This window comes from Lontra canadensis, unplaced genomic scaffold (assembly GCF_010015895.1).
Source record: "Lontra canadensis isolate GAN:19392208 unplaced genomic scaffold, GSC_riverotter_1.0 scaffold147, whole genome shotgun sequence".
Classification (NCBI taxonomy): domain Eukaryota; kingdom Metazoa; phylum Chordata; class Mammalia; order Carnivora; family Mustelidae; genus Lontra; species Lontra canadensis.
The window spans coordinates 448297-592475 of record NW_022631141.1 but is presented as its reverse complement, the minus strand read 5'-3'; the positions used below and the strand labels follow the sequence as shown (position 1 = coordinate 592475).

Sequence of the window (144179 nt, the reverse complement as noted above, 5' to 3'; positions counted from 1 at the left end):
CTGCTGCTGCCGTACACGTAGTGTGGCCGGACTGCCACCTCACAGAGGCCGTGTGTCGGACTCACTGGAAGCCCGGTGTGAGGAACACGGGGACTCCCCATCTCCGGGGCCTGGGGCCCAGCCCACACTCCATAAATACTTGTCAGGTCAAAGCATGAAAATTTCAGTTTAGTACACAGAAGTTGGCAACCACACAAGTGTTCAAACATGGAAAGGACTTCCCCCAAAGGCTCTGAGCTTCCTGCCAGCGGGGCCACGGGCAGACCGGACGCTGGACAGCACACTCAGCTGCTAACTGGAAACAGGGGGACACCGGAGAGCTACATTTCCATGAAATGTGACTGCGACAGCTTCCCGTAAGTCGCTGGAGGCGAGTTCCGAAAATGTGTGTTCACTTGACCCAGAAAACCCCACAAAATCATGCAAATCAAGAGGTTCAAATCTTCATGTTCACTTTAAGGACACACGTGAGCCCTTCCAGGCCATTAAGCATATGCAGATCCGGAAAGCCACCAAGTCTCTGAAGACTGTCACTTTGCAGACACAGTATCTGCCATCCTGTCAGGGCTCAGGTGGGGTGGGCCATGCGCCCGGGGTCCAGACATGGGGTCGTGGCCCCAAAAAGAGTGCTGGATTTTTACTGCATGTGCTTAAACATGCAGAGAGTCATGCTGGACCTCAGGGTTTCGATGTAGGGTCTCTGGTCCCAGAGCACATCCAGGAGAACAAAGCCCCAGGATGCAGAACTTGCCGGGTTCAGGTTCCGACAAACCCACGCGCGAGCTCTCCCTGCCACGTGAAGACAACCCGGGCCGAACATGAGCGACTGTTCCTAAACCAGAGAAGGGGCTGACACCGAAGGAAAAGAAATCCCAGAAGAAACCCAAGAAAAGAAAACTTAGGTCCCAGGAGTAAATTCTGCATAAAATAAGTGCAAATAAAAGTTGGGTTTTTTTAAAGGTGACTGTTATAACATTTAAAGATAAAAGATGATAGAAATGCCATTGGAGTTTTCATCAGTGCCACTGACTGCTCTCCCCATCCCCCAACTCTCTTCCCACATGTGTACTCGGCCCTCCACCCCCCACCTTTATGCGGCCACCGGCGCACCCAGCCCCACCTCACCCCCGTCCTGTGAGATCTGTCTCCAGCCTGAATTTCACCTCTGGGGGTGTCCAAATGTCTGATTTTCTGGAAAGGTATGTGGTCTTGTGACCCCCATGCCTCTGTCTGACCAGCACCCACAAGATGAGAAATCTAGGCTTGTCATCATTTTCCACCAACCCGAGGACACAGACTCTCCAGAATCATGGTGTCACGTACCGCCCACGATGAAGGGAACGTTTCCACGCAGACCTGGGCAGAGTCCCCTCATCGATCTCCTCTCACCGCTCAGCACCAAATTCCTTCCTTCTGTAAAGCTGTGACCCCCACTACACTCAGGCTTTCGGGTCCAATACACCCCCAAACGCTCACTCACCAAGTGTCTGGGTTCCAAACAACAGTGCTGGCTTACCTAGGAGCGGCTGTGGTGCACTGTCCCCAGGATTTTAATGGCTTCTTTCTACTGCAACAATGTACTTTGACTCTTGCTCTATCCCACACATCAAATATGTTTAATTTTTAAGTTTCAGCCTGAAGTCACACTAATGAACCACATGCTGGAAAGAATCCACAGTTGGTAAGTAAATTCTTGTTCAGAATAGCTAGAAAATTAGACATGAAAAAGACACGACCACTTAGCTCTCCGGGAAATGAGAACTGACTTACTAATTTTATTGATGGTAATAAATCCAATTCCCTCCCCCCAACCTGAGCTTTCCAAAAACCAACCAACAGAAGTTCATTATCTTTTCAGATGATAACAGGAACCCGTGCACACTCATAGAGTCCGAAGGTACAGATAGCCAGGATGATGATTCCCACAGCCCGTGTCTTGTGAGTCCTAGTTACGCGCTGGACACTCTTCCACGTGCCCCGCCCGCTGGTCTGTGGGGTCACCACTCAGACTTGCTCCTGTGGAGACAGAGAGGCAGGCAGAGCTCACGTTTGTTTCTCGAGACCCGGCAACCAGAAAACAGTGCCAGTGAACAAAGGCGTTATCTGGAGCCCATCATCTTGGGTGAGCATTTACTGTCACACAGTCGTCCTCGGTATTGTGAACACAGCGTCCGTTCACGTCTGTTCACCTGTCCGATATTTTCCTCAGGGGAAATGTCAGGAAGCATGTCGCTGGGGTCAAGAACACGCCCCAGGTGACTTTACTACGTTTGAGAGACGGGGTGATTTTCTGGTGTGCATTCCTTCTTCACGTTACTTTTCTGGACGGAACATTAGTAACAAACTGGATGTTTAGGTGTTTTCCCATTAGAGCAAAAACAGACCTTTACATGTCGTCTTCCTAAATCAAACCAGTGTCAGATGATTTTTCAAAAATAAACACATACATGGGTTTCTCCGTGGGCTGCCTGGGCCTCCCGGCAAGGTCTGACATTCGACAGAGAACCTCCTTCGCTGGAGCTGTTGGCACCGCCTAGTGGCAAGGGAGCGAAACGGGGCACGAAGGCTCAGGTTTGCTGGGGGGGTTTTTTGTGGGATTTTTGTTTTTGTTTTTGTTTTTGTTTTAGTAAAAAAAACAAGCGTAATTTATAGCTACCTGGTATTTCCACTTTTCTTTCCTTTTGTTCAATAAAGCCACAAAGACCATGAAATTCCAAAAAAGGGACTAAAATATTTCAGTCAATTCAGAGCACAATTCCCTCGTAAATGTGAAAGTATGTGATGTAGTTGTTACAAAAGGTCAAAAGAGTTCAGGGAATTTTAGGTGTTTTCTTGTTTTGAATGATAACTTTTCACAATGTCTCAGATTTTCAAACAGCTCCTGACAGTGTAGCCATGTCTGTGGTGTCTCCTGGCGTCCAGTTTAGCCTTGTCCTGATGGCTGTGACGACAGGTGGGCTGCAGGGTAGTCCTGTGCTGGGCACTTAATGGAGAATGACCCTAACCCTCTGGTAGCATCCCCCGTACCTGCATTACACTGCAATTTAATTCTTTAATGTCTTTTTTTAAGTTTTTAAGCACATCCAGGTGCACAAAGCTCCCTTTAATTTCTTTAATTCCTTTTTGAAAGCTTTTGCTTTGGTGTTTTCTTTTGGTTTGGTTACCATAAGTCATCTCTACACCCACCGTGGGGCTTGAACTCACAACCCTGAAATCAAGTGTCGCACACTCTGCCCACGGAGTCGGCCAGGACTCCCTGCAGGAGACACCAAAGAAACACCATCTTGAAGACTTTGTTTTGGACACGGCTCAGAACCTGGGACGTAACTACTCTCGTTACGGGTAGTCTGGTAGGAGCTCTTCTTGATGGCTTAGGGCATTATACGTCGTGTGTGAGGGCTTTCTTGTTCTGAGAACCGGATCCAAGATGGCAGTATGCGCCCAGCCAGAGCCGTGTACGTTCTGGTCCCAGGGGAACCCCTCTCACTGCTCTCAACACCAGCCTTGCTCGAGAAGAAGGCTGTACAGCATGGGGAGGCGGTGAGAGGCAGGACACCCAAGGCGGGGGCGAGCATCCATCCCCGCCTGGCTTGAACCACGCTCCCCACCAGACACGGCAGCTCTGCTGACCAGAGGACGCCGTAGCCCCGGACCTTGGCTTCCAGAAGGCAGCTGCTGCTAGAGAGGACTGCTGTGCTGTGAACGAGACAACGTCCTGGCCCCAGTGAGTGGATGTTGCGAGTGGGGGGCAGACAGGTGGGAGAGGCCACGCTGAGGGCACAGGAGCAAGTGGGGGTCCAGATGGTGGCCCCGCCGAGGGCATCGGGTGTCTGGGCTGGATCTGCAGCAGGATGGCCAGCTGCCGGCCAGTGTGGGAGCTGGGCCAGGGTGATAGGACATGGAGGGGGTGAAGGCGGGGCCTCGTGCAGCCCGGGCTACGGGAGCGAGGCTGGGCGCGAGAGAAGCAGGGTGAGCAGGAGTGAAAGGTCACGAAAAGGCGCTAACATTTTATAGGTGACACTCGAACAGTGGGGGGGGGTGACAGATACCAGCCCCAGTCAAAAATCTAGAGCTGACGCCCCCAAAACTTAACTCTGCAAGCCCACTGGGGACCAGAAGCCGCAGGGATGGCCGATGGAACCTTGGCCCGCTGTCCCCTCACAACAAAGTCAGCCAAGGACACGCAGTACAACAATCACAAGAAAGAGAAAATGCACTGACAGCTCCGTCTGGGGTCTGCCGGACAAAGCCGCCACGAAGCAGGCCCACACAGTAGCAACCTGTTTGTTCAAGAGCTGACCATGCTTTCCGTCACCTGTGTCCCCTCAGGAAATGAGGTATGCCACGGGGTAGGACAAATGTTGTCAGACAGCGCACAGAAAACACTGACGGAACGTGGGACAATCACATCAAATACGACACTATAACTCAACTAGGGTTTCGTTCACCCCCTAAACGCATCTGGAACTGAGCGTCTCCAAACCCATGCCGCCCTGGGTGAGGGTGTGAGTCCCTCCACGAGACAAAGCCCTTTGCCAGTCGATGTGATGACCGTGTTTGGAGCTGACAGTACGGGGCGAAGAACAACGGGAAACAAGTCCACACTGACGTCACTGTGCACTCCCCACCGCCGGCAAGGTGAGCATCCTGAGTCCGACGGATGACAAGGCCCTGGGAGCGGGAACGTGAGCTGGGCCCTCATGGTCTGAGGTGGGGCGGCTGGAGCCAGGCTTCTGGACGCCCATGTGGTGGGGCTGCCTCCAGACCTCCACCCAGGGAGAGCCGCCACTCCATGCTCGCCCAGCCCAGACACACCCGACGTGGCTGCACACATTGCCCAATGTCCCCAGAGGCCAGGGCAGGGCCTCAGAGGCCATCCCAGTGTGCCTGCCCTGAGCACAAGGCCCAGTGGGAAGCCACAGTGACCGGCTGTCACTATCACATGGACCAGAGTCAGCCAGCGCCAAGTGCACGGTTGCCCTGGGCTGCTCAGCATCCAAATCTTGGCCACGGCTGCTCCCCAGGGTCACCAGTGCCGGCTCAGACCACAGCCTCCAGCTCGGCTGGGAGCGGGCGGCCGGGGGGGGGGGGGGCTGGGACACAGTGCCTGGGCCCAGGGCACTCCACAAGTCTCCAAAGGAAACGGATGCGGCAGTGTACGTCCCTTCACATCTGCCTGAATCCTGCCGCACAGCGACCAGGAGCTTGAGGCCGAAAGCCTGGATCTTTCCACCCAGTGCAGGACGGCTGCACCTGGCCACCTCGAGCCAGCACACCGTGCCCCGTCCTCAGGGCAGTCTGAGACTCCGCAGCCCAGGACTGCTCCCTGGTCCCTTCTACATCCCACCGACATTCCTTCCCGACAAGCCCCTTGGATTGCCAGCTCTGCCTGCTCCCCAGGGGACCCAGCAGATGCACCTCCCTGTCCACGTGCCCCCAGCCAACGCTCAGGGTCAGCTGCTCCTGCTGTGTCCTCACCGCCCTCCGCCTCTCCCTCTGTTCCAGAGAGCGGGGCAGGAGGTGGCGTCTACTGAACGCTTGCGGCGGGCTGGGAACCGTACCTGACCACACCCATACACGCACGTGAACGTTCCCGCCGGCCCGGGACGTGGGCGTCAGCACCCTGAGTTTGTAGATAAAGGCCCAGGCCGGCACTAATCTATATTGCAGAAAAATCTTTCAACTGTGTCTCACCAGAAACCCTGGCACTTATATTTGCTACAGGGACCACCACGGTGCAACCTACGCATCTTGTTGATTTCATGTACTTTGCCTGATTGCATTTCAAATTCCAATAATTTGACAAATTAGAGACAAAATAGAGACAAATAAGGAGCCTGGGTCTCTGTAACACACATGGAGTGAACATGGAAGGAGTGAGTGAGAGAAGGACGACTAGAGGGGACTTACTTACCTGGACACAGAAAGGTGCGTTTTCAGTCACTACTAACATGCATGGGACTCGAGGGCCCGTGCGGGACCCAGCAGGGTGGGGGAGGCCCTTGGTGCTCAGAAATGTGAGGATTAACAAAATGAAACGTTCTGGCTTCCACAGGGGCCTGAATGCAATTTGCAGCTAGAAAGTTCAGATTTTTTAAAATGCTGTCATTTACAATAAGAAAAAAACCAGGTAAGTGGGGCTGAGGCCAAAAGGAGAAAGAGATCAGGCTACGGGTCAGCACGGCAGAACAGCGGGTCTGCGGAAAACTCCTCCGGGAGTGAAGGGTGGACGTGACCCGGCTGGGGCTTCTGGGTCAGCGGGCGCAGTCCCGGAAGCCGGCCACAGCCATGGTGCAGGTGTAAGGTCTCTGCTACGGGACGTTAGAGTGCTCTTTTTTTAAAATGAAGAAGTAGCTCAGTGTATTTTCTCCACTTTGGGCTCCCGAGTTTCAGACATCTGAGCCAAATCAATTGCTGAGGCCTGAAGGCTTTGCTGTCCCCTATTTGGACTGAAAACTTGGGGAACTGGAAGAGAACAGGTCATATCTAAGAGTCCTTACAAAGAGAACATTTCATGATTCATTAACCCCTGGCATTTTAGAAGGTCGGTGGGCATCAAGGGGCAGCCTTGAGGGGCTGGTCACCAGGGTTCAGGCACACGGGGTTGGTAAGATCCTGCCTTAACCGCCACCCGGCTCCAGAGCTTTTGCAGCTGTACAGACTTGCAGCACAGACCTGCAACACTGCTGTCCGGTGGCAACTCACGTGGACCTACCGTCCACCCACCCACCCACCATCTCCATCCATCCACCCATCCATCCACCCACCCACCCATGCATGCTTCCATCCACCCATCCTCCCATCCACCCACCCATCCACCCATCCTCCCATCCTCCCATCTACCGATCCTCTCATCCATCCATCCACCCCATCCATTCACCGACCTACCCATCCACCCTATCCATCCATCCGTCCATCCATCTGTCCATCCGTCCATCTGTCCATCCATCCATCCACCCTCTGATATTTTCAATGTGTCTACCATGTGCCAGGACTATTCAACAGCAAACAGTGAAGGGTTGATAACAGTCTCAGCCCTAGTGAGCCTTACCTTCTAACGGGGGCAGACAAGCCCCAAACCGCACAGCGATGGTACAGCCCTCTGCAATTGATTTAGCTCAGATGTCTCAAATTTGGAAGCCCAAAATAAAGATAATACACTGAGCAACTTGTTCATTTTTTTTAAGAAGTGAAAATTATGTTTTAATGGAGAGAAGATTATATTGTATGTTGGGTAAAGCACCCTCTGAATGAGCCAGCTTGAAAGTTCCTTTTGCGGCTCCCTGCTCAGCGGGGAGCCTGCTTCTCCCTCTCCCTCTGCCTGCTGCTCCCCCTACTTGTGTGCTCTCTCTTTGTCAAATAAATAAATAAAATCTTTTAAAAAAAGTTCCTTTTGCACCATACATATTAGCTACTTTATGCTACCTCAAGAACTCTGCCTTTCTTCCATTCTTAAACTTTCTAAGACCTTATGGTAATTTTTGACACACTTAAATGTTTTTCCTTATCTTACTGAACATCATGGGGAAAAAGTAATAAGCGACAAATCAAACACTTTATTATTAATAAATATAGAAGTGTTTAAGTCTTTTATTCTCGTAATAAAGAGTTTGACACCATTACTGATGTGAGACAGGTGACAAGTCTCAAGGCCACCACTTCCCTGTGCTGCCCCATGTCTGGGCAAGCTGATGAGAAATGCTGGGTTTTTCTTCCTTTGGCACCAAAGGGAAGCTCGCGTCACACAAGCCTGGCTGACATGGACTCCTCAGCCCTGACCACAAGGAAGGCAGTCAGTCTCCTCTCCCTCAATCTGCTCGGGAGTCACTCCCTCACCCCCAGAAAGCTTCACTGTGTGAATAATAAGCCTTCTCGTACCCTCCTCATGTGGGCATGACATCATCTGTCTTACCCCCAAACCAAGCCTGGGGGGAGGGGGAAGGTCTGTCCCACTTCTACGTAGTGGCCACAACAATCTAGTTTTTGCATCGAATATGAAAACGTCTTATACGGGATTATAATTACTTATCTGAGTATAATCTATCGATCATGTTTTATGATCTATATATATGCACTCATTAAAGTTCAAGTAGTAAAGACACAACAGTTAAAAAGGTTGGAAGACACTCCTGACATGATGATGTACACTTTTATCCTCAGTATGTAGAGAATGTTTAAATGATGGAGACATTCGACTAGAAGGGACATGTCGTCAAATGGAGCAGGTAGCCACAATGGCATGTAAACTGACAGACGCCCCACGCAGCAAAGCATCCTTGGGGGGACCCGGCCAGTGGAGAAAAAATCCACGGATGCTTCTTGTCCTCCCTTTCCCCAGTGTCACAGGTCTAGAAGGAAAGAGGCTACTTCTGTTTGACTAAGAACACACCCCCCCCCAGGCGGCATCACGGTAAGTGGCTTGGCGAGGCCGAAACGTAGCGAGAAGCAGTTTTAAATGCACGTGCTACTGAGGCCAAGCCCTGTCAGGGGCGGTGACGAGGGCCTGCACCTCCGGGAAGGGCTCGGTCACTAACCCCCCTCCTGAAACCAACAGCAGAGTGTGTGCGAACTAACTGGAATTTAAATAAAAACTAGAAAGGAGAGAGAGAAATACCTGCATGACTTTTCTTCTTAATTTCACGGCTCCAGGGGCGCCTGGGTGGCTCAGTGGGTTGAGCCTCTGCCTTCAGCTCAAGTCGTGACCTCAGGGTCCTACAATCGAGCCCCACTTGGGCTCTCTGCTTAGTGGGGAAACCTGCTTCTCCCTCTCCCACTCCCCCTGCTTGTGATCTCTCTGTCAAATAAATAAATAACGTTTTTTTTTTTAGTAAAATCTTTAAAAAAAAATATTTCACCGCTCCAGATACAGAAAACGTCGAGCCTTCAGTATGGATTTTCACTACAAAATCTGGTCACGTTGGCTTCCATTCTGCTTTGTGTTCCCCCGGTCTGGGGCCACAGATTTTTCAAGGCAAAGAACAGATGGTGAGGGGAACGTGCAGGTCAGAGTCAATGCCAGCTTTCCGTGGGAGCCTGGGCTGCCCGTGAGCCCCCCAGGACTCAGAGCCCCACATCGTTGTACCTGGAGGGCACCCGGCACACTGAGAGCACTCACGGCCCCACACCGCCCTCTGTACGTGGGTGTCATCTCCTCGGTCCCCAGCACTGAGTGAGGTTCCTGGGGCTGCAGAAAGTGAGCCGCATTTGCGCAGACAAACCACGGTAAGGCGCGCATGACAGTGGACAGGACCAAAGGGGCGAACAAGGCTCAGCTTCAGTGACCCCTTGCCGCGTCAGTGGTTCCAAATTCCATGTTCTCTAAGGGAGGATAGGACAGCCGGGGGCGCTGCTCCTCCGACCGGCCAGCCTGGCTTTGGGGCCATCCCACAGCCGGACCGGTTTGGGGCGGCACCCAGCCCGGCGTCTGACCCCAAGGCCCCTGCCCGTCACGGACAACTGCGCTGATTTTCCAACACTCCCTCCCAAGGCACAGATAGGTGCGCGAGTTCTCAAGTCCAAGACTAGTGCTCCCTGGTTTAACCCTGAGGCTCCACCTGTTCTGGAACTAAATGCCACTGACCGTGTGACATTACGTAAAAACAAGCACAAAGAAGGCAGAAAAAGCACTCCCTTTCCATACCTGAACTTCCAGAAAGAGCCCTACAGTGTGTACAGAGCCTTACACTTGCCTCTGGGCACAACGATCCGTGTTCCGGCAGCACAGGCTGTGCCGCCCCACAAGCCCGAGATCCTTCGTGTCACAGGGACCCGACACAGCGCGCCGAACCTTGGAATGTGAGCCACTGTGGACACGGGGCTCCCGCAGGGGTAAGGAAGGCAAGGACTGCAGCGGGCCCTCAATGCAGGGACGCAGAGACAAGGCAAACAGCTGCGATGAGCTTGCCAGCCTGGGATGGCGAGCCCCGCAGCCCCCGGGCAGAGCGCGCCTCAGAAGGAGAAGGGGCTGGAACAGCAGGGGCAGGAAGGTCACAGAGCCCACGTGTCCAGTGCACCCGCCTCCTGCACAGCAGCTCACAGGGCTGTGCTGGGAGAGGAGCCCTCGCCAGACTGGGGGGAAGGAGGCGCCTCATCTCCCAGGACACAGGGCTACCAGGCCTCGCTGAGTGCCCCGGAGCTCACCCCCGGCCTCTGCTATCTCTCTGCCTCATCAGACACGTCTAACGGCATCCTTGGGCCTTCATTTCCCCACAGACTCCCGTGTCCCGCACGACTTACACTCCGCACCTTTAGCAGCTTCCCGTCTGTCACACATCCAGCCGGGGCCCCTGAGGCTGGAGGGAATGTTCCCCTCCCCTGAGCAGCACCCCTCAGATGCTGGAAGACAGTGTGGGGTGTCTCGCTCACGGCCCCCAGCACAGGGACCCATGCCATGCTCACGCTGCCCTCCTAGGCCACAGACAGAGTGGTCCCCTGGCGGTGAGCCATTCTGCCCCGGGCACTTTGTCACCACGTCCCTCAGGGACCGGTGGACTTGTCCAGATCACCTCCGTTATCAGCCCAGAGTCACACAGCCCCTGTGTCAGACACCACTAGTGACCTGCCTGAAACGCGTGCTCCTGGAAAGTATTCACTGGGTGGGCCCATCGCAGACACGACGATTCCGAGCTGGGGAGAGAGAAGCCAGGGAAAGAGAAGACTTCAGGGAAGACTGCCCTGTCCTCCCGCTGGCAACAGAGAGGTCTGGCCCGGGACCCCCGCAGCCAGCAGAGGCTGGGGCAGGAACCATGCTCTCGGGACGCCAGTGCAGCGGGGTCAGAGGGGCTCAGGTCCCTGGCGGCTGGGGCCTTGCCCTGTCACCCTGGGCCTCCGGATCGTACAACGATGATAAAATACACCCAAGCTTCGTGTCTGTCGCTGGGCTCCAGCTGACACCAGCGCGAACTACAGCCCCTGCTCAGTGCCAGCCTTGGGGTCTGCCCCCGAACACCCAGAATGCCCATTCTCACCTGCTTTCCCGCCAAAGCACAGAGGCGACCAGCACAACATCCCTACTAGATGCAGTGCGGACAGGCCTCGCGCTCGTCTGGGCCGTCACACGACAGCCCACAAGCCCCCAGAAGGCTGGCGTCCCGATGAGGCCGACAGCGTGGGGAGTGTTAGCCTACGGCAGTGCGGACAGAAGCAGCTCAGACGTGGCTGGACAGTGCCGGGAAGAGAGAAGACAGGCTCGAGTTCCTGTCCGGGTAGCCGGGAAGGCCCCAGAGGGAAGGCGACATCTGGGCCAATGTCCGGAGGAAGCAAAACCACTGGACGGGAGCCTTCCCAGCAGGAGAGACGGCAAGTGAGGGACCATGACCCACCCCCAGCTCCCGATCCGGAAAGTGAGGTGACTGGACAAGACCATCTCCACACGCCTTCGAAGGGGTATGGGGACTGCCGGAGCACATCCAGCCCGAGGACGGGCTGCAACCCTGCTGGAAAACACCTCCCACCTGACAAAGGTCTAGCTCCTGCGGGAGTTTCTCTTAGTCCAGTGGTGGGTCACAGGCGAAAAGGGAGTGGAGACTGTGCTGAAGTCAAATACACTTTGGAAACTGGCTACTCACTGCAGGACTCCTCAGGTCCTTTAAAACGCCAGTGCAGACCATGACGACAGAATGTGAATTGTGGCATGCAGACTCTGCCAGACTCACCTCATCCGAAAAGGATGCAGAGTAGCTGAGGAGATGGTTCCACGGAACACACTTTGGGAACAAATACTGTACACTAGAGGCTGGTACACATTTTCTGTAAAGGACCAAATAGTACCTATTTTAGGCTCCATGGACCAAATGTTCTGCTGCAACTCTTTGATTGGCCATTCTAGCTTGCCAGCAGCCAGAAACTCGTACTTATAAACAAACGAGCAAAGCTAAGTTACTAAATTTCAATTTAATACACTTCTTACATATCATAAAATGTTAGCTATTTTTATTTTTTTCAACCATTTGAAGTGTGAACCATTTTTAACTCACTGGCCATACAGAGACAGAGGGAGGACTGGATCTGACCTGCAAGCTGTACTCCACCAACCCTGGCTTTAAACAAATGTACATCTATCCTTTTTGCCCTTTTTTTGTAATCGGTACTTATCTTTTTAACGCACTGCTTAAAGTCACATGGCTGGCATCCTGATCACCAGAAAAGGTGGTTGTAAATCACATTTCCAAAATGTATTTGAGGCCAAAAATGGTTCAGAAGAAAAATCACATTTTTAGACACAGCTCCTTTATAATTACCTCTTGCTAGAAAAATGAAGTCTAATTCTGCCTTGACAACAGAATTATTAGGAAAAGTGGCCTATATTTTTCTAATATTGGTTTTTATTTTCCTCTCTAAAATTTTTGAAAATCGAATTATCATTCTTTCTCCAGAAGATACTCTAAACGCATTGTCTTACGTGGAAAGGAAGCATTTGCAGGCGGCCTGGCCTCAGCCAAAATTGCACTTACCGTCGTCTGGAACACGGTCACCTGCCTTCTTCCTCCCCACCGGGCATCTACTTACTATTATCACTGCTTCCAAACCGGCCAGTCCCCTCTCCCTCTCCTGCCAAAATCTAAACACCGTCATGCCCCTTCATCTCCCACTTTTCCTTTAAATCTGTGCTCACAGTAAATCAGAGCCTCACTCTCATGATGGTGTAAATTACTTACAAAAGCAAACAATGTTAGGATCCTGTTGGGTGTGTGTGCATTTAAGCAGAAGGAATGAAGATTTACCTCTGGGGCTCCCACCCCCAGGCAGCCAGCAGGTGGGGGAACCAGGTATTCCAGGAACCTCAGGTAGGTTCCCAGTCCTGAAATCGCATTCCATAGGAAGCCATGTCCCTCAGCCAGGAGAAGAGGCGCACACGGCCCCAGGCAGAGGCTCTGGTCAAGGCTCACTTCCGCCCCATGAGATGAGCGCAGATGGGGGAGCAGGTGCCTCCTCCCCTCCTTGTGGAAAAGGACAAATAGCTTTCCCTCCACTCTTCTGAGTTCTCGGCTGACACCTCCTGTAATAAAAAACAGATTAATGAGAAAAGCACAAAGTTTACTGACATGAACACTTGGTGCATCCAGGAAGACAGATACCCAGGGGAAGTAAGTAAGTCCCTTAGGCGGCCTGAGCCACTGGCCAAAACACCATCTTCAGAACAGATGGAGAAGGTGTGTGTGGGGCTGCGGGGGACATCGGTCCTCCTCCTTAGATACCTTAGACACTCCTGTGACGGAGTCCCCCTTTGGCTTCCTGGAGTGGATGGAGATTTCCTTTATAAATGTCAATGTCCCTCGTCAGAGACTAACTTCTGCATCTGCTATTTCTCAAAATGATCAGCTCGCGAAAATGCTGATGCCAGAGAAGCAGGTTTTGGGGCAGTTGATCCTGCTTCCTTCCCCACAACATTCTGAGCCTGAACCGGGACTTCAACTGCCTCCATTATGACCTCAGTGTATACCTCCTAATTAAGTTCTCGCTTCACTCGGGCACAAGACGGGAGGGGTGGGGTGGGGCATGCCAGGCGCCCCGTGGCAAGCACACAGACCACCCTGCAAGCAGCGGAGACTGTCCTGACGCCAGCACGACCACCAGCGACCTGACCTTCGCTACCCGCCCTCAGGGACCCGCCGACCACTACCCACACTGTCATCATCTAACCCGGATGTCTTTGCATGATTTGGAGATGCCAGCCCACCATCTTTCCGTCTCGGCCTCACTGAGATAGACCCCTTTCAGGTCTCTCTGTCTTCAGACTCTGTCAGCAGCGAGGGCCCTAGTCCGGTCTGTTTGGGGACAAGGTGCTCTTGCACTCCTGATCTCCAGCTACGAACCCTATCTCAGGAAACACAGCGTCTGATCGGAATGCTGCCAGCAAAGACTTGGAACCTAAGGCCCTCTCCCTGCTGAGATTTTCAAGCCCCAACACATAAAGGGAAAGGATCGAGGGGCTTGGCTGATAGCTGACCACTAAAGCGGGGTATTGAGTTTTCTATCATTGACTCTTACTTAGTCGGACTTTTGTTAAGGTACATAAAATACACCAATGAGCATTCAACCCAGTGAGAAATGCTCGCCCTGTCCACCCTCACAGGCTTGGGACCGCCACTCTCGCTGAGCAACACAGTCGTGTAGAGCATAGACAGACTCCCCCGCACCCGCGATCAGAACGCTTGTGTCGAGGACAGAGCACCCCGACTGCAGATACAGTGGCCTTCACGCAGCACACACACTGCACTTCCCCCGGCTTCCGCTCACTAGCTTCTCCACCAGGGGATGCCATTTCTCAAAATCCCTGCTCTGATGGTGACGTTTTGCAGGAACCAGAGAGCAGGCTGAGAAAGAAACAGGACCTTCCTGTTCTCATGTTACATTACACTTTCCAGCCATTTGAAGTCAGTGTAACCCTCCACTAAGTACTTGGCAAACTTTAAATCATACATCTGTGAAGCTGGATTTTTTTTTTTCCTTCACGTCACCTTTCACCTACTTTAAAATAAACCACTCATTGTTCAAAGGGGAAAACTCAAATTTCTGTTTTCGTTTGTTTTTTTTTTTTTAAGTAATCTATAATAGAGTAAAACATTGCTGGAAGGTTTGCAATGAACTAATTTACTGTTCAATAAATCTCTAGGAAAATGAAGTGAGTGGGGAAATCAGCTTTCAACCTTGAACATGTAGGCCTCTGTTTTTTTTTTAATTAACAAAATGTAAACTCTTTTTTTAAATTAGAAAGGTACATGAACCTGATTCTCTAATTGTTTACGTTACACAGAAACCTAGAGAATCAAGGGAGAAAAGTCATAGCCCACTTTCTTGTGTTGCTTGATTTAATATTAAAATACTAAAAGCAAGTGTATGGAAATAAGTGTGTTTGCAAATTTTTTTAGATTTGAGTTTTAGTTTTGCTTACATTTTCCCAGATTTTATCACTAGGAGATCATAAAAGCTATTTTTAAAATCATGAACTACAAGGCCTTCAGGGAGGGACACAAATCAGCAGCAGGGTGTGGCTAACAGAAAGCAGCCTCCTCTCCTGCTTCCCTGCCCTCTGGGGCTGGTTTCCCCCTTTCCATCCACCTGCAACCCTCAGGCCTGAAACCTGAGGACACTGTTTGCAACCTTCCAACATCCTCACCCTCCCAGGCTCCGATGCCTTTGCACACACCGGCCTCTCCGCTTGCAGAGCCCTCTCCCCTAGGACCCCTTCCCACCAGGCTAGGCAGGTGATTTTCAAGCATCACCTCAGATCACACCTTCAGTGGCGTCCAGGCCCCGCTCAGGAACCGTGAGTACGACCTGGTCCTTGCATGGACGGCATCCTAGACGCACTTAGGCGAAGTGAGCTTTCTCTGATCAGGCAGCTTTTTCGGTCCAGAGGGGCTCTGGGGAGCACGGGCCGGGCATCTGCCGTCTTCATGGCTCACGGACTCTCGGCCTTGCAGGGTGGGCCGTGGGGACGGCACGGAGGAGCCAGGGCTCGGTGCTTCGGCTGCTGGGGCTGGACCCTCGGCTGACCGGGGGTTCTCAGGGGCTCCAAGCACCAGCAGGGCCGGTGGTGCCCGGGGCCTGGAGCAGAGCGCCGGCCAGAGCGGGTCCCGGCGCGGGCCGCAGTGGACACGCAGGAAAGCAGAGCGGGAGACCGTGCCTGCAGGACAGGATGCAGACTTGCTGTGACACGGGGCTGGGGGTCAAGGCGGGCGTGCGGCACCGCGTCCTAGGCTGACAAGGGTCGCCGCAGGGAGGTCACGGCCGCGGCTGCGTGCGGAGCAGGTGGCACTGGGCGCCGGTGGGGACCGCGGGCCCGGCTTCGGCGCCACGTGCGCTCAGCAGACTGTGGGGGGCAGCCCGTTGACTTGACTTCCACTTACTACACTGTTTCCACGGGGAAAGGGATCTGGGTGCTAAACCGAGTTTCAAACACTTCCTTGGAACACAGTCCACGCGTCGTGTGGGACTGACTGTCCTCAGGACCCAGCCCTAATGGCCATGGGTCGCCGCAGTCTGAGCGCAGGCGCAGTGAACTCCACAGGCAGGATTCGTCTGAGCAGCCTGAGCGCAGGCGCGGCGAACGCCGCAGGTAGGACTCCCGCAGGCAGCTCTGCGCAGGCGCAGCGAACTCGGAGGCCAGCCCCGCAGGTCGCTCTGCGCAGGCGTAGTGAATTCCGCAGGCAGGACGCCCCCTACGCCCCTGCGGGCCGTGCTGCGCAGGCGCAGTGAGCACGTATTTGGCCAAGTCACCACTTTCCGGCGTCAAAGAACGTTTGTACTTTTCCACTGCTGTGAAGTGATTTCTGCCAGTTCGCTGGTTGGCGGAGGCCGAGACCCGCTTTCACAAGCTTGCTTCGCCTGCCAAGAAGGCGGAGGCTGCGCGCTCGCAGGGGCCCGCGGCGGCGCGGGAAGAGCGGGCTGGGACGGGGACACGGGGGACACGGGGGCCGGCTCGAGGGGACGCTCGCACTCCCTGAGGTTAAGAACGGCTCCCGGAGCACCGAGGGAGTGGGGGCCCCGCGTCACGACAGAACGGGCACGGCCGGCGGGAGGACTGGAGCGGGGAGGGCCGGGCTCGGGGAAGGCCGGCGGCTGGACCCACTGTCCTGAGTGGCGAGACCAGCGGGCAGCGAGGGACGCCGGACCCCCTGAGAGTGGGGGCACGGCAGCTGGGGAGCCGACCGGGGGCCGCTGGCTCTAGCTCCTCGCAAGAGGTCCGGGTGGAAAACGGCGTAAAGGCTGCGCGCACTGAACAGCCCCGTCCTCTGTCCCCGTCTGCACCTGAGCCAGGTTTCCAGCTTGGACCCCAGTGACGAAAGGACAGGGCCAGTCCCCAGGAGGAAGGGCCCAGGAACACCACAGCACATCTAGGTGGCCGCGGCCCCCCGGCCCAAGACACCGGTGGCCACGGGCTCACGGAGCTGCACACTGGGGCCCGGGAAGGGCCAGAGGCACCCGAGTCCCTGGACACAGGGTCCATCAGCGGCCAGAAGCCACAGCATGGACCCCTACAGCCCTAACGTCAGCGTGGGGTCCAGCTCGCAGTGGGCCCGCCGGCTCCGCAGGACACCCCAGTGTCCACGGCCCTCGGCCCCAGGGGTATCACCAACACACTTGCAGAACCTCCCGTCAGGCGCTTGGCCTTTGGGGTGCGGACTGTTGGTGCAGAAGTTGGAGCTCGAGCCTAGAGCTGCCCAGTCTTCGCTCCCAGGCGAGATCCCAAGCAGAGCCCAGGAAAGCAGTGGCTGTCCGTGAGCGCTCCCGGTCAGGTGGAGATGGGCTGCAGGAGAGGAAATCAGGGAAGGGGGCTGAGACTAAACATGGGGTCTGGAAGGAGGCCCACGGGAAGATGACACGGGAGCTAAGGCCTGCAGAATGCCAGGGCTGGAGCCGAAAGAAAGAAACTGGCCCCAAGGTTTTTGGTTCGGGCGTCTGGAGGGACAGTGTGGTCATTTACATACATGCAGGAGAGAGAGCGCCTGACGCCGGTGGCTGTGGGCACTGGTGAAGGAGGCAGGCTGCAGCTGCTTGGGGACTGGACAAGTGTGATGCTGGCCCAGCGTCTGGCCTGCAGGGGTGCAGTCACCGATGAGCAGGGCTGAGGCTCAGACTGGCTTGAGGATCCCTCGTGCAATAACCAAAGCTAGAGGGTCCTCCTCAAAGGCTCGCATTCTCTGGGCCTAGCATGCTGTCTTCAGTTGGTCCTTGTTCTGTGAACAAATTAATAACATGATTTTTTTCCTCCCACTCCAAAAAACAATACACCTTAAAAGTCCATAAAAACGGTATCTGAAAAAGACAAAAACAAAACATCCAAAGCCATCTAAATGTCTAGTAATAAAATTAAAAAACTAATTCATTCGGACACTAGATCACTCTGATCATAGTGCAGCATGGAAACGTGGTTTTGTAGAACAGTAAAGGAAAGGAAATGATAAAAATGTATAGGAAAGCAAAAAGTATACAAAATTAAAAAACAAAATCATAACAATGACTGTGGTTTAAGGAGATGAAGTTATTAGGCAATTTTTGTTTTATTCTTTCTATTCTCTAAGTGTCAAATGTGTCACTATTACTGATCATTATTAAACATTTTAAGATTTTATTTTTAAGCAATCTCTACACACAACGTGGGGCTCAAACCCACAATCCTGAGATCAAGAGTCACCTGCTCCACTGCCTGAGCCCAACAGGCACCCCTCCAATTAAATATTTGAAAGTGAGCACCTGGGTGGCTCAGTGGGTTAAGCCTCTGCCTTTGGCTCAGGTCACGATCTCAGGGTCCTGGGATCGAGTCCAGCATCAGGTTCTCTGCTCAGCGGGGAGCCTGCTTCCCCTCTCTGCCTGCCTCTCTGCCTACTTGTGATCTCTCTCTGTCAAATAAATAAAAAAAATTTTAAGTAAATAAATATTTGGAAACTGTACTCACTGTCTTCTCCTTCCCTGTTCTCACTGGGACACAGGCCCCAACTGGTTCCCACACCAGGACTGATGCAGGCTAGGCCTGAATTCAGGATGTCCCCACTCCCTTCTACTGCCCAGACCTGGAAAGACCTTCTCAGAACTCCTACTGGATAGGTCAGTCACACCTGCTGGATCCTATCTTACCATCTCCCTCCCTACTCCTCCTCCACGTCCTGACCAAGCCTCTGATACCCCCCTGTCCTGGGGCTTCCAGAGCCATGGTGTCCGTCAGTGAGAAGGGTGGGGGTGGTCAAACAGACACCTTAACTTTTATTTTTATTTATTTATTTTTAATTTTGTTTTAAATGTGGGCTCCACGCCCAGCCTGCGGCCCAAACTCACAACCCTGGGGTTAAGAGTCACCTGCTCTACCAGCTAAGCCAGGCAGGTACCTGGACACCTTTGACTTTTAGCTATGATTATGGCAACTACTCAAGGTACTATTCAGAACTGAGTATATAAAACTTTTAAATATACATATATATTTATATATAAATAAATACATAAAATTGTCATGTCTATAACCAATAGTCACACATATATGTACAAAATTTATACGTATAATTCAAATATATAATTTATAAAATAAATAATATACTATTTTACTTAATATGGGAAAGCTACTACTTAAAAAATGTCAATTAGTAGGCAAAATAGATCTTAGAGATGAGGAACATGAGAAAGGTATTAGGACATGGATCCCTTTGGGGGAGAATTCAGAATATACTGCTGTTCAACAAAGGACGTTAGGTATCTTAAATCCTTTTTGAAATAAGATGGAAAATTAGCAACTACAGGAGATACCAGAATCCAAAAGGAGCCATCCAAAAATGAACTCTAATAGGGAACCAAAATTTCATAGAAAATAAGTTTTTGCATTTTATTTTGAAAAAACATAATGAAATGAAGTATCTTTTCTCTTAGTTTGTGATTCCCCAAAGTCAAGAATTTACTGTATTATTGGTGTCACTTTCTGAGAACCTTCATCACCAGGTTTGACCTCTGCAGCTGCATCGCAGAAACGACTGTCTGTATGAAAATATGAAAGGGCTTCACTGTTTTCCCCTGAAGGTCTCCACGGAATCTAGCTTTGTTGTTTTGGCCTCCAGTTTTCATGTATTCTTACCCAGCTCACCCCGATTGTCAAACACTCTGCCGTCTCCAACATTACCTTCCTTCCTGAAAGTACGGAATCCTGTGAATTTGACCAGATTAACAATGTCATTTAGAAATCAATTTCCAGGGGCGCCTGGGTGGCTCAGTGGGTTAAAGCCTCTGCCTTCGGCTCAGGTCATGATCCCGGGGTCCTGGGATCGAGCCCCACATCAGGCTCTCTGCTCAGCCAGAGGCCTGCTTCCTCCTCTCTCTCTCTCTGCCTGCCTCACTGCCTGCTGGTGATCTCTGCCTGTCGAATAAATAAACAAAATCTTTAGAAATCAATTTCCAGTGACAATGGGGCCTCTGGGTGGCTCAGTTGGTTAAGGGCCCAGCGTCCCATTCTTGGTTTCAGCTTAGGTTATGATCTCAGGGTACTGAGATCAAGCCCCATGTCGAGCTCAGTGGGGAGTCTGCTCCAGAGTCTCTCCCTCTCCCTTCCCCCCACACTCCCACGCTCTTGTGCACTCTCTCTCTCTCAAATAAATAAATAAATAAAATCTTTTTTTAAAAAAGGTATCAGTTTCCAATGGCAAGAAGACCCATGGGCCGGCAAGGACATAGATGCGAAGGAGTATTTGAGGAGAAGTCATCGGTTCACAGTTTCAGGCTCTGCCGTTAAATGCCAGGATGTGATACTCACTGCTCAGATGACCCACACCCTCCCAGAGCATGAAGGAAACTTCCAGCATTTAGTCAAACCCTCATTTTATAATTCAGCCTCAGGGCACAGATCGCACCACAAATGGGGAGCAGCTCAGGGCTACATTCCAGATCTGCATCGTGTCCTCTGTAATCATGGGGGAGGGGTGGACGGGAGGTGATGCGGACAAGTCCCCCACCTGGAAGAACCGAACAGCTCATCCCCAAACCTGCTCGGTCAACCTCCCCAGGCCAGGCCAGGGCCGTGCTGACAGACCAGCAGGCTGAGATCACACCACTGTTCACTGGGTCTAAATGAGCATGACAGCATGGCTATTAGCTAATCCTGCTGTTTCAAAAGCAATATTCAAGGGCCAGTCACTGAAATGAAAACAAAACCAACCAACCCACAACTCACATACCATCTAATAGGAAACAAAGGGAGAGGAAGCACCCCACCAAATTGTTCAGGGCTCGTCATCTCCCAGGCCAGGCTGCAAGCCCAGGCCTAAACAGTCCACCCCGCCCAGCCCCACCTTATTCCTCTTTTTCTCCAGGACATCTTTAGGGAGGGGCCGGTCTTATGCAAGGCAGACAACACTTCGTTGCCTCCTGGCTTCTGGTTCCCAGCAGCAAGGCACGTGAAGGCGAGGGACAAAACCCACGTACACAGAGGCGATTGAGTAACATAGGTATAAAAATTCTAACTTTTTTCCATCTGAGTAATAATATTCACCCTGGAACCAAGCTCGGTTCAGAGAGGGGATTATTTTAAAGCCCAGCTCACCCTTGGAGTCTGCAGTCACTACTGAGAACTCAGGAGTACATGGCCGGACCTGAAAAATTCCAAATAGTCTTTTTACCACTCCAGAAGAATTCTTGATTTGGCCAGTGGAGCTGCTGACGGTGAACGAGGAGGGTAAGCTGCACCAATGTGGTCTCTCCCCAGAGGACTCTTCTAAAGATAAAAACGTACGGCCAGTGAAAGTGCACAACTTGGGGGTTCTTTCAGCTTCACCTTCCCGGAGGGTCCCAACTCCTCCCCCTCATCCTGCCTCTGATCTAAACGCCACGGCCTTTGCAGCTTCTCTTCCTCCGGGAAGCGCTCTTGGCATCTTGAAACTGGGCAGGGGCCTCTCTCCCCGCTGCCACTCACCTGGCCTGCTCTGCACCAGACATACTTCCTGAGGGCTACTTTACATCACAGCCCCAGTGCCGGGAACCTAGTGGACCCTGGGCAGCGAGGAGTTGAGTCTGGGAAGGAACCAATGGTAATGGTCACCCACCAGAGCTAGGTACGTAGGTGGTTCAGATACATCTTTCTTTTAACCCCCAAACACGCTAAAATGTAAGGATCATGAACCCCGTTCTGTGGATAACGAAACTGAGTCTCCAGAGTTCACTCCGGCAAGGTCCACGAGGTAGGAATGGAGGGGTCAGCAGCCGCCGAGAGGTCAGCAGCCACAGCAGTCGCTCCTGCAGGCGGGCGGCGTGAGCGCAGGCCCCGCCCAGCCGGCCCCGGCCCCGCCCTTAACCCATGTGGCCCCGCCCGTCCCGCTCCAGAGTCCCGCCTGCACACACTCCGCCCCACTCCCACCCCGCACTCACCCACCCCAGCCCGAGGTCCTGCACCGCCCAGATGCCCCACGGACCCAGCCCAGGGTCCCGCCCTCCCCAGGGGGCCCCGCCCACCCAGCCCAGGGCCCGCCCTCACCCTGATGCCCCGCCCGCCATGCCCCACGGTCCCGCCCTCACCCAGGGGGCCCCGCCCACCAAGCGCGCGGACCCGGGAGCCGAGCGCCGCCTCGGCTTGCCCGGGAACCACGCGGACACGCAGCTCGCTCGCTCGGCCGCGCGCTGTCCCCGGGACCCTCGGGGTCCTTCGCGCGCGCTCCGGGGCGCTGCTCCGAGCTCACGGCCCCCTGGCACGCGGGGCTCGCGGGGTGCACGCAGCCGTCCCGCGCTCACCCCCTGTGCCTGCCCGGCCCCGGCGCGCGGGGTCACGGCGGACGGCCTCCCCGGCGGCCCGGCCGGGCCGCGGAGGTCGGAAACCAGGGCTCGCACCCCGCAGGCCGACGTCTTCCGGGGATCCTTCACGCCGAAGCCCCTCGGCTGCGGTTGCGGCAGGTGACGGCCGACGGCCGCGTCTCCTCCGGCTCCCGCCGCGGCCCAGCGCGCGCTCGCGGAACACAGGCGCGGGCCCTGGCGCGGACCCCGGCGCGGCCGCCAGCCGCGCTCCTCCCCGCTGCCGAGCGCCGAGCCGGGGTCGGGTGCGTCCCTTCGCAGAGCGAGGGTTCCCGCGCGCCTCCTCTGTGACGTTCCTTCCGCCGCTGCCGGTGTTTCGCGTGTGACTGGAGTGTTTCCGCGCGCGGCTTTCCCCGGGCGGAGGCTACACGTTTACGTAACGACGCGGCCGTTCCTCAAAACGTTTGGGGCCTGTTTTAGGTCCCGACAAAAGCACCCCGCAAACACGCAGAATTCTGAAGGCCGGGTGAGCAGGACGCCCCCTTCGAGTTTCTTAAATCCGCAATTAGCGTTCTTTCGAGATGACGGACTAAACTCTCTCTTCTGAACCGAAAAGGACGCGGGGACCTCATCTCACCATCGCGAGCACGTGGTGTCTCTGACTCGAACTCCAGATCCGGGTGAGATGTGTGGAGCGGACACCCCGCGGGAACGGAGTCCTCCGAAGCCGGCTTTGCTCCGAGGAGATGGCGCAGGCCAGGGCTTAAAATTCTATTCCTGGGCCTCCACGGCTTGTGAAAATACTTGGCTAAAGGGTTGACCACCTTCCTGAAAGCCACATTTCCAGACACCACATCTGGAACTAAAGCTCTAGGCTTCCCCAGCGGAGACCGCGCGTCTGAGAGAGCCCCTCGGGGCTGGGTAGTGGCCTTGGCAAAAGCTCCCAGCCGTGAGGCACCCTCGCCCGGGCTCACAGCGGCTTGCGGGGCCCCGCGTCGTCTGCAGCACCTGTGGGGACGCCCCTGCCTCTCTCCGCGAACGTCCGCTGCCTCTGCCTGCCCCTAGAGACAGCAGGTGACAGCCGCAGCTATTCTCTGCTAAAATCGGATCCGGCCTCGCAGCATTTCCCACGCTGGCTGAAGGCAAACGTAGCTCCTGCTGCCATTTCACGTCACTTTCGAGCCCTGAGTCTTGCGTGATCCTTTTCAATGACTTCGCTCTCCTCCAGTTTTTGCACAAAGCTTGATAAAATCTCTAAGAGAAACTTTCTATCATCTACAAATAGGACCATGCCCTAACAACACTTGGACTAGGAATAGAGGTGATAGTCTGAAGGATGACCCTTGAGCAACGTGGGGACCCGGGGGCGGGCACCAACTCCTGCACAGTCGGAAATCCATGTCTGCCTTTGGACTCCCCCCACATTTAACTATGAATAGCCTACTGCCAGCCAGAGCCTTACCAATAATATAGTGTGTCAATTAACACGCATTTTGTGTGTTCCATGTACTGGATATGGCATCCTTATGATAAAGTCACTGGAGAAAAGAAAATGTGATTAAGAATCATGAGAGAGGGGCGCCTGGGTGGCTCAGTGGGTTGGGGCCTCTGCCTTCGGCTCAGGTGGTGGTCCCAGGGTCCTGGGATCGAGCCCCGCGTCGGGCTCTCCGCTCTGTGGAGAGCCTGCTTCCTCCTCTCTCTGCCTGCCTCCCTGCCTACTTGTGATCTCTCTCTGTCAAATAAATAAATAAAATCTTAAAAAAAAAAAAAAAGAATCATGAGAGAAAAATCCGTGTTCAGTCCTGTATTTATCAAAACAACGTGCACATGGGGACTCACAGTTCAAACCGTTCAAGGGTCAACCGTGCTGTTAAAAACCTAACCACCACAGGAGCGGAAGGAAGGCCACTGAGAGAGGAAAGACTGCGCAGCGTGCCCTAGGGAATCGAAAGGCTGTGTCCAGAAAGAGAGCAGAGCAGGTGAACAGACCTGCCTTCGGACGGACTTCTGGTCCCCCCGCCCACTGCAGGTGTGATCGACAAGGGGCGTGCAGTCAGGTCTGCGGGAAGTGCAGAGAACACAGGACTCCGGACTGGACTCCGAGCCTCATTGTTAGGACACAGGTGTTCCCTGTCCGAGTGCACGGTGACTTACTGTGGGTCCCAGGAGCTGTGCCACTACGCCTTGCCAACACTGGGCAGAAAGTTCTAGATTAAACAGAGGGGATCTCTACAAATAGCCTAACGGATCAAAGGAACCGTTGGAGATTATTTCCTTTCTTTCTCCAGATGGGCTTTGCTCTGGCTCCTTCTCTCGTACCATCAGGCTCTGTGTGGTGTCCAGAGGCTCCACGGTAGAAACGCACTGTCACTTAGGGACTCCCCATGTGGTTGGGGCTGCCACATACAGATCCAGCTTCCTGCACAGAGACTGAACAGAGCAAAACAAACTCAGGGAGGCTTCGTGTATTGTACCAACAAATACCAAGAGTAAAAGTTTCTTTAAGGAGTCTGTTTTTATTATTTTATTTTGTAACTCTGCTATTTTTCAAACATTTTAACATGTAAGAAATAATCAAAGTTTTGAATTAATCTGTATAAAATCGAATACTCGAAAATGGGATAGGTCCAGGATACCAGGAAAGCACAAAGATGGAATGGAATATAATTATTAGGTTTTAGGATCTTTGTATTCCCTACTGATCTACTCAGGGGAAATAGAGAAAGATGAGCACAAGTACACTCTAGACCATAAATAAAATGGAGACTTTAAAATGCCCTTTTAAAAAAATTTTTAAAAGATTTTATTTATTTATTTGAGAGTGAGAATGAGTGGGAGGAAGGGCAGAGGGAGAGGGAGAAGCAGACACTTACTGAGCAGGGGACAGATCTGGGGACCCCGCGATCATGACCTGAGCCGAAGGCAGACATTTAACGACTGAGCCACCCAGGCGCCCCTGAAATGCCCCCCTTGTTCTTAGTGTTGAGGGCTTTGGTAGAGAAGTCTCTTTGTAAATGCCAGCTGATCTCGGGAGCTGAGCTGGACAATCACTATTCCTCTGGCTTCCTGATTCTGCAGACGGTGGCGCCCACCGCAGCAGTGGACCGACGACTGGACACGAGCTTTCCCCAGTTCCTCTGGTCTGGAGGGGAGGTGCAAAACCCACGTCTTCCCCAGATGTCCTCTCTAGGACTCTGGGTTGGAACCTAAGACAGAGATGTAGGGACCATATGACTGTGCTCTGACACAGGGTGGGGGCTTCCGGGACTACCTCCCAGGGGCAGCCGTGACCGACCTTCTGTGTCCTTGTCCTCGGTGATGTTGGGGGTGCAAGGCGCAGCTGACTCCTTTGGCCGCATGGGTTTGGGCATAATTCCCAGAGCATCTGCAGCCTCTGTCTGAGTCTCTAGTTCCTGCAGAGTCTGTGATCCCCTCCATAAATACATATTTTTCATCTACATTCTGTGTAAAAGAGCTTCATTTGCTTCTGTTGCTTATAACAAGACCCTGGACTCCTCTAGAAAGCAAGGACAGGCACAACCACAGGCAGCCGCTTCTTAGGAAAGAAGGAGACTCTGGGATTCATCGTTCGGACGCTGGTCACCGCCGTGAGCTTCCGTCCAGCGTGAATGGACGACGCTGTGAGCGCTGGAGCCGCACGGAGGGCAGCTGTTCTGCAGAAAACATCTCGAGTGCTCATTAGCAGCCTCACCATGGGGAAGCACATGGGGACGGACACTGAACACGGGAGCTAAGAGGAAGAGGGCTGGTGACGGCTGGAGTGCCCAGCTGCTGGCCGCGGACCAGCAGAGAACAGAGACCCTCTATGCCTGGGACCGACTGGACGTGTGGGCTAAGGTGCCGGAAGCCACACTCAAAGTCGGATTGCACTCGTTGCCAAATTCGTGATGAATTAGCGCAGATTCCCTGGTTCTAAAAAGTCAAAGTCAGAATTCTGGGAATGCAGGTTGTTAAAGGGCAGGAGGCGTAGTAAGTGCCCATGGGCCCCTACAGCTCCTGACCCGGTCACCCACCCGCCCGGTGAACTTGCACAAATCAAGCTGTATGTATGTACACAGGTGAAGACTTGGAGTGTTGGAGTGTCATTCTGGCTCTCTATGATTCTTGCTGTGTGGCTCAGGGATACAGTCATAAGCGTCGACAGTCAGGCTGGGCCGTGTGCCAGCTGGACGTCTTGCAGCAAGTGTCCTGGAGGCCCTGGGTCCTGTTCTCTCCAGAGTTCCTTTGGAAACCTGGCCACACCCGGTCTTACCCCAGCTTGTCGCCCCCTGCGACCTCTTGTCGCTGACCCCCCTGTCATGACACAGTGGGCCTCATCCCCGGCCACCCTGCCCTGCCAAGCAGCTGGTGTCCCACGGAGTCCCCCCAACCCCTGCAGTCGAGGGCCCAAGGGAGCGGTCTTGGAAACCAGGGGTCATGGGCCTCTGAGCCCCAAGGATCAGCACTCTGCTCCGCCAGAAACCATCTCCTGGTTTCTCAGTGCCCAGCCTTGCCACCAAGCCCTCGGGGAGTCTGCCTCTGGCTGTGGGTGGGTTTGATTGGTTTGGTTTTAAGAAAAAAGGACTATGTTTGACGCAGCCGGGTCCTGGTCCTGCTCAGGGTATGTGGGCCGGGCAGCTCCTGGGGTCGGCCGCGTGGGTGTCCCTGGCATGCTGCAGCAAACCCTCGGGGCCTTCTGGTCCATCGGCAGAGCCAACAGCAGAAACCAGGTTGGTTCCTGCAGGGGTGGGATCAGGGCCTGCCGGCCTCCCCATGGCTCAGGTTACTGGTAACGCAGGTGTGGGGAGGACCCGGGGTTTTCCTTGGAACCATGCACAGGAATGTGAGCGTGGGATCTGACCTGCACTTACAAACCACGGAGGGACAGCCCGTCGGGGCAATCCAAGGTGCCGCGGGGACCTGTCGCTTTTTCGGGTGGTTTTGCTCCAGACTGGTCCTGACATCCGTGGTCTCCGGGGTGTCGCGGGAGAGTCCGTGGTCTCCGGGGTGTCGCAGCAGAGCTGGCTCTCTGGTCCGTGGAGCCTGCGGGCCTGTCCTGCTGCCGCCGCGTCCAGTTACGCCACAGGAACCCGATGTTTCGGGGAGGGTTCCCCCAGACCTGCGGCTGGTCCTGCCGCAGCCCAACCCCTCCCCGTCCCGGACGCCGGGTGTTTCCCACCTGGCCCCTGGGGCCACCTGCCACACGCCCCCACCCACGTCTGCATGGCCTTCGATGGCTTTCGGGACGGAGCTGTGCCATCGGTGGCCTGTGTGGCCCCTGCCCCCCCGTCCTGGTCCTGGCCTGTATGTCCTGGGAAAGGCCCCCTCGTGCCCCCAGACTCCCAGGGCACCAGCGGCGACCACACTCTGGGGACCGCACCCTCTTCCAGGCCGGTCTCCCTGGTATGCCGGCAGGCCCCGCAAGGCGGGGAGGGCAGTGGGCTTGTACCTGCTGTGACCCCGTGCCCGTCACCACGTGCCCCGCGGGAGCCGTCCACATCAACAGAGGGTAGATGTCACTTCTATGCAGCGGGCTTGTTCTCAGTCTATGCCCTCCTTCAGCCTCCCCGTGATACAACTCGGCCTCCCCATGCAGGGTCCCTCTGACCCTGCCCAACTCTGCAGGGGTGAAGCTAGCTGGGCAACCGCCAGCACTGTCCCCTGGGGTCCTGCTCCCCCTGTAGCCTCTTGACCACCTGCCTGCACCTCCCACCACCGCTGGCCTGCACAGTAACAGGGGCCATGGGGGCCGTTGGAGGATGCAGGCGAGGGTGGCCTGCATGCCTGTGAAGTCCACCCCCAGCCGTGCAGACCCGCCTGCTCTCGGTGCCCTGGGAGGTGCCACGCACTGCGCCCAGTCCAGGCCCTCAGCTCTTGGGGGACCTGCAAAGGCCCCTATCGCTCACTGGGCATGTCACTCCCAACCGGGATGGGAGCCCCGAGCAGCCCAAGGGGGTACGAGGCCTGTGTGGGGCCAAAGGGGAGCCACCTCTAGGCCACTGGGACCTGCAAAACCCAGGCCGCGCTGCTGCTGGCCAGACGGCCTGCGCGACTGTGGCCAGTGCCTGGCACAGAGCGGGCGCCCAGCAACAAGGGCCGAGTGTGTGCGCGCCCGCGGCGCTGGAGCCCGGCACGGAGGACCCGGGTGCTCACGGAGCGGGTCTGTCCAGCGCGCAGCCCAGCCACCCCCATTCTCTTCCCAGTGGAGGCCGTGGCTTCGTTGCCGTTGTCTCCAGGCCGTGTCAGCGCTGCTACCGCCCGTCACCATAGTCTCCCCGGAGAGTGTGTGGGTGAACCAACCACACCAGCTTCTGAAGAGAGGGCAGGAGACCCAACGCCTGGGGCGTGGAGAGCTCAGTGCCACAGGCAGCAGGGAGCCCAGGGCGGAGGAGAGATGGCCGGGGCCTCAGTGCGTCTCACTGGCCTCAGACAAACATTCCCCAGGGCTGGGCTATGCCTCAACTTCTAGTCACCTCATTGCCACCCTGCCGGCTCTGGACCTGGGTTTGACGCTCAACAGTATGAATGGTGAGGACACCTCCAATTTAAAGGACGTGGTACCATCAAGTGAGGTCGTATGTGGACACGTTTTGATAAATTGTGGAGTCATAACATATCGCTGTTGAAAATAGCTTACGTGTTGGGGCACCTGGGAGGCTCCATAGGTAAAGCATCTGCCTTCGGCTGAGGTCCCTATCCAGGGGTCAGGGTCCATGCCCAGCTCTCTGCTCAGCGGGGAGCCTGCTACTCCCTCTGCCCCTCCCCCACCAATCACTTGTGTGCTAATAACTAACAAAAAACATCTTCACAAAAGCACAGCACACTTGTAGAAGAATGCGGGGGGTGGCTCGGTGTGTAGACTGAGGTCAGTAGGGAGGGCTTCACGGATCTACACTGCCAGGCGGACCTACTCAGATCGCTGCAGCTCTGAATGAACCAGTCCCATGTCTCCGAATAAGGGCATACCAAGAAGGATTGTGGTTGCGTCAAAAACAACACTGCTTCCGAGGAATGTCGGTTTACCTTATTCTGAGAGCATCTGGTTTTGGTGTCCATAGTCAGTGTTGGGCGACTGTGTGGACTGTAGTATTTTCACTTCACTCTTGATGGAAAAACTCTGTTTTCGGGTCCTACATAAGTGATGGCAGTAAAAACTGTGGACTCATTTGCTTTTGAAAGTTGCCACATTTAGCAGAACACAACAATGAAACTACTGGAAATGTTCAGGCCTTGAGATTTCTGCTTTAATGACTTTGGAAGACTCATACGGAGATTGGCCAATAGTTAGTTTTCAGTCCGAATGCATGTTCAATTTCCTAAGCAATATTCCTGATCTGGCCCGGGCCTGCCAGTCTCTTCCCAACCAGGGAGATGTCTTTCCAGGGGAGTTCTGGGCGGGCTCCCACACACATGCCCTACGGGGCATCAGCAGAATTCCGACGGCACCGCACACGGGCTCAGGCTGTTCTGCAAATCCCACTGCAGAATTCCACAGAAATTCCTTCAGCTCAGAATGCAGAAAGAGCGACACTGCCGTTCACGGTTTGGATTATCACAGACAACCGGATCTAAAGGGCCCATTCTCCTCCGCACAATGCCACTGCGATCATTTTACAAGGACTGTGACTCCCCAGAGCTCAGAGAACAGTGGACAAACGGCCTCTTCGGAATCTGCACGTGTATGTTTGCAGGGCGTGGGCTCAAGCTCCTCAGGGAGCAGGACGTTGTATCTTTCATAAAATCAAAGGTTTCGGTTCATGGCCACCTAGTGATCCGAGTCCTGTGCGGACGGGATACTCTGACTTGACCCCAGCCCAGCCAAGACGCCCGCATCGAGCCCTGGCTGCCCACCCGGCACCGGTCCTCAGGACAGAGGGCTGCTTGCTGGACTGGCACAGACGGCAGCCTTCAGAGGGACGGTGGCCCACGGGAAACCTCACACGCAGCAAGACAGTTCTGTGAGGTCCCAGGAACTCATTTCACCCTAGAAGACATTTGGACATCTGTGAGGGGAGAGCACAAGGGAGGGGTATCCTGTCCCTGAGAAGTCGGTCCACAGCCTGGTCGGCTGAGGGTGTCCTCTGGTTCGAGTCCTGTTCTGTTTCTTGAAGGGGCCCCTTTACTAAGAACCAAGCCCTGTCCACTCACTCAGAGTATGAACTATCATCAAGTTCACAAAGTCACAGTAACTGGTTTTTAATCGTTTCCCCCTTTTTGGCAAACCATTCCAAGCACCAGATTCGCTGTTAAGGAATTTTGCAAAGTTGGCTCTTTGCTCAGGTAGCTCCAAATACTGCTTCGAGTAGCACAGATACCGATTTCTTTCCTTTTCTTTTTTCTTTTGGTTTTCTCGTTGCTGTTCTTTACACTTCTGACAGGATCCTAGTAACTTGGAAGTCAGGTCTCCTGGGTCAGAAGTTCATTTTCTGTTAAAGTATGTATCTTCCCAATCCCATCTTGCTTTTGCTCACGCCTCAATCTGGCACCTGTTTCTCTAGTGACAGGATGAAACCTGCCCCGCTCAAGGCTATGCTTACACTTAGAACTTAGCAATTTTAGACAGAGGTTTTTTTTACATCCAGCTAATACAGCAAAAACATTCCATGTGTGATCTGGAAAAACTACAGTACCAGATTTCATGGGATTGGTTTCTAAGTCAGCAATCAGACTTTTCATCAAAGAAGACAGTTCATCAAGTTTCTTGTGATTAGTGACAGAGAGCAACTCCATGCCGACAGCCTGGACTGGGACAGGGACCACGCAGCAGGTGTCCTGCCAGAGCTGAGGCTGGAGCCCCGTGGCGCACATGCTTACCCAGAAATCAAGCCAGATCCTCACCAGAAGCGCACATAGCGCTAACACAGTCTGTAGCTGCCAGGACCAGGGCAGCTGGTTGCGTGCACACAACCCAAGCCGACATGATGGGGTAGGGTGGGGTGAGGGGGCTGGGAGGCTCTTGTTTTGCATGTGCCGGCGAGGGGAGGGCAGGGGGCGGGAGGCAGAACTCACGGTCTACTGCCCACTCCCCTAGTCACCCCGAGGCCTCACTAGTTACTGTGCTTTCTCTGTCTCTGGAAAACCATTTTTCTGTTTACCCCAGCTGAGCAATTCCTTTATTCACTTACGGAGCTACTTTACTATAGTTCGGTTCTTTAAATTAAAAAAAAAATTTTTTTTAAGATTTTTTTTTTTTTATTCATTTATTTGACAGACAGAGATCACAAGTAGGCAGAGAGGCAGGCAGAGAGAGGGGGAAGCAGGCTGGATCCGGGGCAGAGAGCCCGATGCGGGGCTCGATCCCAGGACCCTGAGATCATGACCTGAGCCGAAGGCAGAGGCTTAACCCACTGAGCCACCCAGGCACCCCTAGTTTGGGTCTTTAAAACAAACAAACAGTAAGACGACTAACACTTGCCCAACATTCAGAACGTGCAACCTCGCTCTCTCAAGGGGGGACGTGCCCCACGTCCAAACTGATTGCCTTCCGTGTGGACTCTGCAGACCCACACTGGCCAGACCAGTTATTTGCAGGGTGTAGAGGTCTGACCCCAGGGTCAGGAAGAGGGTTCCGCCACCCCGTGGGAAGCTGACTGCCTGTGGATACAGGCTGTGGTCCTGAGCCAAGGGGCTCCACTGCAGTTGAGACAAGGCTGCAAGACGGATGCTCCTCTACTGTGAGGATGGTACACATAACGAGACAGGACGTTCGGATCTCCCTCGATGAAGCCGATGTGCGTCAGGGATTGGAGATACTGTACAAGCAAAGACAATCAAATCTACTGCTTACTCAGAGTTCAGGACCCACCACCTAAATCTGTAACTATTTTCACCAATCTAAGTGCTCTATTTTGGGGACCACGAGAAAGCGCTCTGGAGAGATGGAACCGCAGGCTGTTCTGAAAGACAGGGAAGCCCCTGTTTCTCCATGGGTGACCTGTCTTCTGCAGACACACCATCACACACCACCGTCAGCATGGACGGTCTGCCCGGGGGGCGGGCACAGAACATCAGGTTCGAAGAAGGACCTCTGTACTTCCAAAGTCCCCAGTGCCAGACTGACCTTCCCCTCAAACCTGCAGACCAGTTATGACCATACCCACGCTTTGCTTCCTTCTCATTACATACTTGTTCCACTGGAAGACCATGAAGAAGCCAAAAAGTTTTAAACATATTAGTCGTTAAAAACAACAAAGAAGAGTTTAAAGAAAGAATATATTTGAGCCACATAAACAAACAAAAAGGTATTACATAAGAAAAAATAATGTAACAATTTATGTAAGTACCTAACATACGAGCATGCTCTTACATCTAAAACAAAAAATAAAAAGGTGATATGGGTACTATATATATATATTTGACAAGTGTGCATTAAAGATTTCTCTAATATAAAACATTTAAACTGTGGAGAATACTTTTCATGATACAGAAAACAACTGTTAAAATAGGCACACCCAACAATTCTTATAAAAATATGCTTGCCGACAATAAAATTCATCTGAGCACTCCTGCTCCTGTCTTAGATATCCAAAACCTACGGAGCTGTCAACCACTGGGTACCACCTCCCACTTTTGCACCATGGGCTTCAGCACTGACTGGTATGAATTATGAGCTAGCATTAATTAGGGTTATTTTTTAATGTTTCTGCCAGTTTCCCTCAGAATGCATCTATTTACTGTGAATACTTAAAACAACAATAATGTCTGTATATAAAGTCACTCCCTTAATGTTCTTTCTTCCTTTTCTAAAAAAGACACTGTATTTAGAAACAGCTACAACGCAGGCAGTGCTTCGGAGAATCTCAAACTCCCGGTCAGTACGCTCCACCAATGTCAGTACATCTAAGAAGCCCTAATTGAAAAGAACACAAGATGTAAAAAGCTGATAAAATGAAAGGTTATAAAACTGGTTTATTGTAAAAGCAATTCAAGAATACCCAGTTAAAATCTTACCCCGATGCTACCCAGTGCAACCAAGAAGCAGTTACAACACGTTAACATTAGGAACGAGGACACAGAACAAGACAGACCACATCCAGGCTGTGATTCAAATCAGAAAGAGGAAGGACTGCTACGTGTCCTTCAGGTGAGTGGAGGGTGCGGTCGGGTTCCCCAGCACCTCAAGGACACTGCGGGATGACTGGACAAGCCAGAGTCTGGAGGACAGGAAGAACCCTGGGTCCCCGCTCCGTGGGCGCACTAAAGTGTTGGAACTCAGAGGAACAATGGCCTTCAGTGACAGCGAGACGCAAGCCAAGTCTTTACAGGGAAAAAGTGGAGCTTATCAAGTTCTCTATCGAGGCCCTACAAGTCCTCGCCACCCCTCCCACGTCCCCAGCCGCCCGAGCCTACAGCTATTCTGCTGAGGCTGAAGACACGATCTCAGCCGGAGGCTTCCTGGCCCACGGCAGGCACCCCCTCCACGCAGCTCCCACCTCTGCACGGGGAAACCAACACCTGCTGGACGGTCCCTACACTCACTTATGCATTCTGGGTACAATTTCATTATTGCTCTTAAAAAAAAAAAAAAAAGTCAAGGAATCTCCACAGTGGCCATTTCCCCTCAGAGTTAATTCAAGATTTACTCTTTCTGCTGCTTTCCTAACAAAAAGTCTTAGAGTCAATAGTAATGAATGATCGACCTATGAGTCATTATATACAACACAGTCAATTCAGTTTTGAGCACTGAAAGTACTTAAGATAAAACTTCTCACTCCCAACTTTTGTAGTCCTCTCCACCAAAGGGCCAAAATACTTAGATTTTTGTAATTAAAAAAAAAAAAAAAAAACAAAAATAAAAACAAAAAAACTGCCCAAGCTGAGGCTTTTCATAGCAGTTTTAGCCAAGAAAAAAGATTTTCTTATGTCAGTTATAAACCCTTGAAAATAAGGGCTTATTCCAGAAATACTGAAAGACCCTCAATCCCAGAGGCGCTCGCTGGTACCACTATGACTCACGGCCGACTAGTCCCTTCATAGCTTATACTGAAGAATTGATTCCTGCTCATTTTGTTCCTTTAAAAAATACTCTTTGGAAACCATTATTATTCCTCCTGTAGACATACTCTAGTTATAGCTCTTCCTGTAAAAATAAAAGTATAATCATGATTATCTCTATTTCTTTGCTAAATTCAACTACTGATATACATTTGTTAATGTGATCACCTCACCAGCTAACTCACCACCTCGACAGGGTCCTATATGCTGTCCAGGGTCAGTTCTCACCATGTGCAAGTAGGAGCACGTCTTTTTTAAGTAAGAACAATCTTGTAGGCAATATTTCAACGCACTCCTCAATATGTTTGTTACAATCAAGAACTGAGAGACTAGAACTGACTTCCAAAACTAGGGCCAAGGTCAATTTCCAGAGCTCAAGAAAAGTAAACCACATGTAAAGCTTACTTCTGTCATGTACATTATGAACTTACGTAGGGATTTCCCATCGAGGCTCAAAATTAGTCCAAGGGAGTGTCAAGGGGAAAATACAGCCTTATCTTGTTTGCTTCTTTCAAATTCATTAGACAACACCGTGTGCCCAGTGAGCACAAGGTCCTCTAGACGCTCTCCGTGACCACAGCCCTTTCTAGAACACTAAACTACCTCTAATGTCCGCACACTGCCCCGGCAGATTTAACCACCAGTGCGGTACGACCACTACTCACGTATTCTAAACGCACACATTGAAAACTACTGTGTTAAAATAACCTGGAAAGTAGGGAAATCTTAAAAAAAAAAAAAAAGATACATTCTGCTATCACACTATCATAAACATTATAAGTGTGTGTGTGGGTATATATAGAGCGGATAATCAAGATTTAAATAAGATGGTAAAAAATCAGGAAGTGTAGATTTTAATAGTCGCCCCCCAGCTACAACTACAGAGTTGCTACTATGATAATTTGTCTAGATTCTGGAAAAAAAAAACAAAAACTAAAACAAAAAACAAAAAAGACACAGCCCAACCAATCAAAACAAAAACAAACCCAGAATAAAACCCAGCAAAACCTATACTAGAGTATGTGGCAATAATTAATACATTTCTACGGAAACTGTCTTATGCCTTATAAGCTCCTAAAATAAAATCAAGGTCACTACGTGACTAATGATAGCACGAGGAGGGAAAAACACTGAAAGTGAAGCGGTCTCCAGCCTTGGTTTCAGCGAGCTCATCGAATCAGCACCAACCACTGAGCGGTGGTGCAATCGCTCTGGCTTGACTGACCGGTAAGTCATGTTTTCCCACCGGCCAAAGACCACTGGACAGACAACCGCCCGCACAAATGAAATGCTGTGACGTGACGCATCTGACTCCCAAGTCCACGTGTTTGCTCGACACGACAGGCGAACACCTAACTGGGCGAGAGGCATGGCATCCGTCATCCAAACAGGCTCACTGCCCCCAGCCCCCCAAACGAACAGTAGTTATAATAGCAAAAGAAACCAAAAACGTGTTTTTTGATTCTTTAGAGCCAACTATGAAAGAGGTCAGCAATATATCAACAGCAGCAACGGACAAGAAGAGCGAAACGACGGATCGAAGAATCCTGCTGGACGTCTATTCCTCTTCTCCGGCGTGAACCCGGAGACTGCGACTGGCTTCCTGGAGAACCTCTCCTTGGATCCTTCACAGATGTGGCATTCGGTCTACCTGCGGGCTCTACAACCACGTGAGAAAGCTTTCCTTATCGAGCTTGGTGGCGGCGAGCACAGACTCCATGTCGCTGAGGATGTCAGAGCTCAGGGCCTCCTGCAGGCTGGGCATCAACTCCTCCCCTTCCATGCTCATCCCGTCGCCCTCCAGCGTGCCAAGGTCCACGTTTGTCCCCGGAAGGGCTTCTAGGTAGTCTGGGAAACGGCTCTGCTGGGGGGGCACGGTGCTTTGGTTGATAGTGTCGCCTGGTGGGGACAGAGAAAAGAGAATAAGGTCCCTTTCAAAAGCTACCATCAGAGCTGTACTGTGAGAGCACTCGGAAATGCAGAGAGAGGGAGAAGCTCTCCCCACTGACCTCCTGAGCCAACGCCCAGAGTTTACTTCAGGCTGAACAACTTGCAGAACACACAGTAATGCCAACGTAACTTTTGCTTTAACATTTATTCAGATCCTGAAGCAACGGCATAAGACTCTCATTACTCGATACTCGGCACTAAAGGGGCTCGTGAAAGAAATGAACGTCCCACGACACTTTCCTTCCAGCGAGGACACTGCCCAAGAGCACCACTGCGGACCCCGCCCCCGCAATGAGATCGAATATCAGCGGGCTACACACCCTCTCCCCTTGATGCCACCCTGGGGACCACTAACGTCAAGACTCCGGATGAGAGCTGCATCCCAGCCGCAGAACAAGCCTCCCTGAGGTCTGGGACTAGCCACGCTCGCTAGCCCTCCTCCCAGAGTCCCCCGCGAGCCTGACGGGACACGCTCCTGAACACGACAGCACCACACTCCTTCAAGCTTCAACCGACAAACCTGTGAGAGCCACAGTGGTTCAGAGAACAGAGCCATGGGGGGACAGGAGCAAAGACAGCGTGTGGGGAAGAGCCAGGTGTGCAGGGGCACCTGCAGGGGAGGGAAGATCTAGGGAAGTGAAGAGGAGGGGCTGCTGAGCACTCGAGCAAGCAGCAAAGCCATGAGCAGGAGGAGCATGAGCAGAGACGACGCGGCCGGCGCTCCGAGAAGCTGTGGGCCAGAGAGCTGGCCCGTCAGGGCTCAGTGGGTGAGCCCCAAGGAGCTCCAAGTCCCCTGCCCTCCTGAGCCCCCAACACCCACACTGGGCCAGAAAGCTCAGGGGAGAGGCCGCGGACACCGAACCCACACAGGTCCGTGACCACAAGCGTGGAGAGGGCCCTCCACCACCCTGTAGGCCAGCTCAGGGTCCTAAGTGCTGCAGAAAGTCGTGTCGTCAGTGCTGTTCGAAGGGAGCGATGCTGCCCACGTTTAAAATCTGGGAAAACACTTTCACTGTAAACTACATATATAGAAACAGAGCAGGCTCGATGGGAATGAACTTTATAGGGTTGTGACGGGTTTTCTTCCCAACAAGCTTGGCTCCCGGACATGGTGACCATGGCTGTGTCACTGAAGGTGGCCCACCAGGACCAGCGGAGGACCCCCACTGCCCACCTGTGTCCATCTCGTCAACGCTGTTCAAGAAGTCGTCTGGAGTCCGAGGCACGCTGTAGCTGCTCATGCTCAGCCCACTGTCTGTGCTCTCCTCCCTCGAGTGGTAGGTGCCACTGCAAAACAGGAGCGTCAAAGACCAGCATTTTCTAGGGTTCCAAGGTCATGGTGGACAGCTCAGTGCACACCACAAGCACCCACCCCCTTCGCCAGGACTCAGACCTGGCCCTTGGCAGGGAGAGGAGGGCAGCCTGAAGGGGCCCCGATCTCCCCTCCAGTGCTGGCTCTGGGGGCAAGAGAAGAAAAATGATAGGCTGGCAGCCTTCCCAGTGGACAGAAAGTTCTCCGTGTGGGCATTCTCTCTGTGATGCCGTTTGAAGCTGGGGGAGCCACACGGCCCACGCATTTCAAGATCTTGATTTCCCAGTGGTGCTCCACAGGCCGGGGGCGGGTGGGGTGGGGGAGCACGGGCAGAGTTCAAGCCAAGGAACAATCAACCCCAATCAAAGAACCAGAAGTCCCAGGGTTGCCTGGGTGGCTCGGTGGGTTAAGCCTCTGCCTTCAGCTCCGGTCATGATCTCAGGGTTCTGGGATCGAGCCCCGAGTCGGGCTCTCTGCTCAGCAGGGAGCCTGCTTCCCTTCATTTCTTTCTCTGCCTGCCCCTCTGCCTACTCCCTAAATAAGGGAGGAGTTGCTGCCCATGAATAAGAAGTCCCCTGGGGTGCTTGGGTGGCTCAGTCAGGTAAGCGGCAAGTCGTGATCTCGGGGTCTTGAGATTGAGCCCCGTGATGAAAGTTGAAACCTCAATGGCCTAGACTTCTTCCCTAATGACCTGAAGGAGTGGCTCTGTCCTCTCTCCCCTCATGGTTACACTGAAACCCCTACATTACTCTCAGGCTTCTGCCAGATTTTGGCAGGAGGTGGAAGCCTCACAATGACCCAGGAAAACACGAATGTGCCCCTAAGGCCACTTGGACACAACAGTGCTGCTTTGGAGGCCTCAGGATGTGGTCTGTCTTCCTCCTGCTAGAGTCCTGAGATGGGACAGGGCCTGGTTGCCACTCCCGCCACGCAGCACAGGGCTTGCCCCGGCCACGGAAGACCCTGGTGTGGAGCTCTGTCCACACTACAGGATGAGCACAGGGGCCACTTCCCTGCCTACTCATCCCACAGACACGCGGGACAGAAACCAGCCCAGACTCTGGGGACAGAGGCAACAACTACACAAACCTGTATTTGATGGTTTCTGAGATACGCGTACCGTCCAGGAGCGGCTAATGTGTACATTCACGAATTGCACCCAAGCAGTGTGTGAGCAAATGGCTCTGAGAACCGAGAGGGGAGCTCGGAAGAGGCTGGTGCAAGGGGACACTGGACCTGATGATGAGGGCTCTCGGGGTAAAGGGGGGGTGTTGCAGCAGGGCTGAAAGCCAGCTTGGTGACAAGTGGGGTAACAAGTATGTGGGGCCCACGGGTCATGTATGAACTTAGTAGCAGGCAACGGCAACGGGGAAACCGTCAAGAGTTTCTTTTTCTTCTTCTTCTTTTTAAAGATTTTATTTATTTATTTGACAGACAGACATCACACGTAGGCAGAGAGGCAGGCAGAGAGAGAGAGAAGGGGAAGCAGGCTCCCCGCTGCGCAGAGAGCCCGATGCGGGACTTGATCCCAGGACCCTGGGATCATGACCTGAGCTGAAGGCAGAGGCTTTAACCCACTGAGCCACCGAGGTGCCCCTCACCAAGAGTTTCTAACAAACATTCCAAGCAGATGAAGGTGTCAGACTTGGGGGACGACACAGTGGCCGGAAGTCCCCGCTTAGAGTAGCAGTGCCGACGACCTGACAGCCTGTGATCTTTACCAGAAAACAGAAGCTCCAGTGACAGCCCAGTGTGCCTCAAACCTTCTCAGGAAGAATCTTCACACGTGACTACCAGAGGGTCCACCCACTTATCTACGCAGTCCGATTTTACCCCTGGACCCACACAGGCCCTCGGATGGACACTGGAATTAGATTATCTGAAATGCTCCTTGTTGGGGAAAAAAAGTTGTGTGGCTCTGACCTTTCTTAACTAACCTCAGTTTAACTTCAGAACTACAACCTTGTGCGCATGCACTCAAACTGGCACAACTTTAAACTCTATGTGTCAAAAGAGTAAATATGAACTTAAAATACATTTTAGATGGCCTTCAAAATCAATCCTAAGAAACGAGGCCACCAGCCCCAATCCTGACGGAGCAAATGATTGGGGGCATCTGGGTGGCTCGGACGTTAAATGCCTGCCTTTGGCTTGGGTCATGATTCCAGGGTCCTGGGACTGAGCCCTGCATGGGGCTCCCTGCTCAGTGAGAAGTCTGCTTCTCCCTCTGCCCCTGCCCCAGCTGTGCTTACTCTATCTCTGTCAAATGAAAAAATAAGATCTTAAAAAAAAAAGAAAACACTGATCAAACGATGGAAATTAAATATTGTACTAAATGTTTTGGCAGGATAAGAGAAATTTTGTTTTGTTTTCTTTTTTTTTTTTTTTTTTAAGATTTATCTGACAGACAGAGATCACATGCAGGCAAAGAGAGAGGAGGAAGCAGGCTCCCTGCTGAGCAGGGAGCCCGATGCGGGGCTCGATCCCAGGACCCTGAGATCATGACCTGAGCTGAATGCAGAGGCTTAACCCACTGAGCCACCCAGGCGCCCCAGAAATTTCATTTTCTAAATCATGCAGTTTTCAATTCACTTGGTGAGAAATTTAAGTGTAGTATTAAAGTGCCTTTAAACATTTTTTAAAAGTGCACTGCTTAAAACTGGTTTTAAAAAACCTAAAAGGACAAAGACAAGAAATTATTTGCTCCATATTTTAAAAACTGAAACTCCGCCAATATTTTATAACCTAAAAGGATGAACCATCATCAAACCTTAGTTTTAAGTGTTTTCCAGGAAAGGGCCTTCAGCCCGCAGCCTCCAGCCCAGCTCCGCACGGGACAGCATGACCTCGCTCTGCTCAAACGCGAGGTCTGTGTGAACTCGATGAAAGGCATCTGCAAGCAAATCCTGCCCGTGGCGGGGGTGTTTCGGAAGGAGGCACGGCCTTCCATCTCATGGCCTTGAGCAATAGCCCTTGAGATGGGGAGGCTGTTGGCCGCTGCCCGGTGGGGAGGGGAGGGGGTGCCCGGACGCTGGCCTCAGGGAGCTCCAGGATGAGACTTCCACGGAAGGCACGCACGTGCCCCTTCAGGACTGCGTGATGTGAACTCACCAGAAGAAGACACGTGACCGGGAACGTGTCACATGTCCTACCCCAGGAGCCGGCTCTGAAGCCCAGAGCTTGGTGGGACTCACCGTTTGCCGAGAAAGTCATTTTCAACATGGGGCGTGGCCCCCACGGCCACCCCACGGGTGTGCCCAGCACTGAGAGGCGCGCGGGCAACTATGGCCTTTCTCAGACACTGGCCAGGGCAGCTCCCACCCACCTGTTTAGAAAGGGGTCCGAGCCGCTGGTGGTCATTGTTCTCAGTTCCTGAGACATCCCAGGGGAGGGCACCGGGTTTGGAGTCCCGCCATCCTGCTCCAGTGTCGGTAACTGGCTACGGAGAGCTAATTCCTAGGAAAAACCAACACACACACAATCAGCCTACCGGTGACGAATTCACTGTTTGATGTACAGAAACAAAATGCCGCTGGCAGGGCAAGGGCGCGGGCTCAGGCGTCCAGCCCGGCAAAGCTAACATGCTACCTGCCCGGAAAGACCACTGCTTCTACTGTTCAGTCACACACACTCGAGGTTTATCGTGAACGATCCCAGATCCTTACGTCCTTACGAACCCGACACTGCATGACCTGACTTCACGGTGTTACTCCTCTTACCTCGCAGACCCTCCCAAACCCATCCCATGGGGCGGGATGGCAAGTGTGGTCTTTCAGAAGAGAACGCTTCTTAACACTTCATTTCTACTCACCAACCCTCACCTGATCCTGGGTTCAGCACATGCACTCAAAGCCAAGTGGGAGGACCAACACCAGACACTGACTGTGGCCACCAGCACACCCACCACTGTACATGGGCTGTCGCGGGTCCCCAGCGACCTCCACTGTCTGCAGCTGCACTCAGAGCCTCCAACGGTCCCTCAGCAGGACTCCACTCGGACTGCCTGGCGAAGCCGGGGGCCCACTACCACCCCAATGCTTCCAGAAGGCCTGCCTGACCGGGCGTGCCAATGGCCCCGGCCTCAGCCGCCAGGATGGCAGGACCTGGAAGCTGGGTCCCCTCCCTCCAACCATCCTGACCCCCTTCCTTGCTACTCCGTCCTCGCTCACCTCCTCCTCTGCCCGCACTCCCGGACTACTCCTGCCCGGCCTCTCACCATCCCACGAACCTCCCGTCTGCAGGAGCACAGGCTCCCTCTCCCCTGGCTTTTCTGGTTTGACTTAAATGTGGCTTTTTATTGCTCAGGAAACTGGCGGCTACTCACAGAGGCATGCCCAAGGCACACCCACTAGGGAGACAGCCCAGCTCTGCGCCCTCACCCCTTCCCCAGGAGCTCTGCCTCTGCAGAAACCTCCGCTTTTTACTCAGGTTTATGCCCGTTGAATACACCATCCTTTACGCAGGATTTCTTAATCAGAGGATCGAGACAAAATGCAGAGGGTCCATGAACTTGGGTGATTAAGATTCCCCTTCATTCTCAGTAACTTCTTTCTGACATTCAGCATTCCCTTCAAACACAAATACAGACGACCAACAGTTGAATTTCTCTCCCTCTGACTTCCCATCCGTGGTCAGCATTTTCGTATCCTGTCGCAGCTGCCGTATCTGGAAATACCAGTTATGTTCACGACCACTTTAGTATCACGGTAGCTGTCAGACATGCCGGTAGATATTGTCACCTACATGTTAATTACTAGGTGAAGGGTTCACTCAACGTGACAGCTCTTTGACCTTCTGGGTCCTAGTGACCTTCACCTCCACCCACCTGAACCCCTGACTTGGCCGGCTGAGACCATGGGGCTTCAGTCTGGATGGAGACCCCCGTGCGCACAGCCTACCACTCTGGCCACAGTGGCGCCAAGCCCACACGACCAGCTGCCACCGACGGTGCTGCGTCTGCACACGGTGATCCGGGCGGCTTCAGCAACACTCTGGCACGGGCTCCACGCGGTCCCCCTCAGGAACCTTGCACACGCCCATCCCACTTTCTGGGACGCTGTTCTCTCCTGCCCGGTTCCTGCATGAGCACAGTCCCACTCTGCCGGCCCTCTAACCTCAGGGACTCAGTACTGTCTTCTTTCTCCTCCTGGTCGACTGGCTTTTTTTTTTTCCATTAAAAAAACATTGAGGGGACACCTGGGCAGCTCAGTCGGTGAAGGTCTGCCTTCGGCTCAGGTCAGGATCCTAGGGTTCTGGGATCAAGTCCCACATCGGGCTCCCTGCTCAGCGAGGAGCCTGCTTCTCCCTCTCTCTGTGGCCCTCCCCCTGCTCGTGCTCTCTCTCAAGTAAATAAAATCTTTTTAAAAAAATTAAATAAAATACATTGAGGCATGAGCAACACACACGACTGCGTTAGTTCCCCACAGGACAACACAAGGACTCGTGTCTGCGCACACCGGGCAGTGACCGCCACGACTATCCGTCCATCACCACAGTTAAACAGAATTGTTTTTCTTAGAATGAGGACTTACAAGATTTATTCTCTCAGCAACTTTTAAATTTGCATTTATTATGCATTATTAACCACAGCTAATAATTACAGTTCATTATTAATTACAGTCACCATGCTGTGTGTTACATCACCAGGACTTACTTATTTTATAATTTGTGGTCGTCTGAACCTTTTGATCCCGCTCCCGCACGCCCTAGCCACCACTCATCTGTCCTCTTTGTTGATGGGCTTGGTTGTTTTCTTAGGTGCCACTTATAAGGGATGTAACATGGTACTTGTCTTTCTGTGACTTATCTGCCTTAGCATGAGGCCCTGAGGGTTCACCCACGTTGTCACGAACGGAGAGACACACACGGCCAGGCACAGCTTCATCCATTCACGCACCGGTGGACACGTGCTGGTAAGTGACCAACAGCTAAGCGGGCACTGAGGTCGCCGCCACATCTCGGTCACTGTAAATGCTGCAGCCAACAGAGCGGGTGTGTATCTTTTTGAATTAGTAGTTTTTGTTTTCTTCAAATAACTCCCGAGAGGTGGAACTGCAGGGTCACAGGGTAGCTCTGTATTCAACACGGAGGACTCTCCATGCTGTTCTCCAGACGGGGCTGCGTCTCTGCTCCCTCCCTCCGCATCCTGCCAACACCTGCTTCCTGTGTCATGTTGTTAGCCATTCTGACAGGTGTGAGGGAATATCTCGTGGGGTTTTTTTCCTTAAGATTTTATTTACAGGGGCTCCTGGGTGGCTCAGTGGGTTAAAGCCTCTGCCTTCAGCTCAGGTCACGATCTCAGGGTCTTGGGATCGAGCCCCACATGGGGCTCTCTGCTCAGCAGGGAGTTTGCTTCTCCCCACCCCCTGCCTGCCTCTGCCTACCTCTCTGCCTACTTGTGATCTCTGTCAAATAAATAAATAAATAAAATCTTTAATTAAAAAAAAAAAAAAACCTTAAAAAAAAGATTTTATTTACACATTAGAGAGAGAGAGAGAGAGCGAGAGAGCGAGCACAAACAGGGGGAGCAACAGTGGCAGGAAGAGAAGCAGGCTCCCTGCTGAGCAGGGAGCCCGACGCAAGACTCGATCCCAGGACCCCGAGATCACGACCTGAGCCGCCTCATCCCGGTTCTGGTTATTATTTCCCTGATGATGAGGAACGCTGAACGTCTCTGGATGGGCCAGTTCCTGGTCTCTTTCTCCATCCCTAGGAGCCTGACCTCTGAGCGGATCATGTGAAATACACACGAGCACCTTTCAGGTCCTGAAATACGCACATAACTTTATCTCAACAGAGCAAACTGCCACCTTGAACCAATGTTAGGAAAGTGCTCCCTTCATTTGTATCCCGAGACTGCTAAGAAATGCTGGAGAAAAATCAAACAGCCACCCACACTGTTACTACAAATCAATGGTCTTTGGCCTTGAATGGGTGCTCAGTACCACTCTGGGTTTTCTTCTTTCTGTCTTCTGGGCAGTGTTTCCCCTCATCTTCAGGGCTACTGCCCCTTATCAGGCACATGCTCAAGCCCATTCTCACCTCGCTCCCATTTCAGTGAGAACACGGAGGCGAGCGAGGAGTCTGGTTTTCTGGCTCCTGCCATCCCCTTTCTCCCCACAAAGCTCCCTTCAGTCACACCCGTCTCTGTAACTTCTCAGAAAACAGGGGTTTCTCCCCTCTTCCTGCTAAAGCCAACCGGCTCTGCGGCGGCTTCTGAGGACTCCCGGTGTCTTCTCTCCATCCGCTCTTCTCTCCATCCGCTTCTCTCCATCCGCTCCTGGACCAACCCCACTTCCATGTTCTCCAGCACAGGGCGCGTGCCCTCCCCACAGGCCTGTGGGAGGACCTTCAACATGCACTGACGAGAACACATCTTTCTTCCTTCCTTCCTATTTCAGACTCCGTTCCCTCCCCCAGGTAACTCTCCATGAGGATTTTACCAGGCTTGAGCATGTATGGAACACACGCTTAGCACTCATCACATGATACTGTAATGAATTCTTTCTTCTCTGTCCCTGAAGGACACACCAAATGAATGACTGGACAGTTTGGGAGCAAAGCAGAGTGATGCTCGAAGAATTTACGTTGCTATTATAACATGAGGGGTAAACACAATAGATAGGACAACGATCGAAGCCCGGGCTCTAATGAACCAGAGGTTGCAGGTCTTCTTAACTCTGGGAGCGTCTGCAAGCACCGTCCAAGAGCCCCGTTCATGCCCCACTCCCATCAAAGGCTCCCACCTGTTTCTGCAGAACGAGCACAGGACAGGACACTGGCTAGTAAGTCGTTACTAAAATAACCGATAAGCCAGTTATTATTTTTACAATGTTTTTTATAAATTTTTATTTTTCTCTTCTTGACAAAGTTCCCACGTTTTTGAGATTATCTTTTAAAGTTAAAGCTAACTGTCAGGTGCTACTTTGGATTTTGACACTTTGCTTGTTCCAAGCTGCCCAATTTTTCCTTGTTGCTATCTTTGGCAAATGAATTTCTGTCAGCACGCAGTGCAGAACCCACTATCCAGATTCACAAAGGACATTAATTTGGAGATGCCCGAGGACCACAAAGGCCTGGAGACAAACTTCTTATCAAAGCTGTGTCTGAGCCATGACTAAGAGTCATCTAGGGACTCAACTAACGTGAGCCTGAAAGGGTCAAGGAGAAAATGTCATTTTATTCCACTGGTGCTAGTGGGAGGCCGTCAGGGTGATCAACCAAACAGGGACCAACCTGGCATGCAAACAAATAGGACGTGGGAAGGCCACTGACACGTCTACACAGGCTGTAGAAACCGTATCAAGGTATGAATACTCAGCTCAGTGCTGAAACTTCTAGTTACACCAAGAAGAACACGACTGATACAACCCCCTAAGTAATTTCTGAACAGCTAGGTGTAATAACTTATCCACATATTATCCCGAAATGGATACTTTCTTAACACAGCTCAGTATTTGAAGACAAATTGCTGTAATTAAAGTTGACTTGTAGCCCTCCTCAAGTCATTAATCCTTAATGTTAATATTTTCATCTGTTGTTAATTTATTTCACTGGGTTCGACAAGGAAGATGGAAAAATTCTGTCGATATTTGGAACCAACCGTCGAAAACAGGGGAAGGAAACTATATGCATTGATGCCTTACTTTCCCCTTCTGACTCAGGACTGGGCTTCAACTGAACAGGAAAACAAACCCCTGCACTTCCTGCACAAACACACATGTGCGTGCACTGCACAGCGTGGAGACAGAGCTCTGGGCAGGCAGGTGTCAGAGGTGGGGACCGGGGCAGTGTCTTCCTCCTCGGTCCACCTCATCAGGTCCCACAGGAAAAGGAGCACGGAGTCAGAGGGAGCCCCTCCAGACACCGTCCAGCTCCCGGGGAGGAGCCGTGCGATGACATTTCACTGTCAGGAGTCATCAGAACTCCTTGTATCCTTTGCCAAGAACTGAAATGTGAGGGTGGACAGGATTACATAAACCTAAGAATTTTAGAAGAATACTCAAGATTTGCTTCAGAGCTGTATAGACCTTTTACTGGTGACGTTAGAGAGAAATAATTATAGTATGCATAAGTATAAAACGAAGTTACATAACCTGAATTTTTTAACCTAAAAGTACATTCCATAGAAATGTTTTCTCTTTTATGCTGCACTTAAAAATAAAGCCTATAAATATGTATCTAACCTATATAGAGTAAGTCTGCTCTAGTGCGGTACAGTAGTGTTAGCAGAACACACTTTGGATGAATATGGACATTACTCTGTAACTGGGTAAATCTGGCACAGCTGCTTCAAAAATAAGCTTGGGGACGTAACTGGATCGTCTCTAAAAACGGATTTCAGTGGAAACAGCTCATGTTGAAAGTTATGTCTATCTCTAAGGAGTTTTTTTACTCTGAACCAATGCCTAAAATTAGAATACTAAGCTAAAAATACAAGTTTGTTAAGCTTCTCTTTTTCCCAAAGGTAGTGAGAATAAATAGTTTGACAGACTTTCAAAAACTGAGAGGCAAGTTATAGGAAATTTGGCCAAAATTTAATCATGCTTCTGTATTTCAAAGGTCAAAAAGTTCTTTTGGAGTATTTGATTTTTTCTAAATGAAGCAAGCATTTTTGGCTCATACTCTTCCGTAATAATACAAACATGTGGCAGCCTTTCCCACTGAGCTTGTAAATCTTAGCTAATCTGGGACACATTTGGAGTCACAGCTCTCTGCACTGTAAGTAAAACGGATGGTCCCAGCTTGGTCTGAAGGAACTTTCCAGGATGGTTTGTAAGGGACAACACAAGTTTGCCTGCTTTATACAGTGGACTTTCATGGACTCGGGATCTAGCCATGAGCCACTGTTCCTTTCCATATTTCCCTCCTTAAAGAGCAGTTATCATTTCCCACAGGGTAAAAAGATACCTTAATATGGATCTGATAGTTAAAGTATTTTGGACCCTAGGAAATCAGCACTTCGATTCACATCATTTAGAAAAGTAAGGAGAAAGGCAGAAGTAGTCCATAGTCTGGCAACATTTAGAATATTCCTGGGTTACTGAATTCTTAGAGTATCCAAGGGAAATCAAAGCATGTACCCCCCCCCCCGCCCCCGCCAAAGTCAAAACTTGGAACAAGTCCAAAATCGATTAATGAGTGAAAAGGTAAGTATCGCAAGCTAGCCCCGCCGCGGAACAGCAGTTAACAGTGAAGAGAACGAGCGCACATGAATGAATCACATGAATGAATCGCAACGTAACTGTGGCAGGTGAACAGTGAGGACTCCACTTATAGAAGGTTCTATGAACACACGACGTCAACCTTAATCCCTTTCTTGAGGCAACTCTTGTCTTTAGCACACAGGAAGCTACGGAATGGGGCGTCCGTTCTAGGGAACACGCGACACACGACTGAAGGTTCATGTGTTTTCCCCTGGGTCATCGATTTGCTTAAGGAAGGTTAGTTTAGTGAACTACAAACCCAAATTTAGAAATGGAGAGTAACTAAAAATACACGTTGTAACAGTTTGTCTCAGTGACAGCAGTGAATGTCCATAATTTTAAAAACAGAGGAGGAAGAAAGGCATTTCTTCTAGCAGTTCCAGATGGGCCTTGCCGTGCCCTACTTCCCAGCACAGAGCATTTCATTAGGTTGGCAGGGATTTTAAAACATTTGGCCAGTGTTTAGAATGCTTCTTCTTCTTTTTTTTAATGTGTGTGCCATTTAACCAAATTATCTTCAACTTCAGAACATTTTTTACTTAAAAAACGTGCACACGTGGATCTAGGGACTGTTAGGATACTGAACTCTGAAAGGTGATCTCTGAAAGCAGACTTTAAGTTTCGTGTTTCCAGCACTATCCTGGGATTCAACATTCTTTCTGAAAGATCTCTAAAATTAGGTCTTCTATAATTTTTGTTAATTATAATGTCAAACGAATACATTTTTTTTTTAACATTCTTCAAATTATAGACCCCTCGATAAATAAAACAAATGAGATAACCTATGCGGGTATGAGGCTTAGAGAGTTTCCAACTTTCCTATTAAAAAGAAAACATGAAATTCTTTATTCATGAGAAAACACCTAAATGAATTTACAGTTTATTTAGTATTAGGACTTTAAAAAGAGGAGAGAGAATCTTGGGAAAAGTTACCTGGACTCTGAAATAGCTTTTCTGGTGTCTGCTAACAGGAAAGACAATTTGGATGAACAAAAAGCCAAATTATTTACTGCTATTAAATTCAGGGAAAACAAGATTGACGGCCACTGTCCTCACACTGCCCTGAACAGTGCTATTATTTTGCTCCATTTGGCCGATACTGCGGACATCCAACCGTCCTCACCTCCGCAGGCTAGCGGTGTGCTACAGTCCTGGCACGCTCACACAATGGGCTGTGCCCCTCACTGAACCAGAGGCTGATCACGTGTGCGAGGTTGGGAATGGCAACTCATACTCACTCCAGCTCGACACAGCAGTCTTGTTTCTACGCTCTGAGTCGTTTCAAGAATCCTAAGAAGGCCAATGAGGACAGGTTTTGACCTAGGCCTTACAAAGAAACTGGAGAACCCTGGTGAGCAAGAGGGAGGGGACGTGCTCGTGACCAGAATCAGGGCAAGAGGACAGAAGAGTGCTCGCAGCCAGAGGGAGAGGGGGGGGGGGAGGGGGGGCCACTGAAGCCCCCGGGGGGGGGGGGGGGGGCGGGGGGCTCTGGAATCCCACTTCATCATCTCACCCGTACTGGGGAACCAGATTCTCAGGCACAAGAGAAGGTAAAAACATTCATACTTGGGGGTTGCTATCTTTCTCAACGCGTTTCGTTTCACAAGACTTTGAAACAGAAACTGTGATGCGTTCCTAACCAACTCTCTCTAAAGGTCTCCCAATTTACAAAGGAGTAAATGATGTATTAGAAAGAGATATAGCTAGAAAATTGAACAGTAAAGACTTGACCTCTGGGAGTGAAGATGACATTTATAGTTCCAAAAGGTTTATTCTGAAGACAAAAATAGCTTTTGAAGCATGAAAGTAATGAATAATCACAATGAAATTTAAAATTTTAAGTTCTCTGAAGACAAGTTATTCCAAAATCTGCAAACAAACCCTAACAAAGTAAGCTGTTAATTTCTACCTTTAACTAAGATATACAAAATGCCTTTAAAATGGTCTTAATTCTTCAGAATTCCACATTAACCTGTCCCATACTGACATCAGTCTATGTGACCAGAACACAGATCTGTGTAGTTAATCCTATTTGGTAAAAATTAAAAGATAGCTTTTGAGAGGACTACCTTTGTAAACATTTTGAAGTATGGTACCTTCCCACATGCCACAGCATCTAAAGTGTATGATTACAATCTAATTACAGAGCAATGACACGGGTTTCGTGTTGCTTAGCTCATGTGCACTAATTCCTATCAGAAAAGTAAAATGGCACTTTGAACAGCATTTAGGACTCAAATATTGGATCTGTCCCCCTTTCTCCATTATTCCTTCATACATTCTGTTCCTTGAGACAAGAAAGCTCTTCCCAGCTTTCCTGGCAACCCTCTACAAAGCCACATCTTCACTTCAGAGAAGACCCCTCTTTGTGAAACTGTTTCCCGGAAACTACCTGAAGGTTACCCAGAAAACACATCAGCACACACAGGCTTGATCGACACAAACCCCATCACATTCTCTGTTTCGGAGCCACTCCAAATGTAACCCCGCACCAAACCTCGTAACGTTCACTGACACTCCCACACCTGCCAGGTGAACACACTGACAAAAACTTATATAACAAACCAGTATTTCATTCTCCAACACATCCAAAGTTGATTTTTAAAAAACCTCTTTCAGGCTTCTTGTTCTGGCTTAAATAAATCTAAGGAATCAACTCCGCAATTTTAACACCATATAAACTTAACGGACTTTCCATAAGTCTCACCTTTTCTGAAGCTATTAAAAAGAAAATCTAAGAACGCCTGATCATTTTAATAAGGGTTACTATTTACATTTGCACTCAGGTGTGAAAGAAAGACCTTAAGCTACTCATTTATCAGATTTATGGTTTAAGATCTCAGTAGGAAAACAAAGAAACAACCTCGAAACACTTTTGGTATGGAGGACTTTTTGCTTAAACCCAAATCTCATTTAATTTCTGCTCCCATCTTAGTTTCCACCTCACTTATCACAAAGAGAAGCCTTCTTTCAGAAACACTTCAGAGCTAAAGCACTGGACGTATCCTCACTTCTTAAAGACCCTGGCTCTGGCCAGGCCTCCATGATGACGGCGGCCCTCACAGCGAGGATGCGCTCTCTCCACAGAAGACAACTTCCGGGAGTTAGCCCCTCACCTGATATCTTGCTTCGAGAAGGCATTTATGGGCTAAGGAAGCGAGTTTTCCCTCCCAAAGTTAACTGTCTCTACAGGGACTAACTCTGACTTGATCAGCACGGACTCTGACGGGCACAATGACAGCATCCAAAATGAGCGGAGCTCTGCCAACTCCTGCTTCCACACACAGCTCATTGGGACGCACGCCCTTCAGCCCCACAGCACACGAGGGGCACGTGGTAGCATCTGCCCACCCATGAAAAGTGCAATGACCCCCCAGGTCTTCAGTCCTTTACATCCTGTGAACCCTGAGCACAGAGAGTCTGTTTGTTTTCATGACTGAGAGTCTTCCCTTCAATCACGGAAGCGCCTGAGTTAGGACAAATGGCCACAATCTCTCCATCTACATAAGATTCCTTTTCAACCAGTGTTCTCTGGGGTTCATCAGGGAGACAGGCTGATAAAGTCAACAAACCCCAAACGCGACCCAAGCAGGCCCTTCCCTCTTCTGATAATCGTGATATTCTTCCTTTGGGATGCCCTGGAAAGAGTTTTTTCCCCTAAGAATACTACTGTGACTCTCTTAGGAGGTCTTACAGTAGTCCGCCCAAGGAGATAAGCTGTGCCGGTCTGTCCCGGCAGGTGCGTAGCTCCTATCCATCATTACAAACACTACTGTAAGCTACTCAAATGAGAATCACACACAGCTCAGCCTGACAGGATGTACAACGGGGACATAATACACTTCAAATACGGAATAAAACGAGACTTCCATGATCAAACTGAGTGCTAGATGCTCCCTGGAAGGAGCAGGAGGGAAGCAGGCCGTGCAGACCTTCTGGGAACGGCAGTGGTAACATACATATTTGGGAAGAGATGGCTCACAGTCACACCCCCTGGGCTGACGCTCAGTAAGGACAGGACCCTGGAGCGCCAGTTTCTTGCTTTCCTAATTTAGTATCTTTTTTTTTTTAATGCTAAAACATCAGATAAGAGCCTACCTGACATTTTGGAGAATTTGCTGTGCTGGGATTGATATTCCGCATTGCCTAAGAGTAAAAAATAAGATGGATAAAAATTACTTTAAGCCACATGGTTTGGCTATGTAGGCTGACTTACAAATTTCATCCAGACATAGCACCACAGAGAGAACTCCCAAGCCAGCCCGAGAAGCAGACCGAGGAAGACAGGAGCCGATGGGGTCACCACATAACAAACTGAAACCTCAGGGGCACTGAACAGCACAGCACGGAGGACAGGACAGCAGGCTTCAGGCGTCAGGACTCAAACAAAATTGGATATTGGTCAGGAAGGCTCTTTGCTTCTGAGTATTAGAAGGAGCAGGAAAAGTGTCATTCAATGTTCAGTGGTAAGAGCAACTAACAAGGGAAGAAATTCACAGGAAGCCAAAGACTTGAGACTTGCTGAATTTATACTGATTGCCAAAAAACAAAACCAAAAAAATCCTAATAAACAGACTATTAGTATGAAATAGAGCAGGTCTATCACTTGGAAGTGAGAAAGACAACACAGCTGGTGATAAGGAAGAAACAAAGCTGCCTTTAAAGGGGGTTAAGCTGCTTGTCTCGGACCCGTCACCCACAGTAGGAGGGAGGACAAGACTCCAGAAGGAAGAGCTTCACAAACAGCAGCGCTGCCCACCCCAACAGAATGTTACAAACAACGAAACGAACAAAATCCCAGGCTGATCAATGGCATACAGCAAAATGATGAACGTGACATGAACAGGTCTTCACTCTTAGTAAGATTTCCTGGTTTTGACAGTCTTCAACTCATATGTGGAATGGGGACCGGCGTGTGTGTGGGCTGTCCAGTGCTCAGGGGCAGCGTCGGAAACAGGCCCGGAGGCCGCTTTGTTTCCTCTGGCAGCTCCATCGTCATGTTCTCGATGGCGCCACTTCGCTCCGATGATCGAGTTTTTATTTAAATGAGAAATATCTTTCCTTTACAGACATTTGTTAGCCAGAGGCACAGAACACTGAGTTAATGTGCTTCCTTTCTACACCTTCCTGGCAGATAAAGAAATCCGTCTGTGACAACCACTCCTTGGCCTCGAACCCGGAACAAGCACTCCCTGGCGTCCGGGCTCAGAGCCGGGGGGGCCGGAGCCCAGCGCGCTGGCCTTACACGGATGGACAATGGACAGCACAGACAGCTGAGAGGTGGGTCTGTCTGGGACCTCCAGGGCCAAGTCTCCATCCCCAGGGCTCAGTTTCTCCAATCCCACGTTAGAGTCCGGGGACGGCACCACGTCTGTGCACGTCCAGCGACCCTCCTGGGACGTGGCCCACGTCACTAATGGGCCTGAGCCAAGGTCCTGCCTCCGGGGAACAGAAACGTGGAGTGTCATGATGTTTTAATTTCTACCCTTGGGAGGCTACAATTTGGTGGAAAAACAGTAGACACACGTGTTCTGCGTCTGTGGACAGAAACAATGCCGGAGAACAACGAAAGTGAGAAGCTGACCATTCCGGCCGCTCCGAGGGGCGGACTTGGGGCACAGAGCAGCAGGTGTGGTCTTCACACACCTTCACCTTCTGTCCCTTTCAAAATCGCACTGTTTTCTTATCAGAACAACTTCTAGGAAAATGACAACATACACTGCTCTGGAAAGGCTGCATCCCCGCTCCCTGGACTCAGCCTCCCCTCCGGGAGCCCCCGGCTGGCTCTGACACGGGCGGTGGCTGTCCCGGAGCGCAACAGCCCTTCCCAGGAGCAGACCCCGGCCCTGTCCGCCCTCCGAGCACCGCTCAGAGCGGGCGCCAGGAAGGCACTACGGGATCTCCTAACCTTGGGGTCTCTGGGATTCAACAACGCTCGCCTGGGAAGCACCTTGTGCACGGGCCCCTCGGGGCCCCGCCGGGTCCAGAACAGCACTCCCGGGGAGCGGAGGCGGCCTCTCCCCCGGGCCTCACCTGCCGGAGCAGCTCCTGCTGCTTCAGGCGCAGCCGCTCCTTCTCCATCTGCAGCTGCTGCAGCCGCATCTGCTGCGGGCCGGGGCCGCTGCCGCCCAGGACGCCCCCCGGAGGGCTCTGCGGGGCCAGGGGCGGGGGCTGCTTCACCGGGGCGCTCTGGCTGATCCTCTGGTTCATGGCTGCAAGGAAACAAAACATCCGGCCTAAAACACTGGTAGCCAAGGGAAAGGAGTTTTTCAAAAGCAACTGGGAATAGTCAACACAGCTTTTCACCTTTATGGCAGGGACTGGAAATAAGCTGGAAACCCATCCCTAGGACAAGGGATGTGCTAACTGGTCGTTACTGTCGCTGCCCCTGTTGTCTTTAAACAAGACCCAAGACAAGAGCCAGGAGACCCGAGGGAGCGCACGTCACCGACGACACGCAGCGGCTGCAGACGTCGCAGGTTAAGGGCCGAGTGTGGGACGAGAGTACGAAAAAGTGATGGACGGCTCAGAACCAACTAACCTCTGTCGGCTCCGCAGCGGGGAACCTGTGACGAGAGGACGGACTTGCAGAGACATTCTGGGTGACTTTTGAAATGTGAATGATGTGAACATGTTGCTTATTATAAATTATAATATATAGAGATTTAATTAAAAATACAACTCCCAAAGCGAATGGCACAAAGCACTGTGAGCAGTAAAGCCTGCTGTAATGACCCGTCCTTGGGACGCCGCTGGCTCGGTTGGAGAGCGTGCAACTGGAGCCCAGGGTTGTGAGTTCAGCCCCACATCATGTGGAGAGAGGACTTAAAAATAAAATCTTAAAAAATAAATAAAATGATCAAACATTTTTAAATGACTGAAACACACACAGAACCTCTCCTGAAGCAAGCAGGTGACAGTGATGAATGACAGAGCCCAGGCGCACCCGGACAGTGGGCGGAGGTCTGTGGCACAGGACACTGGCCCCCAGTGGTGGGGACGGGCCCTGTGCTGGGCCCCCCATGACCATGTGACAATCAGGAACCGTGGATTTCTCCCACCAGGGAGTTTCTGTCACTGACACCACCCGGACCAAACCATGGCCCATGGTAGCCTCCTAAGCAGACAGAGCGTTATTCCAGGAAAACGGGACATACCACCTTTCAGACACATACCAACTGTTCCAGGTGACATTTTGGGTCCCTGCTTCTACTTAATGTTTAATACACACCGACCAAGAAAACCTCAGGCCCTAACAACTTCACAGACGCTGAAGGAAGAACAGCAGTGTCCCACAACCTCCCAACACAATCCTGAGCCCAGGACGTGAGGAGAGTGCAAAATGACACACCTGTCTGTCCCACCACACTCAGCACCACGCTCCTGTGACTTCCTGGGGTCCCCGGTACAGGCCTGGGACGCAGGAGCACAAGGCTCAGCCTCTCCCAGAGCCCTGCCTTCTTGATACTGCCACGGGCACGGGCCGAGGACCCGAGTTATGTGCATGTCCTCGGAGCCCCGCGCAGTGTCTGGCCTGAAGCTGGAGCTAAAACACTTGAGCTGAGTTCTCACTAAGGCAGAAATGGAATGATCTGGGATATGACAATTCACAAATGCTGCCACCCACGTCACCAAAGACTGGCCAACTCCGCCATGACGCCAGCCCCACGCTGAGACAGAACCGTGGACAATACGACCATGCCTGCGCCTTTGTTCAGTCCAGCCTCCCAGGCCCCTCGCTGATGTGCGCGGAGGGCGCCCACCACTGCGTCCTACCTCCTGCTCCTGCCTTTTCCCTCCAGGCTTTCTGTGTTTCCAACTTCTTGACTTCCAGTTATTTGGTTTAAATCTTTTCTTGAAGCACTGAAAATCAGTACATTTACCTTTAAGTGATGCTCTTCTGTGTCCTCCCTTTTGAAAGTGTAATTCACAACTGTTCTCTTCCAAATACCTGTAGTTTCTGCTTCAATTTCCGCTTAACTCATGAGCTACTTAGTAGACTGTTAAGCTTCCAAACATGTTTCAAAGTTCCAAAATGATTTCAAACATACAGAGAAGAAGGAAAAACAGATAAACCCTCCCATGCTTGTTGTGCAGCTTTCCGATCAATACACAATTAATTCTGCTTCTCCCCTATCCCCACCCACCGCCTCATGGACAACGGTCAGGTCAACAGTGCAGCCTTTCACTCATACGGTTTCCACATGTATCACTCAGGGGTTTTCCTTGGGGTCCCCCATCTTCTAAGTGTTCTCTCTCTTCTGCTGAGAAGTGTGGTTCTACTACGTGAGGATGTGTTATCCCTCCGCACGAATGCCGTTCCTTCAAACAGCACGAGCTGAACGTCCGCTCAACATGACGACGACCAGAAAGTTCCGAGTCGTCAGGGCTGGGTTTGTACTGTCAGTGGCTGCGGTCAAGGCAGCTGAGTAACTGCTCTCCAGGCCACCTCGGCCACCAACTCACCATCGAGGGTGACCGGGGACACTGTGCTCGCCAACGCTGGAGACTCACTCTACCTGCCAACTGCCAGCACCAACCCCCCCAGCAGTCACCAGTGCTCCGGGCGTTCTAAAAGTCCAAGCGAAGACATGCAGACTTCTGGGACCTGTGGTGACTTCTGGGACCTGTGGTGGCACCCACGCTAGACTGCTTTACTCCAGTCCCCTTTTCTCACCCACGGACATTCCCTCGGGACCACTCCAAAGCACAATATCCAGGTTTTCTCTCATTTCCTTTAAAAAGTAGCTAATTAGGGCTCCATTCAACCAATTTCCCGTCAGGTGTTCACTACGTCATTGTCAGCTCATACACACCTCACTTTGTCCTTCCACTACCCGGGGCAGAGTCCTAGCGGGGACAGCTGTTAAGTTAGCTGCTGAAGCAAGCGCTCTCAGCAAGCCCCTCCCTTCCTGCCTCTCACACCACGGGGCACTTCATTGCACCGTCCTAGTAATGTGTAAGGGAATCTTGCTTTCCTCTCAAATCCTTGCTGAACTTTTGGACTTTTGCCAATCTGAAAGATGAGAAATGGCTTGTGTGATTTCACTTTGCTATTTTTTATCACCAAAGTTTGATCAATTACCCGATTTTAAGGGCCATGTGTTTTTTCAACGTCAATTGTTTTCCTATCTTGTCCAATGGGGTTATTAGTCTTTCCGTACTCTACTACAGACTGTCTTCACAGGCTAGGGGTAGACAACTGTGGCAGTACGTAAGCCACAAATAATTGCCCTGTTTTCCATCTGTTTCTTTAGTTTGCCTTTTTTTCCCCCCACAAGTTTCTTTTTTAAGCAAATTTATCAATCTTTTTGAAACTTGAGCTATGTTTTCCCCATGCCCAGATGGCAAAGGAATTCATCAACTTTTTAATTCAAAAACTATATGCTTCCTTTTTATATACTTATTTGGCAATTCAATCCAGACCATTTGGAATTTATCCTGGAATGTGGTGTGAATGAATCAAATTTTATTTTTTTGTGCCCATTAGTCTCAACACCATGCATGTGAAGTACATCCTTCCCCCAGAAACAGCTTTCTCACAGACTAAATGGCTAGATTCTGTGGTCCTGGATTTTCCCTTCTGTTCATTAATGCTATACCACGCACCAGTTTTAATCACAACTTTAATGATAGGTGCTAGTAGTACCCAAGAAGGCAAACCATGGTTTTTTGAAGCTAACTATTTTATTGGGATCTAATTTAACTGCGCTGTGGTTAAAGAACAGATTCTGTGCATCGGTTCCTGAATTTGCGACTCGACACAGGGTCGAATCCTTGCTTTGGCCTTGTTCCTACCACTTGGGAGCTCCTGACATCCTCAGGAGCGGAGGTCCCTAAACCTGGCAGGCCCCTGGTCCTGCCTGCCCTTGCTCACTGTATAGTATGTTGATTTTATTTGCTGACCCACAGAGATTTTTCTTTTTAGGTTATAACCCCAGTTATGTCTTTTTGGTTATCTGCTTTTAGTATTTTGTCTAGAGGAGCAGAAAAGGGACGTCAAAACAGGATTTGCTGTCCCATATTGTTGGAAAGCCTTATTAGTTTCTTAGAAGGCCCCATGAAAATATTTATGATTGGTCTTTATGAAGAATAAATGGCTTTAAATTCCATAATCATGGTTTGTAGTTTATTTTGTAGGGAAATGCATAGGAAAAAAGCCAAAAATTTTAAGAACTAAGATTTGCCAGGCACCAATCAACCTCATTCAATACAACTGCTTACATTTACTTGCCACCGACACGAGATGCATAACTGACACGTATCGTTGTGGTCTTCACCATCAAAGTGACCACAACCAGAGTCAGACACAACCCAGTAACTCGTCCAGTACTCGGCTCCTCCAGCTACTCTGGGCGTGTTCCCACGTCCCTTCGGCAGACGCTGTGGAGATAACAGCCTGGAGAAAAGGGGATGAGCCACAGAGGGCACCTTGCTCCTTCTCCAGACCAATTCTTTCTAAGCTTTAAGATTCCTCCTCCTACAGATAACCATTCTGCCCTCTGCCTTCTCCCACTTTTCCAGGCCACTTGCGTTTCTAGGCGTGCTATGATTCACAGAGATATGCATATTTTTCCAATAAAACCTAAATGGACAAAACGGGTAGTGGAGATTAAGCCTCAAGTAAGCCTCCAAGGCATCCTCCTCCTCTGCAGAAGCCCGTTCCAGGCAGTCCAGCACAAGGCCTGGTGTCTTCCCCACCGACATGTCTCATCCACCGTGAATGTCTCCTTCAACGACATGAGCTGGGGAGCTCATCTGAGACTCCATCACACGCGGTGCACACCCCATAAGCTGCACCCTAGAACAAACAGCCACTGGGGAGAATGTTTCCAGTTCCAAGCAATTACGTAAATCAATTTAAAAAAAAAAACTGCTAGGAAACAGCCCATTAGTGAGTTGAGGAGTGCTGGAATATGCAACTTGATTAACTGCAAAGCAGACTCTAGAGCTGTACAGTGGTCCATTATTTCATCTCTAAGAAACATCCGGAAAGCTTTTGAGCTTTCCACACTGGATCTTTACTCAGTTACAGAACATTTAAAGGTTAATATAAATACGTAGTCTTTGTGAAAACTAACCAGACAACAACGTAACTGCATGGAAATAAAGAGGTAAATATCCTCTGCTTCCCACCCATTTCCCAGAATTAAACACCGTAAGGAGTAATGATTACTGACAGTGACCACTGCTAAAGGCATCATGAATTGGTTGGTACAGTCTTTTTTAGAACTAAGCTTGTTTAACTACTCAAAACCACAGAAAGGGAGAAACAGGAGAGCAAGAGATGAGAGAAGAACTAGTTCTGCAGAATTAAACAGAAGTCTGTACCACATCTGCAGCAGCAACAGTCCGACAACTCGAGCACTTAGGGTTGTCTGCCGGCCGCGGTTCTATGGATAGCAGGGTGCAGGTGCGCGCTCCTCTCAAGAGCGCGTGGGAATCACCCACTCACACAAGCTTGTTCATCCCGCGGAGCTGGGGGAGCTGGGGGAGCCCCTCTCCGGAAGCATCCCGCGCTTCACCTTCAGCATCTCAAGCCTTTCAACAAAGCACAGAGCAGTGCGCCCACATGGGGCACAGCAGAGACCTCACAAGCAGGCGAGAAACAAAACAGGCTTTGTTTTCCCAGGAAAAGGGGGCAGGGCAACTAGAAAAGGAGAGACCAGCAGTACCCAGTTCTTCCCTCCATGATCAACTTTTCCAGTTTTAATAACATTTCCAGAAGATAAAGAGAAAACAATCATCCTTAAAACATGACAGAATATTTTTAAGAGCTATTATTTTTAAATTCAGAGTCTGTGCTGCTTGGACTATGAAACAGTAACTTTCAAGTGTTACTGAACAAATCAGTCCTGTCAGCATCACAGTAGCAAACTTCAGATTCAACAATTACTGAAAAGAGCCCACCGTCTCCACACAAGAGGAGGTCATCCCCACGGATGCGTCTGGTCCCAGACCTCCTTCTCAACATCTGCATTTTCAAGCTTCAGGAGGTTTTCAGTTTTGTAATAGACCCTCGACCTTGGAATATTACAAAGTATTCCAGATCCAGTAATCACCATAAACCTGGTGATGATAAATTAAAAAACCAGTAACCTCATCAAGCCGGAATTTGAAACGAGAATCCTGCTAACTTGCACCGAGTCCCCCCACAGCCCGAGAAGGCGCGTCTCCACTCAACCCTGCATGCCGCCCTGTTAGCCTGCCCCTAACATTCCGAAACAAATCTTGGGTTTTGCACATACCTTCAGGGATGCTCAAGACTATAAAATAGTAAATCTATTTTAAAAAATGAATACTTTTTTAAGAACACAAACTAACAGGCCATCTGTCAATCTGAAAACTAAAAGCAAAACACAAAACACCCACTGCCAGCTCAGTGTTCACTACACAACGTGGGAGGCTGAATCTACATCTACAAAAAATGGCTAATTGGCACAATAATCTATGCATTTAAATACAAAATGGTTTTTTTCAGTGACAATTACTGTTCAATTCGCACTGAGAATCTGTCTCTTATAAAAGGTGCAAAAAACCAGAGTCCTAATCTAATGACTGAATCTATCCTGTTTTTTTTTTTTTTAAGATTTTATTTATTTATTTGACAGAGAGAGATCACAAGCAGGCAGAGAGGCAGGAGGGGGTGGGTGGGAAGCAGGGTCCCTGCTGAGCAGAGAGCCTGAGGCAGGGCTCGATCCTAGGACCCTGAGATCATAACCTGAGCCAAAGGCAGAGCCTTAACCCACTGAGACACCCAGGCGCCCCCTTTTCTTTCTATTTTAAAAGATTTTATTTTCAGGTGGGGCTTGGACTCATCGCCTGAGACCAAGGTACACGGTCCACCTTCTGGGCCAGCCCAGTGTCCCCTCCTCGGAATCCTTTTACCATCAATACGCAAAAGAGTTTCCCATCACTCCACTGAGCTCTGGACCTAAACAACAGTGGCAGGCTAGGAAGGACTTTCTTTATTTTTTTTTTTTTTTAAGATTTTATTTATTTATTTGAGAGCGAGACAGTGAGAGAGAGCATGAGCGAGGAGAAGGTCAGAGGGAGAAGCAGACTCCCCATGGAGCTGGGAGCCCGATGTGGGACTCGATCCCGGGGTTCCGGGATCATGACCTGAGCTGAAGGCAGTCGTCCAACCAACTGAGCCACCCAGGCGTCCCAGAGGAAGGACTTTCTTAAAAGTCAGTTTTCCTGGGGTGCCTGGCTGGCTCAGCTGGGGGGGGCATGCCATTCTCGGGTCTCCTGGGTGAGGATTTGGATCCCACACCGGATGCAAACATTACTTAAAAATACAACCTTTCAGAAAACAGCAAGCTCTACTGAGATATTTCACCCTTTTAACACTTCTCACGGATTCACAGAATTGCGCAGCCATTACTGACTTCAGGACCTGTTCACCCCCCAAAGAAACCCTGTACCCTCTGCAGTGCGCCCCTCCCTCACCCCTGGAGGCCAGGCATCTATCTTCAGGCCTACGGACGAGCCCAGCCCGGACAGAACACATACGCAGAATAAAACAACATGCGGCCTTTTGCGACGGGCCTGTCACTTAGTGTATGTTCAAGATTAAACCACGTTTAGCACGTTTTGACATTTCCTTCCTTTTTCGTTGCTGATTATCATGTCATGACACAGGTACAGCATGCCTTGCCGGTCCAGTCACACATCGATGGACAAGGACTATCATGAGCAGGACTGCTGTGAAAACTCACGTGCAGGTTTCTGTGTGGACGCACGGTCTTGGCGTCCCGTACACGCATGCCCAGGAAGGAGCTGCTGGGTCCTGAGCAGACTGTGTATTTAACCTTCTTGAGCATCTGGCAAAAACTGCCTTCCAAAGTGGCTGCCCATTTTTGGATCCCATTAGCACCCTATGAGGGTTCCAGTTTCGGCACACTCTGGTCAACACTTACACTCTGCCCTTGATTTTAGCCATCTGACAGGGTGTCACGTGGGACTGCGCCATGGTCTGACTCTGTGTCAGGTCGCAGCAGTGGGTCTCCTTGAAGCCACTGCTCTAGGTCTTGTCCCAGGCACAGAAACACCCCCTTCCCACATTTTGCACTTCTCTCCTTTCCCAAGTACCAACCCAACCCATACACACCTAAAATTGGGCTCTAGTTTTTAAATCCTTAAACTGTTAAAAAAAAAAATACTGACAACAAACATCATTACTTAGGTCCATTCAACTTCTTTCAAACATCTATCAAAAGACTGGCATGAACATTTATTAAAATAGTATTTTTCAAACTAGAATTGTGGATAGAACTTACAAAAACCCAATAGCACATGCTCCCCTTATCACGTCTTTGCACAGTTTGGGGCACGACACAGGCACTGCTAACTGAGCTGAGAAGAAAAGGGAGCAAGTGTTCTAACGAGCTTTCAGTTCTCTCTGTCCCCAGAGTACAGCCACGTCTTCCCTTTACTACGGAAATGAAGTCTGAAGCCTAGTTTGGAGAGAAAGTTCGGATAATGAGACTACTGGTTAGAAGGGAAGGGGAATTACATTTTAAAATACACCTGGCATCATGAAGTCATTAAATTAATGAATAAATACTGCCATTAATAACTTTATTTCCAATCACATGTCCCTTAATACTATTCAGGCTCTTTTTCTAGGGCAATGTATAGTTTAGAAGAGATCCATTTTTTAGTCTTGGCTGACAAGCACAAACTTGGACCTTCAAGTCTAGAGCTTGATGGGGCTCTTCTCGTGCCTCAGTGTCCCTCTTTGGAACAGCCCTTCCCCCCAGCCAGTCACGCTCCTTTCTCCCCCACTGCCCCCAACCGGGCACGCTCTATCCCATGTCACTCCTTTCCGGAGCACCTTGCGAGTCCTCCATCCCTCACCGGACCTAACACGTCTGGTGGGGACTTATTTATGGAGCAGCCCACAGCCCCTCCCCGATGGCTCCCGTTATGCTCGGCCCGGAAGCGGCGCTCAGGCGCAGGTCGGGAGATCCATTACGGAACCAGCTGCTATCCCTGCGCAGCACGGTGCTGTGCGCAACTCACAGGACGCTCTCCAAGTTGAAGCAAGTCCCGCATGAGCTATAAAATGACCTCAGCAGCTAGGGCGGCAGAACAGAGCGAGGGTAAAACCAAACCAAGAAGAGGCGCCGCTCTCCTCCGAAGTCGCTCTGACTTACTCCCACAGAAGCCCATCTGACTTTTCCCCTGGCAAGTCTACAAGCCGTTTCTCGCCGCGGAGTCTCTGCGGGGGCACTGACATGGTACCCACGCCGGCTTTCTCCACCCGCACGTCTCACAGGGGCCTTGCTATGGACGCAGAGCTGGTAAAACGGCTCCAAGCAGTGGTTCTAAGCCTCTGCCTTCGGCTCAGGTCATGATCTCAGGGTCCTGGAATCGAGTCCCTCATCGGGCTCTCTGCTCGGCAGGGAGTCTGCTTCCTCCTCTCTCTCTCTGCCTGCCTCTCTGCCTACTTGTGATCTCTGTCTGTCAAATAAATAAATAAATAAAATCTTTAAAAAAAAAAAGCTAATGAAGGTTTTTGTTGTTGCTTTTTGTTTTGTTTTGCTGTTTGATGTTAGGGCCTTTATAGTACCACAAATAAACCATTAATTTAAATTACTGTTCAGTGACTTTGGTGATCTTAAGTTTTAAATATGAATAACTTCCGTTAAAAAAAAAAATCCTTCACTTTGTAATTCCTGGCACTGTTGAGCCAGCAGCAGCCACGAAGGGACTACGAAGGGACTACCAGGCCTGCCCTGCTCAGGCGCAGGGCAAACTGCTGACCGTGACCGACAGACTCTCTTGGCTCCGTCCTCCTGAAGGAACACTGAAAACAAGACAGAAACCACACAGGGACAAACAGAAGCGCAGACCGCCAGGACTGAAGCGAGTTTGGTATTCCATAATCTGATGCATTAAGTGCTCACCTAACACTGCAACGCCCGCCGGGAGCCAGGAGCCATGGCTCACCTCAGCTCCCAGCAGGCCTTTGCTCTCTGTCAGGGCAGCTTAACTGGAAAGCTACATTTGAGAAACAAAGCATGCCAAAATGCACCATCTTTAAGACAATAAAGCCAAATCCTGCTCATGGAAGGTTTTTTTAAACTCCTACCTGCTTCTAAGAGACTGAGTAGGACAAAGTCTAATCTTTAAAGGTTGAAAGATTTCTGTCTCCTCCCAAGTCATTCCCAGCTGTGCCCAGAGGACCAAAAGCTGACCCCAAATGACTCAACGAAAAGTTCCCCAGTCCCAGTGTGCTCAAACCTGGAAGCCAGGGGCAGAGCAGGCACTGGTCCGTAATCCAGGACACTGCATCAAATTAATTAAGACTAGAAATCATCTTCCAAAAAGCCCTCCAGTGTCATTTAATTAAGTCAAGAGAAGTCAGGTGTTCTTCTGAATGAGCTGGTTAGACTGGGATTCAGGAAAAAACTCAGGTCTCTGGATTCTGAGTTGAGCAGGTAAAATCCTTTCTGCCACACTGTACTTGAACCCAGCGCATCACGTGGTACATAAGACACAGGAAAGAGGACACCAAGTCACTTCGCAGACTTGAAAACCGGAGTTTTGGAAGGCATGTAAAATGCCGGGTGCGCGCAGAGCCGCGCCAGGCTTCCTCTGCGGGGATTGCACACAGAACACACTGCACAGGGCATTACAGAGGCGCTAGTGAAACGCAGGGCATCCCTGGAGCAGGGGAGCGGACTGGTTCAGATCCCAGAACGCCGAGTGCTCGGAGCCCTGTGGTTTCTCCAGAAGAACGCTTCTGGGACTGAACCGCGGCCACAAATCTGAAGGGAAATGTAGGCAATAAAGGGACACGTACTTTCTGGCCATTGGAAATCTCCTTCAATAGAACGAACCGCTACGCTGTAGTCTAGGGCAAGGTCAAAACTGAGGCTGGAGGACAATCTCTCAAGAACACGAGAGATGAGGCACGAGAACTCACGTAGACCGCTTCACAGTCTGCGCCACTCAGAGACGTCCTAATTTCTCCTCTGCCACGGAAACCATTCCCTTCGGCAACTGTCCTCCAGGGGAGGCCCCACATAATCCAAGTCACTGCGCCACCCTCGGTCATCTTCCCTCGGAAACCTCCAGGTATCAGTGCTGAATGAATTAGGGGTGTTCCGGTAAGATCCAACTGCACGCAATCTAAACTTCCAAAAAATCCTAGGTGTGAAAAGAAAAGAGTTCAGGTTCTAGTTCGGTCACTCAACTCTGTGACCTTGGACGGATCATACTTTCCCAGGATCTGAGATGAAGCCCGATGTGGGGCACTCCTCCCACTGCCCCAGCATTTCTGCTTTCAACACCACCTCCGTTGCTGGTGCGGGGAGTCCACAGTGGCTGAGTGGCTCTGTGGCACTGCAGGGGTAAGAGCCATGGGTGTCAATGTCCCCCAGTGTCGTAATACTTCTCACCACCCAGCTCCATTTGAAAAATGTTGGTTAGAGGAATTACAAGTTCTTTCCAGAGTCTAATTTTGTGAGATTTATCTGTTAAAAATTTGTCATTAGCCACCGCTCTTCGTACCTAAAACACAATGAACTACCGTTTGCTGTCTATCCTAAGTAGTTAGTAATACAGTCCACAACCAAATACTTACAATTTAGGATCAGGAGGAAGGATTTAAAACAGGATAAGGAAAAAATACCTATTTTTTGAATGCATGATTATCAAGAGACCCATGTCAATAAAATTCCAACGATTAGATGCTGACGCTCCGTCCAAGACTCCGCCAGGAGAGCTCACGGCCTTCGGCGTGCTTTCCCAGCTCTACCAGAACAGACTTAGGCACTAAGTCGGTCACTGGGTACATTTTCATCAAGAGTAAAACATCACTTCACTTAGAACAGCTATCAAGAATATTTGGTGTTAGAAGGAAAAGGTTAACAAATACCTGAAAAGTAAAATTTATAAAGACCTTTAGGTTTTGACTCAAAACATTTAACTCTGAGTAAGAAAGAAGGGAACAACTTCTAGTTTGGGGACTTAATAAATTATGTATTTTTTGTTCTTTTAATCTTACGTATTATTATTTTAGGAATCTTCTCTGTCACACACACACACGTCAGGTCTGGGGCAATGCTGGGCTTTAATTCCATCTCCACACACAGAGCTTCAATGCACACAGCCCTAGCGATTAAAGGACACTGTTTTTGCCACACTAGATGGTCCACTACATTCTTTAAGACTCAAAAGATGTATTTTTTAGCCCAAATCTCTGGTCCCAATATTTCACGTACACCAAACATGATTTTCCGTTTATTTTCTCAGCGGCACCAGCACTGATCTCCAGAAACAACCGCTAAGCACTGTTTGTATGTCCTTCCCCAGGGACAGTGAGGACAGTAAGAGAACATAAACGAGGAATTCAATCATGATTAGCGTTTTGGAGATTCTTTGTTCTGAAGAACAGAAATTATTTTTTGGGGTGTTTTCATTAGGGCTTTTACCAGAAATTATTCCTAGGACTATTACATAAAACGGTATTTCTACAACATACAAGGAAACATTTAAAACTTCAGATTCTTTATATTTACGATATAAAGTCTGCAGGAAAAAATGGTTGTTCATATGAATTCAATGGCCTACATAACACTCAAGCACCAATTTTCATTAATCCAGGATCAAAACATCCCTAAAAGGATTCTTTAAAAACAAACAAAAGCCCTCCTTTCTCAAAGCCAATGAATACCAGGGAGCCCTTACTGCCAATGGATGTCACACTTCATGATTTCATACAAATTACTAAAGGACTCTCTAAAATTATTTAAGTGTCAAAATATATATTTTTTAAAATGCTAAAGAAGAAAATCAGATAAAAGAAAACCAATCCGCAACAAATTACTATTTCCTGAAATTATATGGCTAATTTACCAGCTTTCTGCAGGATATGAAGGATGGATAAATTATTCTAAATATATATAATTAACCTAAAGCCTCTGATAAGGAAATGGGAGAGGCTGCCTGGAGGAGGAAAATGAAAACGTCAAGCTTACACAGAGCTCTATCTTCCATTTCAAAATGCCAAAAGACGTCCATCAATGTGACCTAAGCTAAACACGGGCAAACGCTTTTATACAAATTTGGGAAATACAGGGGAGCAAAGCTCACCACCATGAAAATAATCTACCGTTCGTTTGTGTCTGCACGGCTCAGAGGGTCCTACAAAGGACAGTTTAGAGTTTTTTGGCAGAGATCAAACACAATCCACTACAGGATTCGGGACTCCAAGGAAAGCTCCCTCAAACGCAGCAGCGAGCAGCTCGTCTCTATTTGCTGTCACTCCAGACAGAAGCCCACGTGCTCCCCATCCTGCTCCCGCCCAAGCACACACGAGCTCTCGGACTGAAAAGGTCTGGAACAGATTAAATGTCGGGCCACAAACTAGAAAGCTCTGGTCTGTTCAGGCCTGTCCGGAACACACATACAGCGGGCCCAAAACGGGAGGCGAAAGGCAGTAAGAGACTGTATGGAACTTTGTTTTGGCGTACCTAATTCTGCGCAGTGTAGGAGAATTCTTCTAGTACTTTCTCTCATTCGAAACAAAAGACCACACTGGGTGATATGAAGAACGGGTCTACTGAGGACCACAGCCGAGCTGTTTCACTTCACTTTCTAACCTGAACGTACTTACACAAAAAAAACAAAACAACTCTGTTCTAATTCCTGACTTCTGCAGTAAGCTAAGAGTTATTCATCATCTTTCATAACCTCATGTAGGGGTAAAAAAAAAAACCACAGACCATTTTAAAAAATTTCCAAAATGTGGACAAGCCGATCCATCTCATTAACGATGATTCAAGGAAACACGGTGTTTGTCATTCCAGTCTGTACAATGGCAGCACGGATTAAATCCTGTACCTTCCTTCGTTTCCTATTCCAACCACAAGGCCTTATTCAAGTATTAAATAAAACCCAAAGCTGCAAATTATTAACACACCACGTTACTTTTTAACACCCAAACAGATCTGGAAGCTCCCAAGGCTAGCGCTGAAGCCACACGGGACATCTGTCCAGATGATGGTCTCCGGCCTGACCCCCCCCCCCCACTCCTCTTGCACAGAGGGTTCCGTCCATCCAGGGCAGCTCGGGCAGCTCGGGCCAAGCCACAGGCCGCGGCCAACAGAGCCGACGTAAACGCGGCACAACTGTCCACGGCGCTTATGACAGGGACGCTATTTCACGCAGCTGCGGCCAGGCAGGGTTCTCCTTCCTCTTCTGTGTTTGGAAGGCATTCGCAGAGTTAAATCCTCGTTCCCGTCAGGGCCCCGCAGCGGCTGTGACAGCCTCCCCCGCCGAGGCTGTGACAGCCTCCCCCGCCCATCTGACCCACTCAGTGCCGAGCACACTGTTTTCATTTAGCTGCCTCCAGGCCAAAGACGAAAACTTCAAAACCACAACGCTTTGCTCCTTTTTACACTCATTTTTCCACGGCTCTGGAAGAATATCTCAGAAACCCAACTGAAGAAACTGAGAAGAGTGAAAAAATGTGGATAAAAAGGCACACGGAGCTTGTGTACGATGATCAAAACGTGTACTTTTGTGGAGAGTATTCGCTTGTGCAAATGCTGAGTTAGTCCTGTAATTTGGAGGGGAAAGTGCTTTGCTTTTGCTTTTTGTTTCCTAAAAAAAAAAAAACAAACTAAGGACCTTTCCTTTAAAAAAACAAACAAACAAAAAAGGCAAGCCAAAGTGAGGAGAGAAGGGAGAGATGTGACACCCCCTTCCCAGCGGAGGCAGCAAACACAGCAGCGCCCAGCACTGGACGGGCTCAGGGCTGACCGTCCTCTTAAGTCGAGCAGAAGCACACACAGGGGCATGGACCAAAGCTGGTGCCCCAGGTTCCCCAGCAGCTGACAGCCCGATGATCAGTGCAGCGAGAAAGACCACTTTAAGCAAGATCACAATGTCTTCCAAAAATGTGAAAGGAACAGCAACTCTGGTCAGTACGCCACCACAACTTTCCCCCAACCCGACCCCGAGGGGTCCAAGCTACAAAGCTCATTTACATCTGCATTTCTCCCTCCAGGGCAGAGGGAAAGGTATAAAGTCCTGGAGAAGCTGGGTGGGCAGTCATGTGTTTAATACTGTAAAGCAATGCAATTTTATTTCCGTGTACCTTCCCAGGGTGGGTGTCTCTCTCTCTCTCACACACACACACACACACGTTATCAAAAAATGTCTAAAAACGTTTTGAAATGAACCTTTACCAAAACGAGGATCAAGCCTTGGGTCTAGCCAAGAGGTGGTCTTGTTCTTATGGTTTATATAGTATATCTCTCCGTCCTGAGTCATGGCTTGTTCCCATCCATCCGGAAGAGGACCTATAAGTACAGAAAAGACAATCATGGTTGGTTTTTACGTGGTGCGACTAAAACAAGTGGGAAGGGCGCTACTTTATAAAGAAAACAGGTATTGGCAAAACTTATCAAGACAGAATGAAGCATGTGTTCAGAGAAGAAAAGAAAACCTACATACCTGATTCTTCTCCACCTCGCCAAAGAAACCACTAATTCATAAAATCTGTATCTCCAGAGACACAGACAGGAAACCAGAGTCATGAAACATCCTTTCGGAAGTCATGACCCAAACAATCATCATCACTGTTAATACACCACATTCGGTGCCACGGCTCAGGGAGCCCCCCCCCCCCCGCCAAGTAATTTTGGGGATGATGCCTTCCTACAGACGTCAAGGCTCTTCAATGAGAAGGACATGCAGCGTGCTTGGCACATCTGAAGCGTCACACACATTCGGTTTCATGTAAAGCACACTTCAGCTGAGTTTGCCAAGATCCATTTACTTCCACGACTTACAAGACTGGCTCTCAGCGAGAAAACTACCACAGAGGAAACTCTACTCCAGGAAACGCTTATTTTCAGGCAGACTGAAAGCGGCGAGGAGGGCAGGTGGTGGCTGAGCGCTAAGTCCATCCCGGGCTCCAGGAGGGCAGGGTGGGCACTGGAGCGGTCAACGGAAGGAGGACACAGCCTCAAAGCCGCAGGTGAGGAAACACCACCGCGAGGCAGGACGGAAGAACACAGACGATTCGAGGGAGTGCCCAGACTTTTCCCATCTGTGGATCCACACGACCTGAGCGCCTCCGGGGGCCTGGACCCTGGCTGGAGGTGACGTGCAGCAACTCATGTAACCCGCTGGCGACCTCTGTGGTGGCCATCGCTCCACTCTAACGAGATACTGGCACACAGGGGCTCCGTGTGGTCCAATGCCGCGCGGTCTGGGTCAGAGGCCCTGAGACCTGGCAGCCAGGTCCCTGAGCCACGAGGCTTCTTCTCAGCCATCGCCCACCCCAAGACCAGGCACGAAGGGCGCTGCCTACGTAAAACTGGCCCGGGGTCCTGACTCCTCAACTGGCAGTCCAAGCCAGCCTTCCGGGGGGCGTTGAGGAACCCTGCTGGAACAAAACAGTCACAAAGGCCCACGGGACCCAAAGCCCTCATTCCAGGCCACTTCCCTTTGTTGCAGAAATGGACCAATCTGCTGCTATGCCACTGGCAAAGGCCTGCCGCGACAGGGGCACAATCTTGTCAGGACACAGACACATGCAACTGGAGGGCCCCGCACGGCTCGTGGGGCCCAGGGAAGCCCCTCCTGCTGTCCTCCTTGGGCAGCTCGGTCCACAGTACAAACGAATTGGCCAGAAGGACCCCACATTTATTAACAGTGAGTGGGACGCAAACCCGTTTAACGCACAGAGATGGAACGGCTTTCGGTAGTGTTCGCTGTCACTAGAGATGCTTCACTTCAGGAAGACAGGACCTCCAGGACACAGTACGAGTGCCTGGGACGACCTTACACCGGGAAGCTGCCATTCCAAGCGCCCAGCACACCATGACGACGAACCAGTCGGAAGAGTCGTGGGACGGCTCTGTACACCTCCCTCTCCGAGGCCGCCACGGCCCGGCACCGCCTCCACACCTGCCTCTTCTCCTGGTCCAGCCGCCCCCTTGGCCGCCTGAGGCAGAGCCCGAAGTCGTGTTCTGAACGCAAAGCACAAGCCCGTGCTCCAGATGACACTCACGCGCTCTCTGACCTCCCCGTCCCAGGGCGCCTCTAGGGACTCCACCAGCATGGGTCATAGCTCCCCTTTCTTAGCCACGACCAAGTGTCCTTCCCTGGCACCGGACTGCTCATCACCTCCCCTCATCCCACCATCCCCTCCCAGACAGCCACCAGGACTTTCTTCTTAAAACACCATGTCATCAACTCCTCTATGCAAACTGTTCCTTGCAAAAGCAGTTCCTTTCCTCTCGACCATCAAAAGGGAAATGCCTGCTGGGCTCATTTCTTAACCCTAACCCTAACCTGATCCCATGTTCCCCCAACTCAGCACAAAGGCAAGCCACCCCTTCGCATCTCCTGCTCCTCTTACACAGACATCCCCTGACCCTAACCCTTACCAACTCACATTCGTCCTGCAAGCAGCTCACAGGTCAGCTCTTCGAGCCAGCCTTCCCCGAGTTCTCTCTCCTGCTCTGTGACGACAGCTACCGCGTAGGCCGCCATCGCCCGTGCACATGCGTGTCCTCCTGGCGGCGCGGTCCCTCATGCTCGCATGCACGGGCCGGCAGGGCTGAGGACATGCTCAGTATGAAGGCCCTGCCAGGCAGGAGTCGGAGCTTTCTATAAATAAGCTTAAAATCATGTAGTACGTACGCGATTTTCCATTAACATGTTTATGAATAGTAACAAATGACATGTTATTAAACCCAGTGCCTTCTGTTTATTAAACTTTTTGTTCATAAACATATTCACTTTCATAGTTTTTTTGAAATGTTAAAAACTACGGAAACGCAGAATGGAAAAAGCGTCCATTTTTTTGACCTGCTCCCCAGGGGAAAGCGAAAGAGCTTCAGTTTTGTGCTATGTCCCGGACTCCTCTTCTGCGCCTCTGCTGCTGTAAGACACTCACACCCACTGAGGCCAGACTCCACCTGCCCCACACCTGCTTTCATCACCTAACAGATAACGGCATCTCTTCTTGACATGACACATAGATCTTTTTCCTTTTAATGGCTTCATACACCTTACTGTAAAGGCAGAGCTCTGAGATGTTGTGGCTTTGGCTCCAGACGACTAGAATAAAGTGACTCAAATGAATTTTTTGGTTTCCCAGTGCACTTAAAAATCATGTTGACACTACACTGTTAAGTGTGAATTAGCATTATATCTTAAAAAAAAATAATAACGTACATACCTTAATTTGAAAATACTTCATTGCTAAACTTGCTGACACCATCTGCGCTGGCTGTGGGTCCTGAGCTCCGGGCGGGCGGGGGTCTCCCCGCAGTGCTGAGGGCGCCTCTGGGCCGGGCTGCCGGCTGCAGAAGGCCGGGCGGCCGCAGCGAGCTCCCAAGACAACCAGGCAGTGGCTGCGCGGATCCGCTCTCCCGTCAGGATCGAGTTCCTTCCTGCAGCCCCGGAGGCCGGCCGAGCGCCTTCTGCCGCAGGAGAACTTCTTTCCAGACGGGGGTCCCCCCCGCTCAGACCCGGCGCGGCTCCATCAGCAGAGCCGACGTGACACTGAGCCCTCTGCTGCCGTTTCAACCATCTTCGCGGCGCCTTCCCCGGGAGGTTCCAGCCCGAGAATCCACCGTCTCTGCCCAGCCCCGAGCAGCACCTCCTCTCCTCCGAGTTTGCTCACGAGACGGCTGCCGCCCGGTCCGTGTCCAGGCCCTGCGTCTGACTCGAGCGCCCTCGCTGTGTCCACCCCGTCTGCAGCCGCGTCCCGCCCCGAGCTCCTGACCCCTCCGAGTCTCCCCGAGGGTGGGAACCGACATCGCCACTAAGTCCCGCCCGGGCCGCTGCTCTGCTGTACATCTGATGGCTCGTGAGCCACGACGCTCTTTACTGCATCAAGAACGGGGAATCCCTTCCCCTTCCTCCGCCCAGACCCGCGAGAGGAGCCACCACCCACGGCAGCTGCCGCTCTACAAAACCCGTTTCTTCTGTGGTAAGACCCGAAAGTCAGAGCGACGCCTGGATCCACGGCTGCAGGCCCGAGAGCGAGAGTCCCCTCACGGTTCGTGTACCTCGGAACTCTGGGGTGACCCAGTGCCCTGTGCACGAGCGGTAGCATTTGCCACGGAACCTTCTCATGCAGCAGGAGGTTTTCCCGGTGGCCTTAAGAGACTCCGTGCACCCCGGTGTCAACAGCTGTGGCCTCGCGCGGGCTTTGCTGTCCCACTTCGAGGGCGCAGGCGGAGCTGACCGAGTGTCCTCTGTGCGGAGGCCCGCAGAATTTTGGGACCGGGCAGCTGCATGAGCCTTGATCCAGAGTCAGCCTGTGCTCTGAAGTCAGGCACCGACTTCTCCTCTGCAGCTGCGGAAGTCCTAGAAGGCACCTTCCTCCCGAAGAAGGCTGTGCTGTCGATGTTGAAATGTGCTGTGATCTCGGCAGCGACTTCGGGCTCACTTGCTGCTTCACCCACAAGTTCACGTTCCTGAAGCCTCACAAACTGACTTCCTCCAGCTCCCAACCTGTCTTCTGTAGCTTCCCACACCTCCCTCGGCCTCCACAGAACTGAACGGAGTCAGGGCCTTGCTCTGGACCAGCTTCTGGTGTACAGGAATGTGGCGACTGGTCTGACCTTCTATCCAGACGACTAAAACTTTCTCCCCATCAGCAATAAGGCTGCTTGGTTTCCTTTATTTGTGTGCTCACTGGAGTAGCACTTTTCATTTCCTTCAAGAACGTTCCTTTGCATTCACAACAGCACTCTAGTGGCTTCATCATTTTCTAGCCTTTGACTTCAAGGGACAGACATGTGACTCTTCCCTTCACTTGAACACTTAGAGGCCACAGCAGGGCCACTCACTGGCCTACCGTCAAGACCGCATGTGTCATGATGAAGGTTGGGAGGGGTTGGCACAGGGACCAGCCGGGGCCCTGGGGCGGTCACCACACACACAGCACGTATTAAGCTCCTCACCTTACATGTGGATGGCTCATGGCATCCCGAAACATCACAGATCACAAATTAAAGTAACTAGTGATGAAAAAGTAAGGAATATTACGAGAACTGACAAGATGTAACAGTGACACAGAGACACAACGTGAGCAAATGCTGTTGGAAAAATGGCCCCCTGCGCCCCAAACCTTCAGTCTGTACAAAATCCAATCTCTGGGAAGCCCCATGAAGTAGAACGCATGAGAATTCAGAAATCCCTTTCCCTGTGTTAGATCTCCAAGGGGTCCCTAACTCATGTGACTGCTCTAAGGAACAGAACAGCACACAGCCCCCACCGCCACGGCTCTGTCCATGGCCACTGCACTCCGAGGATGCGGCCACTTTCAGCCTGGCGCACCAGGCACCGTTCTCATCTGTGTCACATGGAGGATGTCATCCACCTGGGGGACAGGAAACCTGGTCAAGGTAAAGGTGTGAACCCAGGTCTCTGACATAAACCCTACAATACGCTGCCTCCCAAACACAGCAACGTACTCCCCAAAACTTAGGAAAGTATTTCCTACATTAAATTTGTAAAGTGGAAATAGTGAATTTATCCCTTTTTACGCAAGTTTAAATCAGTAAGTATTTATCATACGTAACCATATAACATAAAATACGTTATGTATAAATAATTGACTATTTAGTATTCCACTAAAAACAGTAGCCTTCAAAAATGAAGTTCAGAACACTTTTCACTAATACCCTTCTCATACGCCGTAAATACCAGAACCAGAGCTGGGAACTCACTGACTTCAGACATGACACAACGGGAACTGTCCTATTGCCATCCGCACGGTGACAGCTGCCTGTTTTCACACTCTATTTCTAGTTAAAGAGTTAAATGAGGCGCATATGAGATAGAATTTCCATACATTTAAGAAGCACTCAAATTAGGATGTCAGAAAAAAAAAACCAACGCTTTCTGTATTCATGTGTATTTTTCGTGTAACGCTTGGGTAAATACAATGTTAGACAGAAAGAGGCCCGGGACGCCTGGGTGGCTCAGTTGGCTGGATGACTGCCTTCAGCTCAGGTCATGATCCCGGAGTCCCAGGATCGAGTCCCGCATCGGGCTCCCAGCTCCATGGGGAGTCTGCTTCTCCCTCTGACCTTCTCCTCACTCATGTTCTCTCTCACCGTCTCTCTCTCAAATAAAATCTTTAAAAAAAAAAAAAAAGAAAGAGACTCAAGATAGGATGTTTCTTTTATAGAGAAAGAAAGCTGCTCATCAAAGGCAAAGGAGATGAGGAAAGATGACCTTTAAATAGCATCGTGTCACGATCCAATCCTTAGCAGTAGAGAATGGAAACGGAAAAGAACTCTTCCACTTAAATGTGAGTATCCAAAATGATACAGATCCAGGGGCGCCTAGTGGCTCAGTCAGGTGAGTGCCTGACTCTTGGGCCCAGCTCAGCTGCTGATCTGGGGCTTGTGGGTCCAAGCTCTGTGCAAGGCTCCACACTTGGTGTGGAACCAACCAACCAACTAGATCTGGGCTTCACACGTACAAAACAGAATTTTAGTTAAATGGACCTTTGGAGAAATTCAGTGCCTTGATACTTAACGCGGGGTTCTAAGTCGTCATGCTAAACTAAGAAGCCAGCTGTTGAAAAATCATGAGAAGCACAGAAAACAAGAGTGACGGATTTTATGAGTCATTAGGTCACACAGGCTACTTTGGGCGAGCGTTAACGGAATAAGGTCCGGAGTCCAAGGGAAATCTGGGCTTCCGACGTTCTTAGGAGAAGCCCGCAGGAAGAGATCGAAATACAATCAGAGCGCCTGGGTCCAGTTTATGTTCTGACTGAACGTGTTACAGATGCGGCGCCTTTAATATGAATAGAAAATGAAGTAAAATGTAAGTAGCCAAACGTTATTTACATAAGATGATTTAGAATTTGTGATCAAAATCACTGGGAAGGTTTGTTAAAACGCCTAAAACAGTCGAGTCCCACCCTTAGAACTTCTGAGGAGAACCGGCCGCCGCCGCTGAGGGCGAGCTCTGAGGAGCGCCGGCTCGCAGGGGTCCTGAGCGTGTGCGGGCCGCGGAGCTCGCCGACCGGCGTCCGGCGGCCCCACAACCGCTGCGACTCACCCTGCGGACCAGGGCCCGCCCCCAGACCACGCTCCGGAGCGCTGCGTGTCTGCCAACGACAAGCACGAGGTCCCTAGAGCGGGGGTGGGGGTTGGGGAGGCGCGAGTGGGCTCCCAGCCGCGGGACCACGCGCGTCCTCACCTTCCGGTAACAACACAAAACCACGCCGGACGGCTCGAGCGACTGTGACGGAGAAGCCGGCCACAACGCACCGTTCCGGCCGCTAACGACCGCGTGGGAATGCGTCAGACCCTGCAGGCCGGTTTCAACTCCGGACTTTCTCGGTTCAGAGGAGGAGCCCGCGTCCCACAGCGCCACTCGGCGACGCGCATTCCCCCCCAGGCCGGCCTGTGAGACGCCGGGCCCAGAGCTTTCCTCTCCCGCGCCCGGCGCGCGCCTCCGTGTCACTGCCCGTGGAGCGCGCGCGACTCGGGAGCGCGGATGAGCGCTGGCTGAAGCGAACGGACAGGAAATTCAATTAAAACCCTTCGGCTTGTGAGATAAAACGTCTGCGTTTTCCTCCTCACGTGGGTGCAGCGTCTCCGTCACTGGCGCGACCGGAGCGGAAGGCGGAAGGCGATGCGAACGCGAACGCAACGGGCGGCTCTTCTACCAGTGCAGCCCGGGAAGGGCTGCGCGGAGGACGGGCCGGTCAGGCCGAGGCTCCGATGGCACACGCCGGGCCCCGGGACGATCTGGGCGTGAGCGGCCCCGGCAGGGACACAGTGCGGAGGGCAGCGTGGAGGGGCTGGAGGGGCGACCCGGTCCGCGCACTCCCAGCACTGCGAAGCCGCGGAGCGCCGGCCGGGGCGCACCCCAGCAGGGCAGGGCCGCGTCGCGCGCACCGAGCACAGCGCGCAGGGAGGCCGCGGCGGGGTTGCCGTCGAGGCTCGGCGCCACCGCACCCACGTGTTCCGGAAGGAGCGGGACGTCTGAAGAACGAGCCTCGTGCGGGGCAGGCGCAGGGACAGCGGTCGGCCTTCTCGCGGCCGACGAGGAGGGTGAGGCATTCTCTTGGAAGAACTTCTACCCCCACCGCCGGGGCCCGCTGGGTGTCGTCCAGGGGAGACGCTCGACCTGGGCTGAGAGGACGAGGAGAGGCGGCCCCACTGGAGTGCTTCGTCCATGGAGGTCCCTCACCTCGGGAGGGTTTCCTACCGCGGGGGGGTGGGGGTGACCTCGCGGCTCCCACGGCGCCGGCTCCGGCTGGACTTCCGCCATCCGCATCAGCGGCGCCTCCGCCAGCAGGGAAACCCCGAGAAGCTACCCCCGCGTTACCCGAGCGACCTCTCCCCGCCCCCAGCCGCACGACTCCGGAGTGACGTCGTCGCAGCCCGAGAGCCCGCAGAGCGCACGTGACGAGCGGCGCGGGGCCACCGAGCCTTCCGACCACGCGAGGCGGCCCGGGCTCTCGGCGGGCGTCTCTGGACTCCTGTCGCAGGCCCGCGCGGCGGGCGCCACCGCTGCCGGCACAGAGAGGCCGAGCCCGGCCGCAGCAGCGGGGGACGCCGGCCCTCCGGTCCCCGCGCGGGCTTCAGGTCACCCTGACCGCCTGCCACGACACCGCGCAGCCGCCGTGGCGTCCCCGCGGGGCGCTCTCCTCTGCCAGCTGCGCGCGGACACCTCGCAGGACACGTCCCCACACTCTGACTGGGGCTCACTGTAAACCGACGACGCATCTGCTCAAGTAACGCTGCGGCGCAAACCGCCCAGTCTCCCTGACGCCGCCCGAGCGCGGCCTCCTGCCGGCCTCCGCCGCGACCGCGCCCGGCCCGGAGGCGTCCCCTGCGGCGCTTGCCGCAGACCCGGGGCTCCGGACTCAGGCCTCCCTGAAGCCCGCACGCAGTCCTCCGCCCGCCCCGGCGCTGCCCACGGCCCTCGACAGGCAGGCGGCACAGGGCGCCGCCTCGACCCGGAGAGCCCCCCTCACGCCCGGCCCGCGACACGCGGCCTGTCCCCCCGCTTTCCCTCCGCAGGCGCCCCGCGGCCCTCCGCAGGGGACACCACTTCCCCGGGATCCTCTGCCTGCCGAGCGCCGCCTCTCCCGCTGCCTCAGGGCCCTGCGTCCTCTACGGCGACTCCATCACGCTGGTTCCGCAGCGAGCCGCTCCTTGTCAGCCCCCCCCCCACAGCGATTTTTTACTCATTTTTAAAAAATATTTAACAGAGAGAGAGCACAAGCGGGGGGAGCTGCCGAGGGAGAGGGAGACGAGGCACACTTCCCACTGAGCAGGGAGCCCGATGCGGGGCTCGACCCCAGGACCCTAAGATCATGACCTGAGCGGAAAGCAGAGGCTTTAACCACTGAGCCACCCAGGCGCCCTCCCCTCTTTATAAAGATTTGTATTCGCTTGCTGGAGCGCACGTGCGTGAGCGGGGGGAGGGGCAGACGGAAAGGGAGAGGCAGAGTCCGCGCTGAGCAGGGAGCCGGATGACGTGGGGGTTCTGGGAACAGGGCCTGAGCTGAAGGCAGACGTTTAAGCGACGGAGCGGCCCAGAAGCCCCTAGCCTCCACTGCTCTTGTCCACTGAAATTCTACCCCTTTCTCACACTATAGCTTTGGGAAAATTTCCTCAATTCTACTCCATGAGTAAGACTTTCCCCACCTATGTACTGAAATTACTCTGCTTTCATTTTTTACTGCAGACTGTCTTGAATTTGCTCTTTTACATGGAGCTTAACTACAGACCAGGTAGTACCATGGGAAGAATTTATAATTCCGTCCCAGAATACAGAAAAAGAGGTCTCGGTTTTTTCATAAATGGGTATGCTCAATTTTCAAGGTCGATCAAAACAAACACGGCAACGCCGACCAGAAACTGCCCCGGGGTTAGTGACACTACGACCTGCAGACATGTGGCTCTCGAACACGGGAGCTCACGCATATTCACCCCCAACTCCTCCGCAGTTCTGTATCCACGGATGTGAGCATCCCAAGTCTACATTACATGTTTGAGCTCATGAGCTCTTAAGAGTCCCACTGAAATGCTGCCCTGAATGAAGTTTGCAAGTAGACACACTTGAAGCAGTCGCTGTGTGCCATCACTAATAACTATTAACGTCATTAAGTTTTCTGTGGCTTCAATAATCTCAATGTGGGGCAAGTATTCGTGAATGCATTAGTGGACGAAAATGCCATTTATGAAATCTAGTTGTGGGAGAAGAAACGATGTCTCTTCTGGTTTCCATTGCAACAGTTTTACTCTCAGGGTAAAAAGTGACTTAAAGCATGCAGCCCCAGGTCACAAGGTCAAGGCTGTGTCATTCTTGTGTACAGGCCTAGGAGCTAAAAAGATTATGAGCATACTGATTAAAATCTGCTTCCCAAAAGCAAAGGCAAGATGGTGACCAGTCCATTTCTTTTATTACTTTAAGTCGGGGTGCACTCCTGGGTCACGCAGGGAGCTAGAAGAGTCTTCTGCCAAACCAGCGACCAGGCTGGGGAGCCCACACCCCGGGTACCACCTACATGCAGGCTGGGGCCCAGCCACGACGCACACGTCTCTTCAGCTGCACTGTGCACGAGCTCAGCTCCCACTCACTCTACTCATCTGATGTTAACACGAAGGACCTACGGTCAGTTCTTGGAGCCTATACTCATGTCCTTCTAACCTGGTACAAGTTCCCTAACCTACCCAGTGCTCACTTTCCTCATCCGCACAGTGGACAGGAGCACTCCTGCCAGTTAACTTCAGAGAGGCTACACAAAAAAAGTGCTTGACAGAGAGCAGGGCTTATAGTCAGTACTTTTTCTTTTCTTTTTTTTTTTTTTTAAGATTTTATTTATTTAACAAAGAGAGCAAGAGAGAGAACACAATCAGGGGAATGGCAAAGGGAGAAGCAGGCTTCCTACAGAGCAGGGAGCCCGATGCAGGGCTGGACCCCAGGACCCTGGGACCACAACCCGAGCTGAAGGCCGACACCTAATGACTGAGCCACCCAGGCGGCCCTGTAGTCAGCCTCTTAAAAAGTCAGTTCCCTACTCTTTCCTGGAACAGCATGCAATTTTGTTTCAGTCATGTGTTTAACTTACTAAAACTCATGCACAATGCAAAGAGACAGGTTGGTCAGAAAATAAACGTAGGTCTCAGAGACAAACTGATCAGATGACAGAAACAGCACCAGGTCTGTCCTGCCACGGCCAAAGGGCCCCAGAGAAGAGTCATGGTTTGCTGGTTTCCCAAATCCGTCAGGATAAAGCTCGGACTTCTTGGCGGACCACACAAAGGCCTTCTGAGTTCCCAGCACGCGTTCAGCGGCTCAGGGGATTTCAAGCTCCCTTGCCTTCCCTTTCCTTGGACACACCTAAGCTCACATTCACTTAGCTCAGGTATTGAATCCAGCTGCTTGGTACCACGGCTCCCGGCTCCAGCCCCCTGGGTCACTACACCGGCACCTGACACATCTCCCTCCTGTTAGAGAACGGCTCTGTTCAAGAACCGTAAGCTCCTATACGATACAGCTTCTGGGCTATCTTTCCCCGAATCTGTTCCCCCAACATCCCTCCGCAACTTCAACCTGGCTGTTGTGTGATGCAAGGCACATTCCTTCCGCTCCCGCAGAAAGCTCCACAGCCCTCGGCTCATTCACGTCTCTGCTCAATTACAGGGCGTCTGGGCCTGGAAAGCAAACATAGCACCACCTCCCTCCAGCCCAGCCAAGTGTTCTCGGACCCGTAACTGACTTTTCTCTTGCCAGTTTTGACGACGCAACACACTGCACATGTGCTGCTCGTCTGTGTCATCATCTACAAGAGTGGGTGGCACAGGCTGGGTATTCGGGGTTTGTTGAGGGGATGGATGAACGCCTGCCTTCTAAGCTTCCTTCTCTACCTCCCGATCATGCCCGACCACCTTCACACGGCCCGCTCCTTGCTCGGCACTCAGTGCTACGCCTGCCCTCACATTTGCTGCTGTCATTATACGGGGAGAACCTGTTCTAACTTGACGCTGCACTCTCAGCAGCCATTCGGGTGCTTGGTACAAAGTGGGGCATGTGGTATCCGTGGAAGGAATAATTTAGAAGGGGAACGACTGTCTCAAGGTAAAACCGAGACTTTGTTAAAAGTCATTCCCATATTTGGGGCACCCGGGTGGCTCGGTCAGTTGAGCGCCTGACTCTTGATTTTTGCTCTGGCTGTGATCTCAGGGTCCTGGGACTGAGGCCAGTATCGGGCTCCCTGCTCAGCACAGGGTCTGCTTGTCCCTCTCTCTCTCTGCCTGTGTGCACGTGCACACACTCTAGCTCTCTCAAATAAATAAAACCTTTAAAAAACGTTAAAAACTTCATTTTCACCTTTGTGAGAGCTGAAAGAATGAGCATACTAGAGGAAAAGGCGAAGTACAAGCTCAGAGAACTTTCTAGTACTCAACCCTTCAAACTTTCTTCAGGGAAACTGGACTCCTGTGTATTTTAACGTAATAGTTCAGACTTTCTGTAATAAATTTATGAGAGATTAGCTTCTGTAAGTTCAAACTTCAGAATGCCTGAAGAAACCACCTTTGAAAAAATGTTTGACCTAGTACGAGCTCTGCTACCCCCTGTTTACTGTTGCAGAATTCTGTTTTATTTCATTGATGCTGCCTATATATGGTAGTCTATGGATATCATTTTAAAAGAATTAGCATTTTAATCTTTCACACAAATATTCCTCTCATGACTCATAAAATTACTGTAGCAATAGAGTAACCAGAAGTATTTAGAAATCAGTGGGAAAGACAAAAATAATATTCTATCACTATCCAGAGAAGAAATAAAACAGGCATTTATTTTTTTTTCTTAAATGTAAATAACTGAATCTCCTTCTCCTCCTCTCTACTCCAAAGCTAAGCAAAGTTTCCAAAATTCTACAAATAATCACTAAAAAGAAAGTTGAGCACACACTTCTATTTGTAATAACTCATGTCCCAGAGTGAGCCGGAGAGAACGACACTCACATGTCAACTTGTTTCTTTATATTCTTTAATAATATCCTGACTCCCCTCTAAGTTAGTCTGTTGGTTAAAATGACAGAACATTAGCTTCAGTATTTGCATAAAAATCTTAGTAACTTCCAGAATTCAAATGAGTTTTACTTTCCCAAATAGTCCCTTCAAAAAAACTGCTCGATTTTTAAAAACATCTGTTATTTGTGCCCTAAGATCAGGTCAAGGGAACTCGACAGCCCCGCATCTGTCCATGTCCCCTTGTCGGTGTACCAGACAGCCTCGAGCATAAAGCAAACAAGACAGGAAGGAAGTACTTGTCTGAAAATGGTGTTTACTGCTCTCAAGCTCCCAGAAGAGGGAGAAACTCTCCCTATCTACCTTCTGACATGATTAGCTGGGATTTCTTCAATAAAGGAATGAGGAAATAGATACTTCAAAATGCTGTAAATTGTAGAGGCCAGTACATTAATATGTAAACACGTCCCTCAATTCCAGACTTTAAAGTTCTGCTTCTGTGTTTGGGGACGGAGGGGTCCTTAGACTCAGCATTAAGACACGATCCAGCAGCCAGCATCTACTGTTCCGTGTGCCAAATGCTGCGCCCCTGCCCAGGCAATCCTCAGTCCTACTACTGTTTAGAAAATATTCCTAAGTCAACAGTCCCGACTGGAGTGCGTCACCACGAAGAGGACTCCCCAGCGACGGGAAGGGAAAGGCTCTGACTGTTGGAGCGTGACAGGGGCCATGGGCGGCCCTAGCAGGAGCCATGCTCCTGGACACAGCTGAGTCCTGAAACCACGGCGATCGACGGTGCCACGGGCGCTGTGTGACCCGGCAGAACGCCAGGGGAGAAGGCAGGTGGCGGCAGCCATGGTCCTCGGCGAGAGGCCGGACACCCTGCACGATGTACAATGTCCACTTCTCAGCACTCTGGTCTTCGCGGCCCCCGTGCACTGTCCACACACAATAGTCCTTCCTGAGCTGCCTGCTCCATGGTTTTACACTAGAAACACAGTTCTTCTTTCCATATTACTAACCGTTCTTGAGGAGCGTAAATACCAAAAACAATCAAAACACAAACTATGTAAAACCAAGTTTCCTGAGAATTAGTTCTATTGGTTTTGATTATTATGCTTTTGTTTTTTTACTATTTTCCCTTTCCCTGTGGCCATCTTTTCTTAATTTACGTACATTCCAAAAAGAAAGCAACTTTGGTTTAAAAAAAGGTATTTGGGATAGGAGCTTGAGAATAACTAATAAAATACAGCGTCTCTCTTATTCCATTCACTGCTCTGACTCTGGGCTTTGTCACAGTTTTATTTGGTTTTATTTATTATTTAGATACACTAAAGTGTATCTCATTCCATTTATTATGACTCAGGTTAACAAAATTTCCATCTTAGAACAGTCAAGAACTTCCAGAAGAACCAAAAAAATTTTAACTCATGTAGAAGAAAACCATATTTATATTTAACGTTCTACCACCTATATATACCAAACAGAGAATGTGTTAAGAACCTAAATGCCTGAAGTTAACACATAACTGGGAAAGGGCCAAGGGCCCGTATTTGGTGATAAAAAATTATTTTAAATGAAAAGTGGCTACCTGTTAGTATAAATGGAGTAAAATGTAAACTGTGGGACCAGATGATATTTATTTATTCTATCCACCATACGTACAGAGCACTGGGTGGTGTGGTTAATCTGTAACTATGCCCTGATCTCCGACCCTGTCCCACGACTGTGGCATTGCGTCTCCGGGACAGCCCTATGCCAAGTTCCGTGCTGCTAGTCCCCTACTCCCGTTTCCCGCATGAACAAACGCAGCACAGGGAGCTCCCGTGTGCCTGCGTGGGACCTTGTCCAAGGTCGCGCAGGCACACAGCAGTGACACAGCTGCGGTTCAAACCCTCTTCCAGCTGACTGGAACCCTTATTCCCCATCCCGTCTCCGTTCACTCCCAAAGTGAAAAGCAGAATTCAAAGCTAGTGAGCTATCACACAGGAAGCAGGAATTACCAGCTCTGAAACCTGTCGTCAGCTCTGAAACCGTGTTCTGCACCCTCACCCTTCCTTTGCTTTTCAAGGTTTTTACTTTTTGCTTTTACCTGTCCCTTTCCCATTTCACATCGCCTCTCAACCTGCCATTTTTCTGGGGAACCATCTCTGACCTGCTGGTGTCTGATGCCGGCACAGAGATGGCACGGCGCGGGCGGGCAGGCAGGGAGCTCATCACCCCTTGCCCAGCGGGCTTCTGAACGTCTGCCCGCCACAGAGAGGTGCTGGGTACATTCCTCGGACATGCATCATCTGTCATGATCGAGGGCATCTGCTCCACCCAGCGAGACGTACTCCCCAGGAACTCCGTGCAGGCTTTCGTAAGAGGGAAGTCTGAAAGTGCTGCACTGCATGCCACATGTGGACATTAGCCAAATAAATGCCTCCTTCTAAAACATAGAAACAAGAAATCCTTTAAAATGTACCTATAAGAAGACACTTGATTTTGGACTGTTATCAAAGGTATGTTTTTAAAAAGCAGAAAATTGGGTTATTGCTTAATTTAAATCAAGGCTTAGGATTCTGAACAGTTCTAAATGGGCAGCAGCCTTTTGCCATCAAGCTATCTCAGGGTCATCACAGAGGACACTTTCCGGACTTTACTACTGCTGTGAGATTCAGCTATCTTGTGGGTCGTTGTTAACAAACGACTACTAAAAATTTAGTATCTTCATATAGATAAAGCTGGTCAAAGGAGACTATCACACTTTCTCTCCCCAAGTCCATATTTCCTAATGTTAAACACAGTCACTAATGCTGGCCAAACTCTCAGAATGTAGGACAATTTGATACCGCTCCCAACCAGGCATCGCAGGGCTGCTCACATGCTGTAGCAGAATTCGCTTAATAGAATTTCTGAAGGGTAATCATCTCAAGTACTTTAAATAGCTTTTAAAAAAAATCTCTACCCAGGGCGCCTGGGTGGCTCAGTAGGTTAGTGTCTGCTTTCAGCTCAAGTTAGGATTCCAGAGTCTTGGGATTGAGCCCCACACTGGGCTCCCGGCCCAGTGGAGAAGTCTGCTTCTCCCTCTCTATCAGCTTGCGCTCAATCTCTCTGTCAAAAAAAAAAAGAGTAATCTCTACCCAAAACATGGGGCTGGGACTCAGGACCCCGAGACGAGGAGCTGCCACACACTCCAGCCAGGCGCCCGTCATCTCAAGTAATTCAACAGGACAGGGCTTATATGCACTTCTATATAAGACTGTGTTACATATTTTAATGCATAGTAAAATAGGACTATTACTGAATTAGTCAAGTTCCCTTTTAGTTTTTGTTTTTGTTTTTTTTTTAAGATTTCACTTATTTATTTATCTGTCTAAAGAGAGAGAGCGAGCATGAGGCGGGGTGGGGCAGAGGGACAAGGAGAAAGAGAATCTCCAGTAGACGCCCCGCACAGCGGAGCGCAGAGCCGGATGCCCAGGGGACCCTGAGGTCGTTACAGAGCCAGCCGCCCGGGCCAACTGTGCTACCCAGGTGCCCCTTCGTTTTCTGTTCTTCACCTTTCAAATTCCCTTTACAAGGTTCAGTGTCATTTATTTGCCCATTAAATGGACAATTAAAAGATACAACCTACTTTACCGCATCTAGTAAGTCATGCCTCTAGAATCCTTTTCAGGTCTTCCATTTAAGTGGCAAATACGTGATTTCTCAATTATACATAATAATTGGTGGCCAGTTACAAACCACGGATATCCAGGGCAGCAATGAAATCCATCATTTCAGCCTCATACTTTGAAAAAAGACTTGTAAAAGCAGAAGTAAACTGATCACTTTGTTAACTGAATTAGACTGAATGAAAGAAACAGGATTTCATAAAATTTAAAATTAGAATTTTAAAAGACTAGTCAGTACCGTGAACCACTAAAAACTTAGAAAACAGGTCTGGAGAGTCTAAAGAAAGTGACTGTGTTTTAAGGAAGTAGGGTCTGATCAGAAGCAGACCTGAACACAGAGCTAGGTTTCATTCTTAAAAAAAAAAAAAAAGCAAAACTCGAAAGCTCTTGCTTAAATAATTAACAATAAAAATGTAAATCAAAAGTTGCGCGCAGGACAACTGACCCAGTGAGTGCTTCTGAAGAGACGTGCGGGGCTACTCTTCCATCTCAAGTTCCCTTCAGGGTGGAAACTGTAAACAGCCCGGCTTCGCTGCAAGCCACCTGCTGCTTCTTTGCAGGAGACGCCCGCCCGTTCCCGGAAACACCCTCACAGTTCTCCTCGCTCACTCAGTCTCTAGGCGCTAAACGAGTCGTCTCCACGCACAGATAATGTGGAGAACCCAGGCACAGGAGGGCCTTTCCTCGGACCTCCCTGCAGACAGCACGGCCCCCACGCCCTGCAGGTGCATCCAGACGGAAGAAGGGACCCTTGGCCGGAGACTTGCCCGCGGGGACACATGAGCTGTCACTCTGCGGGAGTGTGAAGAACAGCCAAGACTGCGGTGCCCATGACAGTCCTTCTAAAGCGTTTCAAGACTGTCCGGGTCCTGTCTGTTCCTGAACAGGCACTAACCTGAAGAGATGAGGGACAGGACTCGAGTGTGCAGGCTCTGTGGCTGCCGTCCTCACGCCTCTCCGCAGCCTCGGCCCCGCGCCAGCGTGCACCGGTGACCACACGCCCCGCACTCCACACCTTCCGAGAATTCTCACACAGCTGCCACTTCACGTCCTATTCTCATTCTCAAACTCTGGTGACTCCCTTTCCTTTCTAGGATCAGTTTCTGGTTTGGGGTTAAAAAAAACTTCTTAGTTTTGCCACATCTGTCTCTTCCTTTCTTAACTCCTCATGCTGTCCCAGCGGCCCAGCAGAGACGATGACCACTGTCTTCGCGAGGACACCTCAACTGCAAGGCGCAGTGTGCTGTGATGACCCACAGAACAGCCTTCACCAAGCACCCCCACGCTCCCCTCGTGCAGAAGCAGCTCCCCAGGGCGCCCGTGCACTCCCAGGTCCTGTCCCCTCGTGGGCTTGGAGGCTCCTCTCTGGCCCTGTCCTAACACTGGTTCCCACGCAGAGGAGGAGGACGGGCTCCGGAGCCCATTACCAAGCACCGAGTCTTGGCTTTGACCACTGACAGCTGCGTGATTTGGGGAAAGTCACTTAAGTAACTTTGATAACAACAGCACAGAACTTCGGGCCCCAGGGGCTCCATCAGGGAAGTGTCCACCTGTAGCCTGGGTCGCGATCCCGGGTCCTGGGATCTAGGCCCGCGTCAGGTTCCCTGCTCAGCAGGGAGTCTGCTTCTCCCTCTCCCCCTGCTTCTGCGCCCACTCAGTCTCTCCTAAAATAAATCTTAGAAAGAAAAATTTAAAAAAAAAAAAAAAAAAAAAACCACCAACAAACCAACCGGCACAGAACTTCACTGGCCACCGTGAGGGTTCCCTGGCCGAGACCACACAGACCCCAGCAGCATGTCTGACAGGCTCCCTCTGACTACGGACTGGCCCCTCCTACCATGACGCAGGCCCACGCCTCTCTGGGGGGCTTGTCCCGTTTCAGGCCAATTCTGCACTTCCGACCTTCTATCTAGACCTTCCACTGCTAAGGCCACTCTGCTCCAACTGTCCCTGCCAATGTCACCTCCGTTTACTAACACAACTACAAGTAAGCATGCCTACTAATTTACATGCAGTGTATAAAACACACTTTATGTTTTACAAAAGAGCTGGAAATATAAATGCAAATATTCTGAAACCCACTAAAAATAATTTGATACATACTTTTGATTTTTAAACACAAATCTGAATGCAAATTCTCCCTATTTCTTAAGGCTATTACCATTAGAAAATTTAATAAGTAAACAAAGAAAAAACTAATATTCTAAAAGAAACACAGGGGCCCCTGGGTGGCTCAGTGGGTTAAAGCCTCTGCCTTCGGCTCAGGTCATGATCTCAGGGTCCTGGGATCGAGTCCCACATCAGGCTCTCTGCTCAGCAGCGAGCCTGCTTCCCTTCATTTCTTTCTCTACCTGCCTCTCTGCCTACTTGTGATCTCTGTCAAATAAATAAAATCTTAAAAAATAAATAAATAAATAAATAAATAAAAGAAATACAATCAACCTTGTTAGATGCAAAGTGCCTAAATCTTCCAAAATAAACCTTAAATTAATGAGTTATTTACTACTAGTTTCCAAGGCATAGTTTTAGGTGGAGTGTGACAAAATGAGTAATGTGAATCATCTTGTTGGACTATAAGTACAAGAAAGCTTTCACAACTTTTATTTGGAAATCTGATGATTAAAAAAACCCTAGATGTCAAGTAAAAATATTAGTCAAATACTTGCATAATATTTTGCCGTGAAACTTTTGATCTAAATATCACATACAAAACAGATTCTGAAAATAAATAAATATATTCTTAATGTAAGCTAAAATGGAAGATTTAAGGAGTTATCTTTTTTTAAGAGTTCTATAAAGACAGTTCATGACAAGACAACTTTAGTCCTGAATCTTGCGTTATCTTTCTTTTCAGCACTTAACTCTTTAGAATTCAAGTGTTCAGCCCACCAAAGGCAAGAACAGAGAATTCTGGAACAGCAGAAACACTCTAAACACGGGCATCATCTCTGGGGGCAGAAGGACGTAACAAATTCTACAAGCTCTCCTAGGCAAGCAGCCCTTCTGCCAACCTGCCGTGCAGACCCCACAAGCTGGTAGCCCCTTGCCAGAGGCCGCTGTTTGAGAATATCTACAGGCAGCTGCACACACTGTGCTCGTCAGTGTGCTGGACAAGGAGGACAGATACACTGAGCAGAAAGCCATCGAGGCCCCAGGGCTGCCTGTGACTGTGGCTGCACCTGTGCTCAGAACCGGGACACTCAGCAAAGCGGGCAAGTGTGGGGCACAGGCAAGTGGTCAGAGTTGGCCTGAAGGCTCCAATCCCTGGTGCCAGGTCTGGGGCTGCATCTTCCCAGAGCAAGGGGCACCTTTTTTCTCCTGCACACGAAGGTGCAGAATGGGGCCCACAGAACAAAGGTATTGGAGGACTAGAGAAGTAATGAAACCTTTACGGAGTTCCTGCTCTGCACTGAAACTGTAAATAAAGGCCTCATACTTACTCTTTCATTTCCTTTAATATTTCTCACTCTCCAGTAATGGGCATTGTAATCCGCATGACACAGATGAGAAAAACAGCAGATTTAAAAACACTGCCGAATAAGAAAAAGGATCATACTCAAGTCTGTGGCAAGGGTGGAAATGTGTTCAATGACTCATACTGAACTTCAGAAAGATGCCTGGGGCTTATATGCTGCTGTCCTCCAGTTACTTTCAAGGCAGAATAAATATGCACCTTAAAAGATAGTAAAGAGGGGAGCCTGGCTGGGTTTAACAGCTGCCTTTCGGTCAGGTCAGGATCCTGAAGTCCTGAGATTGAGTCCCGTGTCAGGCTCCCTGCTCAGTGGGGAGTCTGTTTGTCCGTGTCCCTCCCTCCTCCCCCCGACTCGTGTTCTCTCTCTCTTGCTCACTCTTTCTCAAATAAATAAATAAATCATAAATAAATGAACAAATAAATGGTAGTTAAGAACACCATAGCTTGGCTTCCCGTCCAAACCACAAAGGGAAGAAACCTCCAACTTTAAGACAAAAGAAAGCAGTAGAGTCAAACGCCAGCTTGTCAAAATTAACCAAACGAGGAATCTGAGATAGTGACTTCAGAACTAAAACCTTAAAAATGCTGGGTTTCAGTTGGCAGCCCCTTTATGAAAGAAAGACTGAACAAGGCTTGGACGAAGCACAGTTTTGTGAAAGGGCGGGGCTCGCAAAGAAAACCAGATGGAATGAACGGTCAGCCGCGCTCCAGCTTCCTTAAAAGAGTACATAGGGACCATCTCCTGCAGAGACCCAGACGCGCGCCAAGCCGCCGTGCTGGGACGGCGGTGTCTCACTCACCTGAGGCCGAGGTCATCAGACTCTGCTGCACTGGGGGGCTGGTGGGTGCCGTGACGCTCATCTGGGACAGCATGGCCTTCCTGGGGTCCTGCCACGTTGTTGTCTGATCGATGTGACTGAGACACAACAAACCACCGCATGAGACAACAGACACCAGGTCCTTGGAGCCCCAGCCCCACCCCCAGAGCAGAGCCCACGGCTCCTCCGTCAGCCTCCCTCACCCATGCGCCACATGGCCTGCCCTCAGCCCCCACCCCCGCCACTGCTTGGTCCGCCCTCACCCCTGCGCCTTGTGGTCCACTCTCATTAGCCAGAGCCTATCCGAGCAAGGTCTGAGAAGCCACACCTGCAACCTTAAGGGACGGGAAACCATTTCCACCAGGGACTATTATTATCTGCTTCTAATTTACAGATAAAAGGTGATTTATAAGTTACTCATCCATGACAGCAGTCATATAACTGAAACCCAGAATTCACAAGGGAATCACCCACTTTTTTTCTCTGGGACCTAAGAATGCCAATTAACATGTACTTTTTAGATCTGAAGTCCCTTAGGTAAAACACAAAAAGATGAAAAAGTCTTATTATAAATATATACTCTAAAGCCAAAACAGAATTAAAACGTTCATCTGTAAGTTTGCACTAACTTGCGACTGGCGAAGGTCTTTGTTAGTTGCTAAACAAAACATGTGAACGTTAAATACTGCACACTGTTAACTTACTACAAAATATCTTATTACATCTGCACAGAGATTTGTTCATCTATAAAACTGGTTGAAAAGGGCCAAAGACTCTGTGAACTCGAAGACTCCTAGGCATCCCACATAGAAGCTGGCATGGCATCTTTCAGAAATACTAGTTTTCTTCTTCCAGCAAAGTTTGCTTCAGTGAAATAGAAACGAAAAACACTAAGTATATGAAACTACTTAAGAAATTATCCTGAAGAGATAGCCAGAAAAGTATTCACATGCTAATGCAAAGTTCTCTCTGTATAATTTATAAAAGCAAAGATTTGAAAGCCAGGTAAAATCTAATGAAAGGGACTGGTCAATTAAATATTATAGTGTATGACAGACGACAACACGGCTACTGAAAATATTTTAGAAGAATATTTAATCATATAGAAAATATTTGTAATACTGCTATTTATTTAGTTTTGTAATGCTTTTTAAAGTAGTTTGTAAAACAGCATGTACAATGTGAGCCTGTGTGAGCCTGTGTGTGTGTGTGAGTGTGTGTGTGTGTGTGCACGCGCGCGCATGCATACGCAGAAAACATGGGAAGGACAAACATTAAAATGTTCCCTCAATATTTAGTTCTAGATGACAAAATTACAAAACTCTGCTTTGCTATGCTAGGTTTTCCTATTATTAAGCAATCACAAACTAACACTACTTTTGAATAGGGGAGTTGCCAAAAATCAGGGTTATTTTTAAAAGTCCCCTCTTCCGTAATCATTTTCTACATGGCTGTTTGAATTTCAAATCTGAGTTCTCTCTCCTTTAAGGAAATGACACTCTATCGCTAACTTTTCTGAAATGGAACTAGAATGGTAACTGGCCAGTAAGATGGTGAGAAAGATCACTGCACCCTGGCTAGCTCGAAACTCAAGTATTACCTACTAGCAAACAGAGAGTTCCAAGGAGAAGAAAGGGGATGAAAACAGGGAGAGCAGAACAGGAAGGCCTATCCACCTCCGGACGGCAGTGGGACCTGCCCCGTGCGGCTCCCACACGCCCGCACGCCCGCACGCCCACAAGAGGTGCTCCAAGTATTCAGGTCTCCGGCAGGGCCCAGACTCTCCCAGCGGTTACCTGCGGCTTCTGAACACGGGCACTAGCGTTCACGCAGGCCCAGACAAAGCAGATGAAACCTGATTTCTGTCCTGCCATAGAAGCACCCCATTCCAGAAGACTGGGTCCTCATCCAACCCAGTAAGAGCCCATTCCTCTTGCCTTTCAACTCTCCCTATGAGCCACTAAACAAACAAAACCACAGAATGCTGTCTAGATAGGCTGCTCGATCCCAAGAGACACGCGCACAGGGGTTAACACAATCGTACTGGAAAGAAGCCTACAGCCCACAAGAAGAACAAAATGGAGAGAAATGCTTCTCATGGCCTGTTCGATGTCAAGAAACTAGGAAAGGAAATGGACAAGTGATTACTATTGGCTCTTAAATTTCCAAGCATGTGCCCCTGCCTACTCCATGTGTCTAGTACTTCCTAAAATCGCCCCACCCTGAGGGGTACAGGAGAGGAGGGAGACAGACCTCAGCAAGTTCAAGATGCTGACTGCAGACAGTTTTCTCAATACTCAACAGCTGGGCCTCTGAAAATGAGTCAATTCCACAGATCATATTAATCCATTCGTAACTAAACAGGGCTCCACCTGAGGGTTGAGCAAGACCCCACTCTGACGGCTTCTCGAATATGGAACACGAATCTGTACGTTTGTGCTTAGAACTTCTTTCTCCCTGAAATAAATCGGGCTGTGAATACTGAGAACACACAGTCTTACTGCCTCAGAAGCTCAGTTATTTTACTGAAATGTTCCATAAGCATACAAATGCTAAAATTTCTCTTCCTGAAACAGCCGTTAAGCCCCAGTAAGTTGGCTGACAGCCCCATAGAGCTGTCTATGTCACCTCAGCTAATGACACAGTTACTTAAAAACACCTACAGCTCTTTAGGGAATAAAGATGTCATTATCTAAACTGTCCAACTATAAAAGCATGCAATCACTTAGATGCCAAAGAAAATGTGAAATAAAATTAACTTAGAATTTGTCTTATTCTATAAGATTAAATCATGAAAAATACTGTTTTATCCTAGTAAGTCAATTTGAAACAGAATGCCTCAAAATATCCAACTTTCCTTTTTACCATAAGAACAAGAATCTTCGTAAAAACATTTCATACCTTGGGGCGCCTGGGTGGCTCAGTGGGCTAAAGCCTCTGCCTTCAGCTCAGGTCATGATCCCAGGGTCCTCGGATCGAGCCCCGCATCGGGCTCTCTGCTCAGCAGGGAGCCTGCTTCCTCCCCTCTCTCTCTGCCTGCCTCTCTGCCTACTTGTGATCTCTGTCTGTCAAATAAATAAAATCTTAAAAAAAAAAACCACACACAACATTTCATACCTCAAAGAAGCATTTTTGCTAACACCACATGAATGGTTTGCAAGGTCTGCTTTTCCCCTAGATAGTTCTCGGTACCTTTGCTCATCTCCTCTGGGCCTTGCTCCATGTCGTATTCTCAGAGAGGCCTTCCCTCTCCAAGTAACCTAAAATCTACCCTACTGAAACGTACACTCCTCTTTTATTGTTTTTCCTGATGATCCTTTATCATTATCTATTTAACCTATTTGTTTGCCTATTTCCTCCGATCAAAAATTCCAACTAACAAAACCTCCAGAAAAAATAGGCACTTTCACTCATTTTATTAATTACTATATCTTCATTGATTAGAAGAGTGTTTGATAAGTATCTGTCAATGAATTAATGAAAAGAAAGCCTTCTTTCTTTCTTGCCCTAAGAACACCCAGCTTTCTTTCAAAGTCCTTGTAGCCTTACGGACTTTACCCCAAAATGAAATTACGGGTCAGGATGATAGAGCCATTGCAACTGGCAATAAGGGGAGTCCTGGAGGCAGCGGCAGGAGCATCCTCGGCAGGGTGATGAGGTAAGGAAGCAGACAGGTGTGGCCGTGCACACGGAGGAAAGGAAAACCACAACCAGATGCAAAGGACTCTTTCTTTTCTTCAAGACAAGGAAACCCAAGTTCAACGTGAACAGAAACAGATTAGCTGAGAGTGTGCTAAGGGATCCCTGAACAGTCGGGAGTCATCCCTCAGAGGGTGGGAAGGCACAGAATGGAGACATTGCTTCCACTGGAGCACCAGGTGCATGGGGCAGAGGCAAAGAATTTCACTGGCTGGTAAAAGCAGAATGAGTTCTGGTGTGAAGACTTCAATTCTCCTGGGAAACATCAGGCTGATTCACGAGGCTGGTAGTACTGGTAACACCACTATGCAAAGAGGAAATCCAGGCACCTGGACGCCTGGGAGGTCCAGTCGGTTAAGCATCTGCCTTTGATTCAAGTCATGATCTCCAGGTCCTGGAATCAAGTCCCACATCAGGCTCCCTGCTCAGCGGGGTGTCTACTTCCCCCTCTCCCTCTGCTACTTCCCCCCGCTTCTGTGCTCTTGCTCTCAAGAAAATATATAAAATCCTTAAAAAAAAAAAAAGCCAGAATATTAAGAAACACAATTTCTTTTACCACTAGAGTATTAGCTTCTTGAAGTAGATGGACCTGGGAGATTGCTAGACCCCAGCACTGTTCAGGGAGTATGTGCTGATTTTAATGACTTACATCAAAACGTGGGTGATTAAGATTTCATATAAATGCTAATCTGAAAAAGGGCTGAAAAGAATTTTGTCAAACTATACTAATCCTACCAGTCAAGAAGTGGACAGAGAACATGAACAGACATTTTTCCAAAAAAGATATCCAAATGGCCAACAGACGCATGAAAAAGTGCTCCACATCACTGGGCATCAGGGACTGGGCATCAGGGAAATAGAAATCAAAACCACAGTAAGATCCCACCTCACACCAGTCAGAATGGCTAAAATTAACAAGTCAGGAAACGACAGGTGTTGGCGGATGTGGAGAAAGGGGAACCTTCCTACACTGTTGGTGGGAATGCAAGCTAGTGCGGCCACTCTGGAAAACAGTGTAGAGTTTCCTCAAAAAGTTGAAAATAGAGCCACCATATGACCCAGCAATGTAGTGATCCGAAGGGGCACGTGCACCCGAATGTTTATAGCAGCAATGCCCACAACAGCCAAACTATGCAAAGAACTTAGATGTCCAACAACAGGTGAATGGATAAAGAAGATGTGGTGTATATCAACAATGGAGTATTATGCAGCCATCAAAAGAAATGAAATCTTGACATTTGCGATGACGTGGATGGACTAGAGGGTATTATGCTGAGCAAAATAAGAGATAATTATCATATGAGCTCAATGATATGCAGAATTTGAGAAAGAAGACAGAGGATCATAGGGGAAGAGAGCAAAAAGTGAAACAAGATGGGACCTGGGAGGGAGACAAACCATAAGAGATTCTTAATCTCAAACAAAATGAGCGTTCCTGGGGGGTGGGGGGCAGGGACAGGGTGGTGGGTGATGGACAGTGGGGAGGGCATGTGCTATGGTGAGTGCTGTGAAGCGTGTCAGCCTGTACCCTAGGCAAAGAACACACTGTATGTTAATAAAAGATCTATTCTACTTCTAAAAATGCCGAATTATAAATAACAGAATGAAAATATATAAACCCAGGAGATGAAATTAAGCAAAACTCCTAAACCAGGGTTTTCAGAGTCAGAACCATGCCTAGTTATACACAGCATGGAAACAAACTGAAGATTCAGCTTAGCCTGTTCCTAAGAAGAGTCAAGATACTGAACTTACTACAAGAAAGTAAGTGTGAAAGCCTACAGCCCCTTCAAAGTATGTACATAAATCTTCGTATTATCTTGGATAAAAGCAGCTGGATCCGTGAGCAAGATGAGCGCAATGACCTCACGGTGGGGCCGCTGACGAACTGGCCATCGGCGGGCGGGTGGGACAGGGCGGCTGTGCTGCGACCGAGGCCCATGCGGGCAACTCCCTCTCCTGCGCACACAGGCCACCTCTCCCACTGGCTTCTGTCTTTTTTATCTTACGCTGCGGAATCCACTCTCACACATTGGATGGCTTAGCAAAATGCATACAGAACCAAAAAAAGGGCGGAAATCCTGGAGTAAACTGTGAGCAGCAGACTTTCTGCAGAGTCCCTTGAGTTCATTGCAGCTGCGGTGTCAGGGGCTTGACATCTCCCGTAGGAAACACGTCTCACGAAGCTCAAACCTAGCCCTTGAACATGCACAGATTCTGCCCTTATAAAGAATAACAATATGGGGGCATCTGGGTGGCTCAGTGGGTTAAGCCTCTGCCTTTGGCTTGGGTCATGATCTCAGGGCCCTGGGATCGAGTCCCACATTGGGTTCTCTGCTAAGCAGGCAGCCTGCTTCCCCCTCCCCTCTGCCTGCCTCTCTGCCTACTTGTGATCTCTGTCCTAAAAAAAAGAAAAAAAAAAACAATATTATTGTCACATCTTCAAATTCCTGAGGAAACCATAAGAACATGAAAGGATCCTTGCAGTTTCGATGGGGAGAGCCCAAACTCTCACCTCCCCAAGACCACTGTTCAACAGGGAGGATGATACTGTGCCCCTGCTTTAAGACTCCTCAGGAAGGAAAACAACAACAACAACATCACTGAAGAACAAAACATAACAACCTGCAATGTATTAAGACAAAGGGATTTGTCCGGGGGCAGAGGACCAGGACGTGGCAGAGCTCAGTTTTCACTCAGAACTGATGCAAAATCTGCACTTTGTCCTCCAGAGGACTTCCTCTCCTGCTGTGAGAGCTTTTGGGGTGGTAATCAGATTTCTTAAGACTGACCTTTCCATCTCCGAGCTAACCATTGCAAAAAGGAAGCAGAAGGAGACAGAACCTTTGCAACCGCATGCAGCTCAAAAACCCTGGACCGCATTCCTCTGCATCTCTCCCACTCAAATATGGAGGGATTATGAGAGTTGAGGAAAGTTCCCAGGCCTTTCAGATGACCAGATCAATGACACACAAACATAACTTCTCATAGATCCTCAGACACTAGGTGAAGAGGCAGGGAGAAACCCTCTATACTGGTTCTGAATGTCAAGAAACGTCCCACAGGGGCGCCTGGCTGGCTCAGTGGGTAGAGGGTGAGACTCTTGATCTCAGGGTTGTAAGTTCAAGGCCCACGGTGGGTGCAGAGATAACTGAAAAAAAAGAGAAAGAAGCGTCCCACAGACACTGTCCCACAGTGAGATACACGTGCCGCCTCCCCACGGAAACCCTGGGATGGGCTGCGCAAAACCAAGGGGCCGAGCTCTGCGGACTGCCCTCAGGGTCTGCAGCCCCTCCTGGGAGCCAACAGGGCCAACCACGGCATAGGACGGCCTGGGGGTGGGCACACTCAAGACCTCCCTCCCAAAGAGCAGACCCTCGCCCGAGGGCTCTCATTCACCGCCCGGACAGTCCCGCCCGAACAAAGGACAGGGTCGCAGGACCATGGAGGGGCCTCGGCCCGCGGCCAGGAAGCAGCGCAGCCTGAGCGGACGCGTCCTTCCGCTTCCAGCGTGGCTTTTCACCCCACCTCACTGATCTCCGTCTAGAAACGGTTTTTCTAAAAATGCTAAACTGCCACTCTGGCAGAACAGAATTTCTTCGAGGAATGTAATTTAAAAAGAGACTCAGAATCCTTTTAAATGCTTTCTTTTCCGATTCATCGACTATGAAGGCTCATCCAGGACGAGCCACTGAGTCCCGCCGTGAGAACAGAGAATGCACAGCCCGTCGCCAGGGGACGTTAGCGATCAGTCACTGCTGACACTGGGAGACACATAAACTGGTCATGGGGCTATTCTGCTTTACTATTTCTCTTCCTTTAAACTGGTGGTTTGTACTCTAAACATGTACGCTGCTTTTTGTTTTTCCTACTTTGTTTCTTAATTTAGAAGCAAGACTTCGGACTCTTAAGGTACAGAAAGGGTAGCATCAAGCTGCCTCCTTAACTCGGCATGGCCGTCTTCCCATCGTGTCTGAGTGTTGGCTTCCAAGGCTCCTGCCAAATGGTCTTTCAGAATCTCCAGAAAGTAGCTCTTTCTACTCTTCATGTCAACAAGTCCTGTCACACACACACACACACACACACACACGCTTTCCCGGAGGAGCAGGAAGCCCGCTCTGGAACTGGACCCTAAGAGAACGGCTTAGACAACACGCATCTCATTAAAAAATCCCCTACGAAGTCGAGTGTTGTCAGCGCCCTATAGCCAGCAGCTGTGGAAGCCTGATACGAATCTGATTCTTTTGAAACATCTGCTATGTTTCTCAAGACTACGTCAGGTCATCTCCTCCCCAGCTGGCCTTTTATAAAACACCTGATTCTACCAAACCTTCTCAAGACCCAAATCCCTCCTCTCAGAAGCTTCTCTGTGGAATGGCAAGAAAAAGGCGGCAGACAGGGATTCAAGTCCCAGCTCTGACAGTGACAATCTGGGTTGTACGGGCAGGTCACTCTGGCCAACAGCTTCATCGCCACGATTTATTTCCTCACTCGCCAAGGCTGCAAGGATTAAACACAGCAGTAGGTCTACAAGCACCTAGCACTGTGGCACCCGGCACACGAAAGGCCCTCAAGTCTGTTTCCTGACTTCATCCCTGCACTTGTCCAACACAGACAGAAAACCCCAGTGCAGGGACGGGTCAAGTCAGGAAGACCAGCAGCGAGAGAAGAGTCATGTGAGGCAAGGACGGCAGGTCTCGGGGAAGGAGACAGAAACGATGACAATGTCTCTATACCATCAGTTCAGCGCGCAAAGGGCTTCCCGCTAAGAGGAAGAAGGAACGAGGGAGGGAATAATGCAAGTATAGGCGTCCTGGCTCCCGGGACAGGAGCGACAGGGAAATCTGGGAATAAAAGAAAGTTCAACCCTGCGACCAGACGTCTCAGAGAGTCGCTGGTGAAGATCTCTTCATAACTGTTTTTTCACATAAGCCACAAGAGACTCTAGTCTGTTGACATAAACCAAGACAAGGTGGGGGAGGGGGACAACATTTCTTATGTACCAGCAAAGCCATTCCAATAAATTCTAAGATGGTCTTCAAATTCTTGGCTGTATTAGCAAATACTGAATCCATTCCTTACAAGGGAGCCTCAGCAACATAATGAGAAACAAATTTCACAGCTATAAAAAAAATACTGATGAGTTTCTCTTTTTTTTTTTTTTTTTTGAGGTGGAGGATGGGGGAGAGGTAGAGAGAGAAGCTCAAGCAGACTTCGAGCGGGGCTCGATCTCGTGACCTTTAGATCTGCGTGTTACATACACCACGGGCTGCACTGGCCAAGGTCCTCTCCACTCCGTGCCTTTAACTTAAAACAAAACTAAACAAAACAAAAAGCACTGTAGACTTTCAACAACTGAGTTAATAATGTAACAACATTTTTATTCAGAGCAATGGTTCTCAATTTAGAAACGGGGCTGGGGGGATGGCATTTTGGTTATCCCAGTCCTGCAAACATGTAATGGAGGAGAGTTGGAGGAGAGTGCTGGATGCCTGACTTCCTGCAATGCTGTCTTCACCAGCTTCAGAAGGCCCTACCAGACACTCACGTAGGCAAAAGCCGTATTTACACATAAAACTCCACTTCACACATAAAGTATATTTTGCACAGTTTTAATTACATGCCAAACTTTCTGGAAGACAATTAACTCCATTTAGTTTTGCCAGGAAATCTTTTAACAGTAATATCCTTTCTGGATAATCTCATTATTGACAGTAAACCCCCCCTGGTATTTTTAGTTGCCAACTCAACACACTTGGTCTTTATTCAGAACTGTCACACTCAGGGAACTCACAGACGCCAGCAGGGGACCACTTTACTACAACTTCTAGAACAGTCATACCCAAGCATGTATGTTAATATACATATCACTGTACCATAAATTACTTTATTTCCCTCCACATCGCATACTGTTGATTTATAAAATTATGTAATTAATGGTATATGAAGTTTGTTTAAATTCAATTAATCAAACATATGCTGTATTATCAGGGGTAGGATCTAGTGCTTCATAAGCTGCTTACAACACCCAGTGCTCATTCCATCACGTGCCCTCCATCTCCCCACCCCCCATCCTCCAGCAACCTAGAGTTAGAGGAGTCTCTCACAAATTTTATTTTAAAATAACAAATACTTCCCTAAAAATTTCCTACTAAAAGGGGCTGAAGGAGAGACAGCGCTGAGAAGCACGAACTAGAGGACGCCTGAGGGGTCAGTGGGTTAAGTGTCTGCCTTCAGCTCAGGTCATGATCCCAGGGATCCAGCCCCATGTCAGGCTCCCTGCTCAGTGGGGAGCCTGCTTCTCCCTCTGCCCCTCCACTTGCTTGTGCTAATAAATAAATAAAACCTTAAAAAAAAAAAAAAAAGGAGCAGCATGAAGTCTGGGCAGAGAAAGCGTGTCTCTGACGCACCTCTCCCGTGGGGCCCAGAGCTGCCCTCCCACCCTCTCTCGCGAGCTCGGGGTTGCCCGCACGTGCTCAGTAACCATGGGAGGAACTGAAAGCTTATTCCAGTGGCTTGTTCTTGAGCCACCAAGAAATACTGTGACCTAAATCCTAAACAGGGTCAACTGTCCTGCAGGGCCTGGCATCTTGTGAGTCACGAGTCAGCAAAATTTTGAGAGCACGAAATCTCGTGCCCGTGACTGTTGGGGAATGAGACCCAGGGCACTATTTCTACACCAAATGCTAAGCGCGGCACCGCAGCTGCACAGAGACAGCGGTGAGGGCACAAAGCTGCTGGTGTCCCGGGACAGAGGCAGACGGAGAATGAGGAATTCAGTGTCTCCTAAGTGTCACTCCAACCCTCTGTCTGTAACATGCTACAATGTAGTTTAAAATCCAGAACAAGTATCAAAAATGAGGCTGCTACGAACTAACCACATCCCGACTATTCACTGCCTTTCACAGACACTTCTGAAATGTTTTTCTTCTAAACCAGTAAAACCCACCTTTCACAAAATCCCAGCAGTTAATTTTATTATCTTCTTTTTAAGATTTTATTTATTTGAGAGGAGAGAGGAGAAGAGAGCACGAGGGGAGGTACAGGGGGGCAGATGGAGAGGGAGAAGCAGACTCCCCACTGAGCAGGGAGCCCGATGCAGGACCCGAGCAGAAGGCACCAACAGGAGCCCCCAACAGTGTAGTCTTAGAGTGTCTGTACCTGCCCAGGGCTACCCACCAAACTGGTTCTTTTCCAACTCTGCTGACATTCTGTGATGTCTGATGCTACAAATCAGTTGTAAGAATTTAACAACATAATTAATAAACTATATGAGTAGAAACTTTCTAGAAATACATCTGACAAGTGTTTAACCTCCTAAAACATCTTTCCGACCCTCTTTGTTGTGTTGCAATAGGGAAAAACCACAAAATCTAGCAGTGGTGACCTTCTTATAGTAACTCCCAATCAAATGCATCTTTGTGAAATCATCTTTGCTACATGGGCTTGTCATTCAACTGTTAATGGAAGGGATAGAACATCCTAATTTTTCCGGGGCACTTGGCTGGCTCAGCAGAGCATGAAACTCTCGATCTCAGGGCTGCGAGTTCAAGCCCACACTGGAGGCAGAGATTCCTTAATAAATAAAAGTTAAAAAAAAAAAAAGTGTTGAAACAAAACCACCAGTCTCATAAAAAAAAAAGAAAGAAAATTGCTAACTTTTCCCAATAAAGGTAAACAAAAAAACGAAATGACAGACGTGTGCTCTGCTTCTATGTTAAAGACATCTGCGCAAGCAAGTCACTATCATTCCTAAAGTAAGACAATTCATACTAACCTATGTGTGTTAAGACCATAAACCCTCAATATCTCATGAAAAGCCAAATAGTCAAACTAAAGGATTCTTTTTATTAAGAAAAACTGACTTTTAGGAAATAACAAAAATAAGATTGAAGTTGGAAAACCAGGTGTAGTACAAAATAGACGTGAGCAACATTTTAATTTTTTAAAAGTTCTATTACAGCCATCAGGCCCTCAGAATACTACGATGGCAGGACTGGTTTTAAAATTTAGAAGAGTGGGCAGTCAGCCCGGATTTATTGCTCACTTATCAAGCCCATGTTTGTCGTGCAAGTGTTATTTATAGAGTCACATGCTAGACGCTCTTCCCAGCGAGCTAAACCTACACGCTTAATTGATTCTAGGAACAATGACACATTGTGTTCAATCTAATCCTTCTATGAGCTACAATTCCTAAGCCACAACCATATCCTTTTGTAACTGTATAGATCGACCATGGACTAGTTTCAGAACCCCCAAAGTCAGAGATGTGCACGTACTGTAACTTCTTGATAAGGATGAAAAGACTTACATACTCTGCCCTTGGGATAACATGACGCTTATAGTATTGGAAAAGTAGAACCTTAAACTGAGCTATCACTAGAGGCTATTAAAATTGGGCTAAAATATGAAGAAGTGTGGGCAGAAACAGAGATGCAAACGTGACAACTGATGACTCTCCACAAACTGTACGGCACTGTAATCTGACCCCATGTCCTCAGGATAAATAAAATTAACATCTGCTCACAAGTATGAAATCAATTTAAACACGACTTAACCACGTTTCCTGAGACGAGTGACATGCTGAAATGCGGCTCCCCTGGAAGGGGTCACGGGAACAAGCCAAAACTCAAGGGGACGCTTCCTGAAGCCAGCACCGAGTTCTCCGATGGCTTTCTTCTGTAGTTACGGCCCGTGACGTTCTATTCATAATGCCACAGTGACCAAACACATTCTCCCCAAAAGTTCCACAGAAGGATTTCTGTGCCCTGATTTCATGACACAGACAACAGCAGCGGTCACAGACCTACTGAGAGTCACAGCTGTGTGAGAAGAGCAAAGACCAGAATTCAAGTCCTGGGATTCGGAATCAGGAGGTCTACCTAGCTCCCTCCTTCAGAGTCACCTTAAAAGAGAGGGGCGCCTGCGTGGCTGAGTTGGCTGCCGGCCGACTCGTGGTTTCAACTCAGGATGTGCTCTCAGGGTCGGGAGACTGAGAGACCCAGGCCGGGCTCTGCACTTGGGAGAGTCTGCTTGTCTCCCTCTCCCTCTGCTCCTCACCCCACTATACTCTCTCTCTCTTAAATAAAATCTTTAAAAAGAGAGATGGAGAGAAAAGACGGGGAAATTAAATTTTCAGAATTTAAAAAAAAAAAAGCTGAGAAATTTAAAGAGACAAATGTTATTCAAAATGCAGTCCTTCAACCACTTACATCAGAATCACCTGGAATATTTACTAGCACAGGGAGACCAGAGGGTAAACGATCTAGCAACTTCCATACTCTTCCACAACCTGAGATCCCTACAGAAAATAAGAATTCATTTTTTTTTAAAGATTTTATTTATTTAACAGAGAGAGAGAGATCGCAAGCAGGCAGAGAGGCAGGCAGAGAGAGAGAGGGGGAAGCAGGCTCCCTGCTGAGCAGAGAGCCCGATGTGGGGCCTGATCCCAGGACCCTGGCATCATGACCTGAGCCGAAAGCAGAGGCTTAACCCACTGAGCCACCCAGGCGCCCCATAAGAATTAATTTTTACCCAGAAAACCAGACAGAATCCTTTCTCTTCAGAAGATGACGGCTGGTTTTCTCCCATGCCCGTTGTGTTCACACTGACACTCCTCAGCAAATACTGTATTAAATGAAACCACGACAGGTCAGAGGTCAGGAAGTGGCCTTTCTTGTACCCCGTTTGAAGACCTGGCAGGACTCTCCTCTCACTTTGTAACTGTCCATCTGGGGAGCGGGAGAAAACCCGAGAAGACAGTCAACAGGTGTGCTGAGCGCCCGCTCTGCCCTGAGCAGCCGCAGCGGGACAGAGGCCGGGGGTCCTCGCGCAGGGACGGACTCGCGCCACAGGTTCAGGCAGCAGACGACGCTATCACCAGCTTTGTGCGTCTCACCAGACCCCAGCGGCTTCCAAATAAGGATCTGCTCCCTGTGCTGGCTCCTGTGTCCGCCGCAAGGGAACCACACTGGCTGCACGGCCCGTGCTCAGCGCTGGGATGCGACAGAACCTCAGCTGCCTGGAAGATTAGGGCGGGGCCGGCCCCAAGGTCCGGGGAGGAGCTCCCAGACGCCAGAGCGCCAGGAGGGCGGTCAGGAAAACCCGCGGTACCGGGCGCCTGGGCGGCTCAGCCGGTGAAGCATCTGCCTACGGCTCAGGTCCTGATCGTGGGGTCCACGGACCCAGCCCTGCATCGGGCTCATCACTCAGCCGGGAGCCTGCTTCTCCCTCCGCCCCTCCCCCCGCTCATGCTCTCTCTCTCTCTGTCAAATAAATAAACAAAATCTTAAAAAAAAAAAAACCCACAATAACCCTAAGCAAAGTCGGCAGACGGGCCTACCGAAACAGACACATACAGACCTTGTAACATGAACTGCTGGGCATCTCTACGCCCACATTTTGATGAAAATAATACCATTACCTTATACATTTTTCTTTAATCACCACTTGCCTTAATCACCACTTGCCTTAAGCAATAGTCTAGTAACATGCAGAATGTCTCCAATCATCTAAATTAAATAACTGGGCGAGGGACCCCGAGCCTGCCAGTCAGCGCGTGCACGTTCTCCGCGGCCCTCTCGCCACATGGTGAGCAATTACCAACGGCCTCCACAGAGATGAGCAGCAGGCAGAGTCTTACTGGGCCTTAACTGCCTTTCATTAAATGTTACACAGAAATTATCTTATTCTGATGTTTCTTCACAGTTAGCTGTCACTTTAGAAGAGATTACCCGGCTAACTTTTTGTTAATGCCTCCAGGCTCCAGGATCAGAAGACAGAATGTGACATGCTGCAGGAAAGACACTGTGTTGACTCACTTGAGACTCCAGGTACCTAACCTTGGTCAAGTCCTGTGACGTGTCTCAACCTCAACTTCAGCTTCCAACAGGTAAGAACCAACACTGCACTTTTTGAATGTCTACTGAACCATTCATTCATATAACTATTTTCAAAGTAAATAAATACGTGATGGTAGCTCCTGGAAAAATTTTTAATTGTGTAAATTTATTATAAATTCTAATTAGGTAACACACAGTGTAGTATCAGTTTCAGATATACAATACGATGACTCAGCTCTTCCACACATCACACATCCCCTGGGGCTCGTCAGGACAAGCGCCCTCCTTCATCCCCTGCCCACTTCCCCTCAGGTCACCATTCGTGTGTTCTCTGTACTTCAGAGTCTGTTTCTTGGTTTGCGTCTCGGTTTTTTTCCCTTTGTTCGTTTGTTTCTTAAATTCCACATATGAGTGAAATCATATGGTATCTTTCTCTGACTTATTTCACTTAAAACAATCCTCTCTAGTTCTATCCATGTCATTACAACTGGCAAGATTTCATTTCCTGTTATGGCTGAGTAACAGTCCCCTGGACTATATAGCACACCTTCCTTCTTGATTCATCAGCTGATGGACACTAGCGGAACATTTATGTTGAATGGAGTGACAGACCCACTGAGCTAAACTCCAGTTATTGGTATTAATTGATGATGAAGGAATGAATAAACTCTACATGAAGAACTACCACAGATACTATTAAGGCGGTCGGCCAGCCCTATGTATTTTAAATGTGGCAAAGAGAGAGTAGGATTCTTCCACCCAGGGCCAAGCAGCCCCCACCCATCTTCCCACTACCCATTAGGTTCTCTTCCTCTAGTTACGCCATCCACGCTGTTTTTTTTTTTTTTTAAGAAAATGAAAGCTAGACACTCATCCAAGCCACGCTGACCTTATTAATAAGTACAGAGAAAATGCAGCAGTCTATCCACTCTGGATTATAAATCCAGACTAAATGCCTCCCTTCAGGCTCCTCTGGACTTAACGTGTTCATTAAAAAGAGAAAACTCACTGTGTAAATTCCCCAGTCCACCAGAATGAGAGTATTTTTTCAGGCTGAAAACTAGCATTCAACTTGATTAAAAAAAAAAAAAAAGATTTTATTTATTTATTTGACAGAGATCACAAGTAGGCAGAGAGGCAGGCAGAGAGAGAGAGAGGAAGGGAAGCAGACTCCCCGCTGAGCAGAGAGCCCCATGCAGGGCTCGATCCCAGGACCCTGGGATCATGACCTGAGCCAAAGGCAGAGGCTTTAACCCAGGCGCCCTCAACTTGGCTTTTTTAAAGTCGCAACTGAAATGTGATCCTGTCAGTGAAAATCGTTTTCGTCTGTGAACCTTGCAAGTTAAATGACTATGAAATTCAGTTATACTATGAAATATATTAACACTGTCTTGAAGGGTACTTTTTTGGATGCCGGTAGAACAGGTCACACCAAGTCACAGTTATTATGGTCCTTCCGAGGAAGTTGATGCGGAGGCTCCGCTGCAGACATGGAGCCGCAGGCACCACCCCCTTAGAGCGGGCGAGCAGGCTGCACTCGGGACTTCACAGGAGACGCTGCTCAAGGAACGGGCTGGGGTTCTCAGGGTCTGCTTCCAGGAGGAGCCCCTGTGCGGGGAGGGGCCAGCTCCCGACTCTGGATGAAGATGCCAAATGCCCAGCGGTTTACTGAGAACAAGTCCAAGCTCCAGGGCTCTAAAACAGGCGGACGCTGGTAACCAGGGAGTTTCACTAAAATTCTCTTTTGTTAACCCAAATGATTAATAACTGACAGAGGTTCACAAAAGCAGGAATTTTATTTGGTTATTTATGGAACTCATTTTGTTAGACTTGTAATTCACATACAACGTACTTACATAAAAATAATGATTCTTTAAAGTGGTGTCAGAACCACTAGATTTTTAAGGTGAGAAAGCTAAAATAAATTATATTTTTGTGTAAAAAAAAAAAAAAAAAGACCTCTAAGCGAGTGTTTCATAAAGCCTTTTGTCCTGCACAGCCCCAGCGAGGAGGGGCAGGGCCGGGGGGCGGAGCAGGCTGTTGCGCCGGCCCACAGTGGCCCAGGCTGCGTGTGCAGCCGCGGAAGGCATTCGGCACCACTGCTCGGGACGGAAGAGTGCAGCTGCGGGACAGACACCAACTATTAACGTGGCTCGAAAGGGACGGCTGAGACGAGGCCTAACTGGAACGCCCCAGTCTATCCAGACAGAGTCCAAGTGGAGAGAGCAGTCAAGTCACCAAAGGAAAAGCACTCTAAAATTCTTAAAATAGGAAAATACACTTTACACCTGAGGGAAAACTTCACCCACTGACTATCTCACGTCGCCCAGTCTCTACTCACCATACCCTGGCCTTCGAGCCCCCAACCCCCACCCTGGCAAAAGCCTTTGAGGCCAGCCCCCATGTCCACTCCCAGGATGGCTCCCCAGGGCTCACCCCACCTCTGCTCAGCCCCTAAGAGCTCCAGCTGCCCTCGCCCTTTTCCTTGATGACTTTGAGCACCGCCACCACACGGACCCACGGTGAAGCCCGCGTGTTCTTCAGCCCCCACTAGAGCACAGGCTGGTGCAGGCTCAGGACTCGCCACACAGAACTGACGTTCATAAGTGTCTTACAGAATAAAAGAGAACAATCGTGCAATCGTGCAGATTTAGGACGCTATATGGAAGCTTGAAGCATTGTGGGGAAAAGGACCAGACCACCATAACAAGTACTATGGCGGAGAAGAAATCCAAGGATCTGAGAATTCATCTCACTGCTAGTATTAAGCCAAACTCTGAATCTATTACGTGATCATTTCAGATGCATGAGTTAAAGCAGAAACACATCTGTAGGGGCACCTAGGTGGCTCAGCCAGTTAGGTATCTGTGTTCAGCTGAGGTCATGATCGCAGGGTCCTGGGATCGAGTCTCTCTGTTCGGATGAAAGTCTGCTCTTGCCTTTCCCTCTGCCTCTCTCCTCCCCCTCCTGCTCATGCTCTCTTCTCTCTTGTTGTGCACTCTCTCCCAAATAAATAGGTAAAATCTTAAAAAAAAAAACCAAACCTCTGTATCAAGAGAATTGTATGTGATAAGAAAGTAGCATCAGGGGGCGCCTGGGTGGCTCAGTGGGTTAAAGCCTCTGCCTTCAGCTCAGGTCATGATCTCGGGGTCCTGGGATCGAGCCCCGCATCGAGCTCTCTGCTCAATGGGGAGCCTGCTTCCTCCTCTCTCTCTGCCTGCCTCTCTGCCTACTTGTGATCTCTGTCTGTCAAATAAATAAATAAAATCTTAAAAAAAATAGAAAGAAAGTAGCATCAGGGAGAAGACCCAGTATTTGTTCAAAGAGCCCCTCAAGATCTCAGAATTTCTTAATCCAACATATTCATGTTACAGACTGGGGAAACGGCCAATCAACAGTAAAATGGACTTGCTCTTCTATAACAGAAGTGTCCAAATAAACAAAATGTGGTGGCCTCTGTAGGCAGGGAAGTTGACGAAGGAAAGTAAGGCACAAACAAAAAACTGCTAGTTTAAGGAAGTTCCAAAACTATGTAGAAAAAGCCGGGAGAAAATCACCAATATTAGGTAAAAAAAAGATCCCAAATTTGCACTGCAAAAGAAACAATGAACAAAATGAAAAGATCAAACCTTTGGATTTGGAAAAAATATTTGCTAAACCAGGTATCCGATAAAGAGTTAACAGCCAAAATATACAGGGAACTCATACAACTTAATAGGGGGGTAAAAACCCAGCCAAATTAATCCAGTTAAAAATGGACAGAGGATCTCAATAGGCATTTGTCTGAAAAAGATACACCAATGGCCAACGGGTATTTGAAAAGATGCTCAGTGTCACTTATCAGCAGAGCCACGCAGACCACAATGTGGCACCTCACCCCTGTCAGCTAGCATCCAAGACGAGAGGCAGCCAGTGCTGGCTTGGGTGGAGGAGAGGGAGCCTTTGCGTACCACTGGTGGAGTTGTAAACTGAGCAGTCACCGCGGAAAACACAGCAGTCACCGCGGAAAACACCGTGTGGGGCCCTCAAAAAGCTAAAACAGAAATACCATGTCATCCCGCAATTCCATGTTTTGTTATTTACATGAAGGAAACAAAACCTCTAAGACACCAATAAGACGTACGCTCTCCCAAGTTCACAGCAGCACCACTTCCAGTAGCCAACACACAGCAACAACCCGCATGTCCATCTAAAAGCGGACGAAGAAGCTGGGTGTCTCTACACATACAATGAAGTATTACTTGGCCACCAAAAAAACCAAGGGACTTCTGTCATTTGTGGTGACAGGCAGGGACCTTGAGGACATAATGCTAAGTGCAATAGGTGAGACAGAGAAAGACAAAGACTATATGATCTCATACAGTAAGATGTCTAAGATTTTAAGACGTGAAATCTTAAAAAGGAAAAAACTAAACTCACAGAAAAAGAGATGAGGCGGTGGGCGAAGGGAGGGTGAGCGGAGGCAGGTGGGGCATCAGCTGTGAGGTGCCGCTGTGGGAGGAAAGGCAGGAGGACCACATGCAGCACTACTATGGGGCACAGGAGGGAGTGGCTCACAGACTCAGTCCCCAAGAGTTCTCATCCCAAACAAAAAAGGTATTTTGGCTTTTGTTTTTTTAAATAATGTATTTATTTATTGAGAGAGAAGAAACATGTGAGCAGGAGGGAGAGGGAGAGACTCTCAGGCAACTGAGCTGACCACGGAGTCCCATATGGGGCTCGATCCACGTCCCTGAGATCATAACCTGAGCTGAAACCAAGACTCAAGACACTCAACTGAATGAGCCCCCAGGTGCCCCTTCTTTTTCTTTTCTATGCACCACCCCCACAGTTCCCCACTAAGAAACTGTACAGCTGAGTTCAAATCGCAGGCATCAGAAAGGCCCGAGGGCAGTGGACAAGCCTCACCCTGGGAGAACCACCCTCGGATCATGGCTTCTCCCTGCCAGGTAGTTTTCCCTTTTCTCGTATTTTGTATCTACCTCAGATGGTGGATGTCGACCAGACTTACCTATGGTAGCCGCTTCACACTACTTGTAAGTCACCTCCTGGCCCTGCACACCTGAAACTGAACTTGTGCCCTGCTGTACCTCAGTTCTACCTCACTAAAACTGGCGGGGAAAATCCCACAACACTTTGTTCTTTCAATAGCCAGTTTAGGTCTCATGAAGCAGTCTTAATGATCTTTTGCAAAGTTGTTATACTAGTTACAGTGTTTTACTGACTACCCATTTTAATCCTACAAGTTCTTAACTTGATCATGTTCCTAACTAGATCCCTAAGAATGATCATGATACTAGGTATAGAAGAACAAAGATGGTTAGAAATATTTCAGTTTAAAGGGATCCTAAGTCTACAAAATGTTTCTAATTATTTTCTTTGTTTTCCTTCTTTTTATAGACTAAGACACAGAATAACAAACTTAAGTCAGGCACTGTGAGGAAAAGCAGAACAGGCATCATCTGTTCTGACTCGGGCTATCCAAGCCTTTTTCCCACCAAAACGCACCTGCACCAATCAAGGCAGACTCTGGACTGTTTTCAGATCATCCCCTTGCGTCTCAGGCACAGCCAGAGTCTCCTGCGTCAGTCTCTGGTGACTCAGCACAAATTAAAGAATCGTGGAGATCAAAAGGTAAACTTGCATGGAACAGCCCAGTGTCAGGACTAGAGGGAAACCTGCAGACCAGCGGCCCCATTTTACAGATGAGGACGTGGAGCGTGACCCTGAGAGGCTGCGGTGAGATGGTGGGACGGTGAGACACACATTTCCTGACTCAAGGGGTAGCGCTGGGACTGGTCTAAGGCATGATGGACAGAGCCTGCTCTAGAGAGGCCAGAATGAAAGGTGTGGGCCCTGCCCACCATCCCAACACCTGCAAACATCAAGGTCACTGGGAGAAGCAGCAGCTCCGGGTGCTTTGATGCTGATGACTCACAGGGTGAAAACCAGCTCCCGGCAAAGCCAGCTCCCAGCAAAGCCATTTTATCAGCATCTTGAAGCTTCTCATCAGGTGGCTGAGAGGCACTCACTGCACAGGGATGTGACCCACACCGGGCGGGACGCTTCATGGCCAGGTCAGCATCGTGCACCGGACACCGGTCCCTTCACGGGTAAGCGAAGGGCCCTCCTCCTTGGGATTCTGAGTGCCTGGTATTTGTTTACTATTAACTACTAATCATAACTGCCTTAAACTACAGGGAAAACACCTGGAAGTTATGCAAAGGCCTCTGCCAGTCACTCGTGGACACCAGCTGTGCTTAGTAAGGCGGTCTGGCCTCCAGCTAGGCAGGCGGTGACATGACACTTGCAGGGTGAGCACTGTCCTTGACCGGCTAAGTCCAATACTCCCTCGCTTTTTAGAGGACAGAATTGAGGTTCGTGATGGACACAGAGTATCCGGAAGAGGGAGAACTAGAATTCAAGTCCCCTTCCAATCAGCTTTTTCCTCTGCAACCCCAAACCTCTCCCATAGCACACAAAAACACTAAATCCACACCAGACAGTATTTAGTTCATTTAAAACACTTACTGAACATATACCAAGTGCCAAGTGCAGCTGACATCAAAATGAGTAAGACATGGTCCCTGACCTGGGGAAGTTTCCTCCTAGAGGGAAAGAGCCACCAGGGTACTGACATAAACAAGGATAGAGAGGGAAGCTCACCGTACTTTTACAGATTCTTGGTCCAGGTGGGAACACAGAGGACACAGAGCGGATAACTTCCAACATGTGCGATGAGTTGGTTGAAAAGGCAAGAAAAACCCTCCCCAAAGAAGGGGCGAACATGAGCTCTACCGGGGTGGTTTCTGCCCACTTCAGTAAAAGAGCCCCCAAACCCCCTCTAGCTAGAAAAGATTAACACGATACTCGTGATCGAATACATCTCTAGACATTACCAAATGTCTCCAGCGAGTGAGGACTACACCAACCACCGCTAAGTCTCAATAAAGATCACGTTCTCCTCCTGGGCACCCCACGCTGACAAGCTACATGAACACATACGTGGCCAGGGTGCCTGGGGAGCTCGCTCGGTTCAGTGACCGGTGTCCAACTCTTGATTCTGGCTCAGGGCATGACCTGAGGGGTTATGGGAGCAGAGAACCGCGTCAGGCTCCTTGCTCACTTTCTCTCTTCCTCTGCTCCTCCCCTGACTTGCACTCTTCCTCGCTTTCTCACAGAAATGAATAAATAAAATCTTAAAAAAACAAAAAACAAAAAACAAAAAAACAGGGGCACCTGGGTGGTTCAGGTCATGATCCCAGAGTCCTGGGATCGAGTCCCGCATCAGGCTCCCTGATCAGCAGGGAGCCTGCTTCTCTCTCTGCCGCTCCCTCCTGCTCTGCTCTCTCTCACTCTCTCTCAAAGAAAGAAATCTTTACAAAAGTAATAAAAAAATAAAAATAAACCAAGAATAAGCAAAAAACACAAATGCCAGGCCAACGGAGGCAAGCGTACAGTTTCAGCGGTGCGACCGGACCTGGGACTACATGAAGCATCAGGAGAGGGGCTGCCCCAGCTGTCCCCCTGACAGGACAGAAGGACAAATCCTGTCTTACCTCGTCCCCAGGGAGCGGACCAGAGCACTGGCACCATCAACAGGCCGGACGCCGCTCGAGCCACGGCCGCCGCAGAGACACCGGGAAACACTGTGCCCCAAGTACCGCCGCTTGAAGGACCAAATGCCGTGACTCTGACCCCAAACCTGAAGTCTCTGTGATCTTCCCGTGACAGAGACTTTCACTGACCAGCAAATGCCCCCGCATGCTCGCCCGGACCCGCAGGCCACGAGAGCCGAAGCCCACAGCGCAGCGGCTGGGAATCCTGCACGACCCTCCGCCCTTCGTGTGAGGACACTGAAGGGCAACCAGCCGCGTCACCTGAGACGCACACCTGGGGGCCCGAGCCGAGGGCGGCCTGCGCCGCTGAAAGCAGCCCGCGTTTGGGAGGACAGAGCCGCGGCGACCACACGGGCGCACTGCCGCGCTCCGCGAGCCGCCGCCCAGGCCCTAACCCCGCCGTTCACACGAAGAAACAAGGGCGCCGCGTGCTCACTGCAGTCCAGCCTCGGATGAAACGGGCGAGGGAGGACGAAGTGGGCCTTTCACCACAGAAGAAGCAAAGGTCACCGAGCACAGGAAAAGACGCGCCGCGCCCGGCCGCGGGAAGCCAGATGAAAAGCACACTGAGCCGCCGCCTCACGCCCGCGGGGGCCACCACGCACACACAGAGCACAGGGGCAGTGGGGCTGTGGGCCGTGAAGGACCCCTGCACGCTGAATGCAAGATGGGGCAGCCCCCACGGACACCGCGGCGGCCCTGCACAACACGGACATGAAGTTCCCCTGGGAGCCAGCAATTCTAGGTCGAGACAACCCCCAAAGAAGTGACTGCAGGGACTCCAGCAGCCGCGTGTCCACCAACATTCAGAGCAGCGTTATTCCCAACAGCACAAAGGTGGACACAATCTAAGGGCCCGCCGACAGGTGAACGCACAAAAACACCAGCAATGAGTAATTCCCAGCCACAAGACTGAAAGTCTAATACACAAAAGGACAAATCTTGTCTTATTTTACTTACAGGAAATATCTAGAATACACAAATGCACCGACACAGGAGAATCCAGGTTTCCAGGAGGGGCCGGGAGAAAGGAGAACAGAGCGTCACTGTTTAGTACAACACGCATAGGGTCTCTGTTGGATTACGAACACACTGGAAAGGGTGACGGGTCATGGCTGCACGATCCTGCGAGTGTAATTAATGCCAGCAAACTACACTTAAAAACGTCTACGCAGGAAATTGTACAGTATGGATGTACGTGGGATGTGCCACAATTTGAAAGAAACGCTTTTCAAGGCAAATAAATTGATCACACAAACGACTGGATGTTTCTCTTTCACAGCCTAAGACCTGGTGAAAATTCTCCTAAACACGCTATTGAATCACATTTTCAATTGTGTCTTCCCAGAATCGCAACCAGCTTCATCTCAAAGGAAGTCCAGTGAACCGGCAAACAAGGAAAAATTCAAAGCAAACGAGATCTGTGTGCAGCGTGTGCAGACTGTCCACACGCACGGAAAGCTCCCGTAGGCCCAGGCTCTGGCAGCCAGCATGCAGGGCAGCCCGGGAGGGCCCGCAAGTGCAGCGGAGCCACGGCCCACGAGCTCCAGCCACAAAAGGGAAGGAGGATGGACCAGCCTTGTAGGCCTACAGCACCGAGAGGGACGCCTTTCAGGTAAACGCTCCAGAGCTCGTCCCGCACTCCCAACAGGTGCCATTTAACAGACTGCGAACAGCAGACTATGCTGACTGGGGCGAGCCCTGGGCGCACTGCTGTAGGGCAGTCCCCACACCACGGTCACAATCACGGACACAGCTCCTAAATGGAATCCCAGATCATGAACACTCTATGTGGGCTGTAAAATGGTAATTTCAGCAAGGTCAAGAAAATGAAACTTCACACTAGGATTACAACTATATAAAAGAAAACACGGTTTGGATATATGTATTTCCATGAGGAAATGCAGACTAAAAAAAAAAAAAAGAAAGATTTGCATGCGTAAGATTTATCTCACCCGTTAAAGGTTTTAACACTCTTAATCGGATGAAATAAAAATATTTTAAGGATTAAAATCAGGCCAGTACATATGGTATTTTTAAATCAGTGCAGGCCATGGCACAAGTCTGCAGGCACTGTGGGAGCTGGGAAATAAACCCTCCCAGGTGCAACCCCAACTCTCCTGGGGACGTTGTCTCAAGGGGGAGGGAGCCGACCAAGCGACTGGACCACCACACACGTAGTAACTCAGGCTGAACCTGGTAGCTAAAGCTGTCGTCATGAGATTTTCCATCCCAACAATTTGCCATGTGAGGTAATTGAGCACTAACCCATCATTTCAAAAGCTCCCCAACTGCTGGCTGGCGATACTTCAGTTGGCCAAAGATGAAAAGACCCTGAGACTGCTCGTTTGACAGACACAAGACAAGAGACACCAAAGTGCCACTCCCAATTTTGTGGAAGGAAGTGAGCCCACTACTTGCACTCTTTCGTGGCCAACAGCCAGAGGGGAGCTGACCCAATGAAGTGTGCAGGGAACGTGTGTGGGGGCCCTCCTCCACTCTGGGCACTGCGGAGGGGGCCAGCGGTCCTCCCTGGCCCTCGTGCACGGGTCCCAGAAGACTGGCTGTCTTCTCCCTTCCTTGCTGACAGCTTTTCCTGGTCACTCAGCCTCGAGAAGTCAGAGGCTGTGACAGCCTCAGGGCGCACCGCAGGACCCCCGCAGTGCTGCAATTCCCCCCATACTCTTTCTCACGGAGCAGTTAGTCTCTGAATGGTCCTGAGGTGCAAGACCCAGCCCCAACCCCAGTCCCAGGTCGAGGCAGGACAAGAGCTTGAAGGGAAACGCATGTAGTATTTTACGCAGGCGCACACTAAAGTCATTTTCAGCTTCCCAAACAACTTCTTCTCACCTTCCCCGGAGCAGGAAAGCAGTGCTAAACCCTCTGTATGCCGGGCCCTGTTCACCGCCCACCCAGCTGTCACAGGTTTGGCCAGTCACCTCACATCCCCCCTCAGAAGAGTTGAAAAATGGGCAGCCCACCCCCCGCGCCCCGTCCACACAAGAACTCCTGAAACCCAAGTCCAGTCTCTCCCTTCCCTTCAGAGCAACACATCCAGCCTCCCCTTTCACGCCTCCCCTGGAGGGACCCCCACCGCCCCCCACATATCTCAGCAGGCGGTCCATTTCTCACGCAGCGCACACGTCACCCTCCCCGGCTTCCAGCTCCCTGCGCGGCCTAGGCCTCTGCCCTCACCCCGCAGCCCCTTCCACTCAGAGCCCGCAGCTGCTCGCTCAGGAAGCTGGAGGCCGACGGCGGGCCGGTCCCACCGGAACTGGCTCACGCTCCTGTAACGCACCGCTTTGGGGAAACAACCTCAAGTTTCCTCCCGACCTTCCAGTTTGGTGTCTGCCCACCGTGGTCACTTACACAGTTTAAAGAAACCCACGCTTCAAAGCGTGATAAAACTGCACAGCAACGTAGGAGAGATGCAAGACGATCTACCAGAATGCCACAAAGAGCAGGAAAATCAGGCTGTCTCGTGCTACTCATGGGAGGCGAACGGTTACCCCCTTACTGGAGGGCGGTCTGATCGCCCTCGCACATGAGCAGAGATCCTGAAAACACAGAGACAAATGTTACCAACAGCTACTGACATCCTGGGCAACTTATTTGGGTTTTTTTGGCCGTTCTGTTTTTCTCATTCTCCCCCTTCACTGAACCCCCACCCCCTGTGCAATAAAAAATATAATTAGTATTTGTTCTTTAAAATGGACTGATAAAATGGTGGGAAGCTGGCACAGCCATTTCGGACGTCGGTGTGCTGTACTGAGCACAATCAGACCGCCTCTCCGATCTCTCTACAGTGGCCCTGCTCGGACACCAGCACTAAGGCAGGCACACCCAGGCCCTCCCAAAACCACCCGTGTGCGGCACACGGTGAGCACACGGGACCTACCAGACCGAACGAAGCCCCGCTGAGCCATGCAGGGCTCCGCTGTCCGTCCTGTTCCCTCGGTTCGTATCTAGTACACAAGATTTTCCAAGCAGATAAACCGATTCCAAACCTGCCCTCTTCTGCAAAACACAGACTGTCATAAACCTACACTTCTCCCGGCTTTCAAACCAGTGGGCTCTTCTCAGGTTCCTTGAGAGCCTCACAGCAGGTACTGACAGAGAAGTCAGGATGTTTGCTCGAGATTTAGAGATCAAAGCTGCAATCTTTCTCACAGTCAGCCAAGGAGTAACCAAGTGTCCCAGGTTTATGCTCGCCCTCGTGTTTGCTTGTGTTACGAAACAGCTACAATTTACAACAAACTAAGACCATTAAAAATTCTCATTTCTAACACAGACTGTACTCTATACTAATTATCGTAAATAATCAAAGACAGTCATAGTTACAATACACTTAGAAAAGTCACAAGGATGATTTTAAAGCTTTGTAAAGATTTTTCTAAAGCTTTGTTTTACCACAATTCCACAAGACAGTCAGACAACTTCTAAATCTGAAATAGTACATGTGTCCATCTCTTTTTTCATAGACTATAGCTCTGATTTTTCTAATTATGTTGTGGCTGGCAGAGAAAACTACTATTAAATATAAATACAAAGTTATAAAATTTTTGTTAACAGCTACTGAATAATTTTTAAAACAATTCTTCTGCAGAATAAAAGGACAGCAGGGGGGAAAAAGGCTTCCGAAAAACCCCGAGATAAAACACCCCCGCAAGGGACCCTCTGCGGGGCAGTAAGAGCCCCGCACTGACAAGCGCTCGTGCTCCTTGATCATCAGGGGCCCAGACTCCCATCTTTCTTCTGTGCACACACGGTGTAGTCTGTGTCCTTCAGGAATTCATGTTAGCAACCGAATGTAATGATTTCAAAAGATAGGAGAGACCCAGAAAGATCATATTAATTAACTCCATACTCTAGCATGTACACTCCCTAATGGAAGGAAATTATATTTTTCTCCTTTCAAAGAAACATAATTTATCCACTAAATTGACCTCCCCTGTGCACATACATAAGGACTTTCCTATCACTGCCTGAAGGGCCAATCTCAGGGTACCTAACTCCTTAGGCAGTTATCATACAAAGCTTATTTTTATGGAACTGATTTCGAATTAAACACTATTAAAGCTAAACTCTCTCATTCTAACTTATTGTCTCTCTTTTAAATTTAATGAATTTAATGAATTTTTAAACTTTTAATTCCAGAGTAGTTAACATACTGGGTTGTATTGGCTCCAGGCGTACAACACAGTGATTCAACAGTTCTGTGGGTCACCCGTGCCCATCACAATCAGTGATCCCTTCATCCCTATCCCGTCTCCCCCAGCCCCTCACTCACCCCTCTGGTCAACATCAGCGTGTTCTCTGGAGTTCAGAGTCTGGGGATTTTTTGTCTCTTTTTCTCTTTGTCCATTTTTTTTTTTAATTCCACATGAGTGAAATCATATGGTATTTGTCCTTCTCCAACTTTTTCATTTAGTATAATACTCTCTGGGTCCATCCATGCCATTGCACATGGCGAGGGTTCATTCTTTTTCATGGCTGAGTAACATTCCTGTGTGTGTGTGTCTGTCTCCACTCACTAGTTGATGCACACTTGGGCTGCTTCCATAATTTGGCTATTGTAGATAACATTGCTATAAACACTGGGTTGCATGTATCTTTTCAAACTACTGTTTTCATACTCTTTGGGTAAACACCAGTTGTGGAATGACTGGGTCGTGGGGTAGCTCTATTTGCAATTCTTTGAGGAACCTCCACACGGTCTTCCAAGTGGCTACACCAGTTTGCATTCCCAGCAACAGCGTAAGAGGTTCCCCTTTCTCCGCATCCTCGCGGACACTTGCTTCTTACAGGAAATTACTTTATTTCTTTATAGTGTCAGAGTATGGACTAAAATCTCTGTGTGCAGCTGACCAGTGGGCATGTTCTATTATACTACATTACAGACCCCCACAGAGCTAGGACGAAGACTGTATGAGAAGCAGCTGAAAGGACACAGCATAATGCCTGCCTAAAGCTTCATTTAGGTTTCAGTAGAGAGTAGCGGCTAAGAGCACAGACTCCGGCACCAGCCTCACAGAGCCGGAACCCGCTGTGTCACCCATGTGCTCCAGGACCTGGGTGGAAGTGAGCCTTAGTTTCCACATCAATAAAATGGGGATAATAGAGCTGCTGTGAGGACTCACTGAGTGGGAAGGACTTAAGCCAGTGCCGGGCACACAATAAACACTCGACAAATGCTACTCATCACTGTTATTACTGCGGCTGGATGTGTAAGTAAATCATGCCCGAGAAACTCACCCGGACAGAGCAAGAGCCAGATGAGGTGTTTCGATCTCATGCAACACTGTGTGAGCGTCAGGGGTCACGGGTCAGGTGCCATGTCAGGAGGGGAACTTGAGCTACAGCCCCACCAAAGCGTACAAGCTGTGTGAGCGCAAGTCCCAGCACAGAGCCTTCTCTCATTGGGCCGCACACCCTCTTTGATCAAACCTAAGAGCTCAGGGGTGCCTGGGGGGCTCGGTTAAGCATCCGTCTCTTGGATTTGGCTCCGGTCGTGATCTCAGGGCCCTGGGACCCAGCGATGCTTCAGGCTCCATGAGGAGTCTGCTGGGAACTCTCGTTCTCGCTCTCTCTGTGCCCATGTCCCCTGCATTCTCATGCTAATGTAAATGGGTAGAGCTTAAAAACAACAACAACAAGAAAAAAACTATAGCAGCTGACATGGGGAGGTCCACACTATCAATACAAGCTAGGGAAGAATTTGGGCCAGTGTCCGGGGTGTAAATGACTAAAATAAAAAATGGGCAGAGGCTGAGGAGACCTCCTCAGGTGAGCAGCCCTAACAGTGGGCACAGGTGTCTGAGCTCACACACGCTGGGGTGCACGCTGGGGGTGGGGGAAGGTGGTAAACCGAAACACGGTGGAAAGCAGACTGGGAACCCAGCTCTGGACCCTCATCTCCAGGTGAGTGGTTTCGCTGACTTGCACACTGTACTCGTCTTCACTAATTCATAACCCAGCAAACCAACTCCTTCACGTAGCAGACTCAACTAAGCCAACCTTAGCAAAAATAAGTGACCTATCAACGACACGGGTCAGGTAAGAACAGGCCTTCTCTTCTGTAACTCTCTCGTGGACCATGATTTTGCAACCACTTTTGTCCTGAAAGACTCCAAAATATCTGGACATCAAAACACCACAAATTTGAAAAGCATAAAGAAATGGTGAATAAGCAAAGGAGTAGATAAAGTAGAAATACACAGAGGCAACGTGGGTCTGAGGACAAGAACCCTGAATCCTGTCTGTCAAATGCAGGCCAGCAAGGCTGTGTGTGGATGGTGAACAGTTCAAGCTAACGTAGAAAGTTGTGGTCAACCTTTTACAAATACTTCATGCCTCCCAGACAAACCTACTTCTCACACTTCCCACCAACTTTTCTGTGCCTTCTTTGTTTTCTCAGTTCAGTACTGATGGTTTCTAGGGTTTAAGTCCGCAAGAATGAAAAGACTTCGACGTGGTTCTTTTCAAGCTGGTTAGGGCTAACGTTACCACAGAGACTTCTCTCCACACCAGAGACAACTTCTGTAGGGGCACGTCTCCCAGACCAGTGGGGCTGGTCCCCTAAAACTCCTTCCCAAACGCTGAAGAAATCGTGCACATTTCCCCCTCTCCTCCCCACAAAGAAACAGTTGCCCGTCCACTCAAAAAACACACAAAACCAACCAGGTTATCTGGGATTCTGACCAATTATTGGAGAACATGGTAACCACCGAGCAGAACTCCAATCCTTAAGCACAGTACCTCTATTCTTAGGAAACAGCACGGTTTGGTTCAGTTGGCAACAGTCCCGACCTCTGGATCGAGAGGCCGCAGTCTCACATTTCACACAATGACTCCAGGTTACAACCCGTGTATAACACTCCTGCGGAATCACTCAAGAGGCATTAAATGACAGTCCCGTCAAAGACCAAGTATCCTGCAAAACTTCAAACCTCGAAATACAACGTGGAAACAAACTGGACATACTAACTCTTCTTTTAAACAACAGCCCACGTGCTTGGATACAGGAGAGAAACAAAGAGAGTTTGAGTGACTAGGTTTTGGCCAAACATAGGATAAATGAATTAAATTTCCTAGCAACATTGGCATTTGCTTTTGAACACTGCCCTGGTTCCAAAGAGTGTGGAGCAGCATGTGCAGTAACGACCTCATTACAAGTCAGCTCTGGCATCTAAATATTCTGTTAAATAATTTAGCGTCACACTAGGGTGGTGGGCTAAAAATATAGGAAAAACTTTTGCAGAAATGAGAGGCGGTATCCAGAGATTTCATGGAGACAATCCACAAGCACACAACTCAGACAGGGCGGCACCAAGCGATTAACAGCCCTTTACAAAAATAGATAAATAATGTTGCAATACACACGCTCTCGTTTGAACCACCAGGCTGAATTCCTGAAAGCAGAAGCTGATTCTGTACTTTAAAACAGGCATCCGGGGAGCCTGGGTGGCTCAGTCAGTTAAGCGTCTGCCTTTGGCTCAGGTCATGATCCCGGGGTCTTGGGATGAGCCCCACGTCAGCGGGGAGCCTGCTTCCCTCTCTGCCTGCCTCTCTGCCTACTTGTGATCTCTCTCACTCTCCGTCAGGTAAATAAATAAAATCTTTAAAAATCAAACAAACAAAAAAAATAAAACAGGCATCGCAGCAGAATCAGTAAGCCTCATTTAAAATCACACAACAGATATCTTAATTTAAAGAACAGCAGAGTTCCTAAATCGTGAAGAGGTAGCTTTCCTTAAATAAAACTGTTTTCCCTACTCAGCGTTTCGTACTGAAACACTCCCCTCCCATGGAAGTCAGTCAGCCCTAAGCTCGCGTAAAAACTCTATCGCTTGAACTAATCTGGGGCGGAGTTGGGAAAAAATTCTGTGTGCGTGGGTGTAAACACACTTATATAATGTCATGAATTTTCCGCTTTCGTTCCCAATGGGCTGGCGCAGCCTCGGGGCCCGGAGCGCGGGAACAGCCTCGCCGGGACTTGCCATCCCCGGCCTGGAGCCAGAAGCAGCCGCTGCGCCCGCCCTCGGCCCGCACGCACGCGGGTGCCCTCTCCGCTCCGCCGTCCCGCGGGGCTCTGCGACCAGGGCCGCCGCGCGTCAGTCCCCGCGGCACGGACCCACTGAGGACGCGACCAACCGCAAGCGCGCGCCCTCGGCTCCCGGTTCCGGCCGCACGAGCGCGCGCGGGACCCGCGGACACCCCGCCGAGGCCGGCCCGGGCCGCAGCACCGACGCGTCCCCGGCTGGGCCGAATCGCCGACTTCCGGATGCAGCGAGAGGCCCGAGCGGGCCGCGCTGTCCTCGCGCCGACACCGCACCACCCGCTCCTGCCCGCAAAGGCGGCGGGTCACGCGGGCGCCCGCACGCACGCGGCATGGGGACGGGACACGGCGAGGCGGCCACGGGCACGGGCGGGGCACGAAGGGTCGGCCAGACTGCCGACGCGGGACAGCCCCGCAGGCGCCATCATCTGCACTTTCCTTGCTCCCTCGACCCCTCTTCAGCGGGGCGCGCCCGCGCCGTGACACTCGGGACGCTTCTGCAGCCGCGGCAGCTCCTCCTTCCCGGCCAGGGCGTCCCGGTGCGCGCTTCCAAGGGGCGCGAAGCACCTCTTTTCCCCCCGCACCGACACGTGCAAGAACACGAAGTCCTACACCAGCTCCGCCCGTGCGCATTAAGCCCGACACGAGCGCTCACGACTGCATGACCTGTGCGGGGACACAGTGCGGACAGAGAAACCTGCTGGTGGGACAGAAAAGACAGAACTTCTATAATCCTACGGAGATGCCACAGACTTAACAGAACGGGTTTGTGGGCGAACCTGGATGTTTCCCAGCCCTCGGGGAAGGCCCGCGACCCGCGCAACAGCCCGAGACCGCACAGACGGGACCCACACGGTCTCCGGCTCGTGAACGGCTGCCGCGGCAGGTCCTCCAGACCCCACGACTCTAAGGGCGGCAGGAACCGCGGCTGCTGGAGGCGGCGCGGGAAACAAGCTTCATACGCTGGAAACGAAGTGTCTTCCCCAAGTCCTCGCCGAGTAGAGCGTCCTGCAAGCCGCCCCGCAAGGGCCAGGCACCGGAACCCCCTGGGAACTGCATCACCGCCCACCACGCGTGCGGAGACAACGGAGTTACAAACGACAACCGAAACAGACCAAATAAAATTCAAGCAGACCGCGAGGAAGAGCTCCCCAAGATGCAGAGACAGCGCGGCGCTGCGGGGCGCTGGCCCGGCTCTCAGGGGTGGCCGCGAGGTTGCGGCTTCTGTGCTAACGGAGAAGACACAAATGAGAGTCCAAGTTTAAATCTCCAATGCCTGTTTCTAGTGTCTTTAGATAAGAAGCAACTTGTGACGTGTCAGTGTTAAATAGAACCAGTATTTCTTAAAGTCAGTGTGCATTCTTACCAAAACTACTCGCCAAAACGAGTCACGGACTCCTCATCTAGGAGGGTAGCCCTGTCTTTCCTAACTCCATCCCCGAATATCAATTCCATCTTCATTCATACCTAAGTCCCTTCACATCAGCCTCGAGCTTTTTTACTTTCCTTTTCCTCCACAATTAAGTCACAATAACAAATATCTCCCCTCTAAAAATATCCCTCCTGTTGCCCAAGTTACTAAGTGTTTTTGCTGAACAGTGGTTAATTATCTAGTAAACTTGGTATACTTCATGCTAAATGGAAAGCATCGTAAATACATCATTTCAGAAAATACGATATAAAGACCTGGGAAGTCACTTGAAGGTCGCCACTGATCTTCACAGAATCTGAGATCACCCAGGGCTTTCCGCGAACTGCCGCAAGGAGGAAAGCAAGGCTCCTGGGGCAGGTGAGTCCGCCCGTCAGCCACATCACTGGACACTCACTACAGGCCAGTCCCGCACTAAGTGCTGGAGACAAAACGCTGAGCTGGAAAGGGTCTTGCCACAGGGACGGGGCCGGGGTTGGGGGCGGGGGGGGCAGCAAACAATCAGGCAACTGAAATTCAAGAGGCCAACGTGTTTTAAGCCAGATGTAGGATCTACTAAAATCACAGAATGTAAAGCTGCTGAGCCACAAACAGACTGAAGGCAACAAAAGAGGTCACTGTTCAGTGTAGAATAAATCCTCCTAAACCAGCCCAGGCCGAACCGCCGCGAACCTCCACTACAGCAATCTCTCCTTTTCTGGGTGACCGACACAGGCGACTTCAGGCCTTTCACACTGTTCAGCTCACCCCACACACCCTGCCTCCTGAGGACAGGGACGCTGTGGCTCTCAATCCTTTGGTTCCTACTCTGAGCAGGGCGCTGAAGCCTGTGAAGGCAGCGCGACGGAGGAAAAGAACTCGGGGGTTTCTGAAATGACTGGGAAAGCCAGTTTTGGTGAGCAGTTACTATGCACTAGCACCAGTGTGGGTGTGGGGGTGTGGCAAGTCGGAGGTACAACCCGACTCCCAGCAAGGGCCATGGGAGGCAGAAGATGGGACCATAAGGGAGACTTGAGGTAGGAAAAATCTGGAGAGACACTCTAGGAGGAGATGTGTGTTTCGTCAAAATAGTTCCCAGAAATCCAAAAAGCACTTCCCAAAAGCCACCATTTTGCTAATGACAGAAATGTCCAAAATCTCAGCTTAGGTTAAAAACCAAGAAATTAGGGGGTGGCTGGGTGGTTCAGTGGGTTAGGGCTCTGCCTTTGGCTTAGGTCATGATCTGAGGGTCCTGGGACTGAGTCCCACATTGGGCTCTCTGCTCAGAAGGGAGCCTGCTTCTCTCTCTTCCACACAAGGGAACACAAGCAGGGTTCCCCTCTCTCCCTGTGTCTCTCTTCGTCAAGCAAAAAAATCTTAAAAACAAAACAAAACAAAACAAAAAAAACTAAGAAATTTCTCTGGATGTGTGTGGGGGGAGCGGACAGCTGCAGACTCTGTAAGTTAGAAAATACCTATCTCCTACAGATAAGGTCTGAGACTAGAAACCCATCTCAAATAGCCTACATTATCGTACCTACAAACATCAACACTTTCAGAGAACTTGAATTAAAAGCAGATTTCAATTCTCATAACATAAATCCTGACTTTATGAATTGATGCTTTCTTGACATTAAAATTACAGGCATTACTAAAAACCATTTTTCCCAGTCTTTTAAAATTTTCCTGAAATTGAATGCAAAACAGTGGGAAAATGTTGTTGTTGTTGTTGTTGTTTTTTCAAATAGGGTGAAGATTACTGTGACTGAATTTTTATAAAAAAGCTACCAAGTTTTATAAGTTTGACACAAGGGGCACCTGGGTGGCTCAGTGGGTTAAAGCCTCTGCCTTCAGCTCAGGTCATGATCCCAGGGTCCTGGGATTGAGCCCCACATGCGTATCGGGCTCTCTGCTCAGCAGGGGACCTGCTTCCTCTTCTCTCTCTGCCTGCCTCTCTGCCTACTTGTGATCTCTGTCTGCCAACTAAATAAATAAAATCTTAAAAAAAAAAAAGAACTTTGACACAAAAGAGTAGAAAGGTTGTAAAATTCACAGATTAAAAGTATCCTGTTGAAGATAAAACTGCTATTAATTTTATCCTGAGAAGAAGGAAGCTCATTCATTTTCAGTTCATTATTGCTGTCATCTAAGCAAATGTAATTTCCAACATCTGGATAACCCAATTTCATTCAATGAGGACCAAAAAACCCACAGACAAGTCTATTTTATTTTCTACCACTATTTAAAAACCCCCAAAAGCAGCAATCTGAGTGGCTCAGTCATTAAGTGTCTGCCTCCGGCTCAGGTCATGGTCCTGGGGTCCTAGGACCCAGCTCCAGGTCGGGCTCCCTGCTCAGTGGGGAGTCTGCTTCTCCCCCGCCCCCACTCCTTGTGCTCTCTAATAAATGAATAAAATCTTAAAAACACACACACATAAAAAAAGAAAGAAAAAACCCACCCCAAGAGTCTCTGGAGAAATGAATGTTTTACAGGTAAGCAATGAAGCTACATAAAATCCAAACTCGAACTCCTCTTGAACACAGACTCTGGGTCCGCAGGACGTGTACATCAAATCACGATTCCTCGGACACACACAACTACCAGCGTCTGTTCTGCGAGCTTAAGCGAAACTGCCAGGCGGGTTCTGCGTTTGCTCAGAAGAGCTGATCTGAAGCAAGCACAAGGGAGCGGGGGCCAGGGGTCACCGTTACTCCTGGATGGTGCAGTTCCCTACCAACCCCACAGCCGCTTCACTCGTCTCCAGGCTTGCAGCAGCAGCAGGGCCGAGCTCCGGAGCTCTGCGGCAGGCCGGCTGGGGGGTGGCGTGGTGGGGGGGGGTAAGTGCAGGGGCCCCTGGCAGAACCCCGGCCTCGCTAGGCAGCCCTGCTCTGCCGGCTTCAGATTGCAGGCCTGAGGAAAGGCTCCATAAATAGCGGCTCTTTCTTCTTGGGAAACCTCCTCCTAGGCCTAATGCAGCTCCACTACCAAAAATGGAGGGGTCACCACGGACCTCCTCCCCTTTTCCCAAGTCCAGAGAACAACTAGGGATGTCCTGCTAACCATGTTACTCATTCTGGGAGTATGAATCACAGGGCTGGAACCTGATTCACTGTTTAACTTCAACTTTTAGATTCCAGAAATCACAATGGATGAACTACTCAATGTCATGAAGAAGAGAAGAACTGCTGTTTTTAGGGCACCTGGGGGGCTCAGTTGTTAGCCTTCTGCCTTCGGCTCAGGTCATGATCGCAGGGTCCTGGGATCGAGCCCCGCATCGGGCTCCCGGCTCAGAGGGAGGTCTGCTTCTCCCTCTCCCACTCCCCCTGCTTGTGTTCCCTCTCTCACTGCCTCTCTAATAAATAAATCTTAAAAAAAAAAAAAAAAAAAAGAACAGCTGTTTTTAGAGTCCTTGGTTCTGAAATTAAATGTAGGAGATATGTTCACTGCGGGCTCGGAAAGCCGCACTGCCCAAGGGCTGCCTCAGACAACAGGTGTGGGGGACACAGCTCAGCGACTGGCCCCCGCCCTCGTCGTTGCGGGTTGGCACGTACACACATGGGACCCACCATTCAGACAACTCCCCCGTCCATACATACCAAAACCTCAATGAACAAGGCCACACCTACAAGCAGGAAGAGCGAGGCTCCTTCTCACCCTGTGGAACCCGGTGGGCAGGGGTGTGGCGCGGCCATCAAACCGAGCAGCACCCGCAGCCCACGCTCGCTCCTGCTGCGGTTCTCCACGGTGATCCAGAGCCTCGTGAATCCAGAGATAAGTAACTTAAAAATGAGACTGTTTTTTGACAAAATATAAGAGGCAAGTTTTAAAGGATGATTCGAATTAGATGCTAACTCGTGAACACAAACCCTCTCGTGTAACCAGAAAGCCCATGTTCTGTCGAACCCACTGAGTGGTTTCAAAACAACCGGCCGATCAGATGGTAACCCAAAAGGAAACATCGATCGACTTATATTCCATCATTCACAAAGAACGAGATCTCACTTTACAGAAGAAACCGTTTTCCAATGAGATTGTGCTCCACCCGGAGTTTTTTTTTGCCCTAGACGGTAACTCATCTATCCTGCACATCGTTGTTTTAAATCTTCCCATCGAAGTGTGGTGGACAACACACGGGCAAGGCGCCTTGCAGCTCCTTCCCTCAAGGAGCACAGTCTGGGCTGACCTGGTCCGGAGCCTCTGAGTGCGAGAGAGGCTCACAAGCACAGGCAGGAGGGCAGCCACCTCACACACATGCTCTCTAATGAGTACATTTTAAAGTCTTTAAAAAAAAAAAAAAGGTAGGGGCGCCTGGGTGGCTCAGTGGGTTAAGCCTCTGCCTTTGGCTCAGGTCGTGGTCTCAGGGTCCTGGGATCGAGCCCTGCATCGGGCTCTCCGCTCAGCGGGGAGCCTGCTTCCCCCTCCTTCTGCCTGCCTCTCTGCTTACTTGTGATCTCTGTCAAATAAATAAATAAAATCTTAAAAAAAAAAAAAGGTAAAACTCAGTTTCCACAGTAACTTATACCAATAATAACTATCAGATTTATTTTAATTTTTTTAAAAAGGATTTTATTTATTTGAGAGAGAGAGCGAGTACCCATGAACAGGGGAGGAGCAGCAGAGTAGGGGGGAAGCAGACTCCCCGCTGAGCAGAGAGCCCGATTCGGGGCTCAATCCCAGGACCCTGGGATCATGATCTAAGCCAAATGCAGACGCTTCACTGACTCAGTCACCCAGGTACCCCTGTTTTACAATTTATTTTAATAAAGTGAGAAACAAGCACTCAAATGTTTATTTAGTTTTGGTAGCATAAAATAGACTAAACCATCTGATTCTGCTTGTCTAAAATGAATTCTTAAGTTTAATTTAAAATAATTCTTCAAATTTCTGAAAGAACAATGCAACTTTAACAAGTAAAAACCAGGGGCGCCTGGCTGACTTGGTAGATGAAGCCTTGATCTCAGATTTGTGAGTCTGAGCCCCACACGGGTGTAGCGATTTACTTAAATAAATGAAACTTTTTAAAAAAATAATAAAATAAGGGCTCCTGGGTGGCTCAGTTGGTTAATTCTCTGCAGTAGGCTCAAGGCAAATCCTGTTACCAGGATCCTGGATTAGAGCCCCATGGGGCTCCTTGCTCAGCAGGGAGCCTGCTTCTCCCCTCCCTGCCACTCCCCTTGCTTGTGGTTGCACTCTCCCTCCCTTCCTCTCTGTCCCTGTGTCAAACAAGTACAATCTTTTAAAAATAATAATAATAAGGGGCGCCTGGGTGGCTTAGTGGGTTGAGCTTCTGCCTTCAGCTCAGGTCATGATCTCAGGGTCCTGGGATCGAGTCCCGCATCGGGCTCCCTGCTGGGTGGGGAGCCTGCTTCCCCCTCTCCCTCTGCTGCTCTGCCTTCCTGAGCTCTCTCACCCTCTCTGTCAAGTAAATAAATAGACAAATAGATAAATGTCTCAAAAAATAAAATAAATAAAAATAAAAAATAGTAATAATGATAAAAAGTAAAAAACTGTTAATTGCTTACACTGTACTTTACTATTAATTCTATCTGTGCAGCATATGAAATAACATATGAAAAGGGCCCATACTCACTTCCCATGTGCTAATGAAGTTTACATGGTAAGCAAATGGAAGGTAAGCTGCATTTAAACAGTACCCAAAAAATGGAAAGAAATTCTTTCAACTAGCATTTTCTAACAAATACTGTCAAAAAAAAATAGCAACAAAAAGTCTTAAAATAGGCTGCAACATTAAACTAAACTTTCACAGTGCACACAGGCTGAAACTGTGTTTGACAATGTTCATGTAATGGGTGGTCCTCACTTTTAAAAACTTTTTTTTTTCCAAGCAGTGAATTAGACCAACCACTTAATGGTTTTTCAAGTGTTATGGTTTTGGAAATTTTTGTTTGTTTTGTTTGTTTTCATTTTTGTTGTTTTGTTTGTTTTAATGCCCAAAGTCATGGTACGGATTTAACTTGTTAACAGTTTCACTTTGATGAAGGGAGGGAGTCTGTCAAAGACACAAACGTCACTCAAGAGGAGAAGGGCAAACCCTTCAGCAGCTCCCAGAAAACCTGTGTGCAGCTCAGTCTCGACTCCCCACTCATCCACTCCGCAGACATGGCGGAGAGAACTCTGACTGCGTCCGCGGGACTGGACGAGAAGCCTGTTCAGGGTCCCCCTGCTGCCACCTCCTCACTACTCCCCTGGACTCCCAGGAGTCTTCTCACTGGTCTCACCTTCCAACAACACGTCCACTCCCGCTTCATCTAATTCAAAAGCACTCAGCTGGTCACTGTCCATGGAACAAACCTGTAATAACCTGAGGTAGAACTACTATTCATGCACACCTGGAAAACACGCCGTCTTTTTCTAGTGTCCCTGGTTACCTGAGTTTAAGAGCAATCTCAAGCCTCTAAAATCAACTGCAGAACACAAAAAGCCAATACTCTCGCATCTTTGTAGGATGGAGGTGAGTACCCCAGAAACCACACAGGGGTTACAGGCATCACTCAGGGTGGCATCAAGCAACAAACTCTAAAATCAGTGAGCATCTGACAGACGTCGCCGTCGATAAATACAGCCGGGACAAAGCCGGAACATCTAACTTCACGGAGCTCACGCTAAGTTAGCCTCCACAGGTTCTCCCGGGAGAGAGTCAGCAAGGAAAAGGCTAACAAGATGACAGGCAAGAAACAGGACCCATCCAGTCCTGACTGACACAGTCCCCAATTTGGTCCCCAACTCCACAGAGTGGGACCCAGCGATCCCTTAAGACAGCGTCTGCTCCTTAAATCCACTAGGCAGTGGCTCATGAAATCAAGAGACTCTAAGTGTGTCTACTGAGCTCAAAGACGACAACAAAGAAGGGCAGGGAGAAAGGCAGTTACGTACTTCAATGTAAGTGACCCGACACACACCATCTGGAACCAAGGAATCTTTCCAGAGAAAAATCACACCGTGTTTACACAAGGGGAGCGAGTCGGGCTACTGACAGGCTGTGCCAGTTCTCACCTACAGTGTGGCAGATACGAACTGGAAACCCACACACAGGCACCCCAAGCACATGCTTTGTCTTCAAGCAGAGGACGATGACCTTGACTTTCACATAGCACTGTCTAGTAACAGTGTTCATTCTGTCACCCGAAGAAGAGAGGTGTAGCAGTCCTAACACGAAAGTCTGCATGCGCAGCTGGGAGGGGTTACAAATGACCCTATTACATCATCTGGAGCCCATCCAAACTACACGATTTTGGAAACGTAACCTCTATCAGTCTGAACATGTGTAGAGGAAAAACAGAAACATCTGTATTTTGGCCAACTCGTCCCTAGAGGGCCTTTAAAAAAAAAAAAAGTTATGCAGGAGGGTTCAGTATATTTTAACTGTGACCCCCATTACTGGTAAGGATTAGTTCCAGGCAGGTCTCAGCAATCTCCAATCCTAAAGCTCTTTCCTAACCTTAGCATTTGGCTACTTTTAATATACTTCTTGACTCTACATGTTTAAACTAAGATACATTGATTCTGTTCTATTTTTCTACACCATACAACATTTTAATACCTTTTCCAATCCAGAATTATCCCCTTTTCTGGTATAATTTCACACTGTTCTCTGATGGCTAGAGTGCTCTGGTCTGGTTTTGTGTTGGTCATGTAGGATTTTATTTTTTTTTTTTTAAAGATTTTATTTATTTGACAGAGAGAGAGAGATCACAAGCAGGCAGAGAGGCAGTCAGAGAGAGAGGGGGAAGCAGGCTCCCTGCTGAGCAGAGAGCCCGACGGGGGGGCTCGATCCCAGGACCCTGGGATCATGACCTGAGCCACAGGCAGAGGCTTTAACCCACTGAGCCACCCAGGCGCCCCTATGTGGTTTTTTTAAAAGGTTTTCTTCCTCATCTTCCACAAAAGATTTCCATATGTAACTGATTTTTACCTAATCAAGGCAGAGGCTCTTGAAAAAGTGGATCTTGATAAATTCAATGACGTCAACGACAAAGGGGCTTAAACACATCTCAGTCACTACTGTGGGTGAATCTATTCAAAACTAAACCCAGTTTGCATGAAATTCTAACCACTTCATGGTTATAACCACAGGTAGAAAATATTCTGTGTTGTCTTATGACAGACATCTACAATAACCTACTGAAAAATGAGTACATGCCAGGGAAAAGCACCTGCCAAAACTAAGATAAAACCAAGTTATATACCTCTGGGGTGAACCAACCCAAGTACACCAATAATATCTAAGCCATGTAGATATCCACAAATGTTTTCTTTACCCTAAGACCATCTATACCAATGCAAACCAGGGGGAGGAAGACACGAGATAATTGTGTGAGGCCGTTTTACTTTACAGCCGTGTACACCAGACAAAGAACTTGGAAATGACCTACAAGCAGGAGCATCCCCACAGTCACAGGCAGAAACGGACGTGAGGTCTTCCATGCTTCTCTCCCCGCACAAGGTTTCAGAATCCGAGCCCTCGGAGCAAAATGCCTATTCCCTTGTCAAAGCATACAGTTCCCTCTAACACATGAAGACGTAAACTAGCACAACTGACGTAAACTAGCACAACTGTCACTGAGGGGACAGATGTGACTAAATTATCATCTGTCTAGTAATAGCACTTACTGAAGTATTCATTAAAAAGTGATCTGCAGGGGCGTCTGGGTGGCCCCATCAGTGAAGCACTGGACTCTTGGTTTTGGCTCAGAGCATGACCTCAGGGTTGTGAGATCGAGCCCCTCATCGGGCTCCACGCTCAGAGTCAAGCTGACTGGACACTCTCTCCCCACCTCTGCCTCTCCTGTTCATGCTCTCTCCCTCTCAAATAAATAAATCTTAAAAAAAAAAAAAAAGTGATCCCATAATACGTAGGTCAAGTCATATGAAGCTGTCAGCAGTCACTGGCTGAAGCTCAGGAGTGCAGCAACTTTACACAGTTGACCTAGTAATTACAAATCGGATTCACAAAAACTCATGCTACCTACAACTTTTAAAAAAACTTCTGCACACTCTCCTCCCAGCCCAAGCAGGAGATGGAAATTTATGTCAAAGAGAAACGGACCCAGAGGCTCTGGACTCCGAGCCGGGCCCAGCCAAGAGCAGGGACGCAGCCCCCGAAGCTGCAAGCTACTGTGCCCCGGAACACAGGCATCAGCCTGACCCACCAGCATCCGCGCTCTTCGGTAGGGAGAGGATGGCAGGCTTCCATCTGCAGACACTGCCCACTACAGGAGAAGGGACATTTAGTGCCCTGCACAACTTGAGGGCCTGGATGGTCCCAGCTATATGACTCTAAAAGCAACAGAAGAAAAAAACAAAAAACAAAACAAAACAAAAAACAAAAAACAAAAAACAGGGCACCCAGAGGCTCAGTCGGTGAAGCGTCTGTCTTCCGTTCAGCTCATGATCTCGGGCTCCTGGGATCCAGCCCTCGTGGGCCCACCTGCTCAGCGGGGAGTCTGCTTCTCCCTCTGCCTCTGCCCCTTCCCCAGCTCAAGCTCTCTCTCTCAAATAAAATCTTAAGAAAAAAAAATAAACACCCACTATGTCAACCATGCTCAGAAAAAAAGGGGAAAGAACAAAACCAAAAAAACCACACCCACTATAAAATCCCCAGAGAAGATGTTCTATCACTGCACCCGTGAAGTAAGAACTGCATGTTATTAAAAATTGCAATGGAACAATGAGCTTAGAAAAAGAATTCCTGGAAATTAAGAATGATGAGCTTCCAGGAAAAAAAACAAACAAAACAATGATTAAAAAATTGAAAGCTAAAGTTAAAAGAAACTTCCAGAAGGTATAACAAAAGGATACGGGAAGAAAAACAAGAGAAGATAAAATTAAAGAGTTATACTGATGAGCAGGAATTTCAAGAGAAGAAAACAGAAGGGACTGGAAGAAATCATCCAAGAATGGATGAAAGAAATCTTTCCCAGGACCCAGGGACAAGCTGGGCACCAGCACCGCAGACCTAAAAGAGACACCTGACTTTCTAAGCCGTGAAATCCTTACACTGAATTAAAAAATGTACATACCAAGGCATATCTTGAAATTTAAGAACCCCCCCCACACCAAAAGATAAAAAGAAAAAAATACTAAAATCCCCAGAGGAACCAAGATGGGTTAAACTGTTCAATGAGAAAACTGGAAGCTAAAATAAAATGGAGCACTGCCTTCAAAGCTGCAAGGGAAAATAATCTTAGCCTTGAATTCTACAACCTACTGCCCATCAAATGTCAACAGACAGAATTATTTTTGGACACACAGGATCTCAGTGCAGTTACCTACCACCCACCCCTTTTCTGAGCAAATTCCTGAAGGACGAGACAACTGTAAGAGTGGGCAAACCAAGAGAAACAGTCAACACCGTTCCCAGCAGACCAGAGCAATGCGGGGACTTGCCAGGAGGAGATGGAGGGGAGCCCCCCCACTCTGAAGCAATCATCCTAATCCAGAGCGCAAAGACAAAGGAAGTACTCGGGGTTGTTTCCAAGGGGGCAAAACAGAAACACTAATGAAAAAAGAAGGCAATTAACAATTCCAAGAAAATACCAAAGCTATTCAGAAACTCATATACATTATACAGTTCAGCTTCACGCAAGCCGGAAAGAGCCTTTACACCGTAGAAGTACCTAACAAGAAAATTACAGAAATTATACTAGAGGGATTAAGGAAAGAAGGATTATAGGAGATGCAGAAACTTTAAGAAACAGCAGTGCTGCACATTTTATAAATACGGCGTTTTCTTAAGTTGTGGGGAGGGGAAAGATCTCAAAGGAGTTCCAAGTGTTTGCCTGGGAAGAATCCAAGCCAGAGATAGAGAAAAGTGGGCCAGAAGTGCCTTTCTTCTTTATAAACCTTACCGTACTAAGGGACTTTCTCAATCTATGTATATGTTATTTTCCTCATAATTAAATATCAAAACACAAGTTTATAAGTGAGGCTGATAATGAGACTCTTCAAACTCCTCTCCTTGGCAGAATCTAGGTCTTCTGCCCCTAGTTTCTCCTTTCCGGAATTTTCCAATTCCCTCTAATGAACACGTCACTTTTATAATCAAAGAAAATACTTTACTAAAAATCCACCACCTCTGATTGCTGCCTGGAGGAGGAGGAAGAGGGAGCACAATTTTGTGAATGTAAAACACAACCCCACAGTCCTACAGAGGAGGACAACCCCCACCTCACCCCCACCTCCCAGATGGGGGGTAGGTGCTCCCCAGAACTGCTCGGCGTCAAAGGCACCTCCCGACGCGCGGGAAGCCCGAGCCGCAGCGACCCTCCGGCCCCGCCCGCGTGCCGAGCGCAGACCCGCACTGAGCGAAGCCCTCGCGGCCGCACACCCCGAAGCGCACCGTCTTCGTCAAAGCGCGCACCTCCCTGGCCGCCCTTCTTGGTCACTCGAAGACCTTCCTTTCGCCCCCCACTCTAGGTTAAGGAAGCGGCCGCGAGAGGAAGCAAAGAGCGTGCACCAAGCCCGCACCTCCGCGCCGCCACGCCAGGACCCGGCTGCGCCCAGAGGGCGCGCAGCGACCACCGGCCCGGGAGCCGCCGCGGCCCAGGGCGAGCGCAGCCCCGCGCACGTCTGGCGACGGCGACTGTCCACGCGCCCTCACCCGCGCTGTGCCGGGATTTTCCGCTGATTCGGACGAACGACGTGCCAGCAACGGGCGCGCTCGGGGTTCCAGCTCCTCGTGCCCGAGCGCAGGGAGGATGAACGGACACTTTTGCTCGTCTGAGATATTCCCGGGGAAGGAGAACGGGAAGCAGCGCCGCGACGCAGACCGAACTTCTCTGTCCGCTTCAGACGGGGTCGAGCCCTTGGCAGAGGGCAGCGCCCCGCACCGTGCGGGCGCCCGTGCCAGCGGCGTCTCCCGCCCCGCCGGCGCCCGCCGTCCGGCCCGGGGAAGCGCGCGCCGCGCGAGGCCTCCCCGCAGCCGCGCTCCTCACCTGTTCCCAACCTGCAAGTCCAACCCCCGGCCCGCGCCCCGAGGCGGTGAGCGAGGCAAACCCTGAGGCTCACCGCGGACGCCGAGCGACGCCCTGCGCCCGCCGCCCGCCAGGTCCTAAGGGCTCACGGCGCCCGCGGGCCGAGCCGCCACACCGCTGCGGCGGCCATGCGCGTCCTCCGCCTAGCCGCCCGGCAACGCCCGGCGCCGCACCACGCGCTCCTCTCCCGCGGTCCGCGCGCGTCTGCTCAAGTTCCGGCCACCCACAGGCTCCCCAGTGTCCTCGTCCCGGTTACCGGGAGGCTCTGCGGAAGGGTGTTCTTCAGAGAAAACGAGCCACCGCCCGGCAGCCGCCAGCGCCGCGTCCCGCCGCCCGCCCGTCCGCTCCCTTCCTCAGCTCCGCGCGAGCCGCTCGGGATTCTCCTCAGCAAAGAAATCCATCTCGCTGTTCCGTTCACTCGTCACATCCGCTGCCTCCCGGCCGTCTTCCTCAGCCGCCCTCACCAGTGCCGGGCCGTGGGGCTCCTCTTCCTCGCCGCCCACCCACTGAGCAGGGCCAGCATCTCTCCTCGGGGGCGCCGGGCGAAGCGTCACCAGCCCCTCCCTCCACTGCGCCTCCCCAGCAAGACCCACAGGCCCGCGCCGCCCCCCCCTCAGCCAGCAGACTGCGATGGCAACCCGAACGGTCGTCTTTCTGCAGCTTCCTGAACATTCGATGGCAGTATGACAAGCTTCCCATTTCTAAGGGAAGTCCTTGGGGTTCCCCTAGTCGTATCAAGAAAGCGGAAAACAGGATACCCTTATTCTCTCCGCAGACATTCCTTTTTAACACATCCAATCTGTATTATGGTAACATATGCTGTGTTTCCAGTCTCCCCCTGGGCAAGTGGTAGGAGAAGCACACGTCAAATTATAGTAGGAAATGGTTTAATCCTCTCCTTTAATCAATACATTTCTGAGGTAGCTTTAATTAGGGCAGTGGAACACACACTTCTGAAATAACCTAGCAAAAAAAGAAGCAACCAATTACAGTGATCAATGACATCTGCAATTCAAGTTCATTTACCGTTGAAATACAGCCCAAGTTACATGCTGTGCAATGATGAAAATATCTGGAAAAATACCTTTTTGAAATGTGGATCAAGATACTCAGTATAACTTTTAATCAAATCACAGCCACAAGAAACCTTCAATCTTCAAGGACTAAAAACACTGTGGCCAGTTATTCAGAGAATGACAACAGAAATGAAGCAAAATCATCTTTAAAAATTAGAAGAACGTGATTATGGCAATGCAAATTTACAAACTTTTAAGATCACTGAGATTCCTTAAACCATATTATAATTCTATATGGTACATTATGTACAAGAAGTTCTTTGTTAACTATTACCATTAACCGTTACAAGGTATCAGATTCAGTAAAATAAAATCTGAGAAGTAAAAAACACTCCTTGTAACCAGAAATATTATAGAATACTAATTCAGGAAGTCATTCAGCAGCTTATAAAGAAATAGGAAGTTGTTGACCACCTACTTGAAGAACCATTTCCTGCAGGAAAACTGTGAGACAGCTGAAGAAGGCAGTAATTCTCAGAGTAATACAGAGAAGAATTCTTTCAAAACAGAAGCTCCATATACAATGTTGACAAGGTCAGTTTTAAAACAGTAAACTCTTGAGCACAAATATTACACGTAATATGCAGGATTTTTCACATACTTCACAACCAACCAGAGCTCAAATACGTGTTGGTGATAAATGTGGTTTCCTACCTTACCACTTGCCAGACTAAGAAACATCTTTTCTCCAGATCTCACTGAGCTACAGAGGGCTTCAAAAATAGCAATGATCACCTGCCTATAACCCTTCAGTAGTTATGCTGCTTTGAAACTAGAAGAGGGGCCGACGGGCTTCAGAAAGTCACCCACCTACAGTCACAAGGCAACAACTGGTTTCCAAAGTCAACATTTCTATGTTTTCAATCAAATTACATCACCTTACATGTTTGGACCATTCACAGATTTCTTCATGCCAAATATAAACCTCAAAAAATTATATACTTTGTAACTTAAACTTTAGTTCCAATGATTATCTAAAAAGATGTACATAAAAATAAAAAAATAAAAAAGTATTTATAGTAAAATACAATTTTTCATTATTAAAAGAGCAGAAAGTAACTAGTGTAAATCTGTACTCTACATCTTTTTTTTTTTTTTAAGATTTTATTTATTTATTGGACAGAGAGATCACAAGTAGGCAGAGAGGCAGGCAGAGAGAGAGGAGGAAGCAGGCTCCCCGCTGAGCAGAGAGCCCGATGCGGGGCTCGATCCCAGCACCCTGGGATCATGACCTGAGCCGAAGGCAAGGCTTAACCCACTGAGCCACCCAGGTGCCCCTGCACTCTACATCTTGATGGCAACAGAATCTTCTGCAGACACAAGAAAAATATAAATATTGTTCCCCAAAAGAGCCTGACTTGGAAACATCACAACCAGGATAAAAATGAACTCAGACAACAGGAATTTGGCTCCGAAAGAAGGTTCATTTACCATCATCTTTGACTCATAGTCAGGACAGATACCAATGAGCTCATTTACCTGTGCAGTACACAAAAATAAGTCAATCATGGCAACTGATACAACCAATAAAAATCACAAAAATAGCTAACAACTGGATGTAAACTTTTTGTAACTTCCCCAAATTATGTATGATTCATAAAGCAGATACCCTTTAGAAGAATACAAAATTTTATAAGCCCACGGTAGCCATCGTCCACAAACCAACATTTAGGGGCCCTCTCTACAATTCCTCACAACCACCAACTAATCCATGGTTCCACCTATCCCTCAGGGAAAATCCTTGTATTTCTGAAAGGTCTGATATGAGAAAATTTGTCCATGAAGTCCCAAATCTTCGTGTTTCTTATCATATAATAAGCCCAATTTAACTTCTATGTGAAAGTCCCCCCAAAATCCTAAAGAACAGCCATGCTTTTTGGTTTTGGTTTTTTTAATTTTCTCCTTTTCATCTGTTAAGAACAATCATGTTTTCTTTCTCCTCTTTTTTCTTTCCCAGTTAAGTTTCTCCGCACCCCCTACAACCATTTTTCACATGGCATAACTCTCCCTATCATTTTGGCCTGGTTTACCTTCCCTACAGACCCATTCAACTGGGTGTTTAGGTGGTGTGGTATAGACGTGTCTACCCTTCCTTATCTACCCTTTATCAATATCATTAAGAGACACATTCCTTCTCAGAGGAAAGGACTTCTTCATTCCTTCTCAGAGGACATACTCTGTATGTCCATTAAAATGGACATACAGAGTATTTATTTCAGATCAAAATAACAAGATCACTCAAAATAACGAAAACGTAGGCAGATGTCACCTGTAAGCAACTGTTACAAGATACAAAAGACGCAGAAGAACATAACCGCTGCTCTTGAACCTCATACTTTTAGCTACAGCATCAGTCAAAGAAAGGAGGCAAGCACACTATTAAGCTGTTTGAAAAACCTCCCCAGGTCAGCACTGGCCCAGCAGGGAGAGGCTCAAAAAAGTACAGCCTTTCTTCTTCCTTTCAAGGACCTGGTGTGTCCCTTCAAGGCACATCCCTCACAGCTAGCAGCTCTTTCAATCATGGACTTTGGCCGTCTGCTTAAGAACAGAGATCTTGCTCATGCAGATGAGTTTGCCAGACTTGTGTGGACTTTCCAGTCTCAGGCCCTTTACTGTCCTGGCTGAAACCTGACCCTTTGAAATGGATACCAGGACACCAGAAAACGAATTTTAAAAAGAAGAAAAATGTTACAGGAGAGGGGGGGCAAAAAACGGTAGAAACTTTTGAAGATGAAACTTTTTTTCTCCACTCTTCTAAGCAAGCCTCTCTGAAAACCCTATGTTACATTACACACCACTGCCCGGGAAGACAAGCACTATACTTACTAAGACTCACACACCGAAACAGATCACTAATTGTATTATCTGATCTAAGAGACAGATGTTACATTTGCTGGACAAGTCCACTTGTCAAGACCAATCTCAATCAAAACTTGGATTGGTTTTAACTTTTTAGTATCTCTACTTGATTAAACAAGAAGAAGCAAGCAACTTTTAAAAAATATCAGTTTCAGTCTATAATTAAAGAAGAAGTTTTTTATACACTTAAATCCAAAAAGCCAGATAAAAATACTTAGGTATTACCTACAAATTCAAAGTAAGAAAGGATAAAAACTTTGATCTTTTCAGCCTGAATGAAATTTTGCCATTTTGTTAAAGACAAGAAGTCTCATAAAAATAAATACCACAATGGCCTTGTTTTTGTTTTCCCAGAAGAGGATTCTGTCTTGAGGACCTGCTAGCTTGAAAGAAGTTTGCCCTGGAGCGACTGTATAAACATGAAAACTCCTGGTTCTCTTTACATTGTGGGGGGGGGATTGATCACATCAGACGTCGGCTAAAGGATGTGTCATTTGACAACCTCAACTATTGTAAAATCTGACTCCCAAAGAAGACCTACTTATTTTGTAGTTCTTCTCTGCCAATAAAATGTTCATTTAAAGAGATGTCAGCCTGTAATTCCCACAATTTGAAACGTTTCATAGTATTCTTTCAGTTTTAAGCTAAGCTAATTAATAGATTTGGAACAAAGTCAAAATGAGAATATTCAAATTGCCACAAAAGAAAAGGTTATTAAAAGGCTCTGAACCAAGAATCAATCAAGCTTTTAAGATATAACCCAAGCTGAAGCAAGTAATTATTACATGTTAAATGAAAAAAAAAATTATGTGTGCATGTGTATACATATGTACATATCATGGATCTCTATATTAAGATAAAACTAAGTTTGACATAAAGTAAAACATACAAACAAATGACTTTTAAATCCTGATACCACCTTCTTAAGCTTTCCACAATGTTCACTCACTTTAAGAAGTATCTCTGACCAGAGGACGTCTTTGCCATCTCCCAGCCCGCCGGCAGAGGGACATCATCAGGGATCTCAAAAGAAGACTGTCGAAGGTGCTGAGCGGTGGGGGTCGCTGCTGGGCCTGAGACCACCCCGGTGGGTGTTAGGCTCCCTGGGGATGCAGCGCCCAGCTGCAGGGAAGCAGGTGAGGAATGAGCTCGAACATGCTGCGGGGTCAGGGCTCCTCCGGTGCCCCCATCAGTACTGGCCTATTGGGAAGAATAAGATAAAAATTTCTTAGAAATTATTTTTAAAGAGGGTCTCTTTAATCTTTGACAGGATTTCATGGCAACCAAATGTCTAAGTACCAAATGCAAAAATTAAAGTTTGACACAAAGGAATATAGGTTTATAGGTGTGTATTTTTGAATGGTTTGTGTGATTTTAAAGTGTACTCGCACATTTATAACTTTACAGATTAGCAGTCCATGTAAATTAAGCTCTACGTAGCACACATTAGATGTGCCTTCTGTATATTTTAAAGGAAAATAGAACAAAATGAATGGAACATTTCTACAGTTGGATTTTAAAATGTAATGTTTTTTGAAAAAATCTTATTTATTTGACAGAGAGATAGCAAAAGACAGGGAACAGAAATAGGGGAGCAGCAGAGGGAGAGGGAGAAGCAGGCCTCCTGCTGAGCAGGGACCCTGACATGGGGACGCAGCCTAGGACCCTGGGATCATGACCTGAGCTGAAGGCAGAAGGCAGATGCTTAAAGACTGAGCCACCCAGCTGCCCTAAAACTTAATTTTTTTTTTTTTTAAACAGACTTTATTTGAGAGAGAGCGCATGAGCAGGGGTGGGAGGAGGGGCAGAGGAAGAAGCAGGCTCCCAGCTATCAAGGAGCTCCACTTGGGGCTAGATCCAGGGACTCAGAGATCATGACCTGAGCTGAAGGCAGATGGTTAACCAACCGAATGAGCCCTGCCAGGTGCCCCTAAAACTTAATTTCTAAAAAGACCTGGGTAGTATGGGTGCTATTCTGAGTTCTGAAATGTCCCATGTATAACACAACCTAAGGAATACGGTAACTATACCCTTTCTCTTTTCTTGTTCAGCTAGCTTTTAAGTAGTTAATGTTTCTTTCCAGGCCAAACCCTAAACACTGGACAACAGCTATTTTTTTCTCACCATGGACCAACGGCAGGGCCAATGCCAAACTATGTGATTTTTAATGAAAGCAAGAGATTCAGTATCATTCAAATGCTCTTAAGACATCTAATGAAATCCCAACCATGTATTCCTATGCAGATGAAAAAAATGAAAACAGTTCAACGCAACAAAAATATACACATGTAACTACAATGGTGGAAGGGCAGAAAAAAGTTTGCATCCAGACCCCAAAGATGGGAGTTCCAGTCCGCACAGGCTACTGTGACAGTGAACAGATACCAACCTCTGAGAGCCTCAGTTCCGTCATGTGTGAGAGTTTCTCTCGTACGTGTGCGCATGTGTACATATGTACATACATACACACGAACGCACCTAAGCCAACCGTCTGTGGACAGTAGTATTTATAACCCACATTCACACCATTCACAATCCAGCACAGCCATCTAAATTCCTCATTAGAATTAGGGTTTGATTATTAAAGTAAGAATTTCCTTAGAGACCAGAAGCAATCAGCAGAGGTATTTTATGCCTTAAAGTCAGCCCCACTGCTGAGTTTCCAATCAGAATAAACCCGAATTAGGACATCACTAGCAGAACTAAAAATCAAACTTACAGAGGCACAACCCCTCCTTCAGAAACTTATTAAAAACAAAACTAGAGATTATGAATAGAGTATGAATCCATAAGCTGCTGGACATAATTCTCGTGATTATTTACTAGAATTTTGCAACGTTTCAGTTGCGGGTCTTTATGGCTTACGGATGCCACAAAATGAGAAACTCACTCTCCTACGAGTCTTCTGCTTTCAAACCCTACCGAGGAGCGCGCACCCGACTGTGTCGTCCATAACGGGCAACACCAGCACACGTTTCCCCGGAATGACTCCAGGGACCCACCTCCAGGCCTGGGAGAAGGAAAAGCCCCCTCCCCCCGCCCCTGGCCAAGCTGCAGTGCGCAGGCCGGCAGCTCCCAGGTTTCTCCTTCCTGCTCCCCAAACCGGCCTTCGCCAGCAGGTTCCCAAAGCCCTGGGTCTGCGGCAGGAGGGCGCACAACAGGCCTGGCAAGCAGGAGCGGAAGGGGAAGCGGAATGGGGGCGCTCACTCTTCTTTCCACTCAAGTTACAGCCCGACTGGACCAACTGCATCGCAGTATTTGGAAAACCAATTAACTTTTGGGCAAAGTTCCTATGCTCAAGTTTAGCCTGAAGCAAGTTCTTTCCAAAAAGAAAAAGCAGCAGCAAGGCAGGCCTAAGCAAACAGATGTGGGGGAGCGCTGGGAGTGCGAACCCGTTCCCGACAGTCTCTCCCCGGAGCCGGATCGCACCGGCCGTGGAGCGGGCGCCCTGCGCCAACGCCGCGCTCCGTCCCCGGGGCGGACTCCAGAGCCAGGGCGAGCCGCCGATTAGTCATCGCTTCCCCAGCAGCGCGCGGGGTCGCGGCGGCGCCACGCAGCCCCGGCCCCCGGCCCCACGGCCCCGCGAGGTCCCGCTCCCCCGCGTGGCGAACGCGCTCCCCCAGGAGGCGCTCCTCGAGTCCCCCCATGAAACCAACCCGAGTCCCCGCAGGGGCCCCAGACCCCCGAGTCCCCCCTCAGTCCCCCCCGGCAGCCGGCCGTCCCCAGTGTTCCCCCCTCCCCGGGAGCCGGTCCCCCGAGTCCCCGGAGGGGCCCCAACCCCCCAGGCCCCCTCAATCCCCCACCGGGGGCCAGCCGTCCTCAGTGTTCCCCCCCCGGAACCGGTCCCCCGAGTCCCCGCAGGGGCCCCAGACTTCCCAATGCCTCCCCGGGAGCCGGTCCCCCGAATTCCCTCCCCAAGGGCGCCCCCTGAGTCCCCGCACGGACACCCCCTTCCTCCGGCGCGGGCGCTGACCCCGCAGCGCCTTCCAGGAAAGCCTGGACGCCGCCCGCAGAAGGCGCCGGGCGCTCTCGAGAGCGGAGAAAGAGCCAGAAAGTCCACGCACCGCTCCAACCCCCACCCTGGTCAACCCTGCTGAACAAGAGAACAATTATCTGACTCCCCAGGACACTCGCGCGGCCGCACAGGCCCCGCAGGAAAGGGGGCCCAGGGTTCCCCGCCAGCAGCTCGGCCGCCGCGGGCCACTCACCCCTTGCGGAGGCCAGCGGCCCCTCCACCGGCCCCCCGCTCTCCTCCCCTCCCCCACGGCTCCCTTCCCTCCCTCCCCCCTCCCCCTTGTTCCCGCGCCCCCCCCCCCCCCCGCCCCCCCCCCCCCCCCCCCCGTCCCGGCGGCGGCCGAGGTGCGGGGCGCGGACGCGCGCACATTGTGCGAGCCCACCCGGCCCCCCCCCCGCCTTCCTTCCTCCCCCTCCCCCGCGTCTCCCGCCAACCTCCCGGGAGCCCCAGGAAGAAAGAAAGGAAGAAAGGGAGCGGGGAAAGCACGCCCCCCGGGCCGCGGCCGCGCCGAGCGACTCTGAGGGAAAACAAATCTCGGCCCGGGACTCGGGAGGCGCCTCCCGCCGCCCACCCCGCCGCGCACCCCCGCGGCCCGGGCCCGTCCGGCGGGGCGGCTACCTGGCGGGAGTGCGACTTGGGCTCCGGCGGCTTGAAGAAGGAGTCGGGCAGCTTCCGCAGCCGCATGGGCACCGTCTGGGGCACGTTGGCCGTCTTGGGGTTCATGACGGCGTTGAAGAGCGCCTCCAGGTCGGTCTCCGAGTCCCCCCGGACGTGCACGATCTGGTGGCCGGCCGGGGGGGCCTGCGGCGCCGCCTGCGACCCCGGGGGCGCGGGCGGCCCGGCCGCCGCCGAGGGCCCCTGGCTCGAGGGGGGCTGCGCGGCCGGCGGCCCCTGGCCCTGCGCGGCGGCCGGCGGGGGCTGCGGCGGCTGAGGCGGCGGCCCGGGATCCATGCTGCCCGGCGACGCGGGCGACGGGGTCGGGGTCGGGGTCGCGGCCGGGGGGGAGGCTGCGCCGCAGGCCCGCCCGCGCCCCGCGGCCCCCGGCGCTGTCCCCCGGCCGCTGCGCTCCCCCGACGGACGCGGGGCCTCCCCTCCCCCGCTGCCCGGCTTCCTCCGGGGGCCCCTTCCTTCCTCCCTTTCTTTCCCGCGGCGGCGGCTGCGCCCGACTGAGGCAGAAACTCGCCGCCGACGCCAAAACTAAAGTTGAGAGAAGCGCCCGCCCGAGCGGCGCGCCGGCCCCGCCTCCTCGCGGCCCTTCCTTCCTCTGCGCGCCCGCCCGCCCCGGGTCCGCCGCCGGCGCGCGCAGAGACGCTCCCCCGCGGGCCGCCGCATTCCTGCGCTCTCGCCGCCGCCCCGCCCGGCCCGCCGCCGCCGCACGTGACCCGGCCGCCCGCGCGCGCGGCCCCCCGGGGAGGCGGGGCAGCCGGGCGGCGCCCAGGTGCGGCGCGGCGGGCCGGGCGGGGGAGGGGGCGGTGCGGTGCCCCCCCCCCCCCCCCCCCCCCCCAGCAGCGCCCGCCCCGCCCACAGCAAGCCAGCGCCGGGCCGCCGGGAAAGGGAAAACTTTCTCCCGCGGGCCCCGGAGCCCGCGGCCCGGTCCCGACCCCTCGGCGGCGGAAGGGCGGCTCTGCGGACCTGCTGCAGTCCTGCTCCTGTCCTGCTCCTCCGCTCGCCTGACCCCGGGCGGGGCTGGGGGCCTGCGAGCGCCTGCGCGGGGTCCCTGTCCCACCTGCAAGGAGGCCCCTGTCCGCGCAGCGGCCGTGGACGTTTGATTTTATTATCTTTGATGCCTCAAGATTTTGTTTGTTTGGGAGCGCGAGCGAGGGGGAGCAGGGGCGGAGGCCCCACGCGAGGCTCGGTCCCCCGGGATCATGACCTGGGCCAAAGGCAGAGGGCTTTACACTGAGCCACCCTTGCTCCCCTGCGAATTTTCTTATAAATTCATACAAGTTCATTCCTTCTGATCTTTTTTTAAAAGCGGCTTTACTGAGACGTAATTCACA

The 144179-nt window shown here is 50.1% G+C and overlaps 1 protein-coding gene, 1 long non-coding RNA gene and 1 pseudogene across 5 annotated transcripts; all 3 read right to left on the bottom strand.

Moving 5' to 3' along the window:
• Positions 1–11666: 11666 nt before the first annotated feature.
• Positions 11667–15894, bottom strand: LOC116859078. Its single transcript, XR_004381082.1, has 3 exons — positions 15225–15894; positions 12723–12997; positions 11667–11748 (listed from the first exon to the last, which is right to left on the bottom strand). It is a non-coding gene; the product is annotated as an uncharacterized LOC116859078 (long non-coding RNA).
• Positions 15895–35643: 19749 nt separating this feature from the next.
• YAP1 (Yes1 associated transcriptional regulator) lies at positions 35644–143137 on the bottom strand. 4 transcript variants are annotated; one of them, XM_032844065.1, is made up of 9 exons: positions 142798–143137; positions 139114–139364; positions 89594–89709; positions 68859–68978; positions 53692–53870; positions 51757–51804; positions 40779–40909; positions 37316–37428; positions 35644–36090 (listed from the first exon to the last, which is right to left on the bottom strand). In XM_032844065.1, exons 1-9 carry the CDS (start codon positions 143128–143130, stop codon positions 35852–35854), a joined length of 1530 nt encoding a protein of 509 aa, XP_032699956.1. In that variant the 5' UTR covers positions 143131–143137; the 3' UTR covers positions 35644–35851. The 4 variants fall into 4 exon arrangements, with proteins under 4 accessions (XP_032699956.1, XP_032699957.1, XP_032699958.1 ...); XM_032844066.1 differs by having other exon boundaries at positions 68865–68978; XM_032844067.1 differs by lacking the exon at positions 51757–51804.
• Positions 108980–109108, bottom strand: LOC116859087 (annotated as a pseudogene).
• Positions 143138–144179: the final 1042 nt, after the last annotated feature.

What these genes read in the sequence shown, in the direction of transcription:
- YAP1 (XM_032844065.1), bottom strand. Translation starts at nt 143,130, where the DNA reads ATGGATCCCGGGCCGCCGCCTCAGCCGCCGCAGCCCCCGCCGGCCGCC. An exon ending in GGTCAGAGATACTTCTTAAA is followed by an intron (nt 89,710 to 139,113) that starts GTGAGTGAACAT and finishes GTTGTGTCTCAG; the next exon opens with TCACATCGATCAGACAACAA. An exon ending in TGATCCTCGTTTTGGTAAAG is followed by an intron (nt 53,871 to 68,858) that starts GTTCATTTCAAA and finishes GTTTCCTTGCAG; the next exon opens with CCATGAACCAGAGGATCAGC.